Source organism: Zychaea mexicana (genome assembly GCF_025766255.1).
Source record: "Zychaea mexicana strain RSA 1403 chromosome Unknown BDB00scaffold_34, whole genome shotgun sequence".
Classification (NCBI taxonomy): domain Eukaryota; kingdom Fungi; phylum Mucoromycota; class Mucoromycetes; order Mucorales; family Lichtheimiaceae; genus Zychaea; species Zychaea mexicana.
Window position 1 is genome coordinate 253651 of NW_026516697.1, and position 129067 is coordinate 382717.

The 129067-nt window shown below is 42.3% G+C and overlaps 44 protein-coding genes across 44 annotated transcripts; 18 read left to right on the forward strand and 26 right to left on the reverse strand.

Annotated features, from left to right (window-relative positions):
- Window positions 1-1706: 1706 nt before the first annotated feature.
- BDB00DRAFT_906505 (uncharacterized protein) lies at window positions 1707-4091 on the reverse strand (the record flags this gene model as incomplete). The annotated part of the gene is made up of 7 exons (XM_053128602.1): window positions 1707-1729; window positions 2084-2391; window positions 2459-2462; window positions 2651-2766; window positions 3069-3199; window positions 3933-4022; window positions 4089-4091. The coding sequence occupies 7 exons, from the start codon at window positions 4089-4091 to the stop codon at window positions 1707-1709; spliced, it is 675 nt and encodes a 224-aa protein (XP_052979950.1).
- Window positions 4092-11095: 7004 nt separating this feature from the next.
- Window positions 11096-14390, forward strand: BDB00DRAFT_787790 (uncharacterized protein; the record flags this gene model as incomplete). The annotated part of the gene is made up of 9 exons (XM_053120732.1): window positions 11096-11111; window positions 11185-11489; window positions 11544-11606; window positions 11913-12165; window positions 12508-12533; window positions 13385-13519; window positions 13574-13802; window positions 13930-13992; window positions 14278-14390. The coding sequence occupies 9 exons, from the start codon at window positions 11096-11098 to the stop codon at window positions 14388-14390; spliced, it is 1203 nt and encodes a 400-aa protein (XP_052979951.1).
- A 977-nt stretch (window positions 14391-15367) lies between these two features.
- BDB00DRAFT_763238 (cytochrome P-450 cyp509A1) lies at window positions 15368-17079 on the forward strand (the record flags this gene model as incomplete). The annotated part of the gene is made up of 7 exons (XM_053119385.1): window positions 15368-15463; window positions 15542-15701; window positions 15786-16108; window positions 16185-16271; window positions 16358-16477; window positions 16568-16871; window positions 16961-17079. The coding sequence occupies 7 exons, from the start codon at window positions 15368-15370 to the stop codon at window positions 17077-17079; spliced, it is 1209 nt and encodes a 402-aa protein (XP_052979952.1).
- Window positions 17080-18096: 1017 nt separating this feature from the next.
- On the forward strand, window positions 18097-19329 carry BDB00DRAFT_362302 (uncharacterized protein). Its single transcript, XM_053117082.1, has 3 exons — window positions 18097-18411; window positions 18709-19126; window positions 19153-19329. The coding sequence occupies exons 1-3, from the start codon at window positions 18225-18227 to the stop codon at window positions 19172-19174; spliced, it is 627 nt and encodes a 208-aa protein (XP_052979953.1). The 5' UTR covers window positions 18097-18224; the 3' UTR covers window positions 19175-19329.
- A 1197-nt stretch (window positions 19330-20526) lies between these two features.
- Window positions 20527-22010, reverse strand: BDB00DRAFT_362355 (uncharacterized protein). Its single transcript, XM_053117083.1, has 5 exons — window positions 21726-22010; window positions 21553-21644; window positions 21395-21468; window positions 21030-21308; window positions 20527-20941 (listed from the first exon to the last, which is right to left on the reverse strand). The coding sequence occupies exons 1-5, from the start codon at window positions 21922-21924 to the stop codon at window positions 20659-20661; spliced, it is 927 nt and encodes a 308-aa protein (XP_052979954.1). The 5' UTR covers window positions 21925-22010; the 3' UTR covers window positions 20527-20658.
- Window positions 22011-26550: 4540 nt separating this feature from the next.
- On the reverse strand, window positions 26551-27055 carry BDB00DRAFT_763239 (uncharacterized protein; the record flags this gene model as incomplete). The annotated part of the gene is made up of 2 exons (XM_053119386.1): window positions 26551-26724; window positions 26819-27055. Coding segments are annotated over 2 exons (411 nt in total), but the record flags the coding sequence as incomplete, so codon positions are not given.
- Window positions 27056-28264: 1209 nt separating this feature from the next.
- On the forward strand, window positions 28265-30907 carry BDB00DRAFT_822134 (aldehyde dehydrogenase domain-containing protein). The gene is made up of 8 exons (XM_053123449.1): window positions 28265-28424; window positions 28531-28890; window positions 28971-29053; window positions 29133-29193; window positions 29314-29760; window positions 29835-30003; window positions 30112-30278; window positions 30366-30907. The coding sequence occupies exons 1-8, from the start codon at window positions 28373-28375 to the stop codon at window positions 30518-30520; spliced, it is 1494 nt and encodes a 497-aa protein (XP_052979956.1). The 5' UTR covers window positions 28265-28372; the 3' UTR covers window positions 30521-30907.
- Window positions 30908-35915, reverse strand: BDB00DRAFT_928824 (uncharacterized protein). The gene is made up of 6 exons (XM_053128939.1): window positions 35430-35915; window positions 35004-35308; window positions 34741-34904; window positions 33691-34672; window positions 31306-33619; window positions 30908-31234 (listed from the first exon to the last, which is right to left on the reverse strand). Exons 1-6 carry the CDS (start codon window positions 35714-35716, stop codon window positions 30934-30936), a joined length of 4353 nt encoding a protein of 1450 aa, XP_052979957.1. The 5' UTR covers window positions 35717-35915; the 3' UTR covers window positions 30908-30933.
- Window positions 35912-36650, reverse strand: BDB00DRAFT_822139 (uncharacterized protein). The gene is made up of 4 exons (XM_053123450.1): window positions 36511-36650; window positions 36326-36435; window positions 36151-36260; window positions 35912-36077 (listed from the first exon to the last, which is right to left on the reverse strand). The coding sequence occupies exons 1-4, from the start codon at window positions 36543-36545 to the stop codon at window positions 35946-35948; spliced, it is 387 nt and encodes a 128-aa protein (XP_052979958.1). The 5' UTR covers window positions 36546-36650; the 3' UTR covers window positions 35912-35945.
- Window positions 36651-36905: 255 nt separating this feature from the next.
- On the reverse strand, window positions 36906-38733 carry BDB00DRAFT_872166 (MBOAT, membrane-bound O-acyltransferase family-domain-containing protein; the record flags this gene model as incomplete). The annotated part of the gene is made up of 4 exons (XM_053126922.1): window positions 36906-37671; window positions 37759-38094; window positions 38179-38247; window positions 38414-38733. 4 exons carry the CDS (start codon window positions 38731-38733, stop codon window positions 36906-36908), a joined length of 1491 nt encoding a protein of 496 aa, XP_052979959.1.
- A 620-nt stretch (window positions 38734-39353) lies between these two features.
- On the reverse strand, window positions 39354-44145 carry BDB00DRAFT_928826 (uncharacterized protein). The gene is made up of 8 exons (XM_053128940.1): window positions 42583-44145; window positions 42417-42515; window positions 42213-42326; window positions 41979-42092; window positions 40729-41884; window positions 40513-40656; window positions 39891-40430; window positions 39354-39803 (listed from the first exon to the last, which is right to left on the reverse strand). The coding sequence occupies exons 1-8, from the start codon at window positions 43798-43800 to the stop codon at window positions 39580-39582; spliced, it is 3609 nt and encodes a 1202-aa protein (XP_052979960.1). The 5' UTR covers window positions 43801-44145; the 3' UTR covers window positions 39354-39579.
- A 572-nt stretch (window positions 44146-44717) lies between these two features.
- BDB00DRAFT_363052 (uncharacterized protein) lies at window positions 44718-47694 on the reverse strand. The gene is made up of 4 exons (XM_053117086.1): window positions 46960-47694; window positions 46098-46824; window positions 45999-46015; window positions 44718-45902 (listed from the first exon to the last, which is right to left on the reverse strand). Exons 1-4 carry the CDS (start codon window positions 47521-47523, stop codon window positions 44952-44954), a joined length of 2259 nt encoding a protein of 752 aa, XP_052979961.1. The 5' UTR covers window positions 47524-47694; the 3' UTR covers window positions 44718-44951.
- Window positions 47695-47865: 171 nt separating this feature from the next.
- Window positions 47866-50729, reverse strand: BDB00DRAFT_883036 (rab-GTPase-TBC domain-containing protein; the record flags this gene model as incomplete). Its single annotated transcript, XM_053128198.1, has 9 exons — window positions 47866-47910; window positions 48028-48639; window positions 48735-49166; window positions 49346-49485; window positions 49559-49563; window positions 49644-49940; window positions 50015-50152; window positions 50236-50449; window positions 50546-50729. 9 exons carry the CDS (start codon window positions 50727-50729, stop codon window positions 47866-47868), a joined length of 2067 nt encoding a protein of 688 aa, XP_052979962.1.
- A 515-nt stretch (window positions 50730-51244) lies between these two features.
- BDB00DRAFT_363056 (uncharacterized protein) lies at window positions 51245-52632 on the reverse strand. Its single transcript, XM_053117087.1, has 4 exons — window positions 52201-52632; window positions 51913-52044; window positions 51547-51831; window positions 51245-51448 (listed from the first exon to the last, which is right to left on the reverse strand). Exons 1-3 carry the CDS (start codon window positions 52421-52423, stop codon window positions 51602-51604), a joined length of 585 nt encoding a protein of 194 aa, XP_052979963.1. The 5' UTR covers window positions 52424-52632; the 3' UTR covers window positions 51245-51448; window positions 51547-51601.
- Window positions 52633-53334: 702 nt separating this feature from the next.
- On the reverse strand, window positions 53335-54361 carry BDB00DRAFT_883037 (ClpP/crotonase-like domain-containing protein; the record flags this gene model as incomplete). Its single annotated transcript, XM_053128199.1, has 4 exons — window positions 53335-53400; window positions 53498-53746; window positions 53842-53882; window positions 53974-54361. The coding sequence occupies 4 exons, from the start codon at window positions 54359-54361 to the stop codon at window positions 53335-53337; spliced, it is 744 nt and encodes a 247-aa protein (XP_052979964.1).
- A 1179-nt stretch (window positions 54362-55540) lies between these two features.
- On the reverse strand, window positions 55541-56679 carry BDB00DRAFT_787800 (ubiquitin-conjugating enzyme/RWD-like protein; the record flags this gene model as incomplete). Its single annotated transcript, XM_053120733.1, has 5 exons — window positions 55541-55629; window positions 55745-55892; window positions 56047-56179; window positions 56273-56323; window positions 56432-56679. 5 exons carry the CDS (start codon window positions 56677-56679, stop codon window positions 55541-55543), a joined length of 669 nt encoding a protein of 222 aa, XP_052979965.1.
- Window positions 56680-57179: 500 nt separating this feature from the next.
- BDB00DRAFT_362764 (uncharacterized protein) lies at window positions 57180-58628 on the reverse strand. The gene is made up of 4 exons (XM_053117085.1): window positions 58532-58628; window positions 58116-58439; window positions 57997-58032; window positions 57180-57913 (listed from the first exon to the last, which is right to left on the reverse strand). Exons 2-4 carry the CDS (start codon window positions 58312-58314, stop codon window positions 57345-57347), a joined length of 804 nt encoding a protein of 267 aa, XP_052979966.1. The 5' UTR covers window positions 58315-58439; window positions 58532-58628; the 3' UTR covers window positions 57180-57344.
- A 733-nt stretch (window positions 58629-59361) lies between these two features.
- On the reverse strand, window positions 59362-61240 carry BDB00DRAFT_362622 (transcription factor Opi1-domain-containing protein). Its single transcript, XM_053117084.1, has 4 exons — window positions 60899-61240; window positions 60664-60811; window positions 60355-60578; window positions 59362-60281 (listed from the first exon to the last, which is right to left on the reverse strand). The coding sequence occupies exons 1-4, from the start codon at window positions 61049-61051 to the stop codon at window positions 59664-59666; spliced, it is 1143 nt and encodes a 380-aa protein (XP_052979967.1). The 5' UTR covers window positions 61052-61240; the 3' UTR covers window positions 59362-59663.
- Window positions 61241-65578: 4338 nt separating this feature from the next.
- BDB00DRAFT_822192 (uncharacterized protein) lies at window positions 65579-67659 on the reverse strand. Its single transcript, XM_053123451.1, has 2 exons — window positions 67029-67659; window positions 65579-66903 (listed from the first exon to the last, which is right to left on the reverse strand). Exons 1-2 carry the CDS (start codon window positions 67453-67455, stop codon window positions 65696-65698), a joined length of 1635 nt encoding a protein of 544 aa, XP_052979968.1. The 5' UTR covers window positions 67456-67659; the 3' UTR covers window positions 65579-65695.
- Window positions 67660-69085: 1426 nt separating this feature from the next.
- BDB00DRAFT_787804 (Mss4-like protein) lies at window positions 69086-69648 on the reverse strand (the record flags this gene model as incomplete). Its single annotated transcript, XM_053120734.1, has 2 exons — window positions 69086-69331; window positions 69481-69648. 2 exons carry the CDS (start codon window positions 69646-69648, stop codon window positions 69086-69088), a joined length of 414 nt encoding a protein of 137 aa, XP_052979969.1.
- Window positions 69649-70477: 829 nt separating this feature from the next.
- On the forward strand, window positions 70478-72365 carry BDB00DRAFT_363491 (uncharacterized protein). Its single transcript, XM_053117088.1, has 4 exons — window positions 70478-71383; window positions 71627-71692; window positions 71909-72235; window positions 72314-72365. The coding sequence occupies exons 1-3, from the start codon at window positions 70601-70603 to the stop codon at window positions 72230-72232; spliced, it is 1173 nt and encodes a 390-aa protein (XP_052979970.1). The 5' UTR covers window positions 70478-70600; the 3' UTR covers window positions 72233-72235; window positions 72314-72365.
- Window positions 72366-73374: 1009 nt separating this feature from the next.
- On the forward strand, window positions 73375-74917 carry BDB00DRAFT_822213 (Phospholipase/carboxylesterase/thioesterase). Its single transcript, XM_053123452.1, has 6 exons — window positions 73375-73396; window positions 73534-73821; window positions 73966-74093; window positions 74179-74253; window positions 74335-74435; window positions 74501-74917. Exons 2-6 carry the CDS (start codon window positions 73661-73663, stop codon window positions 74732-74734), a joined length of 699 nt encoding a protein of 232 aa, XP_052979971.1. The 5' UTR covers window positions 73375-73396; window positions 73534-73660; the 3' UTR covers window positions 74735-74917.
- Window positions 74918-78566: 3649 nt separating this feature from the next.
- On the reverse strand, window positions 78567-80849 carry BDB00DRAFT_956738 (major facilitator superfamily domain-containing protein; the record flags this gene model as incomplete). The annotated part of the gene is made up of 9 exons (XM_053129657.1): window positions 80634-80849; window positions 80476-80517; window positions 80320-80413; window positions 80070-80218; window positions 79862-79997; window positions 79376-79774; window positions 78884-79273; window positions 78766-78823; window positions 78567-78705 (listed from the first exon to the last, which is right to left on the reverse strand). Exons 1-9 carry the CDS (start codon window positions 80694-80696, stop codon window positions 78567-78569), a joined length of 1470 nt encoding a protein of 489 aa, XP_052979972.1. The 5' UTR covers window positions 80697-80849.
- Window positions 80850-84067: 3218 nt separating this feature from the next.
- Window positions 84068-94067, forward strand: BDB00DRAFT_822221 (uncharacterized protein). Its single transcript, XM_053123453.1, has 27 exons — window positions 84068-84201; window positions 84335-85248; window positions 85333-85417; window positions 85487-86212; window positions 86281-86353; window positions 86423-87397; window positions 87461-87648; window positions 87718-87869; window positions 87952-87999; window positions 88077-88220; window positions 88300-88484; window positions 88571-89040; window positions 89104-89490; window positions 89561-90197; window positions 90276-90640; window positions 90704-90735; window positions 90819-91527; window positions 91610-91846; window positions 91913-92091; window positions 92157-92216; window positions 92277-92652; window positions 92739-92933; window positions 93007-93140; window positions 93208-93374; window positions 93446-93478; window positions 93544-93634; window positions 93735-94067. The coding sequence occupies exons 2-27, from the start codon at window positions 84443-84445 to the stop codon at window positions 94024-94026; spliced, it is 7746 nt and encodes a 2581-aa protein (XP_052979973.1). The 5' UTR covers window positions 84068-84201; window positions 84335-84442; the 3' UTR covers window positions 94027-94067.
- A 391-nt stretch (window positions 94068-94458) lies between these two features.
- BDB00DRAFT_872180 (uncharacterized protein) lies at window positions 94459-97456 on the forward strand (the record flags this gene model as incomplete). The annotated part of the gene is made up of 4 exons (XM_053126923.1): window positions 94459-95748; window positions 95855-96562; window positions 96631-97172; window positions 97249-97456. The coding sequence occupies 4 exons, from the start codon at window positions 94459-94461 to the stop codon at window positions 97454-97456; spliced, it is 2748 nt and encodes a 915-aa protein (XP_052979974.1).
- Window positions 97457-97732: 276 nt separating this feature from the next.
- On the reverse strand, window positions 97733-99040 carry BDB00DRAFT_787811 (uncharacterized protein; the record flags this gene model as incomplete). Its single annotated transcript, XM_053120735.1, has 2 exons — window positions 97733-98638; window positions 98696-99040. 2 exons carry the CDS (start codon window positions 99038-99040, stop codon window positions 97733-97735), a joined length of 1251 nt encoding a protein of 416 aa, XP_052979975.1.
- Window positions 99041-99886: 846 nt separating this feature from the next.
- On the forward strand, window positions 99887-100458 carry BDB00DRAFT_822238 (uncharacterized protein). The gene has a single exon (XM_053123454.1). The coding sequence runs from the start codon at window positions 99959-99961 to the stop codon at window positions 100355-100357; it is 399 nt and encodes a 132-aa protein (XP_052979976.1). The 5' UTR covers window positions 99887-99958; the 3' UTR covers window positions 100358-100458.
- Window positions 100459-100548: 90 nt separating this feature from the next.
- On the reverse strand, window positions 100549-101066 carry BDB00DRAFT_872182 (uncharacterized protein; the record flags this gene model as incomplete). The annotated part of the gene is made up of 2 exons (XM_053126924.1): window positions 100549-100658; window positions 100733-101066. 2 exons carry the CDS (start codon window positions 101064-101066, stop codon window positions 100549-100551), a joined length of 444 nt encoding a protein of 147 aa, XP_052979977.1.
- Window positions 101067-103187: 2121 nt separating this feature from the next.
- BDB00DRAFT_734803 (mitochondrial import protein Pam17) lies at window positions 103188-103780 on the forward strand (the record flags this gene model as incomplete). The annotated part of the gene is made up of 2 exons (XM_053118368.1): window positions 103188-103391; window positions 103499-103780. Coding segments are annotated over 2 exons (486 nt in total), but the record flags the coding sequence as incomplete, so codon positions are not given.
- Window positions 103781-104152: 372 nt separating this feature from the next.
- Window positions 104153-105699, reverse strand: BDB00DRAFT_883041 (uncharacterized protein; the record flags this gene model as incomplete). The annotated part of the gene is made up of 6 exons (XM_053128200.1): window positions 104153-104192; window positions 104285-104621; window positions 104723-104916; window positions 105027-105138; window positions 105257-105462; window positions 105560-105699. The coding sequence occupies 6 exons, from the start codon at window positions 105697-105699 to the stop codon at window positions 104153-104155; spliced, it is 1029 nt and encodes a 342-aa protein (XP_052979979.1).
- Window positions 105700-105742: 43 nt separating this feature from the next.
- On the forward strand, window positions 105743-106463 carry BDB00DRAFT_363903 (uncharacterized protein). The gene is made up of 3 exons (XM_053117089.1): window positions 105743-106019; window positions 106179-106328; window positions 106439-106463. Exons 1-2 carry the CDS (start codon window positions 105871-105873, stop codon window positions 106312-106314), a joined length of 285 nt encoding a protein of 94 aa, XP_052979980.1. The 5' UTR covers window positions 105743-105870; the 3' UTR covers window positions 106315-106328; window positions 106439-106463.
- Window positions 106464-108972: 2509 nt separating this feature from the next.
- Window positions 108973-109710, reverse strand: BDB00DRAFT_938870 (uncharacterized protein; the record flags this gene model as incomplete). The annotated part of the gene is made up of 5 exons (XM_053129301.1): window positions 109557-109710; window positions 109519-109529; window positions 109381-109447; window positions 109179-109290; window positions 108973-109105 (listed from the first exon to the last, which is right to left on the reverse strand). Exons 1-5 carry the CDS (start codon window positions 109645-109647, stop codon window positions 108973-108975), a joined length of 414 nt encoding a protein of 137 aa, XP_052979981.1. The 5' UTR covers window positions 109648-109710.
- A 1224-nt stretch (window positions 109711-110934) lies between these two features.
- BDB00DRAFT_741001 (uncharacterized protein) lies at window positions 110935-111126 on the reverse strand (the record flags this gene model as incomplete). The annotated part of the gene is made up of 1 exon (XM_053118460.1): window positions 110935-111126. A coding segment is annotated over one exon (192 nt), but the record flags the coding sequence as incomplete, so codon positions are not given.
- Window positions 111127-112405: 1279 nt separating this feature from the next.
- On the forward strand, window positions 112406-113172 carry BDB00DRAFT_975394 (uncharacterized protein). The gene is made up of 2 exons (XM_053129910.1): window positions 112406-112915; window positions 113008-113172. The coding sequence occupies exon 1, from the start codon at window positions 112541-112543 to the stop codon at window positions 112772-112774; it is 234 nt and encodes a 77-aa protein (XP_052979983.1). The 5' UTR covers window positions 112406-112540; the 3' UTR covers window positions 112775-112915; window positions 113008-113172.
- On the forward strand, window positions 113094-113638 carry BDB00DRAFT_763315 (Phospholipase/carboxylesterase/thioesterase; the record flags this gene model as incomplete). Its single annotated transcript, XM_053119392.1, has 3 exons — window positions 113094-113172; window positions 113255-113326; window positions 113400-113638. Coding segments are annotated over 3 exons (390 nt in total), but the record flags the coding sequence as incomplete, so codon positions are not given.
- A 550-nt stretch (window positions 113639-114188) lies between these two features.
- BDB00DRAFT_364053 (uncharacterized protein) lies at window positions 114189-115191 on the forward strand. The gene has a single exon (XM_053117090.1). The coding sequence runs from the start codon at window positions 114277-114279 to the stop codon at window positions 114973-114975; it is 699 nt and encodes a 232-aa protein (XP_052979985.1). The 5' UTR covers window positions 114189-114276; the 3' UTR covers window positions 114976-115191.
- A 33-nt stretch (window positions 115192-115224) lies between these two features.
- BDB00DRAFT_872188 (cytochrome oxidase complex assembly protein 1-domain-containing protein) lies at window positions 115225-115862 on the reverse strand (the record flags this gene model as incomplete). The annotated part of the gene is made up of 2 exons (XM_053126925.1): window positions 115225-115385; window positions 115478-115862. 2 exons carry the CDS (start codon window positions 115860-115862, stop codon window positions 115225-115227), a joined length of 546 nt encoding a protein of 181 aa, XP_052979986.1.
- A 448-nt stretch (window positions 115863-116310) lies between these two features.
- On the forward strand, window positions 116311-117380 carry BDB00DRAFT_763297 (chalcone-flavanone isomerase; the record flags this gene model as incomplete). Its single annotated transcript, XM_053119391.1, has 6 exons — window positions 116311-116359; window positions 116446-116531; window positions 116701-116785; window positions 116870-117087; window positions 117159-117248; window positions 117327-117380. Coding segments are annotated over 6 exons (582 nt in total), but the record flags the coding sequence as incomplete, so codon positions are not given.
- A 149-nt stretch (window positions 117381-117529) lies between these two features.
- On the reverse strand, window positions 117530-118310 carry BDB00DRAFT_763240 (nucleophile aminohydrolase; the record flags this gene model as incomplete). The annotated part of the gene is made up of 2 exons (XM_053119387.1): window positions 117530-117829; window positions 118026-118310. The coding sequence occupies 2 exons, from the start codon at window positions 118308-118310 to the stop codon at window positions 117530-117532; spliced, it is 585 nt and encodes a 194-aa protein (XP_052979988.1).
- A 132-nt stretch (window positions 118311-118442) lies between these two features.
- BDB00DRAFT_822267 (RF-1 domain-containing protein) lies at window positions 118443-119356 on the reverse strand. The gene is made up of 2 exons (XM_053123455.1): window positions 119100-119356; window positions 118443-118998 (listed from the first exon to the last, which is right to left on the reverse strand). Exons 1-2 carry the CDS (start codon window positions 119331-119333, stop codon window positions 118753-118755), a joined length of 480 nt encoding a protein of 159 aa, XP_052979989.1. The 5' UTR covers window positions 119334-119356; the 3' UTR covers window positions 118443-118752.
- Window positions 119357-119477: 121 nt separating this feature from the next.
- Window positions 119478-120342, forward strand: BDB00DRAFT_822268 (thioredoxin-like protein). The gene is made up of 3 exons (XM_053123456.1): window positions 119478-119594; window positions 119747-119853; window positions 119961-120342. Exons 1-3 carry the CDS (start codon window positions 119509-119511, stop codon window positions 120047-120049), a joined length of 282 nt encoding a protein of 93 aa, XP_052979990.1. The 5' UTR covers window positions 119478-119508; the 3' UTR covers window positions 120050-120342.
- On the forward strand, window positions 120181-123638 carry BDB00DRAFT_822271 (tRNA synthetases class I (M)-domain-containing protein). Its single transcript, XM_053123457.1, has 11 exons — window positions 120181-120205; window positions 120325-120627; window positions 120705-120879; window positions 120999-121157; window positions 121242-121390; window positions 121467-121583; window positions 121678-121971; window positions 122039-122090; window positions 122158-122338; window positions 122409-122747; window positions 122824-123638. The coding sequence occupies exons 2-11, from the start codon at window positions 120449-120451 to the stop codon at window positions 123525-123527; spliced, it is 2349 nt and encodes a 782-aa protein (XP_052979991.1). The 5' UTR covers window positions 120181-120205; window positions 120325-120448; the 3' UTR covers window positions 123528-123638.
- Window positions 123639-123699: 61 nt separating this feature from the next.
- BDB00DRAFT_822273 (uncharacterized protein) lies at window positions 123700-124535 on the forward strand. Its single transcript, XM_053123458.1, has 2 exons — window positions 123700-124266; window positions 124343-124535. The coding sequence occupies exons 1-2, from the start codon at window positions 124029-124031 to the stop codon at window positions 124474-124476; spliced, it is 372 nt and encodes a 123-aa protein (XP_052979992.1). The 5' UTR covers window positions 123700-124028; the 3' UTR covers window positions 124477-124535.
- Window positions 124536-126955: 2420 nt separating this feature from the next.
- Window positions 126956-127421, reverse strand: BDB00DRAFT_872194 (uncharacterized protein; the record flags this gene model as incomplete). Its single annotated transcript, XM_053126926.1, has 2 exons — window positions 126956-127143; window positions 127214-127421. 2 exons carry the CDS (start codon window positions 127419-127421, stop codon window positions 126956-126958), a joined length of 396 nt encoding a protein of 131 aa, XP_052979993.1.
- Window positions 127422-129067: the final 1646 nt, after the last annotated feature.

Here is a 129067-nt window from a genome sequence, read left to right on the forward strand (position 1 = left end):
AGAGCCAGTTTTGCAGGAAAGAAGAGTACTTACTGCTAAAGACAAAGTTACCAACGTCAACACATTTCTCGATATTTTGGATGAAGAGCAAGATCTACATGATACCGTTGTGAATGCTTTACCTGAAATTCTGAAACTACGTGACAAATATTTAAAATCCATGTATTCTAAGCAAGCCTCTTTGACAAATTTTTTTGTACCACAATCCCAATAAATGTAATCTAATTGGACAAATTTCACCCTCGATAACTAGTCAACCCTCCTGAAGGTGTTGAAGTTGACCTTATGTAGAAGTTGAAGTTTTTCACTGCTAAATTTGAAAGGGTACCAGCGAATCGGTTGACGCTATCGGGGATTGACGTTATTGGGGTGGATGTTAACGGGGGTCGACTGTATACAGATGAAAACCACCCCTTTCTCTCTCTCTATATATCACATACACTCTCGCTATATATATATGTGTATGTGTGTGTGTTTATACAATAATCAACTTTCTGATACTTCAACTTACCTTTTAATTATGTATATTTTTGTGGGGGGGGAGCAGCTCCGAGCTGCTTTGTCGTACGGCGTCGTTTGGTAGACTGCATGGACTGGGCAGGAGCAGGGGCAGGAAGAAAAGTAGAAGCAGAAGCAGGAAGAAAAGCAGAAGCAGGAAGAGCAGAAGCCGGTTCTTGTTGTCTACCTGATAGTTAATATATATTTGATTGTGGTTGCTCTAGTGTAGTAGTTATCATACCTAGAAACCGCTCTCGACTTGCTGGATCTGCCATAGTTATGCCAGCATTCCTGGAGGATATGGCGAGCTGCCCACTGGCCCTGGCAGACAGCAAAATCAATGCCCTGCTTTTTTGCCAGGTTCATGAAAAGGCTAATAGCCCAGTTGCCTATCTTTGCTTTGTAGCTTAGCAAAGTAGTGGGTCACGCTGTTGTCAGCACGATTCTGCAATCTTTTCACCAGATCGACCACAACACGTTCGCTAAATGTACTTGATGTCGGTCTGGGCTTTGATCAACTCACCTCCTTCAAAATGGTGGTAGCCTTGAAGGAGAAGGCGCTCAAAATCATCCTTGCTCGCTTTCTTTACCATCTTCCCCTTAGCATTTAGAGTCATTGGGTGGGGAATGAGGGAAACCGTCTCAGCAAGTTCTGCTTCATCGACAACTGGTACCTCGACTAGGGACTACGCCGTTAGTAGGTGGTCGAGCTTCTCCAGAATGACTGCTTGATTTGTCTCTACATTAATAAGACGATGCTCCATACAAGTGAAGACTTAGGAGATTAAGGTTAGCGTTGGGAGGTGTTTGGTTAGTGTTTGGGAAGAAAAGAAAGAAAAAAAACTTTTGCGGTAATATAAAAGTATTTGTCACCCTAGTTAACCAGGTGGTTATAACAAGAGAGTACTGTTTAATCACAAGAATCCACAAGAACCACCAAAAAAAATTGGCGACCCAGAGCAGGCAGTGACAGACGTCACAAATTTACAAGAAATCCACAAGAATCCACAAGAATCCACAAGAATCCACAAGAATGAGGCCGGCGGGGTCCAAACTCACAAGAAATCCACAAGAATCCACAAAAACCACAAAAAAATTTGGCGACCCAGAGCAGGCAGTGACAGACGTCACAAATTTACAAGAAATTCATAAGAAATCCACAAGAACCACAAGAATGAGGCCAGCGGGGGTCCAAATTCACAAGAAATTCACAAGAACCACAAGAATTTTCCTACAGTGTCTGGTGAATCGAACATGCTAGGTAACTGATACAAATCTTCTTCCAGTGGTTCCATTACGTCACTAAGGCTATTTTCTTTGTCTTCTTGGCCTGGGCTTCATAAAACATTCATTGTTTCCAATACTATTGCTTTGTTGAATAACGTCATGTAAAGCACCTTTCTGAATTCTGGCAGCTTCTCAAAATCACTTGGCACCTCGACATTTTTCGTTCTCGTGATTCTGTGTACGTAGTAATGTGGAACATCTATTGTGATAGTCGTCATCTTCAAGCCTAAAAAATAATACTGTTAAGAACAAAGCCATCTTTTTATCTCCCAAAGGCAATACAATCAGAATTACTAACCATATTGCAATAATCCAACTACCCTCAGACCATCAGCGCTTCCTCTTTCGTTCTTCAGACTCATCATCATGTCTTTCAATGCTTTAGGGAGCTTTAAATCTCTCTCCTGAAGTAGCTTGGTATCTGTATCATCCGTCTGTTTACCAGCCTCGCCCGCTCCAAACTCCAGTTTCTTTCGTCGTAAAATTAGATCAAGTCTGCGACCCATTTTCTTCCTCTCCAGTTTCTCTTCTCCTTGTGGTATCCGTTCTTTGTTCTTGCGACAACTTGATGCAAGGCTCGAATTTTCAGCACTGTAAATTCCATTGCTATTATAGCAAATGTAGTTCAAACACAAAATTGTGTATGTGTATGTGTATGTGTATGATAACTTACCGAACTACATCCAACACAACATCATCAAATGCACGATCCATCATAGTCCAGATGTGTGCCAACAACTATGTTTCTGCGTTGTTCTCGTCATCGATCCTGCTGCGTTCCAACTCCTGGACCCTATATTCATTAGATCAGTTTAAGCATAAGTATACATAACTGCAGCCGGAAGATAATTCACGCAAAACTTACATTGTATAATAACTGTGACGTATCCAATCCAAGTCGTGAGATTGCATTCTATCAAAGTTCGCATCTCATTGTTGTATTTGGTTAATAACATGCCGAGCTTGAGAAGAACTATTAACCTGTATTGAAATTAAATCAGTTTATATTATTATAAGATTTTGAACGGCGTTGGTTTTATCTTTTGTACCTTCGTATATTGATTCAAATATTCGAGAGTTTTCTGACTGATGACTGGCTTTTGCTTGGCTTTGGAACTCTTGATCTCTTCGATTTCTTCACTCGTGAAAATGCTTTTTTGCTTGTACGTTTTGTCCCAAGGGTCCACTACAAATGAATGACAAAGAGTAAAAAAAAAAAATTACTTCAATCTTTAGGGATATAAATGTCTTTCTTTAGGTCTTTGTATCAAAAAAAAACTTACTGCTCGTATTCTAGGGTGGATTCATACATGTACAAAACATCTTTGACCTCTCTTCCACTGCATTCCAGAGTCCATTTTAAATCATCGTCCATGCTTTCGTGCTGTTGTCGGAACTTCACTAAATTCAGCTTCTATAAACCCATTGATATTCAGTGCTAATTCATCATCATTGTGGGTACTGCATTACCTTGTTGGTTATAAATTAATATTTGTTTTTAAAGAACTATTAATTTTTTATATCTAAATTGAATTTTATAATATAAATAAAAAATGGAGCAAATAGATTATACACCATTAATTACAGAGGAAGTAAATACTATTATTGCTAATTATTGGACATTTCTTGAATGGAATTGGCTTATTATGCATAATAAATTCAAACACAGAACACAAATTAAACATATTAAAATTATTGAAAAAATTAAAGATATATTATTAAAAAATTTAGGTTATACAGCTGTATTTTTTTTCTTAGTTGTGCTATACACAAGTAAAGAGTATCCAACTGTTTATTTTAAATTTAGAAAAAGGTTTATTTTTGTTATATCATTTAGTTTCTGGTATTTCTGGAGATGAAATTGAAAAATATTTACCTCAAAGTACATTTCATACATTATACAAAAAATTTTGGATGAATGAAGAGAATTATAAAAGAATTAATAAAATAGTAAATAATTCATTAATGTATATGTTTTCAAATATAAAATTATGTGTTTTGTCTGCAAGAAAATATAATCCAGATTTCTTTAAACATGTACAGTGGTCCCCCGCTTTTTGCAGCCCCACTTTTTGCAGATCCTCAATTTTTGCAGATTTTGTTGGAGCATACCCGCTCATCACTTAGTAAAATTACAGTTTCCTCACTTTTTGCATTTTGCAGGCCAAAAATGGGGACCTGCAATTTTCCGCTATTAACTCGAGAGCCTGGGACACAGAGTCTTGAACCAGTGACATCTACATGTAATGTTGATAGATAGCGTCCTTTTGCTCGTCAGTAAGCTTTGGGTATTTTGCTTTTACCATAGTGGTGTGGAGGTGTCGATAGTGCAGTATATAAACATCAAGAATGAGACGACAGCCTTTTATATAAGAGTTGATTTATAATAAGTAGCCTCAGTACAACACCGACACTTTTAATTGGTTTACTATCATTGACACTTGATTAACATAATAGACTCAGTCTGTGTAACATCTCATACTCATCCTCACTTTTTGCAGTTCCCCACTTTTTGCAGTTTTTTCCACCAAAAACCGCTGCTGCAAAAAGCGGGGGACCACTGTAACACTTATTTTAGATGGTCATGATTCACGAATTAATTATACAGATACAGATTTAGATAGATCATGTTTATATTCATTTAAATTTAAAAAAGAATGGTGTACGTACATAATTTGCAGCTGATATTAATGATATGATAATTTTTATATTAAAAAGTGAATTCTGTGTAGATAGTTCTGATGGTAGCATGTTTTTAAATATGAAACTTTATAATAAAATAAATTAAAATGATACTTTAGCTGTTGATGGTGTTTATAACACAGTTTACTGAACTTGCTGCAGAAAAAGGATATGATTTTAGTAATGATAACTTTGTATATCCAATTCGTAAAAATATAAATGAAAACTTAACTATTACTGAAGAACATTTTAATAATACATTTGGAAGCTTTAGAAGTAAAATCGAAAATCAATTTTCTGAAATTGGATATAAATTTTATCGTTTTAATAATAATAAATCAATTGTAAAGATGGATAATATTGAATATCATAATCTTCAGTTCTGTGTTGCCTGTTTATTAAAGAATATTACAAAGTTTGTAGAAGTATTTAATATACCTGTTTTACTACATCATAAAATATAGCATAGTCCTGATTTTGATTTTCCTATTGAAAAAAAAATTAATTGACATAGTTGTTAGTAATAATAAACAAAATAAGGATAAGCTTGATAGAATGGTACAACTACAGAGTAATTTATTAAACATGACATTATCAAATGATGAAATGGTTATAGATGATAGTAGTGAATCAGATGATTTAGAAAATAGTGAAAATAATGATGATATTCCAAATTTTAATGAACGTACTAGAAAAAGAAGAATAAATGTAAAAGGAAAACAGCGTTCAACTGTATTATATGAAATAGAAAGTATTATTAGACATAAAAAAGAAAAGAATGCATATTTGTTTCAGGTAAAATGGGTTGGATATAGTAATAATGATAATAGTTGGTTATCTATTGATATGTTTAACCAAAAAGAATTATTAAATGCATATATTGAAAGGCATAGTCTAGGCATATTATAATAAGAATATAATATATATTAGAATTATATAAAAAATTTATAGAAGAATATTATTAAAGCATAAGAAGAAAGGATTACCAATATTAATTTTTATAGGTTTTCTTTTTTTTTAATTTTTTTTTCTGTTTTTTTCTCAGGCTTTATATACAGCTCTTTTATCTCTGTATTTTTAACACTATCATTAACTACCAATAGCTTTTTTTTAAGAATATGTAGCTTACTATGTTGACAGCAAAGATAATCCTTTATTCCATCAGGTAAATTTGTCTTGATTTTCTTCCCACAAAACTGTCCATCACGTTCTCCTTTTTTGAATTTATAGCTACAAAAACCATGATTCATCCACAAATCTAAGAAATGATCATAAAAAAAAAGAGATTCTACAGTAGGCCCATTTTAATATCAACCCTTAAGTACAGCTGAAAGTGTTGACGCTAACGGGGGTTGACGTTAAAGGGGGTGGCACAAAGTTTAACCGTATAATAAAATATTAAACCAGCGTACCCCGACACAGTGTATGTATGCAACGGAGTCGTTCCTAAACAATATATTTTCAACCAATAATGAAATAAACTCTTTTGATTAAATATGTTTGACCTCAATAAGAAGTCAACCCTGGCCAAGGTGTTGACACTGACCTTATGTAGAAGTTGAAATTTATCTCTGCTAAAATGTGAGGTTCTCAGAAAAAGGTTGACAATATCAGGGGTTGACATTAAAGGGGTTGACATTAAAGGGGCTGACATTAAAGGGGGTCCACTATATTTTATTTTTTAAACTTTAACAAAATAATTGAATTCTGAATCAATAAATGTATCAATTTCTTTACATAAATTGATTCTAAGATTAATATGGCTGATAGGAAGATATTCCTTTAACGCAACCATTTTCTTTTTTAATGATTTATTTTTATATAAAAATAAAATTTAATTTTATAAAAAAAAGTAATTGAGTTTGAAATTTATTTATTAGCAAATACTAATCGTGATAATTCTGCAACATTTCTATTAGATCATTTCTAAACCTATATTCATTACCATTTACAATATAAAGTTTATTATTATTCTTAAAAAAACCTTCTATATCTTGTTTCTTAATTTCAATATATTCTTTTTTATAAAATATCTTTTTAACCATAAAATGGGATCTACTATTTTCAATAAATTTATATATGGTGCATACTGACTTTAACCATCAAAATAATTCAATTACCGACCCAAAAAAACAAATCATATCAGAGCTGGCAGATTTGCCTTTTTACAGAAACTAAAACGCAAGATATGTTTATTGATGGATTCTGAACAGATCTTGCGTTTTACTTTTTGAAAAAAAGCATTTCTCGAGCCTCTGATACAACTTGAAGTTTTGTCGGAAAATGAACTTTTAGCAGAGAGGTCCCAGATTTCGACAAGGGGTATTGATGGTCATGAGGTGAGATTCGAAAGGTGGAAGTGTACTTTTAGCAGTGTGTAACCTGAACGACTCATGGTTGTACAAAGCTCACACTTTTTGCTAGGGCGCATGTCGCGTTATTACGGTTTTTCACTAATTTAAATGTGGTAAACTAAAATCTGGTACAGAAAATGTCTTGATAGAAAGTTTCTCTTTACAGCACCAGGATCTAATTGCACACATGCACCTAGTTGGACTGAAATTTAATCCTTCATATAACCCAGTAAAGAAACCAAGTATGAAACAGCTGTCCAAGAACACATCTCACACCATCATAAAAAGTTTTTTTAAACATTCTTACAGCAGAGCACCAATAGGGTCCTTGCTGACAAAGAAGTTGATAAGCTTTTCACCTTCAGATCTGTTTCTCCGTTAAGACTGAGTTCTTAAACAATGTTTGAAAGTTTGGTATAAAAGAAAATAGTTTATATAGCTCAGATTGTACTGAATATAATCATCGAATCTCAAACATTGTTTAATTGAATTACCACTTCAAGCATGCCTCCTCCAAATAAAAAACAAAAACGCGCAAAAGAGCAAGCAACACATGGCCGTTTTCAACAATTAGTCCCAACAATTCAGCAACCACTTGTCGAGCTTCCGATCGCAGAAGTCATGGTTGAAACCGAACCCAACGACTTTGAGATTCTTGCCTCTTTGTAAGCCGAAACAGTAGCATTGGCCACCCCTCCTCCCAGCTTTCCTATTGAATGGAATAATGCAGCAGAGGGATCGAAGCGCAGAAGCGAAAGATACTGAGGTACTGGTAGAACTACCAAGTATTACCGAAATGATAAGGCTACAGAGAAGAAAAAGGGCAGCTATGAAATCACCAACTTCTTTTCCTCAGTATCAGTGGATCAGCGACGCGGAAATGACGACGACCACAATGACGAAGTAGCCATAGTGGATGATATCATCCCTTTGATGACCATCCAGGAAGGGTTCGAACGCCTTACGTCAATCGTCACTCCAATCGCAAATGCAAGAAAGAACGATAAGCGAGACCTTAACGATTATGAAATGCGAAAGCATATTGGTGTTCACATCTATTTTCGAGAGCTGTTGAACGGCCGGTAGATAATGCAAGCATCCAAAACGGCAGCTGTAATTGCATGGATTGAGCCATCAGAGTATTATCGTCCCCGTGCTATTGTATCATATGCCAAAGAATATCTTTGCTTCGGTAAAATCTCATCTCATCAGCAAGGAAAACACACCAAACGCCTTTCGTTTTTGAGCGACGAAGATGTTAAAGCAGCAGCATTACAATGGTTAAAAAGGACTAAGCCAGAGAAAAGAGGACTTCCCGAAATGCTCAAATATCTGAACGAAGTCGCTATTCCAGACCTTCTTGCTCTTCCAGGACACATCTCGCCTTCAGTACTTCGAAATTACTTGATTGAATGGGGCTACACCTACCGAGTCAACAAAAAAGATGTTTATTACGATGGCCATGAGCGCGATGATGTTGTTAAGTACCGACAAGAGTGGGCTGCTAAAATGGTTGAATACAGCCGCTTTATGGAAACGTACGACGACGACGACGTTTCAATTGAGCAACAACCTCTTCTACCAGACGACCAAAAGAAGATCATCATGGTGACGCAGGATGAATCAACTTTTTATTCGAATGACTGCAAGACCAACCTCTGGCTGTATGAGGGTGAAAATCCCATCCGTAAAAAGAGTCCAGGAGGATCCATTATGGTCAGCGAGTTCCAATGCCCTTGCCATGGAACCATGAGGATTAAAAACTGGAAATCTCGCAGACTATTCTACGCTGGTGCCAACCGTGACGGTTATTGGACGTCAAAGGATATGATGGAGCAACTGAAAGAAGACGCCATACCATTGTTTGAAGCAATTCATCCAGGCTGTCAAGCGCTATTTTTGTTTGATCAATCAAGCAATCATAATGCTTATGCAGCAAGTGCGAAACTTGTGAGCCGTTTTGGCTTGAAAGATAAAGTCCTCAAGGGTATTGAAGAACGCGTGATTTTGCCTAGCAAGTATGTCGGTCCAGATGGGAACTTGGTCATCCAGAACTTTTACACTCTTGAGATCAAGAAAAAGAAGACAAGAAGCGGTGTGAAAGAAGAACGCATTTGGACCTTGAAGGGCATTAGAACCATCTTGGAAGAGCGTGGCTTAGGACGTTGGAAGGAATTTGAGGCAAAAAAAAAGCATTGGAAAACCAATTGCGATCAGCCACCGAATGCTGATCGCACTTGTTGCCCTTACCATATGTTAGAGGGTCAACCCGACTTTGTTGCGCAGAAGAGCGCGTTACACGAGACTGTTCTCAAGGCTGGTCATTTGTTCGCCTCTTATCCCAAGTACCATTGCGAAACTAATTGGATCGAGAGATACTGGAGTGCTGCCAAGCGCATTGCAAGAAGTGAATGCGATTATACATTCTCGTCACTAAGAGATAACCTTGATAGCTTTCTAGATCAAGTCTCTCCACCTGATGCTAAGCCTCTAGAAATCCGCCGTTATTACAATCGCTGCTGGCGTTATATTCGCGCATACAATGATATGAAAGCTGGAAACGATGCTTTTAAGCTTGTTGAAAAGTTTACCTCGAAAAGATTTAAATCCCACCGAACACTTAGAAAAAATGATTAAATTGTATATCATACTAAATAAATGAGCCATGACGCCTAATAATTCTTCATTCTACATATAATATTCATCTCACTTAATGATGGCTCTTGCACAGTATCGGCTATACTATTTACCAGCGGAATTTCAAAAATTCTCGATTTTCGACAGTGACGATTTAAGTCAGTATGCACCATAATTATTATATTTTATTAGTTTATATGCAATGAACACAGGGTCATAAGTTATGTTTTTTTATATTAAATTTATATATTGTAACATATTTTTTCATAAGAATGAACATATTCTAATAATAAATACTTTGCAATAAACAATGTAATATCTTTTATTTCATCAATAGGAATATATTTCATCACATTTAAATTATTTATATATTCTGAATTCATTATTGATAGGTTTATTTTCTATTATAGATAAAATTCAATTTGCAACCATTTTAAATTTTTGTTACCAACAAAAAATTTGTTACCAATACTTTTATATGAAAATAGTTGGTAATGCATATGCGCCATTCACAGTTTATCATCTACAACCAACCTTTTCGTTTGCTTTCTTTCTACCACTGCTGTTTAAACAGAATCAAGAGTCCACTGTTAATATTAAAGCAAACTTTTTCAGAGATATGTATTAGCACTAATAACTTATCATTTACTTATGATTCACTATACATATTTATAAGTAACAGCAAAGTTAGTCAATATGCATCAGCATACACTGCAACAGATTTTCAGAGCAATAGCTACCTTTTACTTTCTTGTATGGTTCGAGGGCTAACTGCAGTAGTACTAGCATTTGGACTTCCTCCAACTCGGCCTCTTTCATCTGCACTAGTATTACTAGCAGCGGTGGTGCTCGTATTGCCGCCAGGGCAATCGTTTTCTTCAATAGTACCCAGAATGCTTGCTTCCTCCTCAGCAATGCGCCCAACTGAAATAACCGATGCTCGTGCTCTTGCGTTCGCTGATTCTCTTGCGAGCAGGAATTTTCTATCATTCCAGTACATTGTTTCTTGCTGACTATTCTTCCACCGTTCAAATTCTGTTTTGAGGTGAGAACTGTTTGGGACCTTCGCTTGAAAACGTTTCGTAGATAATGGCTGCATATCGCATATTTGCTGAACTCTTGTCACCATAGTTAAGAATTTCAATAAAAGTTGATGCTGACAATGTATCGCAGTTGTCAATGCACCAGTGTATGTCTGATGTGAAAACTTTTTGCTTTTTATGTGCGTGCATTCTTGTGTAAAAAAATAGAGATGGTAAGAAGCTATGCTGCGCGTTTCATTGAGTACGCAATACGCACTGTTGATTTTTGTGTCGATATAAAATTTCACACAAATTTCCCAGCTATTGGTTGCATTAGTAGGGCTTCAAAGGCCCACGTTAATCACTAACATCGACCAACGTTGATTTTGCCCACTGACCCCTTTTGGGCAGTGCCTGTTTCTTTCCCTCCTATAGAACTTTTTTTGGCTCTTCTAGATCTTCTGCATCCGTAATGTCAACATTTGAATTTCAACATCCTCCTCTTCCGAACACTACTTGAACTAGCGCGTCCAACGAGAAGAAGACCCTGCTTCCGTACAAATATACCAGCCGCAAATTCTCGCCTTGGAATGTCTTCACCTTTCTTTGCCTGCAATGGAACAGAGCTTGAGTAAAGAAGTATGGTTGTACTAACTTGCTTTTATACTGTTTAGATACCTGAGCAGCTCATATTGTTATTATAGAAATAGGACTGCCGGATGGGTTTGAACATGATGGTTCCAACAACAACAAGCTGAAACTACTATATAAAGAGGCAATGGAACATGAAGACGAGGACCCAGAACAGTATCTCAACCGCAGAGTAGAAGAGCAGAACAATAGACGCAATAATCCCCCAGGAACGACACCTGAAGATCGAAAGGCATTTGCAAAACACTTACAGGCTCAAATGCGTCAGCTGTTGATTGATATGCAGAAACTCGACACTGATGTAGCTGTCACTCCTCATTCACAGACTCCAGAAGACTGGGATAGCACACCAATTCTGGTATGTAAAGCATCCTTTTTTATGCACATTTATTGAATTATATACTGTTCTTAGATGTGTCACATCATTCTGTGTCTTCTCGATCTATCTTTAAGTCGTTTCTATCTGGATGTAAAGGTATATATATTAGAATGACTACAACGTGCGACTGAGGCTATATTTGACATACTTTGTATCATTTCTATAGAGCATTATAAGAAGTTAGGTATCTATTCTCGGTGTTTAGTAGTGTTTACTCATTTTGACGCTAAAACTTCGTGATAATTTCAGGATCGACGCAACAAGCGCAGAAAGCTGAATCTACGCGCAAATGGTTCAGAATGATGGAGGGTGCAGCTGATTTATGCTGACAGCCTACAGTGAGTTGAATGGACCAATAATTGAATTCTGCTGATTGGTGAAAAATTTCTCTTCTATGACAAGAAAGTGGAGGGAGGCACATCCAGTTTCCCGTGGGTCAGCTTCAAACGAGTTGCCGATGATGCTGGGTTGACTTCTTATTACTATAACGATGAGCACAAGCTTAAGCTTGTTGGGTTTGATTTTGGTGTGAATGAGCAAACTGGTCAATATTATGCGACAGCGGTTAGACCTATGCTGATGGGCGGTGCTAATTTAAACGAGCTAGATCGAGCGGTTAAAGCCAAAAGAGTAAAGCTGCTTTCGCCCGACGATGGTCAGTTTTCCCAAACACCATAGACGTCATTGTAGTCGATTCAATTAGGGTTTGGATGATGGACCGTTGGAAGGATGAAAATAATGAAGATTGATCTACGAAATATATGATTACAATAAATAATAAGTTATTTTTCTTGTGTCACGCCTTCGATAAGAATGGATTGTTTATAATAGATTGTGTATAGCCACATTTCCCTTTTGTTCTCTATTTCTCTCGCTCTTCGTTTCTATTCCCTTTTCTACTTAGTTTTAAGTCAACCCGTGCTCTTATCATGCCACCTAGAAAGAACGTTAGAAGCGTAAAAAACGATGACAGTGAATTACGACCTGATATTTATAGTGCTTAACATGACCGTAAACGAGACGGTAACAACAACGTCGTGTTAGACAAAAAAGGAAAACCAGTTTTTGTATCCGTACAAAAACGATTGTTGGATGTGGATAATCTTGAAGACAATCCTTCGGCTCCAGAAAAACGTGTCCGCACGGATAGTGCCTCGCATCCAGTAGCAAATCAGAATGGTATGAATAATATAGAAAACTGTTTTGGAGTTTGGCAAAGGACTAATTAGGATGTGATATCTAGCCAATACTAGTGAGGATTATGAGGATCCAACCATTGGGGCAGATAACGATCCCCAACCTAGAAGTCGTCATCAAGAAAGGGTAGAGCGAGCCAACGCTGCCTGGGAGAAAGCAATGCCCTTGCTTGCAGATGCTTGTATCGACTCCTTTGATAATGGAGCTCTAGATTACAAAGCATCGAGTCCCAGCCATGTCGATCCATGCAGAAGCGGCTGCGAGACCTCTCAACTGCGTTCTCTTTCAGTTGACAGCATTTACTACACTGGTACAAGGCTACATACATTCGCTCAAATCCTGCAGCTCTATTCAATACTACTACTGTACTTTTATAGGCATCATATGCTATGAGCACTTCACTTCTTGCAAAAAAAAAATGTTATCCGTCAGCGACTGTGTTTCTCATTTAATATCACCTATTTGCAGCAACTCCCCAACGACCTGAAATGGCTTTCGATCTCTCCTTGTTGGAATTCTATGCGACGCTTCGCGGATACGGACATACAGCAGTTTAAGCTTTCGGAAGCATTGTATCGCACGTTCATATTTACCCTGTTAGTATATACACGAGATACAGTACTAAGCACGAGCTATGAGCATATTATCTAAAATCTCAACAAAATGTTACATTGTAGAATGAGGAAACCTTGAGCAAAAACCTTGGATATGCATTTCTTAAATATTTAGAGCTTACTACGCTTGTTGAAGAGAAGCTAGCATCTGAAAATCCTTCGGTAAAAGAGGAAGAAGGCTGCCCTGCTTGTCCCCCGGTAATACAACACTTCAGTCAATTGCTATAATTTTAAAGCTAAAAATTTAACAAGATAGGCAATGTTTTTGGCATTGAGGACCGTATGTTCGTTGCTATCGATGGAAATATGCAGTTGAAACGCTATAAAGCAAATGAAAACGATAAAGAAAAGTATCTTAGCAAGCAATATTTTTCTGCTGATGAGAAGCAAGATCTATATGACAAAGAAACGCCTCAGCCAGCAACAAATACTGCGAGATCCTGTGACAGCAGTTTCGAGGCAACTGCGAAATCTTCTCATGGTGATCCAAGGTGCCACGAATGCGGTTTAAACATAGTGGCGCTATTGTTGCTTTTGTCGTCTACAGGCGCAATATAACTTCGAGTGTCGCTGATGCTTCATGTTGACAACTTAATAATTGTCAATAGGCATGTCAATGGGATCGAAAGTGTTTGGAAATTTAAACAAGGATTATGAAAGAGGATTTTGTTGTACGTAGATATACATGTATCTGCAATAGGGGAGTTCTGGGTTTGCAATGCATATACCCATGTATGCATCCCATATGCAACGTTTATGCAATTCTAAGCACATTTACCCTATCTTTGCTCCATCTTTCTGTCATACAAGTAGTATTTATTGCTCGTTCTACTTGCATTTTTATATGAAGAACAAATATCGCACAATGTCATAGCTCTTGCACGCAATTGCAGCGATGAAGCCTTTATAAAGTTTGTTAGCATGCCTTTATCGCTCTATATTTTTGCATTTCGTAGTTGCCAACGATGTCTATCACATCCCATGTTGCAGTACCGGGAAAGATATTGTCCGGTTAACGCCGTTCTCTTTCGAATTTGTCAACATCGATTATGGCGTTTTGACTTTGTAAAGGTGAAACCTCCATAGCTCCTCCATCCTTAAGGCGAATGATGAAGTTACCTAAACGAAGAAGAGCTTCAACTATATGGTCTGTATGACTTTTTTATAATAAAACTCACCTTAAAGAGTATGATAAGCACCGTACTACTGCGCCTTTTTATTTATAAATTGTCTTTCGTATTGCCATAATATGACGGCAGGCTGTATCCAAGCTACATATCACGTCATGTAGTCTCACGGCGACCATATTTCCATGACGATGCAGCGTAGTATGGGGCATTCTATCAATTTTTATTTACATTGATGAATTGGTCATTGTAGCACAAGGAACACCCGCTCCAGGTTTGACTCATCGGAACTCGGTGGGAAACATGATGCCCGCCGTACGAAAGTCTGTCATTATTTAAGATAAACGCATAGAAGGGCATAATGATGGCTCAACATACCTTTTTTTCCAAAAATCATATTCTTTTCTACCATGAGCTCTACATTTGACGCCTTGATGCCCCGATTGCTAACTTTTGTTCCTGACAGTGTTTCAATGAGCACTTTTGTGCAACAAAAGAAAACACCCATTGCCATTGCCACAGCAGCAATCTGCTGCTGCCTTGCATATGACAATATCACGAAACCGCCGAAAAGATTACGCCACATTAAGCATACAAGTTTCTTCGATTATCTGTATGGCTTCTTCAAGGATCGTGAGCTTTCGCTTGCGTCACAGTCAAAGCAAAGTCTCTACCTGGTATGACTTTCTGTCTTCTTTTTTTCATGCAGCCTGTTTAAAGATACGACGTTTATTTTAGAGCTTTGATTGGACTGCCTGGGTAGTGCATGTTACGCGACCTGAAAATGCAAGAAAGTTACTGATGAAGACAGGTGTGTGTGTGACTACGTGCTTGTCCATTATAGCGATGGATGTATATATTGTCAAACAGTGCTAAAGTTTTTCTTTGTTACATTCTAGATATATTCCAAAAGCAGGATATGCAAATTGTCGGTCAAAGCACACTACTCGGACGATTTGCATTTGGCCCTAACATTCTTATCTTAAATGGAGATAAATGGAAGGCTCAGCGCATGGTATATATAAAGAGAATAGAAAAGCGCCTTTCTTTTAACTCATTCTTTGTCGTGAACATTACTGCTTTACTATGATAGATAGCAAACCCGGCTTTCCATCGATCCCTGCCGGTCAGTCTGTTTGGACAGCTGACACAGGAGCTTTTTTGCACAATGGATACTATGCTGGATTCGCCTATAGATTTCCATGATCTAATGGAGCGCTGGGCTCTTGACGCGATAGGACGTGCCGGTTTCGGTATGACACGATGCATGAAATATTTCGGGAGAGTGATTGCCGAGAAAAATATAGATAAAGATACTTATTATTGTTTCTCTGTAGATTTCGATTTTCATGCCATCAGTAAACCTAACAACGAGTGGGTCGATCGCTATGGCAACATTATGAAAGCCATGATGGAAATACGCTATGTCATATTTCCAATTCTGGAACGTTTCTTTTTACCTTTATTACCTAAGCGAAGACAAATACATAAAGAGCTCGATGTTTTCCTTGATATGCTCCAAAGCATCATCGACAAGAAACGTCAAGATCTAAGCGGCGTGGATCTGTCCGGCATGAATCACAGTGAAAAGGATTTACTTACTCTCATGTTGGAAGCTTCAGCTGAGGGCAATGGAAGAATGACGGACGAAGAAATAAAGGTATGTCATTTTGCAGGGTGTCCAGGTACTATGAGTGTTTTGATCAAGCAATATAACTAATAATGCTGATACATAGAGCAACCTTTGCATCTTTTTCGCAGCTGGCCATGATACTACTGCAAACAGTTTGTCCTATATGGCATATTATTTAGCAAGACATCCAGTAAGTAGTGAGCTCCGTACTATATATTTACGACTGTTTGTTGCTGTATGTGTTATCGATATTTATACGGTCGGATACTATTATAGGACATCCAACAAAAAGCTCGAGAAGAAGCTATAAAGGTCCTCGGCAACGAATCAACTGATATTCTGCCTACAAAAGATCAACTACGCAATATGCCTTATATAAACCAGATTATTAAAGAGGTATATATGACGAATGTCGTTTTTACATAAGTAACAAAACATTGGCTACCAATTTCTCAAGTGAAAACGAAATGTTTTACCGTCTATTAGACGTTGCGTATCAATAGTCCTGTGGCCGGTCTTATTGGGCGTGTAGCAGCGCAAGATACCGATCTTGACGGTGTATTTATACCCAAGGGAACTCGCGTTATGTGCTCCCTGTACGAGCTTCATCATAATCCTTCCGTTTGGAAGAATCCAGAAGAATTTAACCCAGATCGCTTTGCACCTAACGGAGAAGCGGAGAAGTTGGCAGGTATAGGATTTGCTTGGCTACCCTTCTCTAACGGTTCTCGTCAATGCATCGGAATGAATTTCAGTATGACAGAACAACGAGTACTATTGTCTATGCTTTGTGAGTATTGAAACATAAAGAGTGAAACTATACCGATGGACTGTTTTTATTTTCAATCTCGGATTGTTAACGATTATTATTATAAATAGTGAGGAAGTATGAATTGTTGCTTCCAGAAGACTCCATCCACAAGGACAGAATTGTAACCAGAGGATTTTTCATTGTTTCTCCAGTTGACATGAAAATCAATTGCAAAAAGCTATACTGATACTAATGTATCATAGCTGCCACTACAATCTGCAAGTGGTACTTGTTGATATATAGCACAGAATTGCTACATTATGTATGTCCGTTTGAATAGATTTTACAACAAGTTGTTAATCCAATAGTGTTAGCATTCAATGTGTGAACAGGCAAAGGCGAGAGCCGGGATTTCTGGTCTATTGGGAGCTGGTTTATTTGTAGGCTAGTCCATTTTCAGAACTGAGTGACCCAGCAGATTAACCAACACTGCATGATGAACCCTTCTGATTCTGATAGAAACGGATAATCTCTTCTTTAAAGAAGCGGCTCTGGGCTAGGCGAGCAATGTACTCCTGTAGGAAGCCTTGCTCTCTGCTAAGCTTTTCAAGAGTGCCCATGCCAAGCAATCGTGGTAGATTTTCATAGTGGCAGTAGAGTAGCTAGCTATGTCTGATGAAGGGTACAGACAATATGATTGGCTAAAGCGCTCTGCTTTCTTGTTTAGGACTCTCAAAACCCATCCTTTTTTCTTTCTTTTTTTTTTCTTTCCCTCTCTCTTTGTTCATACTCTTGTTCTTATTTTCTCTTCTTTCGAGCCTTGCCAGTTTATTTTGAACCCCCACGTCCCTTGTTGACCTTCCGACAAACTGTAAACAGCCATTACATGTACTGACGTGCTGCCGATTCGGCCTCTGTCATTATTGCCGCTTCACCCTTTCCACCTTTCCAACGATATTGAAGACAATCGCCGCTGCTGTTTGAGCAGTACAGCTTCCATCTTGGCCCTTGAATCTTTTCTTCTCTGTACAAATTTCATTGCAATCTGCTCCAAAGTGTTCTTTCTCTTTTGTTTTGTCATTTCCACCATTATATAATCTACAGGGTCAAAAAGATATAAAGTATATCTAAACATATACTATACACATAAACAAAGACGGTCTCTCTCTATCTCTCTGTCTCTCTCTCTCTTTTCTCTTTCTCTCCCTTTCCCCTCACTTCTTTAACCAAACAAGGCAGGCTACGCACCTGGGCCGACCCACGTCTTTTCCTTCTTTTACTCGTTCTCCACAGTTTGTTTGCTTCCTCACTACCATAAACACAGCAGCATAAGACCAGAAACCAACAGCAACCAATAAGCAACAGAAGCCGCAACATCAAGTGCAACGCCGTATGTCCCCTGTTGCTTCTTCGACAGACGAACACAGTGTGGCGCGACTTTCGTCATCCAATGCGTCGAAAAAATCTCCGTCTGGTCGTCTAACCAGTCCTGCTGCATATGTGTTCGCGCCGAGCTGGATGGCTAACAGTAAGGAATCGCATAAACCGTCGAATTTAGCATTTTCGTCATTCTCAACAAGTACGTTAGAAGGACAAGAGGGGGTTGGGGAAAGAAAAGCAAAAAAGGAAGAAGGAGATATGTGCGGAAGGATGGAGTACGCGGTTAGAGAAAAAAAAAGACAGAGGATGACACATTCTGATTCTCTTTCTTTTTTATAAACTCACAGGCAGTCCCAATGCCATATCCCCGCAGCGTGCAGTGCCAGGTTTGTCTCAAATAGCTTTTCTTTACTTCCTCAAGCCCCCTTTACTTTCCACCATTTGAAAAGACCCGTTTCTTACATTAGCCCTTGTAATTCATGCGCATAACGTATAGTGAAAACCCACAATCCAGCCCCACGATCTTCCAACTCATCGCCCTATCCAGGACGCCCATTGCATAAACTTCAACCCAAACCACATCACGACATCAACACTACAACCACCACCACCACCATCAATCCTGCGACAACTGCGACTACAGCTACACCTCCGTCATCATATCGATCCGAACAGCCTGACAGCTCCGGGTCGTTACAAGAGAGCGAGTTTCCGATCCTTGGGGAAGACGCCGCTTCAGACAAACGCCACGCTGGACGATCTGCTTGGAGCAATCCAAACGCAATCAAGGCCAAGGTACTTTGCCCGCCTGCTGCGGCCTCAGATGAAAGTAATGCAGAGATTCCTTTGTCTCCAAATGACATTGAGTTGGAGCGTTTAAAAGCACTTGTACCGAAACGACGCTCAGGAGCAGCATCTTCTTCGTCGAAGCGGCTCTCACATCATCATCACCATCACCATAATCATCATCATAATCACCATCAGCATCATCCAGCGTCTCCCTTAATAAGTCCCACTCCGTCCCGATCATTATCCTCGACACAGCGTATGAGGCCCAACAGCAAACAATCTGCTGCTATGAGAAACAGCAATAATGGCAGTAGTAATAGCAGCGGCAACGGCAACACTAACAGCGTCATTGCGAAAAGCGCCAGCAACGGTAACATACGCACCTCTCCGTTGACCAAGCTCCCTCTTCATATGGCATCGAGGGAGACTGCAGTAGTCAAGCTACCAGCAGCAGCATCTTCGTCCTCCAGACCAAAACGTGCATCATCGTCGGGAAGTAGCATTAGCAGCACTCACAGTCAGCACAGTGCTTGTGACCAAAGACTTGAAGCGCCGCCGAGGATTTGTGAGCTTACTGATGACACGACGACAACAACGAGCAGTCCATCGTTGCTCGCGTCTCCACGAACCTTGATGGACGAGGATATCATGGAGGAAGCGTCGGTTGTTGCAGTGGATCATCACGATGTCATTGGGATTCACGGCGTCAATGAGCATGAGAGAGAGCACTTTGTATCGTGGGTCCGTGCCTGGGCAAGTCGTCCAGCCGTGAAGGCTGCTGCCACCATGGAAGTTCCAGTGATCAACCCGCGGTTTTTCGGTAGCTGTGGTGAATACTCGTACTTTGGACCCTTGGGACATCATCGTATTTCGAGATAATAGTCAAAACCAAACCCTTACCCCTTCTTCATCTTGTCATGTCATAGCTAATCCTATCTTTTTCCTTCTTTTCTTTTTTCTTCCCGTAATATCTACCATTTATCATAGTTAGTCTTCTTCCACCCCCCCCCCATTTTCAACCCTTCATATCTCGTTTTCTTTCTTTCTTTATCCATCAGTTCCTCTTTTGTACTGATTTGTTTATCTTTGCTCTGTCTCCTCTTCTCCTTGCTCCGCTTCTTGTCATCTTGTTTGCAAGGAAGGTGCACAGGAATCATTATATATCAAAAAAACCCCACTGCACCACATGTTTTATTTGCAGTCCATTGTTTATTATTATTAGCGTTATTTATATAAAAAAAACACACTACTTTTTTTTTATTCGCTGCAAACTAGGACCCATCAGTAACATGATTAAGGGCATAATTTTTTATAGTATTATTAATTGGTTTATATTTTATAACTACTTTTTAAGAAGATCCCGGTGCTTGAGTTTCATTTTACTGATCTGTGAATCCACTTGGTCAAGCCGAGCTTCAAGCTCTTCTCTCCGACGACGCGTGAGCGCGTTGACACCGCTGATAGGAATCTTGCTATATTCCGCTTGAAGCTTTACACATAAAAAGAAGAAAAAAGAAGGGTTCGGATTAAAATCAATTATTCGGATAGCCAGAAATGGTAGTAGTAAAGTGGTAATAAGAGTACGAAAAATAAGGTAGCGTAGTAAATAAGAACAATAAATATGAGGATGAGAGGGGGTCGCTAGGTGAAGGATTTTTCAGGAGAATAAAACAAGAAGAATTAGGAATACAACAAGAATATAAAATCCACGTACGAGTTCCTTTTCCCGAAGGAGTTCTCTCAAATGCATGTCTAAATCAGCGACGGACTTGATTTCTGGTAATTCTTTCTTTGTTGCCGCTGTTGTTGTTGTTGGTTTGTCGTTCATCTGGGATGACTCCTTGATTTCTTCTGGCTTGGATAATGCTGAGGTGACTACTGCTGTCACCGCAGTGTGTTGCTGTTCTTGACGTTGTTCTTGAACAAACGACTCGATGGCACTAATTATATCGTGCAAATTAAAAGGTTGGTTTTACTGTAGATAGCAAAGAATCACCGATACCATGTGTTATCATTCATTTCACATACCTTGATTTGGTGGTTGTGCTATATTTTGAGGTAATATCGCTATAGACAGATATGTCCTCGCTGAAGATGCCCATGCGCAAGAATTGCTCCATCGTTGCCTTGAGGACACGGACTTGATCCTGTGAATGCCGCAGCTGTGCTTGCAGTTTTTCATTTGACAAAGTCTCTGAAGATTTGGACTTTTCATGCTTGGCTTTTTCTTCGCCTAAGGCTGTTTCATGGCTGTTTCGTAGCTCATTTATGGCTTTCTCCAATTCAGCTTTCTCAGTAACAAGTTGTCTGAAAACATGTATTTTTTTTATCGAATGAGTATTATTTTCATGAAGTTTCCTATAAGGTTTATACCGCAAACTATGTATATTTACCTGACCGTTTCAGTGGCTTCATTCAGCTTATCTGTCACACACGATAAGTCATCTTGGAACCGCTCTTTGGATGTCTATCATCATGCAAGCGAAACGTATATAAGTATCTCTCTTTTGAAGTTTAATATGAAAGTAAGGGCAGCTTGTCCATGTAGTACCTTTTCTGACTCGTATTTAGTTTGTAAGGCTTGCTTTTCATTCGTAAGGTCATCCACCGATTGGCTCAGGAACGTAATGTCTTTATTGCACGCTATACAACACGCAAAAATTCATTTGTAAGAATTATTAAGGCGCAATCGTCGCATACTTATCAACTTTTCTACCATGTTACCTTCTTTTTGACGCTGTAATGCCTTTACGACAGCGCGCTCTTTGTCAAGTTTACTACGCCAATATGCTTCTGAGCGCTTTGGATTATGATCCGAGTCCGAAGATAAGTCTGTGCTGTCGCCATCTTCATCCTTGTTATTAGCAGCCACATCTTCATCACTGCTTCGGGACCAGCTCAGCTCCTCTGTGGATGATGACATATCTTCATCAGCCTTGGGACTACCAGAAGCTAGGGGAGCAGCAGGAGGCAGACCACGAGCAGAACGTGGCGATGCACGGGGAGGAGTGCGAGGTGATACTGGCTGTGACAAGTTTTGCACGGTATTCGATCTAGCTAAACGAGGACTTGTAGGTGTGGGTGGCGGAGACTGCTGCTGCTGCTGCTGCTGCATGACATTATTCTTGTGCTGCGACCATTCCTCCACTCTGGGTTCATCCTGAGATCGACGTGATCGTAAATTTGCAAACGAGGATGCAGGACGAAGCGAACGAGGACGAGCAGCCATGGTAGCAGCACGATCGTCAGTGGCAGCAATGATCGGCTTGTTGCTATTATCAGTAGGCAGACTGCTACGTTTTTTCGTAAGGATAGGATGCGTGGCAGGATCCACGACAGGTTCTTCGGATGCATTGGGCTTGCTGCACATGGGCGGAGAAGCTGATCGTAACCTGTCGCCTCCTGACGCTGCCCGGCTCTTCATGTCCCGCACACTTGCATGTCGAGTCAATCCATGACCGCCGGCACCTTCTGCTGCTCGGCTGCGAAGGAAAGCTGCTCGAGTATCGTTGACCGCAGTAGCTCCAACGGTATGTGACATGGTGCGTTGACGTACTCCTCCAGCTGTTGTTGCTGCTGCTGCTGTTCGTGTAGTGTTGCTCATGCTGTTGGTTTTTAGTGAAGGACTGCTAGACAGAGCTTGCAAATTCTGTACACTCATTGCAGTTGGCATCGTCGGCGCTTTGGCCGGTGCTATCTTGCCATTATTCCCTTGTCGACGGTTGGAAAGGAGCACACTGAGTGCGTGAATGAATATGGCATCATGGCGATAAATGCATGAGTGAGAAAACAATTTTGGTGTTGTATAGACAAGGTAAATAAACAGTGTCTCCTTTTACCTCAACCTTTTGCTTCTAGGCTTCGGGGAATCTTCATCGCATAGGCTAGCCGTGTCTATAGAAAATGCCGACTCTGTAGTTTTAAAAAAAACAGTTAGATATTAATTTATCACTAAATATTATTGAGAAAAATAGCTGCCACTAGGTGGATTGGTATTACCTGCCGGACTCGGTGGTCGTTGTGGTCGTTGCTCGTTGGTACTTGTTTTACCGAGAGCGAGTTTTTTCAGATGCCAAAACTTTTGGCCAGCGGAAGAAGTCCTATCCTTGGACTTGACGGTGGATGACATAGAAGAATAGAGAAAGTAGGTAGAAACAAAGATGAGCCGTTCGAAAGGAGTGGACCTGGGTTGCTTTGATGGATTGACTTTATATAAATGTTTTCTGAAAAGCCTAAAATAGGGGTAGCCTCTCTCTCTCTCTCTCTCTCTCTTATGCTGTACTTTCTGGTGCTTTCACCAGTAGAAACCTTTTTTTAGGGTGGGAAAAGGGGAGGAACTGGGTGGGAGACACATACACGCAGAGAGAGCTTGAAAAAAAAACTAAATAGCAGCAACAGCTATGTGTACAACAACAACACCAGTGCCTGGACGTGCTCTTGCGCACGATCGCATGGTAAATTTCTTTTTCCTTCTTCCTTTTACCGCCTCCAAGAGAGAACTTTTTAAAGCTCCCTATATTGTATATAGTACACTAGGTGATATATATCATACCCAAAAAGTTGCTCCCGATTTTGGGGAGAGATTATCGAAAAGCTTGTTTATACTTTGGGGATGAAGATGGAGTTGGAGCAAAATGCTGTGTTTTTTTCCTTTTGTTTATGTTGGTGAGTATATATGTTACACTTGGCATTGAGGCAGTTTCTAAGTCTAAAAATATGTTTTCGTGACAAAATCATGGGTGCACAGATACTGTCATGTTTGTGCATGAATCATTATCGTTAAAACTGGATGATCTGCGGGACAATCACTTTTTGTTTGTGCCTCGTCTCAGAACATAAGTGAGAAGATTTAGCGTGTGATGCTGCACACTTAGAGAACGGGGCAACTCATTCACTCGTATAACGGGATGCAGGGCTATCTTCTTGATAAGGAAATGCTGTTCCCCTTGATTTCCTCTTCCTTATTCTAGATGGTGGTGAGAATCAAAAAACTGACGTTTTAAAAGCTTTTGCTACAGTAGTATGATTGAAGCAGGAGCAGTAGAAACATCAAACTCATAATGGCTAAACGTAAAAGATATCATTCGGCCAAAGAGAAAAAGGAGATACTTTTAAGTGTATGTCAGATTATAGAGTTGAAGAAACTTTTTTCCATATCTCAACCTTCTTTTTTAACGGGGAGGTTGATGGTGATGGTGATGGGGTCACTTGAGTTTGACATGTTGTCTGGAAGTCTCGATGGTCCGATCGCAAACACAACCTGTCATCTAAATTGATTGACGGCCCGTAGGAACATCAGCAGCATCATCTCTCACATGCTGACATGGATAGTCTCGTTGCCACCCCTCGTTGCTGGCGTGGGTGGCAAAAGTGAAAAAAAAAAAGTAAATTAGCCAAGTCTATAAGCTTTACAACCTTCAACGTAAATACCAGCAACATACCTGTTACTTTTAGTGTTTTAAGAAAAAAGTGGATCAGTGCACTTTCATGCCGACGTATGATATAGCCGACAGCTCTTTTTCCATTTTCCCCTAACTTCGTCCCACGATGCTTAGAGGTATCATCATCCCCCATTGCCCCCGAACGGTACATACAGACCCAAAAGCTTTTTTGTAGCACCTCCCATTTTAACGCTTATCAAGTAAGCATACGCCGAGCAACCAACGGCTTACATGTACAACACATAGGGGTGATAGTGATGATGATAGATGTCATTTTGTGAAATAAAGAAAGATACCATGTCAGAGCAATCTGATATGAAGAATAGCTTGAGCTGTCAGTATATTAGATGGACATACGTCGTCAGAGTAAGATGTGTAAGCATTGATGCACGTCGAGATTGACATCTCGCAAAATGTGCTTCGCCAATCGACGCAGGGATGCTAAAATGGCGAAGCATCTGCCATGTATCGATACAACATATCATACTACTGTGAATCTTCGTAGTGTGCCATATAACTCGAAAATAACTTAAACCAAAGACTTCTGTATGAACGATACACTAATTTCTTTGTTTATCATTCGCTTATAGTTTAATAATCACTATTGGTGGCTAATATGCTAGCTTTAGCCGCCTATTACACTTTGATGCAAAAACATAAGTACCGTACATGCTTTACTCTTTTTTTTCCTTTGCTCAAGCAGCAGAAGCAGCAAACATATGCCCCTACCTCTTGTCATTATCTATTTACTCCCTCGTGCTTTGAGCCAACAACACATGGGCGCAAGTGCTACCCCATGTACGCAGCATTTCCACTGCTACAGTATCCCTAATTGAAAGTTACTCCATCTGTACATGTCATCAGCTCAAGCTTTTGGTTAAATGTTACGTCGTGCTCCACTCAATAACCCACAATAGGGCTCCTTTTACTGTTGTAATTCTTCGTATAATACGACCGTTACGAATGTTATAACACTACTTTTGATGACGCACAATTGCTTATTATATGATAGAGGCTTCCAACAAGAAGCAGGGAGCCAGTTTTTTTGTGGAAAAGGAGTAGTGCGATGTTGTGTATGGAGGGCAAAATGGCACTACTAACAGTCTTCACTCGGCAGCCACAGCCAGGTATAAGAACAATTCTTTTTTCCAATGATCCTAGGAAAAAAGAGTACTTGGACTTGGCGTAAATTTTAAAACGAGTTCCAACGATACAGCTACTAGATGCACTGGCGCTGTTGATCAACCACCCCCTTCGCGTGCTAACCAGTAAAAACTTGGCATAAGGCCAGATAAGGGAATTCGATGGTCTTTTCGTTTTTCCGAACGACAAAAAATCAGATATGATACTGTAGATAGTGGCAATGATGTTGCAAAACTATCTTCTGCAGGAAGTATAAGCAAGCTCCACTTAAATGTATATTATACATCATTACAGCTACTATTACAGTATACATTTGCCTTTGCATTCTATATAATAATAGGTGTACTAGGCAACAATGGAACAAATATATAATATAGACCGCATTACATTAAAGCTTGTCATAAATTCTGTACATACGCCATGATATATGGGTCGTGCTGTTTATAAGTACCTTTGAATGTAACTCCTAATAAACAGGTGCATAGACCGAAAACAAAAATAAATCCGGAGTTATCCTACTGATTTAGTAAGTGGTGTTTCCTTTATATAGCAACAACATCAGCAGTAGCAGTTTGTTTACGGTTTATGTTCAGCTTAGGTACTCACTGTGTATTGACTTTTAGTATGTGTCTATAATGTTGCTCATGAAATGTAATTTCGAGCATTTATAACAGAAGCAATTGCACGCATCAATCATATCAATAACAGCAACAAAGCTATATTTCACCAGATAAGATATGTTATTTTATAGTTACTAACGGCAGGACCATGTATAGTTTAAATACGCACAAAGTAGGAGAACCGCGCACTGTAGTCTTCAACGCGACCTACATAGACGACAATGATCTCCGTTTTAGTTCGCAATGTATACTTGTACATCTGTGAAAGTACGCAGAGCATTTTATCAAGGATGGTGATGCTGTGTGTGCAATAGCGGATAATGATTATTTATTGGTTAAACTATCTTAATCCTTTTTTCGTTGCAAGAAAAAGTAAAAAATGCCATTTTCCTCCGATCCCTTGATATCTGAAGCACCCATCACCAAGTCATCGTTGACATAGCGCATATGGTCAATGGTAGGATTATCATCGTATACCATGGCTGTGGATAAAACGCCACGAAATACTATTTGACGTAGCTAATATTGTAATGACAGTTTTTGATTAAAGTTAATAACGTGTTAATGGCTTAGAAAAGATATTATTTTATACTGTATGTATTAAGCTTCTTACCTGTGCACGTCCTAGCTTCTCGTACCAAACATGCTCTCCCGCATCATTTAATACAACTACTGGCTCCACATCTCTTTCCGAAAAGAAATTGATGCCGACCCAGCGAATTTCCTTCAAGCCTGGAATTTCAGCATGGCCATCATTCAAAAAACCACCATCCCATTTGCCAAACAAAAAGCTGGGTTTATCAATAGGCTTGAGCTGGTTATAGATCTCTTCTTCGACCGAGGGCTTAACCGGATCATTCTTTTTGGCAACCAATTGAGCAAATGTTTCTTCCCTGATGAAAGCAATTACGAGGAAAGCAAAGATTAAAATTGGAAAGATGCTTTTGTTATAGTTTCTACTACCTACGCTGAAAGAGACATTGTTGAATACTAGGTAAGTAAAAAATAAAATAAGCGAAAGAGGCTAATAGAGAATCGATGGTACTACTAGGAAGAAGTCGTGGGACTCCTTTTGTTCACTGGATAAGCATTCTTATTTTCAACATGCTATCTGATAAATTATGCTTCTTATGCTTCCATCTGTGTTCGAGATTATTAATGTTTCGGATCTTGTGGTTTCTTGTAATACAAGGGACCAACCAGGTCTTTTTATAGACAGAAGCGACAGTTGTTACTGTTCTTCGCGTTCACGGACAGTAGCACAGGCCGTCTGGGTCCATTTTAAATAGATTATTGGTGCATAATTTTTTGGCATTTCACACGATAGAGGATTTGAGTTGCATAAATCGCCGAACGTTATCAACAATTACTTACAGCAACATGGTCAGCAAAACGGAAGCATTTTAGTGGTGTAAGATACACTATCGAAGACTGTGTATTGTTAGCATATAATATGTGACGATGGTATGGATAGAACTGAGGGCACACCAGTGCTGCTTTTAAAGATCGCGTCATTGAATCTATTATCAATAGTTTCTCACTGAGATCGAGCTAAGCCAAATGTAATATATGTTAGTAGTATAGCTCTCGAGAAGTTCGCTTCTCATACAGCTTTGTCAAGCCTGTTTCCGAGTTCAAGATCTCGAGCCTCCCAATCGTCTCGTCATGCGAAAGAGAAAAGTGTGTAACAGAAAAACCAGTATAGTCACAACATTTATTAGTCCCTCTTGTCCACTCCATTGTAGCCCTGTTTAGTACAGGTCTCACCCGTTACACTTCATCAAAAGCTGGCTTCTTGATAGCATTCCGGAAACAAGCCGATTGTATTTCTTTATATGAGCTTGCGGTCCTGTCAATATATGTACAGAAAGTGGCTCTTGTAGTGGTGGCAGATCGTACAATGATAAGGCACTATCGCTTGTGTAACTATGCAGATTGCTAACAGAGTTTGCTCTCACACAACACGCACACACCGACATCACCAGAGCGGTATTAAGCGCCGCTGCAAAAGGCGCTTCCCATGTTTGGCTGTTTATGCCAAATCATTGTGATATGCACCGTGTGAAACTGACTTTAGCTGACCAAGCCTTTTTTTACACGGTATAAAGCGTATGCTCTTATTTTTATTCTCTCTCTTTTACCTTTATTATTTCTGAGAGAAATAAACATGGCTGCAGATCTTCAAAGCGTCACTCTCTCCAACGGCAAGAAACTTGAGGGTAAGCTAAATAGACACCCAAGTAGTTTGTGTTCCTTCGCTGACCTCTTTGTGGTTGCTGATGATGATGATTAAAACATGTATATTGCTACTACTATGATGCATAGTCCACACTCACCTCTTCATCAACAATGAGTTTGTGCCCGGCCATGGTCCTTTGATTGAAAACATTAATCCTGCCACAGAAGAAGTTATCTGCGCTGTCCATTCTGCTGACGAAAGCGATGTCAACGCTGCTGTCGAAGCCGCCAATACCTGCTTTAACAACGTGTGGCGCAAGGTCGCACCAGCGGAACGCGGTCTCTTAATAAACAAGCTTGCAAATCTTATGGAGCGTGACAAGGAAGAATTGGCTGCTCTTGATGCTTTAGACAACGGCAAGGCATACACTGTTGCTCGCGATATCGATATCACTGACTCGATTGCATGCTTCCGCTATTTCGCGGGCTGGTCCGACAAAATTCATGGTAAGATATATACGAGTGACGTTGAACATTGTAAATATAAACGAAGAAAGGAGAGATGGCTAATAAAGGTTTCAAAATAGGTAAAACGATCGATACCGTCGCAGACCGTTGGTGCTATACGCGTCACGAAGCTTTGGGTGTTGTCGGAGCTGTCATTCCATGGGTAAGTTAAATCATCTGCTAAGATGATCACGTGTGTTATACCTTCAATGTAAGCTCATACTTTCTCCCTCATGAAATAGAACTACCCCATTATGATGGCAGCATGGAAGTTTGCTCCTGCCCTTGCAACTGGCAACTGTGGTATGTCTACAAATACCTTGTTTAACTAATAGGACTGCGATTATGTAATGGTGGTGAATGGTATCACATGGCTGGTAGTGTAGTAGGATGAAAGGCTGATGTAATCACTGCTATTACTAGTTGTCATGAAGACTTCTGAGCTTACGCCTCTCAGCATGCTCAAGTTTGCTGCCTTAGCCAAGGAAGCTGGCTTCCCTGCTGGTGTTGTGAACATCATCACTGGTTATGGTGCCACTACTGGCAACTTCTTGGCCAACCACAAGCTTGTTTCCAAGATGGCTTTCACTGGTTCTACTGTCACCGGTCGCAAGATCATGGAATCCTCGTCTCATAGCAACTTGAAGAAGCTTCAGCTCGAGCTTGGTGGCAAGTCTGCACAAATTGTCTGCGCCGATGCCGATTTGAAGAACGCTGCAGTCATGGCCTGCGGTGGTATCTTTAACAACCACGGTCAAAGCTGCAATGCCGGTTCGCGTATCTTTGTCCAATCATCTGTATTCGACAAGTTTATGGACCTCTTTGTCAAGGCCACTGATGATATTGTTCTTGGCGACCCATTTGCTGAAGGTAAAATGAGAGAAGTGTTGAAATAAGAAGGGACTTTTTCTTTGTCTAATAGTGTAAACGGTTCTTTTTATTAGACACTTTCCAGGGACCACAGATCAGCAAAGGTCAGTTCGACAAGATTATGAACTACATCAAGATTGGCCAAGAAGAAGGTGCTACGTTGTATAAGGGTGGCAAGCGATGGGGTGATAAGGGCTACTACATCGAGCCAACCATCTTCATCAATTGCAAGAACAACATGAGGTTTGACATAGCTTTTAGTTTTTGGAATTGAAAATTGGAAAAAGAAGCAGAGCAAGAGGCGTCCAATGACATAATGCAATGTTAATTTTAACGCGATGGGTATAATAGAATAATGCAAGAAGAAATCTTTGGCCCTGTGGTGGGAATTGCTACCTTTGAAACCATTGATGAAGCTATTGCTTTGGCCAACGACTCCACCTATGGTTTGGCCGGTGGTGTCTACACCTCTAACGTTGATACTGCTATCCGCGTATCCAACGAGATTAAGGCTGGAAGTAAGTTTAATATTAACCGGTTTTGCTACATTATATTTTGCAATATCTAGCACCATACAACACACACTAACCAAATATCTATTATAGCTGTCTGGGTAAACACTTTCGATGTCTTCGACCAATCCACACCCTTCGGTGGCTATAAGCAATCAGGTTTTGGCAAGGAGTTGGGTAAATATGCTTTGCAGGAGTATACCCAGGTCAAGGTCGTCAAGTTCCAGCTACTCAACACTGGTGCATAACTCTCTTTTATCGCGTCCCTTTAAATGTTTTAAACCATTGCTCCCCTCCTCTTCGCTAATCCTTCAAACATAACAAAATAATCCATCCATCCCATCTTGCTATACAATACCAACTTCCTCCACTAGCAGAGATTATTTTGTAACGAAGCATTGCTGAAAATCGAGTCGTTTGAACCTGGTCGCATCCACAGAATAGCAAAAGCTGTTTTTGATATGTATTGTGAATGATAGCTCTAATGTCCAATAACGTGTAAGATAACCCATTTTCACAACCCACTTTGGTACTTTCCATACCTCCAATCACAGTCCTAGCTCAAACACGCTTCACAACCTTTCGAATTTTCAACTTAGGGTAATACTTTGACCATTAAAAAGACATAACAGTGGTGTAAATATGTATATTTTAATAGATATCAACGATGTACAAGTGAATGTTGGGAACGACTAAAAGCACTGCTTAAAGTGGAAGCTCTGGCGAGCATACGATCCTGTTGATAAGATGAAAGAGAGGTGAAGCTGGAAGTGGACATGATTGACATGCGACGCTTATCTGTTCGAATGGCAGTATGAACATTGGTATGTGGAACACGTTGTTTTGGTTTCTCAATAGGCGGTCGGGCTGACACCACTGAAGATCGCAAGCTGTTTTGCGTGGCTACCGAAATCCGCTTGCTTGCATTTGAAGCCCGTCGTGCTTGATCTTCACTAACAGCACTAATAGGAAACAGAAAACATATTGAGTTGTAAAGTTGCCTTCCTAATTTTTTTATATTACCGCTTCTTACCTTGGTAATTTTGTTGATACAACACCGCATTCGCGATACTGCACGCGTTCCATAAGTTCCGTCAACCGGTCACTGATCGTAAGTAGCGACGCGTCGTCTTGACCAACAAGTCGATCCACTTGCGGTTCGATCAGTGCAGTAGCCAGTCGTCGAAGACTCTTTCCAATGTTATTCTGGTCCCGCTGCAATTCCTCAATAGCATCCTGCAAATTTTCATGCACTGTCTGCAACTGCTCGAGTTCATGGACGATCCACTGATGGCGATCCTGCTCCTCTTCGGCCCGATCTTTCTTGTCTTCCTCGAGCGGTGGTGGTATCTCGTTAGATTCGATTATGTCGATGCCTTCCGACACCTCTTCGACCACCTCCCATACTTTGACAATTTCCTCTTTGCGATGCTTGACAATCGTTTCCAGTTCGGTCTTGAGAGTAAACACCTGATGTGCCACTTCAGCTGCGTCATCGTACAAGACATTCATCTGCGTGCGCGTGTCTTCTAATTCGGCGTTGGCTTGGTTCAGGGTTGCTTGAACCTCAAGCAGCAGTTGGCGTGATCGACCGATATGGTTCCTGGCCAAGACCTTGAGGCAGTAAAGACTAGCATCGAGGCGGGTGATAAGACATTGAAGAGACAGTTTGCTGGCAAAGCGCTCGTCGAGCCACTTGGGTATGTAATCGTTATTGCTTGCCGAGCTGCTCGTATCGTCAGACTCTTCTTCTGATTCGTACACTTCACTGACAAAGTTGGTGTCTTCTTTCCAGTCCTTCTCAATCCGCACAATTGGTCCTATGTCAGTTTCGAGACGTTCCAGCAGACCTTGCAAAAGCAAGGGTGGACGCACTAATCGTAATGATTCTTGGACTTTCTCTAATCGCTTTTCGATGTCGTTTAATTCGAAGCGTAGCTGCGTGCGATCTGATTCGAGACTCTTTTGTTTGTCGAACAGAGTCTGGGTATATGTGAGTACTTTAGCCAATTCAGCTCGGATTGCCTCATCCGTCCGCTGTTTCTCGGGTGCCGTCAGTTCGCCTTCCAGCTTCAAACATGTGTCGTACATTTTGCGCTTGTTGGTCAATACTTGGGCCACCTGCTGATTGATAACGTCGAGGTCTTTTTGGACCTCATGGAGGTTTGACTGTAAAATTTCATATGAAAGCTCGAGTTCGTTCAGTGTCGTAGCTTTTTTGAATGATTGACGTTTTCGGTGTTGCTTTCCTCCAGGATATAGTCGTGCGGCGGTCAGTTGTTCCTGCCAATGCGTCGTTGCTACGCTCTTGGTTACCACTGGCGGCGATGGCATCAGGCTGATTTGGTTTTCAAGATCATCCTGAGAGGCCCTCCGATTCAAAACATTGCGCACCACCTCCCACTTCTTTTCAATGGTTTCGCGAGCTTCGTTGAGCTTGTCATCCTCCCGTTCGTCAATCTCTTGCAGAACCGCATCCACCATTTGTCCAATATCTCGACATAGGCGACTGATATCTTCACGTGAATATAAGATCGGATCCACGGACAGGGTGTCCAAAATGGTTAGCGACTGTGTAATGTTGGAGATGCTGCTCATAAACTCGTCGTATGATTCGCAGGTCTCGCTGCGCGTCGTCTGGCGTGCTGCTGCTGCTTTCCGGATCTGTTCGACCTGCATGATCAGCTCATCCTGGTCCAGCTCGAGCTGACAAAATCGGCCATCGATGCGCTCAAATACGTCAAAGAGTTTCTCAACCTTGTCGTATTGTAGCTCACACATGTCCCAATCGGCTTGATGAATTTGCTCAACTTGCTCCAGCTCTTCGCGGTAATGGAGCATCACACGTTCGGCCCGTTGATCCGTATCATCAAACATCTCGTGTGCTTCTTGAAGCTCGTATCGGAGGCGTGCAGTCGTAACTTGTACACGCTTTGTCGAGTCCGCGTGCTCTTCTTGGCTCATTTGAGCATTGTTGAGGATACTGTCAGTGATGCGAGCGAGTGCTGATTCAATGCTGTCAGTGAACGTCGTTTGGTAATCGAAAAAGGCTTTCAGTATCTTTTCGAAATCCCCGTCAACATCTTCTTCGTCCGTGTCAGATGAAGGCTGTTCAGGTGAGGATCCACGGCGTTTGCTACGCCATTTATTCGATTTCTCGCGACCTGCTACTGACGCGGTTGGTGGCACACCTGCTGTTGTGACAGACGATTGAAGAGTTGACCGTGACACTGAGCGTGAGAGTGAGGAGCGGTAGTCGCTGGCTGTTTCCAGTGGTTTGATGTTGCTGCTAAGATAGGATGTAGATGATTTCGTCTTTAAAGATTGCTTTCGCTCATGCTCCAATCCTAAGTAAACATCTCATTTTCAGCATTTATTGGCGTATATAGATTTGCATGGTCCATTTTTCCTTTCTTACCTAGCATTCTACTCCGTACTTCATCTGTTCGACACATGTCAATAGGCGTCAACCCCTTCATGTTCTTCAGCGTCAAGTCCGCGCCCTCCAGAATCAACACTTCAAGCACTTCCGGAACTCCTCCGAATTCTGCCGCAAAATGAAGTGGCGTATTTCCGTTCGGATCGGCAATATTGACAAGTGCGCCAAGGCGCACAAGTAATGAAGCGCACATGGCCAAATGTTGTGGTACAGTCGGTGCTGCCATGATATGCTTCACAACGGGATCGTTGGGCGGCTCGCTCGCTGAAGATGAATTTGAACCCGAGCTTTGGATCGAGAAGCGGTTTCCGTCGTCGGTTGTTGCAGTGGGCGATGTAGGTGAAGTTGTTGCCATGTTTGGCTGTGATGAAAGAGACGAGAGCGAGTTCATGCGTGTCGGACGATGGATACTGTTGGTACGTTGTCGGTTGCGCAACAGGTTGTTGCCGTTGTTATTCTCGCCCTTGTTGCTCTTTTGAATGCCCCATGAGCGGCCATCTTTGTCTACGCCAATTCGGGCAAGATGGTGGAGTGCTGTGCGACCCAGCAGCGTTTGCGAATTGACATCAGCCCCAGCCTGGTAGAGCAGAATGATTGTATCTATAGATGGCAGAGGTTTCGCTCGCATGGCGTAATGGAGTGGTGTAAGGCCTGTTTTCGTGTCATGGTGGTTGACAAGCAGAGGGCCTGACAGCATGCGCTGCTCGTCTCGTAGTGGTGGTGACCATAGCAATAAGGTCTGCAAGGTATGGTGGTCATGCGTTTTAACTGCGTGCAAGAACGCGGATCGAATAATCTGTACAATGGGTGCTGCTGCTTGATCCAGCAAGTCAATGTCTTTGAGTGAGTCGAATTGCACGTGGGAAAGCGACGATGGGTATGACGGCAATGATGATATGAAGGTCGACAGTTTTGTGTAGTTGATGGGGTATTTGCATAATGGCATTTTGCCGTGAAGATGCTATAAAGAAGAAGACGTTGGGGTTTATCATTTGAGTTGCTCCCAGAACTACAATTCATCCGACTTACAGTGAGTTCGGGACGTTTGCACCGCAGTGCTTCTTCATACAACTGGACGATATCCGGACTTCTTCCGGCATATTGTATAGCTGACCATCCATGTGCATCGGTTATATCAGGAGACGCGTTATAGCTCAGGAGAGTTTTTACAATTGGCAGATTACCATCCCGAGCTAATCAATTATCCCCCCCAACCACCCAGACAAGAAGTGATTCGAGTATGTGAGTCCTGGTCCTAGAGAAAATAAGGGGCGTATGTAAGAGTACTTTACCTGCATACATCAAGGCAGTTGCGCTTTTGCTATCCGTGCCGTCGACATTGACACGACCGTCTTCCAACAGCAGCTGGATGATTTCGGCTTTGCCGAGATAGCTGGCCAAACAGAGCGGAGTGATGCCCTTGATTTCGTACTGCGGCGAATTAAGCGTCGTGACATCGATGTTTGGATGGCGAAGCAGGATATTCCTCATAATCTCGAGATGATGTTCGTGTGTTTTCGATATCAACGGCAAATTGGCTGTGTTGATGTCGGCTACATCCAGATCCAATCCGTAAATTGCACATATTAGAGCCGTCCTAAATGTGTTTAAAAAAAGGGCACAACAATCACATTGTTACACACACGCACACACTAGCTTCTTTTTCGGGGGGTGGACAAGAGGGAGGGATATTCAAGAACAAAGCGAAGAAGATTTACCTTCCTCGTCCATCCTTCAGGTTGATGTCGGCGCCCGCGCTCAGTAATAATCGTACCATATCCGCATGGCCACCCAGCACTGCAATATTCAATGGACGGCTGTGATATTCCTGGCCGCGCTGTAACCGCTCTCGCAGATCAGGGCGCGAGGCAGCGTCGGGTGGTAATACGGGCGAGAAAGTTTCACGGGCGTTCCATAAGACAGGGCTGTTCACGTCAATACTGGATTGGAGGAAATAACGGGCCTTCTCGATATCATTTTTCGCTACAGCGAGCAGGAAATCCATGCGCAACAAGGCTTAGTAGAAACGATGGGCAGAGAAGAAAGAGAGAGAGAGAGAAAAGAGAAAAAGAGACAAGAGACAAGAAGAAGGGAAAGAAGAAAAAGGTCGGTGTAACGGATAGAAAGAAGGAGACAGTTTATTTGCAACCACGATGTCGTTTTTTTTTGTATCGATGCCAAAAAAAAAAAAAAAAAAAAAGCCCCGCTGTTATATTGGTTGTCTGGGACGCCGATCATGTCTTCACAAGACAGCGGGAGACGGCGTCATTGTCAATGTACGCCTCCGCACTCCACAGTGCCGACAATCCGGTAAGATGGTGCTGCGTATAGAACCCAGGCTCGTTGACGATGGATTGGATTGATTCCTGCATACACCGCTACCATTTAGTTTTGTTGTGTTGAGTGCGACAGGCTTGTGGTACCCTCAAGGTCGCTTACCTTGACCATGTACTCTTGGTCATACATATCCACACAGTTGCGTAACGTGTTAGCCATGGTCCCCTCGGCTTTATCATACTCGTCGTACATTTTTTCCAGCACTGCCCTCACTATAAGGATTAAGTTAAACATGCTACTCGCAGCAGCTCCCATACACGACTCATTTTCATCTTACGTTTTTCAGTTACAGTCGTCAGGGCCTGACGCGTCTTGTTGACATCCTTACGATCTACGGTTGCAAGGATCGTACTGCCTTCTTTCGTTAATTTTGACCACGAATCTGCACTGTGTGTTATTCTGTGCTTAGTAATTTACTCTTTGTGAAAGGGGGAAAAAAGGCTCCACTCCAAGAAACTTTACTGTTCACGAAATGCGTCCAGCCGAATTGTTGACATGGAGTAGTGGCCTCCGCTGGGAGCAAGAAGAGAAAGAACGGAAAAATTTGATCCAAGAAACCAGAAACATGCAGTTCCATATTTGATCAACTTTTAAGATTTGTCCTTGGAGACGGGTAGTGCCTGGGTTGCTATTAGTAACGCTTGTAGCTGTTTTTTTGGTTACACTTGATAACTAACAAGCTGCTGCTATGCAACCATTTATCCGTGATCTATGGCATGCATGTGTTTTTTAAAAGCAAAGCAAACATGTATTCTTCCACTTGAACGAGAAGAGTTATATGTGCTTTTTTATGGTTTGTTTATGGCATTAGATATATATAATAGAGAACACCATGACAGAAAAATATGATATGACACCTATGCTACTTGGCATTGCTGCACTACCACCATTTGGTTCCTTAATATGTAAACACGCGATTCCTTGTTTTTGATATTCACCAATGCTGCTTCTTGTTTCGTGCGTCGCTTTTGGACTTTGAACAACATCGGCTCCATCGCAAGCAAAGCGGCCCAGGTGAATAGATACCCCCATATGTGAATGTAATAAATGCTACCCCATGCAATGCCGACGCGTGATAGATGCAGCAACTCGAACGAGGCTATCAATATCGCGCCGAGCATCATGGTGACAACATTTCCCGCTATATTGTATATCGTCTTATAGACAGTCAAAGGAGACTTTTTCAGTGGGTCTTTTGCCGACATGACTAGTGGTCGCACTGCTCGTCGGATACGCCGTCCCAAGATTTGAATCAACCCAGTGCTGCACAAAAGACCATAATAGCCTGGATGAAACCCGTGCCATAGCCCAGACACAACATATGTGGCGATCAAAGCTAAGGATGTCGGCTTGCTCGTATCCGGGGGACACAGTCTGTTGTAGACATAATGTCTCAGCCAGCTGGTCGTGCTTCGATTCCATCGAGTAGACGCATGTTGCATAGATTGAGAAGTTTCGACCGCAACCCAATCGACGTTTGTCATCCGGTCCCATCGATGGTTTCCTTCCTTGTCCACACCGTTATATCCAAACTGTGAGAGAATGCAGCTGCCTTCAGCCAGAAGCCAGACACAGTAAAATTTTAATCGCCATACAAAACCGGTTATGTAATAGGATAACAACCTACAAGTAATAAAAGTGATGTCATAGTGTGGTCAGTCATGCCCCTTTTTGATTTGTGGAAAGCTTATGATAGAACAAGCAACATACTTTTTGCAGAATGGCAAAGCCAAATAATCGTCATCCAGAAAGCGAAAGCAGTTGTATGCTGATCCTATGAAAGCCGTGATTCCACCAAATAGTATGCCAAGCATGATCTGGCGGAGTGCAGGCTTGCATGGCGACGGCTGCTTGTCGCTTGATACTAAAAAGTAGTTGGTGTATCTATAGTACTCCATGTACTCGCATGTAGGACCGACAAAGAACCCTCCAAAGAAGCAGAGCCATCCAAAATACTCGAACAAGGTAGGATAACGATCAATTTTCATCCGTTTGTTATACTCAGCTTCTCGAATTGTTGCCGAGTTTCTGTTGTCGCTTTCGGTGCTATTATTTTTTTTATTACATTAATGTTGTTTCCGCCGTCCGTCGGCGACATTAAAGCCAAAGGATGTAAACTTGAAAGTTAACATCATCAATGGGCCCGAGTAATCCAACTTGCTGTCGCCCTCATTTCCTTTGAGCTGTCGGTCAATATGGCTTGATACGTATATGGTTATGATATACGCATGCCAGAGTGAGTCTTACATATGCGCGTTTTTGGTTTTCATTCATGCGCCCAGCCAAGCTCCTTCACCCCACCCCACCCCCTCATCTATTGACCCGAAACAAAAGAAACGCCACCCTAGTTGATCAATGCACATACCAAATTGCCATGCTTAGCATTGCTACTGCAAAATTTACGTATGGACCATTCTTGCCGCGAAAATACTTCATAAATGTCCATGTAAAGATAGCCGTCAGGCCAATATGTACGGCTCTAATATAAAGCTTGAGAACGGATACTATTGTAAACAATGCGTATCCAATGGAAAACAGGTGTCTAGTTGTTGGGCTTTTGGCTGGTAGCTTGCGATAGATTAGTGCCAGTGGGTATGTTGCAACGATGCAGGTGATCAACTTGATGTGGTCTGTGCTGACCGTATCGCCTAATTGGTCGGCCAGAGAGTCGAAAAAGCGATCCATACTGGTTATAAAACTAATACTGATGTATCAAAGGTAGCAAGTTTACTGCCACCGAAAGGTAAATGACGAAAAGGATTAAGAAGAAGACTAAAAGAAGATGACGCTTTGCTTTTCTGTTAATAAGTATATCGTGTGACACTCCTACTCTGTAATGCATGAAAAATGTTATAGCAAAAGCTGCGTAGCTACTGCAGCATTTATTTACGGCGCAATTAATGTTTAAAACACAGTAAGTTTTATCGAGCATTACTGTTTATACACATGCCAAGCATTTTGGCTAGTCAAACTTAGAAGAACTTGGGGTTTTCTACATGTAGGCATATCCCAGTACATAAGTCTGCAAGTGGATGCGATTTACTACATTGCCCTCAAGTAAATATGTAACTTCAGAAAGAGCAGGCTTACTTTGAATGCACTATGTGTGATCAACATCACGGTACGTTTGAGCGTTCCTCCGATCGCCATGTGCATATATATATATATATACATACTGAGAAGTTTACATACATAGCATGTATTCGTCGATCACGTTATATAAATACGAGATACATACTGTACGTATTTTTAAAAGGCTTCTTCTGAAATAGACGCGAAAGTTAAGCATCATCAAATACACGGATAAGAAGTGTACTATTTCATCGCACCAGAAAGAACTCTATTAAATGCTTCAACATACAAATAGACAATAGAAGAGGTAAGAAAAAGAACAAGGGGGTATAAGTTATGAGCGGTATACTAAATGCTGATTGGATAGTAAGAAAACAAAACAAAGGAAAGAGGAGGGTTAGAGAACGAGGGAGAGGAAGGGTGAGGAAGATATGAGAAAAGATGGTGTGGGAGCTGCAATTATTTCATAGCTAAAAGGCAATCTGAGGTACTGATAAGACTTGCAGCGTCTGCTACTACTTCAGGTGGTGATGATGATGCTGATGACGGCGATGGATAGCATATTGCTGATCTCTTAGTATAATCATCGTTTTCGTCATAGTCGTCTCCATCGTCGCTATTGGTGTCATCGTCCAGTTCCAAATCTTCTACATCATCATCATCGTCAGCAATGATGGCATTACCTGTTGATTTTGAAAAAGAAAATATGATTAAAAATGATGTAACAGTTTAAGCGTATAACAATGGTGCTATAAAAGATAAAAGCTTACCACTCTCGAGTCCGACTATGGAAGATGGGGTTCCATCCATATAATGTACACTATTTCGATTAGATCGGCCTTGCTCATCATGAAGCATTTGCTGTAAACGACCGCTACTAGGACGGGGCCGTGGAATAGGCTGCGTAGGATGCAACGGTCCTGAGAGATACTCGCTATGTCGATCAACATCATCATCGTCGTCGTCTTCTTCTCCTTGAGGATGGTGTAACAGATGATTCTGCTGCTCCTCATCTTCGTTAACATCAGCCGGTGATGGAATCAGTAATTTGTTGCTTTCATAGGTATCGTTGTTTGTCCAGAAAATATACTCAAACTCGCTCAAGAACAGGCTGAAGATGCCTGCAGGTATCTGGAGTGTTGGCGAGAATATGATACCAACATTGCGTGCGTTCATTTTGTTGGTATCGGCATATTGGATAATTCGAATAAGATGCGCGCAAAGGATTCGAAGAAGTGTATAGTTGGCGAGTGGTAGCATGGATACGAGTCGACCAAGTTCCTTGATTCGCTCGTCACGATCCACTAAATCTATATATCAAATCAATTAGAAAAAAAGACCTCCTTCTTTATCACGTTCTTTTTTGTTGAAATGAAAAATCGTGGACATGACACTTGCCAATAACAGGAAGGAATTCTTTAAGCAGGTCAAGAGTGAGTACATTGCCAGGAAGCTCCCGGAGCCATAGTTTTAGAAGACCGGCAACTGCATGGATGTCGTGGTACTCGTCTGATTCTAGCAGGTTGATGTCGACGTCTTTTTTTGTTTGGCAAAAATAAGTTGATTAGACACTCTCTCCTTTTTCTGTTATCCTTCTCACTTGTTTACCTTGGTCAAACTGCTGCTTTAATGATTTGATCTTGACGGCACTTCCGCTCAATCGATAGATCCCTTCTTCTTGGGTTGCATTTTTCGCTTCAAGGTACTCGATGCAGCGGTAGACAATGGCTGGCAATTCACACTTGTCCGAAATTCTAGAGATACGGATGGCCTCTTCCAGCGGAACACCAAAAACGTGCGGTTTCTTTGCCTTGTTGCCGTTGCCATGTTGCGACGATGGTGATGTAGGCTGTTGATCCGCTGATGAATCACTCGAATTGCGAGTCAAAAAACCGCGGATACTATTTGTGGATGGCATGCTCGTAGTCATATCGCCTGCAAATATCTTCTTTGCCCAGAACGTTCGTCGATTGCCCTTTTTCTTTTTGCCATCGCCTCCAATATCTCCCATGCTAACTGTTGAAGCTGCTGCAGATTCATGACCATCATTACTCAAGGACCCTCGTCGTGCGGAAGAGATTGTTGCTGTAGCTTTTTTGTGGACAGCGGGGAAATAAGCATGGTCCATACTCGATCGCTGTCGGAGCGGTGGTCGTTCAAAGACAGGCACAGTCTCTGAATCACTGAACGGAACTGCAGACGAGTCGGCTGAGTTGGACCGTTGGGGATGATAATAGGGTGGTGAAGGAATCATGCTCGCGAATTTTTTGTTTTGGTCAAGGTCACTGTTGAGTTGGCTAAGTGGCATGGCCGAAATAGGCTTGATATCGTCTTTGGATACTTTTCGTGAAGCTGTTGGCGACGTAGCGCGGGATTGATTGTGGTGACGTGTTGTCGATAACTGCTTGCTTATACCGACAATATTGCTATTACTGTTGCTGTTGCTGCTATTGTTGGCATTATTACTGTTGTTGCTGCCACCACTGACTTTACAGCTGGCAGGATCCAGTAGTGTAGTAGGTGATCCACCTCCACCCCAGTTGAGATACTGTGTCAGTGCGTCCACCCACTGGTCTCGCTCTTCATCTGATTCGGCACATAGCAAATGTCGGTTCACGCCACTAGTCGGCGACGAAAGCTTCTTGGGCTCAACTATGAGAAAAGCATGTCGCATCTCAGCTGATGTCTGAGTATTTGACTGTGCATGTTGGCGAGCTATTTGCGTGTCTGGAATATGGATTGTTCCTAATAGGGCGCCATCTCGCTAATCGAGATATGTAATTTAGTGACTAGATATGAGTACAGGGTGAAGGTGGGCAGTAGCAGGAGCATTCAACACATATATAAATATCACTTACGCTTTCATAAAACCGTAGTGAAGGACCGTCTAGAACAAAGTATCGAGTCTTCCATCCACCACCAAAACTTTTTCCTCGTTTGGTCAGATACCCCTCCTTGCGCCCTGGAGTCACCTTTTTATAATCAGCATGTTAGAAAAGGATGATCGCCATCATCAGCTGACATTGTCTATTTGAGAGTGATGGCTGTGTCTAAAAAGGGAGAAGAAGAAAAAAAGACACAAAAGGACATACTTGACAAGCATCATCTTTACGATCGACTCTATTTGAGCTTAAAAAGTCGAAAAGGGCAGACGCATTGTGCCATGGTACGCCAATCATATGTTGCAAATACTTTTCAATGGCCATCTAGAATCAAGGGAAAGCCCCCCCCTTGTTAATAAGAGCGTATTATAAAGAAAGAAATAATGATCGGCGCCTTGCATTCCAATCACTTACTTTTCTTTGGTCCGCTTTGTTTGGAGTATGCGTCGCGAACAGTGCCTTGTCGGGCAGTTTGCTAATTTTGCCTGTTCTTGGACGGCTTTGTGATTTCAGCTGTCAATAGCAAAAAGTTAGCAGCCATTGCATCGTAACATCGTAGTTTGTTTGTTTGTCTGTTTACCTTGCTATCCAGGGCCAGGAAATCGGAATATAGCTTTTCGATACGCCAGAGTTCTCTCGCCATATCATCCATGTCCTTGCGCACAGAAATGGTGAACAATATTACGCCTTTTCCTTTAGTATTGGTGGTGATGTTAGACCCAAGGACCTTGACGTTGATACCAGCTAATGAGTTTTCCGCAGAAGAGTCGCCGTTGTTGCTGATTTGTGCAGCTGCCTTTTTTTGCGCCGTCGAGATGGCAGGCTGAGATGATGCACGGCGCACGTGTCGATGCTGATGCGGTTGCTGTGTTTTCTTTTGATGTGCAGGTGGTGATGGTGGTGGTGGAGGAGGAGGAGGAGGAGAAGGAGCTGCTGGTGGCCAAAGCCACGGGTCATCACTGCTGCCATTACTGTTGTTGCTGCTGCTGTTAGTGTTATTGTTACGTCGGTGTACTGACACCTTCCAAACACCGTCTCGTTTCTGGGACTCTTGGTATCTGGCAAACAGCTGCGCGTCCTTATCCATGATGGCATTTACAGGCGACGTGATGACGATAGTCTGGTCACTGCCGGGCGAGATGGGTCGGCTATTAGCATGAATAGAGGCGGTGGCCACCGGCAGTGACGAAGATCGGACCGAGACGTCTTTTCTGCTGCTGCTACTGTTGCTACTACTGCTATTACTACGACTCTTGCTGTTGTTGTCACACAAACTATCGACACGATGCGGCGTGTTATCCTCTTTTAGGTGCTGCCGGTAAGGAGATCGGGGCGGAGGTGTTGGTCCTTGCGGCTGTTGCTGAAGAGGATGATGCGGATGATGATGCTGGTCATGTTGTTTCTGAGGACAGCCGTTGTTGCTATTGCTACTGTTGCTGCTACTGCTGCTATGACTACTACTGAGCATAACGACACCGTCGTCATCCATCAAACTGTCACACCTGTCATGTTGTACAGACGGCCGCATGGCAGTAAAAGCAGTAGGAGCAGTATTAGTCGAATCCTTATAATTATTGTAGCGAGTCAGCAAGTTGTCCCGGTCGGCTGTCACTTCGGCTAACGCCTTTTGAAGATCCTGAATGACGAGTCGTTGCTTCTTAATGATCTTCCATAGTTTGTGCTCATTTCCATGAAGCGATTCGGAGGTGGAGTGGGTGGTTGTAGTGGCAGTTGTCGCTGTCGTCCCGGGCGGATCACTGCTATTATTATTGGCTGCTGACGCAACTGTTGTCGCCATGATTTATCATACGTTGTATTATTTAAAAGGAAGAACAAAAACAGAAAAAGAGTGATTAAAGAGAGAGTATCAGAGAAAGGAGGGGGGGGGAACGTAAAGAAGAAACCCAACCGAGAGTTGGAGAAAGAAAGAACAAATATTTATGTTAAGGGGTGGGAGTGGACAAGAGAGGACACAGGTCCACTCCAAAATGTCTTCTTTTTTTATCGGTCATCCCACTATGGCTATTACATACCTGCTGTTTGCGCTTATCTTTCTGATGTGCATGCAAGCAAAAGCAGCAGCAGCAGCAGCAGCAGCAGCAAGGCCAAGCAAGCAACATAATGACACGCAAACCCATCGTCTTCTTATAAATGACATAGGAGAACCTTTGTATAAAAATGGCAAGAGTCTCGTTTTTGGGTAATACATAACACGCCTCAGGTCTATGATTTTTAGGTCGGTAAAGTGTCCATAGCAGTCCCACCAGGGAAGTGTATTTTCTACTATCGGCACTAACTGCGAACAGCCCTCGCTGATCTGAGAACAGCAACAGACACACATCATTTGACTCTTTTTCCTTCCGCTTCTATTGCGTTTTTAGACGATATTGTTTCAATCTGCACCAATGTCTCCCCATCCCGGAAGCAAGTATATTTTTCTTTCACTGCTAAAGCACAGACACGGAGAAGCCCGGGGATATAGAAAAGTATCGTTTCTGCACATTTGATATCCTCACCTTTCCCCTCCCCCAAGAGAGACACTGTAGGGTATGTCCAAGAGTAAGATAGCAGTCTTTAGGAAAGCGAGGGATAAGCTTCATCTTTCTCTAAATTCTATTATATAACAGGCTCATATATGTATTATTAGGTGTGTGCGTATGTGTATATGTATTAGGACAGGATTTAACATAATTGCAACGCTCTATTGCAATATCAAACCTGCTGTTGTGTTGTTTCATGTACATAGGACACGAAAACATCCCCATCCCTGGGGTAATGATAATAATAATAATATGCAAGTGGAAATTGGTGATTATATCATTTGCAATGTTGTGGTGTGCCATGTCTTTGTAGTATGCGATAAGTGTGTGAAAACGAGAGAGCGAGGGGTGAGGGCTGGGTGGACGGGAGGAGTTTCTTCGTGTATATGTCGGTTCTGGATATAGGGGTTCAAAGAGCAAGGAGAGCATCTCGAAACTTGTGCGTGTTATACAGGATCGGCTTAATTGTTGAAGCATAGAAAATCGCTATGTATGTAACGTCAGATTCGTATGACACATTTTCACGTACACACACACACACACACCACGCCCTATATCCATGCACATACCACATCTGCAGCCATTCGTTTTCTCGTTCGTTTCTGACAAAAAGATTGCGCATTTCCAAGAAAATCCAAACCTTGAGCCAGTGCGGTGCGCTTCCATGTATTTGCACATCCTTGACGCCTTCTCTGGCTGCCTTGCCACGATCCTTGATACTGTAATCTCGCAAAACAGGGAGAGCGCTCTTGAACAAATCCAGATCTGGGTTCAACTGGCGACCAATACCTTCCAAAAGCATGATGCTGACCACGACGTTTACAAAGTCGCCCTCCAGCTTCACGTGGTGCGCGCGAACCATGTTCATTGCGTTATGCAGCAAACTTCCGATTCGGACCGCTCCCAGGTTGAACGTATTCTGCTTCAGACCTAGAATAAGGTTCTGCATCCTTAGCGCAAAGACGTCCGGATCAATCACAAGCTCGGGTGTGCGACACCGCGCTACCATCAGCTCTCCAGCTCTGTAGCCGTCAAATTGGGCAATTGCCTGAAACAAGTCTAGAAAGTTGCGTCTATTTACGCCGTTCAGCTCATTCACCAGTCCTGTATCGATGAATACGAGTCGTGGCGAATATCCTTCGTCCTCGAGTGCTAATAACTCCTTGTGCATTTCTGCTGGATCGTCGCGTACGGCAAGAATCCGCTCAACAGCAACCTCACCGTCGTCTTTCAAATACCGACCCATTGCCCTGGACCAGGCCCGTTGAACGGGATGATGGGCTTTCGGTTTGTAAAACTTGATCATAATGTTTCCAGGGTGAAGATCGGCGTGCACAAAATTATAAAATATGAGCATATGCTAATAAGAAGAAACCATAGCGAATATGAAGTCAGCTCATTAATGAAAAAAAATAAGGGAGCCAATAATATAAAAGAGAAAAAAAGCCCTTGTTACCAGAAATGCATTCAGCCCTGTAGCAAAGCAGAAAAAGTTAGCATTCTGATTTCTCCCATTTTCTCATCAAAAGATACAGCAGTTAATAGCTATACTTGCCAATATTCGCAATTTGATGATCATATACAGGTGTCATATCATCATTCCCGCTTTGCTTCACGTAGGCTGCCTGCTCCAGAAACGCATTCAGAGGAATACCATTCTCGTATTCCTCAATCAACATATCCTTGGTCGTGAATGCCATTACAGGCTTTGGAAACTCGATATCCATTGAATTCGCAAATAGCTTGTTGAAGCGCTCTAAATGACTTGCTTCGACGCGCAAATCCAACTGATCTCGCATCATTTCTCCAAAAACATGGACCTCATCCGGTAAGGAGATCCAATGCATAGTGGGTATCAGTGTTAAGGCCTTTGCGAAGAACTCCATGATCTTAAGATCACGATGTACAATCTGGCGTGCCTTGGGATGCAGTACTTTAATCGCTACAGAGGTATGGATATTGATCGGTTTGCCATCCAGGTCCAGTGTTTGCACACAGTCGGGTGTGATGATGTTGTCTTCAACCAGAAACTGCTCCTTCATGTTTCGCACCAGGATAATCGGTCGTACCTTGGCCTTGTACACCTGAGCAATTGCACCCACACCGAGAGGAGTTTCGTCCAACTCGCTAAAGATTTCATGAAGATCACGTCCAAACGCCTCTTTAATCACTTGACGCGTATGTGAGAATGGATGTGGGTCGACATGGGAGTGAAGTTTGGAGAGACGTGTGCATAATGCAAGTGGAAAGAGGTCCGTGCGAGAAGCAATCCATTGTGCTAGCTTTTCATGGTATATACCATATTATTGTTTTAGATATTCTTCTTCTCATCTCACTTTTTCCGGCACAGACTCCATAACCACCCTATACTGTTCATATCGCCCGATATACATATCCAATCCTGCTTCACTGCATACCTTGATAAACGTAGGTCCAGCCCGCTCCATTTGTCCTGCAAGAAAATCATACCACCAGAGCGTTCCTTTCCGTTCATCCTGCTCTTCTTCTACGCGGTGTCCAATGAAGACAGCCGGTGTGGCCAGCACCACCGGTGCAAATATAATCACTATATGCACTAGCCGTCGAAGAGTCAACAGTGGCTCCACCACCCAATCATCTAATATGCGTAAAAGGTCACGCAGGAATCTCTTGAATTTCGATTGTGGCAATTCTGCAGCTGCCGATTCCAGCTCAGAAGGTGTGGGACGCCTCGGTGGTGGTCGTGGTGAAAACTGGTGACCGTTTGCTGCATGCTCTTTGGCCGATGCTGTTGTTGCCGTCAAGGGAATGGAGCACAACGCCGGAGTCTGCAAGAGTCGGGCAGGGAATGCGATAGTGGTCTGTCGTTTTGCATAACTTGTTGCTGTTCGTAAGGTGACGCGAATATGGGGCGGGCTTTCATAAGTCTTAGCAGAGGCTGACCGAATTGGACTCCATGCTGAACAAACAGGGAGTCTTCTTGTCAATGCTGCCCTATACATGAAAGAGTTTTTTCTAAGAAGAAAGGATTTATTGTTATCGTGAAAGATCTAAAGGATTGCGGACAATCTATACCACTTGCCAGTATTTTAGACGCGGACCTCCAATAAGACAGCTCATACCTTCTTACTTGCCGAATGACTCAAACGTTCCGTCATTCACGGGTCGCTCTATCCCAATTTGGAGAATGACAAGCCATTCGTACCCCACTATAAGACTATGTGGAGCTTTATAAATCTTATAAAAAACATATCCACACAAAGAAAAAGAAAACAAACAAAACAAACTGTGAGTATGTTAATGTTTTTTATGCAAAAATGACTAAAATATTACAATCAGATTTCTTATGCGTCCTGGTGCCCAAGCTCCGACAATAAGGTATCCACTTCCTGCGACATATCATGCTTGGATTCGTCTTCTTTGTTACTTGACGGTGAGCTCATGAGCGAAGGAGAGTGTTCTTGCGGTGTTTGTGATGATGATGATGGATGTGCCGGTGACGATACGTTGGATGTGGATGTGGATGGTGAAGGAACTGGGGATGCGGATGGTGATGATGGTCTATATGTGGTGCTAGGTGCGGTCATTGTACTATGTGCCAGCTTCTTGCCTTCGTTGAACAAGTTTTCAAACAATTCACGGCCCAAGCTCTTTTGTTGTTCGCTCGCCAATTTCACAAGTCGGAAGCTGGTAGAGAAGCCACTATCGAAAAACATTTCTAGACACTCGTTTGTGAGAACAGCCATTCTAAATGAGGGCAAGCAGATCTCAATGGATGGTTTTTTTTCCTCGGCTTCATGTAGTAGAAAAGCGTCTAGTTCCTCCATGCGTTTCTGTATGGATTGGATACCGTCGTGTCGTCCAAGACCAATGAGTTCGGCAAGTTTCTCTGCGTTCTTTTCCTCGTTGGGTTGTGTTCCGCGCAGGATATCAGATTGTTCAATGCTGCGTATTATAAGGTTACAGATCGCGTCCCATGCAATGAATGGATCTTGTTGCATTTGACATAGCACCCAATAGAGTTCCTTGGCCATGCATAAAACATCTGCATTCACCAACTTCCCATCCTTGTCTTGGTCGTATAATTTAAAATAAAACTCAATTTGAGACATCAAGTCCTAACAAAACAATTACAAGTCAGTCTTCTCTTTTCTTTCCCAGCATGAATACATGCACATTTTAAAAAGTTGCTTTACGAATAAAGGATACATACCCCATGCATAATTTCGCTCAATCCAGTCACAGCGTCCTGAAACATGATGCCTTGGTGATCCTCAGGTTTGATGTTAATATACAGTCGTTGGGTAAACTGGAGTCCAAGTGTCCGCATATAACTCTCATTGGCCGATTCATCATGGAACTTGATCTTGGACCATGTTGTAAGACTGTTGAGCAATTCTCGAAACGTTTCAATATCCATCGCCCCGTTCTCGGTATTCCGTCCTGTCTGCTTTGCATAGTATAGGACACCAAAGAATTTGTCATAGATGGTGGAAATTTCTTCTTTATCAAAACCTGCCGTATCCTTAATATGTCGGATAGCCGATCGTTTGGTATACGATTCAATACCGGCGATCACTTTGAGTTGATTTTGTCGACGAAGCTCCGTTACGAGATCATCGGTCACAATGGCAAACTCACGGTACTATTGTGTTTTGAAACTAGCTGGATTAGCTCAGTGCTTTCTTGTTTTCACGTCGGAAATTGGGCGAAAGGAAAAGGAAGACTTACAGCTGTCAGCATAACTTCATTGAATTTCTGTGATATTTCAAGTGTTAGTTGTCACGCTTTTTACTTGGTCAAAGAGGAAGAAAAAATCCATACCGTGAGTTTTCGCGCTCTTTCATTTCGGGAGTTTGGGTTGATGGGTATATCCAACGATGTGAAAAAGTGCTTAAGGATGCCGAGGAAAGCGCCATCATCTTTAGCTTTTAATAATTCATCTCCGTTGAGCTTCAAAATCGCTATTATGCAGTCAGCAATAACAGTTAGCAAGATCATGTTCACATATTCCTATTAATTATAGATTGTACATACCTAAGCTAGAGACATAGAGAATCCAAAGAAAATGCATATTAGAAAAATGGATATCAGTATAAAAGAACCTTTTCGTACTATTTACCCTATTTGAAACAGTATCCGTGGGCCTTCCATGAACAAACAGTCCAGCACCCGGAATGCGAATAACAACGGCATTGAGTTGACATATAAACTTAAAAACCACGGTAAGCATGCGACCGACAATTGTATATCTGTTTTCTTTAAATGGCTCCATAAAATCGGCATAGTTTTTTCGACGAGCTGCTCGAAGATAATTTGATCCAAAAGTGCACCATACATGGATGTGCTGTAGTAGCCAGGACACATCCGATCTACCAGCACATTGAGGGTCCAGAAAGCCTGCTCTTCGCTCATATAACTGTATCATTGAGATATCAGTACTTTAGCATTATCCTATTTCATAAGTATAGACGAAAGCAATGGATCACTTACATCAACAGAGCTGAAGTCACTATATTCATCGCTTGGCAATATCCAAGTTCAGGGTTCTGCCACGCATATGCAGTTAGCACGCGTCGTAACCGATCGATGCCTTCCGGTGTTTGGTATGCTGCATACTCAGGAAGTGAGCTTTGTAGATATGTACATCAAAAACGTAAGTACAGAATCAATCACTTGATAGTAGACATAAAACAGGATTTAACGCAGCGTACCGATTCAAATCCTTTTCAATTTCTTCTGTAGATAAGGATGACTGTCCTTCATATGTTTTGAGTACTTCTTCATAGACTCCTTGATTCGTCGTACGAAGATAGACCGAACCCGAACACACTTCCCATAGTTCACCTCGAAGTGCGTTTGGCAGGCCAACACGTACTAGTTTACCAAACGTTGGAAGTCGTACCATAGTCAAGTTTCGACCATTCTCTACATATAATAAAGAATATTGATTAATGGTCCACTTCCTCCTCCTCCTCCTCCTTCTTCTTCTTTTTCTTCTCCGCTACATATACAATCAATTACCTTGGAAATACTTTTTCCAGAGTTTCATCTTGCTTTTATCTTTAGCCTTTCTCGCATCACCAGGGTATCCAAACTGTACACCAAGTCCACCAATAGGTTCAGTGGTAACATCGATCAATTTTTGTTCTTCATTCAGTAAGTTTTCTGATTCGCATGTTGCTAGAAACGCTCCCAGTTTTTTCATGTTGCCGCGATGATGTCCCAGCTGTTTACCAAGAACACCGCAGAACTGCTCACACGTTGGTTTGTGTGCCTGAAAATAAAATCCAAAGTTCTTTCCATGTTACCAAAGAAAAAAAGACTCCTCTGTGTATGACGGAACAGAAAGTCACTCCACTAACATGTAAAAGAAAGCATCCAACTTACGTGTAATTGAAAGACGTGCTCCATACCATGCCACGTCGTTACCGAAAGTGATGTTGCATAGGATCCAGAGGTGAGCCGCTCAACTCGCTTGATCGTATACAATGGCAAAACGACTGAACAAACAGGAAGATGTTGCTGTGGTGGGGGTTGCTTGTTGATGGATTCAAACGATAAGAAGGATTCGGATAGGTAGACATGACCGGGATAGTAGCTATTTCCCAAAATCGAGGTTGGTATGTTGCCACTTGTGTAACCGACCTGTATTTCTTTCAAAAGCAGTTTTTCGTCAAGTGGCAATTTGAAGTGTAGACACAGGTCAGTGTTGCGTTTTTGAGCTGCCAGGTCATGTTTGAGCGGGTTGACGAACAATCCAGTACTGGACGTGGAGCTTGGTGAACGATCACTGCGATCACGTTCAGACGCTGGTGAGAGAGATGGGTCGCTAGCACTGGTAGATTGACCTGGGGCGTCACCACCAGCATTTCGCAAGAGGCGAAGTGTTGCTTGGCCTGTCAGCTGAACAAGCAGGTCATATACCTATCACGCACGCATACACCATATACCAATTAGCTAACAAGCCAATACAAGAAAGCCTCTTATTTTGTTATCCTGTCAAGCCATGCAATTATCCATACCTCGTCCCTTCGAAACATATTGCTAAACAGGTGTTTCTGAACAGTTGTGTATGATTTAGTAACCCAGGTCTTTCTTTACCCAATCTTTTCCTTTGTTGCCTGATTCTCGATACCTCTTCTTTGTCCTTGGTAGTAATCCGTAAGCTATCGGCAAACATGTTTCGCTTGGAATTTTCCTTGGATATATCCTTGATATTCTTGAGTTCAATAAGCTGCTTCTTTTCGACACCGAGTAGAAACGAGTAGAATCCGAGATAATTCTCACTGATATAGAGCCATCCTTGTCTACCATTCATGGCACATGAATAATCTTTCATCATGGAAATACAGAGAGCGTCAACTTAAAGTTTCTTTCTGACTTTTTACCAAAATAAAAAACAATTCCAACAAGCTTACGATTAACAAGACGTTCGGAAGGTGGCACGTCAAACAGCTGACGGAACGTTCGCGATGCGCTCCGAACTTTTTCGTCTGACGATAATTCATCCGTGCCCGTGTCTATTTTCAAAAATTTAAAGGAAGAAAAAACTGTTAGTTCAAGTCCAAGGTAATATAGCGTGTTATACCACACTGTAAATGTATGCGGGAGTTTACATTGCTGCATAAACCCATACTCTCAATGATGATGAAAAAACACAAACACCAACGTCTTACCAATTGTGGTAACTATCATGCTAATTTTCTGAGCAACCCACTGTTCCTTCTCGAAAGGGTCGTCTATCGTGTCAAGTTCCGGCATCATGTTACGCTCTATCCATATCCATGCTGCCTCGATAACAGCTTCTGTCTCTCCCACAGCAATCTGAAGGCAGTTGGTATTGATATCTCGTTGAAACAATATCCGGAAAGGAGGTTGCTTGGTATCGAAACTTGACATTGTTGCCAACAGTTACAATAAGTTATTTGTTAAAACCTCTGGTTTAGGTATCCTACAAACCTTAACCAGCTTGAACTTACACATTGACAAGGGTACTCAATAAACTCTTGAATATCGGGTTACCCGGCGCATGGGACTTTTGCAACAGAAAATTGTCGACATGTCGTATGGTTACCCAGAAGGGTGTTAAAGTAATGTCTGTTGGTGACGGTAAGGTGAACACCTAACATAAAAAGCAAGAGAGAGAAAACCCGCCATTGTATTTAGTTTGCACACGAGCTAAATATCTTTCCCGCAAAACTCAAAGAAGAAGTGGGTTGTCTCCACTTACATTACGGGGAATCGAAGCAGCTTGTTGTAAATCGGGTGTTGACATTAAAGTTTCCTGCAACAAAAAAAAAGTACCGTGCTTTCTAACTTGCTGGTTGTTTAAAACCGGTTTCCGCCTTTCCCGAAAAGCCGATACTGATTTTTAAGGCGCAGCAAAATCGCACAACGTGTTTCGTTAACAGTAAAGCTGAGATGTAATGTTGTTTTGTAGTATCGATGCTACGCTGATCTACAGCCAAGTGCTACGGATTTTGGCTGTTTCGATTGCTCTTCATTGCATTACATGCAGTAAGCTATTTTCGCCTTTGGTATTACAGCATACACACGTACATACAAGGGCGTGCGTCGTTGTACAGCAACAAGTACTAAGCGCATAATAGCAGTAGAACGATATATGTAGTACGATTTGTCTTAATTTATCACATAGTCTGTAGTAGTGCTATTTTACATGAGGTCATAATACCACATCTCTCACAGTACTATATTGCTCATACGACAACATGGGAGATAGAATGTATGTCTCATGATGATGGGAAAAGATGTAGTCGTCAACAACTACGAAATAGTAGACGGATTCTAGTTCACATACGGGGTCCTTGAAGACGGTTGTAAGGCACGCTCAGTGAACGAATGGTCTCAGTACTCAGCTATGTAGTAAAAGGTTGGAAACATATATACCGAATAAGATGAATCATTGCTTATTAAAATCCTATTTATAAAATCTGTCAAAAAACAAAAGCTTACTTCTTCCTTGAGCTGTCTGTATATAAAACCAGCCTTGGCCTTCGGTGCCCATTTCAATGCGAGCTTCTTTGCAGTATCCAACAGCTCGTTCTCGGGGCAAATGATGTCAACAAGATCATGTTCTAGAGCTTCTTGCGCATTGAAACGGTGGCCTTGCAAGACCAGAGCACGCAGCGTCTTTGGCGTTGTCTTGTAGCGAAGCAAAGCGTTGAAGCCTGGAGGAAGAGGTGCTGGGAGATCAATTTCATTCTATTATTATACCCGTTAATACAGTACAATCCATGAATAATGGCAAGAACGATACTTTAGTTTCATGTAGGACAAAAAGGGTCCTAATAAATTACCATGCACATATATCCACGCTCGGTGCGCATAACACGGTAATCTTTAAAAACAGTACATGAATTAATAACTGAGTCAGTCAAAGAAAGAGAGTGACGTCTGCAAAAGGATAAAAGGACCGCTTATATGCATACCATGGGCCAAAGCAAGCAAGCAACCACCAGCGAACGCGTGGCCGTTGATAGCTGCCACAGTGGGGATAGTAAAAGTTAGGAGCTTTTTCACCATCAGAATGTAGTTGTCCATAAAGGGGAGGTACGAATGCGCGTGTCGGAGATCGAGTCCGTTGGAAAAGAACTTGCTATCGCCAACAGTGACAAGAGCCATCTCGGTAGGCTCGGTCTGAGCGAGAAAGTCATCCTCGATTACTTGAAGGGCATATAGGATCGCTTTGCAGACTTTGGTGGTGAAGCGATTTTGGTTGTTGTGCAGGTGCAAAATATACAATGGGCCTTCTCGACGGAGAGTCATATAATGCTTATCGGTGGATGGTAAAGCGAGTGGTAAGCTAACGCTGGCCATGTTGTCTTTTTTTGAATCTCTTGATACTGTGGAGAGTGTAAGGTAGTAGTGAAGTGCGTGAAATACAACATTTAGGGTTTATATATAAGGCGCGCCTAAGATTTCCCGCTGACAAACCGTGAATGCGCATCATTTTTCCTCTGGCTCTTGCATGCATAAGCTACCATCGTCTACCACATTATCAGACTGTGAAGTATTCCTTCATGTCCCCATACGCCACAAATACTGGGAAGATGGATGATAACAACCATTCCTTTTCTATATTTGGTAAACGTAGTTCAGGTCATAATACAGTAATCGTTTTTCATGTTTTAGCAAAATTTGAATATATGCTACGGTATCATAGTATCATAGTGAGCGCCTACGTTTCATCTTAGTGTGAGCAGCATAAAGTTTTATTTGACGTTCATTTGCTTGGTCCATACTTGTTGTTGAAGATGACAGGGTCTACTACTGAGAATCATATGCGTTAGTGATTAACAAGTTCTAGGAGCGACTGACGAGTCCAAGAGATCAAGCAATACTCGGTTTCGAAATATACGCTCCAGTGCTACGAGGTATACAATGTTGCATATATATATCGATCCCATTCATATACGCGGGAGAAATCCTGGCAAGCTCATCCTAGTTCCTTTGCATTTATAAGAATGCTGTTGCCAGGTGCTTTCCTTTGAGTTCCCTGGTAACACCATAGTCTCCTTCCCACACAGACACACAGACACAAACGCACTAGTGATTGATGAACATGTAGTTGATTTTATTTCGACATGAATGATAAAAGGAAGCCTACCAGTTCATTCTCCTCCTTTTTGGTTTGTTTTTTGCAATTCTAAAAGAGTGTATAAACTGGAAAGGGCTTTTGATGCAAATCCCACAATTGATGTTTTGAATGATAGAAAGAAATGATAGAAAGAGAAAAAAAGGAGAACTCGATAAAAAGCAAAGTAGTAACGGATCTGACAATACCCCTTTGGATAAGCAGCATTGAACTGAGGGAGCCATCTCCATTTCTCTTTTTGTTATGAAGAAAGTATTAGGCGAGGGAAACGAGCGATAGCGTGAGATTTAGCAAGCATAGCTATTAGTAGTTCCAGAAAAAAAGATAATTACAGTCATTAACACAAATATTTACCACAATGCATATATCATCCTTTCCTTCTTCCCGAAAAGAAAAAAGGCTTACCGCTTTGTCCATTCCCGAGCTACACGATCATGTTCTTCACGATCATTCAGATATTCCTGTGCAATGCTGCCAACAAGTGGATCATCTACATACGATTTATCCCATATATACATTTGTAGCATACCACTTGTTAGAAATATTCGATCTTTTATATGTCCTCTCCATCGACACCAATGATTATCCCACAAAAAAAAACTTACGAGGATTAGCATCGGTCAGTAGAGAGCAGATGGACAGAAGCACTTTCGAGATTGTCAATGCAGGAGACCAATTGTCTTTGAGGATATCCAGGCAAATGGCACCTTGGCTGTTGATGTTGCAATGGTAAATACGGGTTCTGAAGACGACCTATTGTGGCACACATGAAAAAAGAAACGGACATCCTCATTGTAAGTAAAGGGAACTATTTGCTTCCTTTTAGAATTTACCCCAGACAATTGTCCCCCATCCATCCCATACAACTGCCTTTTTTTTCCCTCCATTGGATTCCAATGACAATTACCTTTGGTGGTTTGAACGGATACTCTTGGGGAAAATGCACATCCAAGAAAAAGATACCACCTGCATAAGGTGATCCAGAAGGACCTGCGATCGTCGAAACCCACTCGTACAAATTATCACCTTTTGGTCCAGCACTGCAAAGAAACAAAAAACATACCATATCAATACATTATTCTAGAACAAAACTCATATTCCAAATTTTAAACAGAATATAGTATAAACATTACCTGCAATTAGCGGGAGGGTCCAACGAGATCTCTGCTAATTCCTTGGAGATGCTGATTTTTTAGTTTAGTTTGGGGGTGTAAGGTTATAGAGAAAAAATCATTTAGTCTCTTTTTAATATTTAAAAGAAAAAAAGTAAAGGGATTATTATTGTTTTATACCGTTTTGCGCTGCTGCTCAAGGATTTGCTAGCGTCTTTCTTTTTAGAACTCATCGATGAAGGTGAGGACGATTGTCTTGTTGAAGGTGAGGGACGACGATCGCTGCTGGTCGATGACGTGGCATTTGTGGTACCGTTGCTAGTAGTCACTTCCGCAGCTGACGGTCCGGCGTTATCATTGGAGGTGGTAGTGGTAGTGGTGGTGGTGTTGGTTCTGCTGCTAGAACGAGTTGCGCGTGTAGAACTCATAATTCTTTTTGGAGAGTATCGTGTTTGGATAGAAAGAAAAAGTAATGAAATACAAGGAAAAAGCGGTATAGTGAACGTTTTGTACTTTGCTATTATTGTTTGTAACAAATTTATGTTCTGATTTGACGAGGAGGGGAGAGAAAAAAAAGAGTTGAGGTTCAAAGCAAAAAGAAAGGAAAAAGAAGTCTATCAGGGCCTGCCTTATATATAAAAAAAATAAAATATGAAAAATCTATAGCGAGGAAAAAAAAAAAGCTGTGCTGAGAAAAATTGGTTTCGCGCAAAAGTGAGCGGGGTTTTCAACCGTGACGCGGTTACTCTTTTTCGACGCGACTTGCTCAATTTTCGTGTCATGGATAATCACTTGTTGAGACACCAAACTTGTGGACACAAGAGAGGCAAAATGCTACATCTTTTCCCAGCGATGCTATGATGAATGATGCTTAGATTACCTAAGAGCGTCGACAACAAACTGTACTTGATGAACAAAGTCTAGTGACGTTGAATTGTATATGTTCCATTGAAACGACAGGATTAACCCTCTCTTCGTTTTTGGATCCGCTGTCGACTTTATCAAATCCTAGAATCAATTTTCCTGGTTCATCGCAACGAGCTTTTCACTTTTCATGGATTTTTTATCAAAAGTTCTTTAGAACGACAACTATTTAGCGCCATCCTGCGGTATTCACTGGAGGTCTTTGACCCTGTTGAGGTGGCGGTTGTGGTTGTGGTTGCTGTTGTTGTTGTTGTGGAGGAGGAGGAGGATAGTAATATTGAGTGGATGGGGGTGCGGAAGGTGCGGATACTCGATAATTGTTATAGTCATTTGCTGCTGCTGGTCGTTCAGGTGGATAACTGGTCGCGGTCTGTGGCGTGCCTGGCTGGGGTATGGATGCAGGACGAGGTGGAGCAGGATAGGAGGGTGGCGCTGTTACTGGTGAGGCTTGCGCAGGTGGATAGCCCGATTGCATTGTGGTGGGTTGCTGCTGCATGGGAGGTCGTGGCATCGCAGGAGCAGCCGAGGGTGTAGTGGACGGTGGTGGATAGGGGGTTGTTGGTGCCTGTGATGATGCCGATGTTGGCATGGCTCCCGGTGGATTTACTGGTGGAGGTGGAGGTGGATACGCAGGTGCTTGCTGATATTGTGGTGGTTGTGGTTGTTGTGGTTTGGTTTCCTTTTGATCCTGCATTTCGGTCTTCTTCTGATCTTTCCTCTCATCATCGAGGAATTGAGCTAAACACAATGTGAAAAGTTGTTTTTTATACCACTTAGCGCCGTCTCCTACGGTATTAACTTTTATCGAGTGAAACACATACCCAATTCAGCCGTAGACAAGTTTCTATATGTTTTCTCTACTCCATTGTGTGAGCAAGATATATATAACCGTTAGATGCATTTATACAACAGTAGGTCAATTGGTAGATATTTTACTTACCAGTAGCCTCGCTCGAAGACACCACTTTTCCATTAATAGTTCCACTCTTTGTCTTGCTCGCCTGAGTCAAGGAGCCAATAACGTGATCGATCATATCTCGTAATTGGTTCATTTGATCCTTCAATTCCTCATACGCAGGTGCAGCAGCTGGATCTGCTGTTGTTGTCCCAATAAACGCATGCTTTTCCTGTTTTTTCATTGTTACTCAACCAATAAGCATAACACTTAGACACACACAAGCAACTCATTCCTCTTTTACCTTGTCAAATACAGTCACTTTTAAAAGAGAGCTTTGCGATATAGCATGATTGACATCAGTATCGTCTAATAGATTGCACTCGTTCGTTAGAGAAAAGAAAATAAACCTCACGCACCAACGTTCTTGACATCAAAACAGCAATAGATTAAATATATACCTGTCATGCTCACCAAGTCACCCTCTACAAAGTTGTTGTTCCAAGAAGTTAGTAAAGACAGCTTATCGCTTGGTAGTAGTGATAGTTAGCAGCTTATTCTTTACCATCGTCTGTGTACTTTAAAACGATATTCTCAGGATTTGAAAGCTCTTTCTTGAACAAGCGATGCATCATAAGGCAAAGTCTGGTATAAAAAATGTTAGTCTTTATCCTCGGTTGCCACACCATTCGGTCAACTTACTCGTCATAGCTTGGTGCCTGATTGATAGGAATGCGACGAATATCATTGCCAAAGCGACCTAAAATAAGCACATAATACACAGCACCAAAAAGCGATTAGACATTCGCTTGTGGTTTTTTCCTTTTTTTTAAAAAAATTTACATTTGACGATAATGTCGCCAGAAACAATTTTTCGAAGATTGCTATAGTCTTGTTGAGGGTAACTCATTCTTATAGCAAAAGAAGACAACTGGTGGAAGAAAAAGGGTGGGTATGTTTTACTGTGGGGGGAGGGATAGAAGGAAAAGGAAGCTAACTGCGCATGAAAAATGAAGGCGCTGAGACTCTTTTAGATCCTATGTCACGTGGAAGATTATGGGCACCGGTTTCGGTTGAGTGAGGAGAAAAGAGAGGATAGGGGTGTTGTTGGTGGAATGTGCCACTGGTTGCTATGCCCACCGCTCATGCTTCGTCTTGGTGCATCGTCCTGTTGTCCTTGGAAACGCAATACTGATTGATGCAGCGCAAAGCACCGTTCGCACACTTTAAATTTGCCACACCGCTGTTGCTTTGGAATGGGCGAATGGCAGACGGGGCAGTTCTTGCTGGTTCGACATGCGTTGGCTCTTATTAGTGCGCATGCGCACTGGAGACGCTCTGCCAAATTACTTTTAATCAATTACTATGGTTACTCTGCAGCCTGATGCTCAACAAAAGTGTTTGGAAACATATCATTTCATTCTGCGAATGGCAAGTTATTTTTTTTAACACTGTACATGAGTCATGAGAGAAAGAAAGAAAAAGAAAAGGTATCAAACTATATGGATGGAATGAATTATATGCGATGAACGTTGTGGTGGAAAAGGGGGTTACGCGGGGGATACAAGAGATGTAAAGAAGGAGAAGAGAACTTTAACTCGTATCCATATCATCTGCTGTGGCCATTTGTTTGGAACGCTCCTTTGTCTCTGCCATTTCCATTGCCTGATCCTGCTGTTGTTGTGGCTGTGGCTGTGAATGTTTTTGCTGCTGATGACGGCGCGAGGACTGCGAGCCTGCAACGCCCACCACACGTAAACGCTGAAGCCACAGTTCAGCACGGTCGATGGTATCGGAAAAGACAGAGGAAACCGAGTTGAGCATTTCAATGGACTCGTCACCAAAGGAAAGCAGCTTAATCGACGTCTCATGCACATGTGCGGGCGCAGCATGTGGACCAAGCGCTGGGGATGCTGCAGGGGAAGCTGTGGTAGAAGTGTTTAAATTCGTCCAGCGTTTGGGCAGTTCCAAGATGTAGACACGCACTGCGTTTTTGGCCTGTTCGGGAAGGCCCGAACCAGCATACTTGCTGACTACGTCGACGACCTTGCGCAAGGTGTCGACAATTTCTCTTTTGACGGCGGAGAGCGTCGATGTGGATGGGGTTGCGACGGCTCGGGATTTGCCTTTCTGTGCAGCTGATCCAGCTGCTAATGACACTAAAAAGTTGCGTACAATGTCCATCTGTTGCTCAATGTGTCGAGTGGCATACTATTTATATCCAAAACCTTTGTTAGGCAAAAGATGATCGAATGGTGGTAATTAGTAAGACGACTCGTTTTACCTGCAGCCACGATAGACAGTAACGCAGACACTTCATGCTTTCTTCACTGATCACAGCAGCCGTTGTTCCAGCAGCTGAGCCTGCGTGCATCACGATCTGCTGCCAGCGGCTTCGTGGGATGGGTTGCGCTGCATGGCGCACAGTGGGTGATTTGGGTGTTACGGTATATGGCCGGTGTGGTGAGGTGGAGCGTGAGGTGGAGCGAGATCGAGATTTCTTACCAGCTATTGACAAAGGGAATGTGGGGGGTCAGCTGTTTTTCATTCATTTTGTCTCGTTGCACTTTGAAATGTACATAGGAACACATACGCAATGTGTCGTCACGTGCATCATCAGCACGACGTCTTCTAATGCCTTCACGAAGAGGCTCGTAGCTCTCGTTCAAAGAAGCGCGCGCAAGGGCACTGGCCGCTGCCAGCGCAGCCTCGTCTTCTTGATCTGAATATCTACCATCCACCTATGTTTAATAATACAAAATTAGCATCTTTATTTACCCCTGAAAATGGGAAAATGCCATGGTAACCTGAACGCAAGAAATAATTACCTCGGACGACTCCGACGAACGACGACCCAACTTATCATAGATGGGTGCCGCAAACGACTCGACCATTTCTACGCCATATTTGACTACACCGTTAGATTGTTTTGTATTTTCATAGGCACGCAAAGCTGAATTGACGATGGGAAGATCGGACATACGATGCACAAAATGTCGCTGAGCGTGAGGGTTGTGAGGAGAAGGATGGTGATGATGATGTGTTCGAGGGTGGTGGTGGTGGTGGTGATGATGATGGTGGGGGTGGTGCTTGCCAAGATGGTATTCGTCCTCTTGGCTAGTGATCGACGACGAGTCGCTCGAGAATGAAAACCGTGAGTTGGACAGCGAGGACGACGTGGGTGTTGGCAACGGAGAGCTGGGCGAGGTGGAAGGCGCCGATGGGTATGTCGACAATGGTGGGAGTGTGATGGGAACTGTCTTGGCTACATAAACAAAAGGACCACGTGCATTAGCTTTTGAAACGCCGTTGTTGTTTCATGAATAAAATAATGGTAATGTAGATACGGTACCGTTCGCCATGTCGCCCAATGCCTCTGCCGCTAATCTCACGGCTGGATCGGTGTGGTCAATGTTGCTGCTGCTGCTGCTAATGTTGTCACTGTGGCTGTTGCTGCTATTACTGCTACTACCGCTGTTGCTGCTGCTCTTGTTGTTGTTGTTGTTGTTGTTGGTATTGCTTTTGGTATCGGTGCCGCTAGAATCGTTTGCCCGCAAAGAGTGTGGTTCGCTTTCAGCTTCATTCGTTGAGTTGCATATTTGCGTGATTGACATTGGCGAAGGGTGCGACTGTTGCGCCATGATTCAAAAAGTAAGAGATACGCACGGCCAAAGAGTAGGCGTTGTTGGACAAGAGAGGGAAAAAAGAAAAAAGGAAAACGAAAAAAAAGAAGGGGGGAAAAGGGAAAGATTTGGGAACAAATTCACGTGTAAAACCTGCGGTACAGTACAACGCTGGGGTGTGTCTTGAAAAGAAAGGCCCGATTTGCTGTGGCATGGCCCAGTTAACCCCCGTCTAGAACTGGTTTTGCACGTGAGGATCATCAAAAAATTCGCCGTGTACTACTATTGCCCTCCTTTGCTTTGCTTCTGTGTGCCATCCAGCATTAGAGTATTGGCGGTTCTCATGGCAACCACCTACTGAGGCGCATTTGTATCCCCCATGCTGTGAATTACATCTTAAAGTAGATCGCATCAGTCAGGAACAAGCAGCGAAGAAGAAGAACGAAGAAAAGATCAGGTATCGAGTGTACACTAGCCGCATTGTTACCGTAAATAGAACACACCCCACTGTCTCTCTCTTCATTGTTTTTGTTGACATAGTACCATGCTAAACACACTCCCTTTTGCAGCTCCCACACTCATACTCTTTCAAAACAGTCAACTCTTTGGGGAATACATCTTTGCTGCCTATTAAACACATTTTAACTTGTAAACGGACACATTTCAAGTATTGAAGAAGGAACAATGTAAATGTGGGGAAAACTCTCCCCCACACTTCTGACGTTCTGAAAGGAGGTCGTCAAACACCAAAAATTGGGCTGAATTTTGAGGGCTTTCCGGTGTTTACTATAAGAAGATCACAAGTCTGGTCCATTTTTGATGTTCATATGGGACGAGTTTCAACCTTTTGTTGTTCGAGCCATATAACATGCTCACTTGCACGCATCTTTTGTAGCACGATGCTGTAATCATAGCTCCCTCTTTCCTTCTACATAGCACACTATGTTCTCGCCAACATGCGTATATGTGTAACAAAGTGCCAAGTGGTGGACATTGCCCGAGTGCTAAAGAATTTTGATCGTCCGACGAACTATTTTTGATTTACTCTAAATCTCCGCCAAAAGTCGAACATGATGTCATGCATCGTCGTCGTCTTTGTTCATAAGATGTATCATACCTTGAATGCAATGACAACTATGTGATGCTTGTACTAACAGATCCTAGAATGATCCAATGATTGCATGCCATTATTATTATAAGCAGCCAAATCAGTGAAATGTGCAGGACTCACTCACCTTTTTCTTTCTACTTTTGGGCTAATATACTTCTTATCGCGTATCCTAGGACTATACGCACAATATGTAGATGAGATGGTATGCTATAATATCTGTGTATCTTCTGGCCTTTCTAAAAAACCCAGTGTGGTCGTACTGAAGTTACCAAAATAGACATTTCTATTCTCGTGTTGTTGGTCGAAAGCGTCTCTGATGATGCGCAGGCTGCCTTGATTTACTAGCAAAAAGTATATATAAGATTATAGAAAAATTCGACTTTACAAATGCTGATTTGCGCGTTTTGATCGGTTTAAGTCGGCACTCGCCGTAATCCTTTGTTTGGCCTGAAAATGATATTGGCCGCAGCCGCCGGGTACCACCTTTCTAATGTGCGACCATTAATACAATCGATAACATATATAAAGTAGCAGATAGATAATGTGTTTACGCAAAACGGTTTATCATTACGATCGCTTGGATAACATACACGTTTACACGAAGGTTTTTTTGAACCTTTTTGCATGAACAGATCTAAATTTCTTTTCTACTGCCGATCTTCGAGTTTATTTAAAACTGCAGTGCTTGTTTCAATACACCGCGTTGTCGTTGTTGCTGCTGTCGCTACAGTACATTTGACTTTGGAGTCAAGTTTCAAGATACTCACCGGGAAGTGTTCTGATTCGGCGCATAATCGACATATAACAGCTTCAAAGTCAAATAAGAGCTCTTGATGAAAAGTCTTTGAGAACGAGTATTACGTGTTTAACTTTGAGCTAGAGTTGCCACACACAACTTGTACAATCGCTTTTGCCACAGCCGATTTATTGCTATGATCGCCATTTCTACTTTGTACAAAAGGTCCTTTTCTCTTTCTCATATAGGCAGGTAATGACGTCTTTTCAACCATGCAATATATCACCCTGCTTTAACAGTAGAGATCGTCTTTGAAGAGCTCTCGCCGTCTCTAATTGCAGTTACTCAAGCCTTGCGGGTTGAAGGAGTAAACAATAAATTTGAAGTTATGTCGCGAGCTTCACTACAGTATCACTCCTAAGATGAAAAGGTTCGGTGTCATAATCTCCCAAAGCTTTTCAGTAAACAACAGCGTTGTCGCTGTCGCTGGCGTTGCCGTTCGCAGTGATACATGGCTAGATCTTTGATCCTTCTTTTGATTGACAATGTCGAGTAGGCGCTGTTGATTGTGCTTTCAACGATATGGATTATTCACGTTTCGTAGAAACTTTTGACGTCGAAAAAGTGTATGTGATATAGAAAGCTGGGCGATGTCTTTGACTATAAATGCATCATTGAGCGGCACCACTAACGCTGAAATATACCTATTGATGCCCGTCGTCTCCATGAGATCAGGACGCCAAACTTTACATAACCATCTCTTTACAGTAGTCATAAACAGTTGGCAGTATCCAGAATAATATGCTCTTTCACTTTCTCTTAAACATAGGACTTCTACCGTAAAGATCTCACGTACATTCCTGTACCAGTTTGTTTTTCCCTCCTTGATTTCCGGACAACAGTTGTACCTACTGTATCATTGCGGGAAAATGAGGGTTTGAATTCAAAACTGGGATAATCTCTAATGTCATCCTTTGATTAAGCTTGAAAAATTACATTTGTAGAGGTGAGTATAAAGATATCATTAAAGGCTCACAAACCGATGAAAATACAGTGAATTAAAGCTTAACAACGCAAAAAAAAAACGCCGCCCTGGTCAACAGTATTATCGTGGATGTATATTTCGTATTTAACACAGCGAAAAAGCGAGGTCCCATCATCATCGCAAAGCATAATATATAATAAACTTCCATATATGATAATATTGTACATAGTAGCATTGAAGACGAGCAAAGAGAGAAGAGAAAGAGAGAGAACACTAGTTGTTGCGTCTTCTTTGGCTAACACGGTCACTTCTATTGGAAAAATAAAGGAAATACAGTAGAGGATTGACCAACAGTAGTAGAATGGTAACTTTAGTTTACCAACAGGTATCTACTTTGAGCCGTGGTCCTCCTTCTATTCCTCACTGCTGCTGTCCGTGATGTCCAGCTATAAAAACAGGTGTTACATGTTATTTTAAGTCTAATACTGTACTGGATAACGCTTCAGTCTCATAATAAATCATAAAAGATGCTGTTGTTATGGAAATTTACGTTGGTTTTCTTGTAGTACTGGTGCTTGTAGCCCCATTTGTACGTAAGAGCCATCTTGTGGAGGATTCTAGCAAGTAAAGGTGACGAATCTATCTGGTTTTCCAAAACAACGAACAACGCACATTGCGTCTTGGTGCAGCTGATGTATATTACCAAGGGGAGCCAATGAAAGACGATGGTAAAATACAGTAACGCACCGTCCAACATTAATCATATCATTGTCTTTGAGATGCATAGCGTCTGCCATATTGCGGTAAAGGTCGGAACGCAAACGGTCTCGGTTATGTCGAATGAAGCTCAAACGATTGGATTCCATCATTGCATACATATCAGTGATGAATTGCTAAAAGAGGTTGCCGAAACGGTGAAGATCATGTCTGTTTCGAATCACTGTTATTGCCGCGCACCATGAGCTGGAAAGGGAATATCATTTACAACAAACATCGAATACATATCGTATATCTATAAAGCATATACAATTTATTATTTTCTATATAGATGAGCTACAGATGAGGAGAAAGGGGTTTAACGGCGATGTATAATGTAATTTATGGCGAGTAGGTCGTAAACAAGTTGATTATGGTACTGTATACATTTTGACGCTGATGATGACTCAAAACTCAAAAACAATTAGTTTTGACAATCTTGACTTTCACATGAGAGTTCCATTTTTCGCGGCGGATGATCCCTTGTATATCATTCTCGTAAACCGATTTACAATTTTCAAACGTGATGGACTCCAGCTTTGGCAGGCTTTGTAAAGTTGCTATAGACTCCCGGTCCAAAGTCATAGTCGTCAACCTGACTTCTCGCAAATTCGGACACTTGCACAGGAAATAGCGCAAATTTGTGCTGCAACCATGGTCATACGGTTCGTACAACTGCTGAGGGTGGAACTGTCCATGGTGGTTCTGGTTTACGCTATGGATACACTCTACGACGAGACGTTCCAAAGCCGCGAAGCAGTCAATGTTGCAAAAGTTGGTCTGATGTTCGCTATTACAGAAAGGATACCCCCAATCAATGCTGGTAAAGTTATTGTAGAACAGTCGTAGCATAGCTCCAGTGAACCAGTGCGCGTTTTGGTCATCGGCATATCCACTTATCGTCAATTCACGTGCAGTTGTTTTCGCTGCTGCTACTGAATGTGTTGCTGTGCTGTCACCAGTATTTTTGGTAGTGCAACCATAGGTATCATTGATGTCCACTTGTACAACAAAAGTGCTTGTTATTACACTGCTTCCGTGAATATCGTAACTGAGAAAAGGTGGTCGTGAGCTGTCCCTGCTAACGTATATGATCGACTCCAGGTGAGGACAGTACTGGAAAAGTTGGCTGAAGACGGTTCGGATACTGTCTTGCTCAAGAAAGTAGTCGCTTAGCATCAAGTGTCGAAGGTTCGGGATACGCTGAAAAATAGTTACTGTCTGGCCATTGACAAAAGCACTGTCGCAGGTGAGCTGGAACGTGCCAAGATTGAAATGCTGTATTGGTGTCGATACGTAGGATTGTAGTTGCATTTCTTGGCGCCAGTGTTGCAGTAAGTCAACTTCGTTTGACGACGACGACGTAGTAGTAGCAGTAGTAGAAGCTTCACTATTGCCGGCTATTAGTTGATGATAGCTTACACTTCCTTGAACATAAAATTTGCTGGATGCAAAGTGCAAATAGTTCAGGTTACGAAAATAAGCTAGAAGCATGGTTATGGCGCTCTCCATATGTTGCTGATCAATCGCTGTCCACAAATCCAAAGAGGTCAGAGAGATGGACGCAAGGTTAATTAACTTGTTGAGCCATTGTTCTGAGAAGCAGTATAGCCGTATTGTCGCTGGGTATAATGAGAAACAGCCGGTGATGAATATTGCAGCATGATGAAGACGACGATAAAGCTATCAAAGTTAGCAACCCATATCTATAACGGTTGTATAGTATCAAATAAATACGGCAGCATACCTTGCTTGATAGCGTAACACTGCCAATATTCTAGCATGTCCATAAACTGAATCAGCTCCTGATTTGCCCTCAGAGGCAGGTCACTTGTGATACGGTCGGCAGTCAGTTCTATCGCATGAACTCCCAGACCATTCACGTGCTGCAAATACGGTATCATTACTTGGCTTAGATTATGTCTACAGCGTTCGTTGGATAGAGTATGTACTAGTCGAGGCCACTTTAGGATGATTTGTCTAATTCTTTTGCTGACGCCTGTACAGCGAATGCAGTCTCGGAAGGTGAGGTGGGAAAATATCTTATGGAGAATCTCTATAGGCATGGCGTTGAGATTGGGTACTAATAAAATCATGCTACGGCATCTCAAGTAATGGTAGGTGAGGGTGATGCCGCCGGCAGTTCGCTGTGATAATCTTCTATGATTTATCATAGTAGTAGCTGATGATGACGCTTGTTGTACGTCAGTGTTTTTCAAGTTGATCTTTTCAATTTCGATTGAGAAGGGGTTTTATGGTAGTCTAGTAGAAGCAAAGGGGATGATCCAAGAGAAGAGAAGGGAATCCCACTGTGTATATATACCAGTAACTGCTTATATGTTGTCAGAGGTGAACATTTTCAAATTCGAATATTAGCCCCTCATTCATTAGAAAAAGAAGAGCATGCTATCTACGCGACGTTCGCGTACTAAGCTTATAAGATTAACTTTTGCTAAATCGTCATTGTATCAAAGGACTACTTGCGAGTACAAAAGTGCTATAAAAAGACCTACTGACGACTATATACTGAGTACTCTGTTGGACATTCCACAGTTTCCTACGGTGAAGATGATAACGATATGATATTGATAAAAAATAACTATGAGCTCTGAGCATACAATAATGAACGCAAGCAACAACATTATGCATGCACACATGAACATGATAATATGTAAGGCTCGACTACTACAACAAAGACGCAAAAACGATTCTGTGTAACTGATAAGCCGGTTTAAAACTTGTGTCTTTAAGTAAATGCATATTCTGTATATGTAGCATTGCTTAATTGAATGATCACGAGTATGCGCAAACCAGCGCCATGTGCGAGTAATCAACAGCAAATAAGAGTCGACGCTGCTTACGCTTAAAGAAAAGTTCTTTATTTCCGTTTAGCGCTAAGAATCATCTGTCGTCAGTAGTACTGTAACATATAAATACGATGACAATGTCGGTGACTTTTGCAGATACAGTACCTTCAATGGTAGTACATTTGTGTTTCGAAATGACTTTGTTGCTGTTATGGATCTCGCTGTAAGTAGTAGTAAATATTATATTATGGAGCGTACTACGCCGCTGCTGGTGCAGCCTGTATAACAAACATCTTTTTTTTTTGTTTGTAGGCTGTTATCGTCTTACATATTAGAAGGTTTATTGTTTGGCCGAGAGTTATGAAAGTGTCGTGTGGGGCTAGTGGTAGATAGACAAAACCATAAAACTACGATATGGCACCCTGCCATTATAATACTCTTTGATTTGAGATCGCATCATGCTACAGAAGAATATCTATACAATGCCAGTTGCAGGATTTGATTTAATTCCACTACTGTTTAGTGGCCTGCTTTAATCTATTTTTAGATGATGTTTTGAACCCTTTTTTTACGCATGGTGCCTCGTTTTTTATGAAGAGTACCGATGTTTTGCTGCACAGTGCCGCAACTTTGCTCACGCGTGTGACTTGTACTCCCAGGAAGTTCGACAAGAATGATATAATTTAGTAGTAACAGTAGTGTCTCGATCATCATGTTTCGCAAGTAATCGAGATTCTCATACGCTTATCGTTTTATTTGTTTTTCTCTCCAACATGATAGAAGGAACCTTTAATACATACAACTCTTATTTTCTACAAGGTCCGCGTATTACGGTAACGCGAAAAGGTATAACAAGAATAAAGCTACACAATTCTGGTATCAGTCGTGTGTGTTCCAAAAAAGAAAAAAAAACTCGTATGACACTACCATCCCCGATTATTATTTTTTTGGTTTACCTGTTACAACACATACATTTTTTCAATCCAGCAAATGAAGATCAAAATCGATAGCGAGCCCGACGAATGCTTATCAGAAACTCGCTAGGGGACTCCTTTGTATCATGGTAGCCAATGGGACCAACATCGCAATCGGCACACGACAAATACTTTACAGCGTCAACGGTTTTAGAAAACCCAACGTTCTCAAAGTCCATCATGTTACCCAGGCGCCAGAACTGCGTTTCTGCTGAACCTTGCAGTTGCTCGGAAAGGTTGCTTCCGAGCACGGATTCCGGTAATTCTAGCTATATTGCAGAGTCAAGAAAAAAAGAAAAAGACAGAAATGCCAATGACAATGTTGTTGTTAGTTTTTGGTTTTGCTATAGTTCGTTTCAAAACGGATAACATGGATAGAGAGCCTTCTTGTATACGGGTTATATATGTATATATGTACCTTGGCTCCGTCGCGTTCAACAAGCACGGCAGCACCTTTCTTGATGACAAGACATTTGCACTTGTCAAGAGGGCACAGAATGTCGGCAGCATTTCTGCTTGTATCGGGCTCAACGATTTTCTCGAGAGGATCCTCAAGTGAATGAAACGCGATCGGATCAGACGCCATAACGAAAGCTAATGTGCAGTAAAAATAGAAACAAGGACGCTGCGGGACTTGACTTTGCGTGTCCACATCACTCCGGGTATTAATTTTTAGGGCCCTTCTGCCAGACGCGTCAAGCGGGTTACTTTTCCCTTTTGTTTTTCGCGATAAACAAGTTGGAAAGAGAAGAGAAGGGGAACTCTCCCAGATGTGTACCCTGCCTGTTTCCAGGGTTACTAGCAGATTACTATGGCGTTGACAACGGCGGTCAATGTGCCCGAATTGAGCAATATTAAAATGTCGGGATGATACCGTGGGACAAGCCTTCCTTGTCCCTGTTCTGCAAAGTCGCATATATTAAACATTCAGGGGGCCAGTGCTGAAGGGACTGGCGGCAGCAACAGCACTTGGCAGCAGATGATAGCAAGAGCATCAGTGATCAATCATATCGTCGTCGTCGTCGTCGTCGTTCCCACCCACACACATCCTCGTCTGACCGCATTCTATCAGAAATAATGCTGAAAATGCAAGAACGAGTCAGATGGTGTCAATATCCCGAGGAATGACCATAAATTCCCAGGCCCCAACATGACCAACAAAAGATAAGGTGTCCAAGAAGTGTACAATGAAGAAGACTTGTTCGCTGTGTCTTTGTTGTTGTTGGGGGGTCCAGGTCCCTCGCCCTCCTTCTTTTTCTGCTGAGTGTGTGTGTCTCAGACCCAATGACATCAACTCAAGAATCGATCAGAGAAAGAGCGAGAGGGGAACTTGGGCCTCCGACTTCTTGTTTACTCATAACAAGTATAGGCGGGTCTGGGATACCCCATTCCGGCTATTTTTATTGCATTTTTTTTTGGATTTTCTTTCGTCTTCCGTCTCTTTCTGATTCATTTCTTTCTTTTCTCGCATTCTCATATATTACTCGAGAAGCCCTCCCGATAACAAAAAACAACAACAACACATTCCACCTACTACCATGTCGTCAGAAGATACTCCCGTCAACGTGACCGAGCAACAGCAGCAGGACCCTCTTGTTGACGTTTCCGAAACTGCGACTGCGGATGCTCCTGCTGCTGCTGCTGCTGCTGTCGCGTCGGTGGCTGAGGACGTTCACGTGTCAGCAGCAGTCGATCCTACCATTCAGGCTGCTATCGACACCGTCGTTAGTTCCGGCGCCATTGACACATCGGCACTTTTGGAAAAGCTGAAGCAAGAGCGCGAGGCTAATGTCGAAACCGAACAACCCCAGCAGCCCGAGCAACAAGAAGAAGAACCCAAGCCTGCTGCTGAGGAACAGAAGAAGGTTGAGGTAGAACCGCCGCAGTTCGAAAAGACCGAAGCCGTTGACGCTGCCATCACGACCGCCGTCGGTTCCGCTGTCATTGATATTCATGCTATTGTCGATACCGTCGTCAAGGCCAAGGCTGAAGCTGACGCCGAAGCTGACGCCGAAGCCAAGAGAATCGCCGAAGAAGAAGAAGAAGCCGCACGCAAGGCCGCCGAGGAGGAGGAGGAGGAGCAGCAGCGATTGGCTGAAGAGAAGCGTTTAGAGGAGGAGCGTCTCGCTGAGGAACAACGAATTGCCGAAGAAAAGCGCTTGGAAGAAGAGCGTTTGGCTGAAGAGAAGCGTCGTGAAGAGGAGAAATTGGCAGAAGAACAACGACTTGCTGAAGAAGAAGCCGCTCGCAAGGCTGCCGAGGAGGAAGCTGCACGTAAGGCCGCTGAGGAAGAAGCCGTTCGCAAGACTGCTGAGGAAGAGGCCGCTCGCCAGGCTGCTGAGGAGGAAGCTGCACGTAAGGCCGCCGAGGAAGAGGCTGCTCGTAAGGCTGCTGAAGAAGAAGCCGCTCGCCAGGCCGCTGAGGAGGAAGCTGCACGTAAGGCCGCTGAGGAAGAGGCCGCTCGCAAGGCCGCTGAGGAAGAGGCCGCTCGCAAGGCTGCTGAGGAGGAAGCTGCACGTAAGGCCGCTGAGGAAGAGGCTGCTCGCAAGGCTGCTGAGGAAGAGGCCGCTCGCAAGACTGCTGAGGAGGAAGCTGCACGTAAGGCTGCTGAGGAGGAAGCTGCACGTAAGGCCGCTGAGGAAGAGGCCGCTCGCAAGGCTGCTGAGGAGGAAGCTGCACGTAAGGCTGCTGAGGAAGAGGCCGCTCGCAAGGCTGCTGAGGAGGAAGCTGCACGTAAGGCCGCTGAGGAAGAAGCTGCTCGTAAGGCCGCTGAGGAAGAAGCTGCACGTAAGGCCGCTGAGGAAGAGGCCGCTCGCAAGGCTGCTGAGGAGGAAGCTGCACGTAAGGCCGCTGAGGAAGATACCGCACGAAAGGCTGCCGAGGAAGAAGCAGCACGAAAGGCTGCTGAAGAAGAAGCAGCACGAAAAGCATCAGAAGCACAAGCCGCACAACAAAAAGCAGCTGATGAAGCAGCAGCACAGCAATCTGTTCAACGACCTGAACCAGCCATGCCTGTCCCACTTGCTGCTAGTGAAGTAAACCCACAAGCACCAGCACAGGAGGCACCAGCTCAAGAAAAAGCAGTTGCACCTGAGACACAACAGCAAGCAGAACAGCCACAACAGCAACCCGCCGAAGAAGCCCCCAAGAGCAAGTGCACTATCATGTAAAAAGTAAAACTGATACCTTATACATATTGGATTTGTAATATCATCAAAAATCAAATATATAAATAATACTACATTGCAAAGCGAACACACTTATCATTTGCTGGACTTAATGGGCGGTACTTGGACTGATACCAATAAGCTATGCTCTAATGTATCGTTAGAAAAGTAGTGTGCTTCTATGACGATGTTTAGCAATAGCTTGTGGAAGGAATCAAAATAACTAGAACAAATGTTGTCAATTTTGATGCAGGCCGCATATATATTTCCGGCAAAGCGTTATTAAAAGGGGGGTTTTCTACATGTACGGAGAAATCATGCATGCTCACATTTACTATGTCTGTTGTATGTCAAATATCGTAAGCATTGCCAACTTGAGCATCTGACCATTACATTCTATCTACGCAGCTACTGTAACAAGGGCGCAAACAGGAGTCAGACGGTGTCAGTTATTTGCGACAAGTATCTTGATAAAGCTTCGCGACTTAACGAGAAACTTGTCTGATTGGATGTGTTGTAATCAATGGCAGCAATTGTTTATCAAAGGAAAGAGTTTATTCTTTACTTATATTTACGTATGGTAAGAGCAGCCCCTCCGTATGTAGTCTATACCTATATATAACTATTGCTAAGAGAAGAAACGCACATGACACATATAAGTACATATAGTTCCTGCCATCAGTACCGCCAGCATCAAGTGCTAGTAAATATTCAGACCAGATTTGTTAAACACAATTTACACATGGTTCAGATTTCAAACATTACAGTAGCTTACAGTCGTCTGGCCTTCATCATCGATGTGTAAAAACACAGCTGCAAAGAACAATATACTGTTTACGATGCCGATATTGTGCTAACAGTACAAGTTGTGTGATTGATGAGCATCTTAACAAATGTAGAGTTATACGAAGCAAGCGCAATAAGCAGGAATAGATCTATTCACTTTATGAAAACGATATGCAGCGTTGCTACGCCTGGAGTAGGCCTCAAATCATTTACAGAAACCTATAAATAAAAGAACATTGAAATTTGTAATATAAAGTTTCCATCCCGCAATATAATTATTAAATCATACGTACTCGTTCTATATCAGTGCAAACATTTTATCTTGATACTAGCGGTACGAGTACTTTATATTGGACGTAACCATCGTTAAGTTTAAGCGATCTACTATTACTGTCAGCGAATGAAATGAGAAAAAAACCAACAATGTTGATACGCATGACGATGCGTCCTAAAGGGGGGCATGTGTACTACCGCATATCTTTGTTACCCCATTCGATTTTGAAAGCCTTACTACATACCTTTTTTCTTGTTCAGTCTGTGTCACATGCTCTCTGCCAGGACCAACAATAGTGAGAAAGTGATTCCGTGGGTGTCCCATTACAAATCCTTTTCTTCTTTCTCAGCAATCCCCTCCAATCGCTCAGCATGGCTTCTTTTTTGAAAACGATTATAATCGAGCCCTCAGAGAAACATACTGGCACTGTCTGCTGGTTGCATGGGTTGGGTGATTCCGGTGCGGGTTGGTTATTTCTCGTTGAGGAATTAGCGCCTCTCTTTCCTCATATCAAGTGGATTCTCCCCACTGCGTAAGTAGGAAGATGTCGATTGAAGCTCGACATCTAACACGATTTAACGCACATATCCCTCTCTCCCTCTCTCTCTGTGTGCGTGTGTTAATTTGCGCTTCTCTTAAAACAATTTATTTTTCTGTCTGTTGTAATAAAAAACAGACCAGTACGAAAAGTTGAAGCCAATGCTGGAGCACTTATGCCTGCCTGGTTTGATGTACCTGGATTTGACAAGTCAGCCAACTTGAAAAAGACAGATTCAAAGGGCATGGTCGAATCTTCAAATTTAGGTATTTTATTTTTTTGCTGTTCCTGCATGAATGTAGTAATAATATTAAAACACATGACCTTTGAAAATTATGTGCGAACACGTAGTGAACGAGCTTATTCAAGCGGAAATTGACAGCGGCACCCCTTCGGATCGGATTATTCTAGGCGGCTTCTCCCAGGGTAAAACAGAAAAAGAACCTACACTAGGAACAGCCATGCGTTGTTTATAGAATAAACTAATGTTTGTTTTCATACTACCAGGTTGTGCGATTGCTTTGCTCACAGGATATTCGACGCATCACAAACTCGCTGGTGTCATTGGCTGTAGTGGATGGCTGGGCGTGATTGAAGGAATAGAAAATGTAATGCGGCAGGTTACTGTTCATTTCATCCAGGAGACCTCTAACACAATCTCTCTGTTTATTAGATTGGCACCGAGACAAACAAGAAAACTCCATTTTTGTTATGCCACGGCGACGAGGATGTGGTAGTAAAGCCGCGCTACGGTCAAGCAACCGCAAAGTACCTCAACAAAATCGGGTTCCAGGCAACGTTTAAGTTGTATCCAGGACTCGGCCATGCTGCCGCATTACCAGAAATTGAGGATATCGCCAGCTTCATCAAGGAGCAGTTGCCCCTTCGACATGAAAGCAAGATCTAGTAGAGAAGAAATGCATACAGGCTAAAATGTATTATCAGCGATAATCAACATATAAAGAAGGCATATCAAACACTACACACACAGGAACGAACTTTTTGTAATATGCAAAAATGGAGTCTTTTTTATATGATGGCTGATTGCTGAAAACAAACCGGATCAAAAGGCCAATACACTGCTTTTGCCTTCATGGTGTTGTCAAAAGTTTTATATGCGTTTGTCGTGACAATTAAAACTGTTGCTAGATATTAGTCGTTCGCATAATTTTTTTGGTGGAGAAGGTAGATTTTCTTTTTGTCTTTTTAGCTCTCTTTCCGTTTGCGTAAGCTAGTTCTGCGCGGTGATGCCGTTTACCAACACGCTATGTATCAGCTTGCAGCAGTTCTTTTCAATACCGTAGTTGTCGTTTTGAGGGAAAAAAAGGTTCCGATTCTTTGTTTTTCTCGTGGCAGAACAATTCCATGTGTCTTTCCTCATGTGCTGCTCACATTGTCTGCCTTATTTCGTCTATAGCTTTCCTAATTTAAATGTCTTTCTATCTGACGGTTTATATTGTGGTTACGCATATATGTATTCTCGCTGATCGCTAAGATCTGGACGGTTCATGTATGTTTTCATGGCTTACATAATGGACTGACCAAATTAGCTGTGCGTCAATTGTCGAAGGTAGGCCCATACACATAACCTGATGTATATTCCAACCAAACGTGCCAAAAAAAAGCATCATTTCGCTGTTAAGCTTAGTTTGGCAAATGAAGGCTTCTTGACAAATGCTAAGATACTGTAAAAGTTTTGGAAGACGACGAGACACCTGCCATGTCACGAGTTATGTAATATGTTTGTTGCGCTCCGCTTCCATCATGCGGTGTACCACTAAAACAAAGAAATCGGAAGCGAAGTGATGGAATACATACTGTAGAAAAGTTTAATTGAAGCACCAAGGTTCAAAAAAGCAATGCTAGTGCCAAATATAGATTACCGGCAGCCAACTACAATGAGGTTGTCATATTCATTAATACATAAACGATTCAATAAGCTGAGTCTTCATGGTTGGCAAATAGTCATGATGTAAGCACATGGTGTCTAACCATGCGTCACGTCAACAACAATAATAATGGATTTTTCCTAATAGATGGCGCTTGATTTCTTGGCGCGATTTGCCATTTCAGCTTGACGCTGACCGCAGTTTATCCATGGCGTCTCATTAGTTTCACTTTGGCACGACCCGCACATCACTTTGCACCCCCCCCCACTAGTAAAACACTGGAGCGAGAAGTAAATCAAATCAGTAACTTGATTGATCGTGGTAAAAAAAAGCTGCAGCTTCTGTTCTTCTAAGAGGTATTCTGAGAAAAACGATAATGAATGATTTATCCACTGACTGTTATATATTTCTCAATGAGTCAATGGAATTTCTGCACTGTACAGTTTGTACCGCAGATCCGATCATTATCGGTGAGTAGAATGTACCAGCTATTTTTGATGCTCAGGATGCAAAGAAATAGGCTATAGATATTGAACTAAGTTGGTTAGATGAAACGGTGGGACTCATATGCATGATTGTAGTCAGATATAATATAGGCTTCAACTATTAAGCGGCTTTATCAGTATCAATATTATCATCCTCGAAAACCTTCCTAAAACGTTGCTTCTTCACCGGTGTGAAAAAGATGTCTGGGCTCAAGTCTCTTTTCGGTCTTGCGGGTGACTGATGTCCTAATATTTTTGGTGGATACATACCATGGCCAATAGAAAAATATAATAGAACAAAAAGATAGAAGAATAGAATATAGCTTGAAAGACAGTTTTATTGTTCAATGATGGAAGGATATTTATATGTTTTCTAACAACTGCATAGATGATAATAATGATGATATGTGTGATGTGAGTGACATGTAATTATAACAAAAAGCATGGATCGATAGCGCAACCCAAGCGCCATGTAACGAAATGGAGTATGTTACAATTATACAAGAAAGGCAATCGATAGTTGACTCATAGTTATAACTTGTTGTATGCCAAGTAATACCAAGAAAAGGACAGTGATAGTGGGCATCATTTTAGGCTACGACACCGGTGGGTTTGAAGTCCAATGATTGTTTAAAAAATTACAAGATTGTCAAGGGTCGCAGGTATGAACATGTGCGGAATCGACTGCTTTACTGCAATTATATATTCGAGCCTAAACTACAAACAAAAAGAATATAGAAAGGATGAGGACGCTACTTCGCTACTTCAACCAAAGAATAATATGCTTATCTATTGGTACCCAGGTGTTTCACAATTTTTTCGGGGGTAGCTTCTTCTACTGGAGGTTCAGGATGGAAACAAAGCGACACATTTCGGCTAGCAATATAATAATAATTATACTTTACGTCAGCTTCTTGATACCTAAGCAGTACGACGATGGTCCATGTTGCCTCATGATTTTTGGTAAGGACAAGGGTGTTACTTCAGATGCGATGAGAAAAACACTACACAGTCTTTCACCAGTACAATTTCGGTGGCAACTTATACTACTGACCTTTTTTTGTGCATGGAAGTAGCCGCACACTTGCGTTAAATAATGCCACTAGTAGAGCTTCGCGGGAGCCAAGCAAGTTGAACTGCATGGCATCTCCATCAATCCGGGGGAGCACAAAGCATGTACCCAGAGCTAGCAGAAGTGGACCTTTCGTACACGCGACAATCGGTTGAAGAAGGGTGCGGCATGCCAGGTTCTCTACCACAAGAAAGCCTTCGCGAAACCAAGCAGGTTGAAATGCATGGCATCTCCATCAATCCGGTGGAGCACAAGGCATGTACCCAGAGCTAGCAGAAGTGGACCTTTCGTACACGCAACAAACCGTTGAAGAAAGGTGCGGCACGCCAGGTTGCTTTCTTGCTGTGACAATGATTCGTACTATTGCTAGTTGAAAAAAGCGACGCTTTTCATCACCGCATGCACACGCCCTCTAAACCGTGCACTGTCCTAGTGCACTAGAACTAAGGACGGAGCTTTTCAGATATCTGGGTGACAAGGTCAAAAGAAATTAAGCGCCATCTATTAGGAAAAATCCAATATATTGATCACAAGGTCTTTTCTATCAAAGTGGCGCTTCTTGTCAATCATTCACAAATTAGTGCCACTCAAAAGAAGGTGGGCGGCACAGCAATTTACATTTCTTTTAACGTACTGCGCATGACACCGATGGTGGCGCTTAATGATTACACATTTTTCCTAATGATTATTCTTCCTGGTGGCTATTGGTTTCCAAAAGCCCACATCTATACTCTCTATACTTTTTGATTTGGCATGTGATATAAGAAGCCTACCGCAGCAGGTCTGTAAAAAAGTATATAAAGAGGCGTTCAATCACGGTCCTAGCTCTTTGCTTCTATTCAAAAAACTAAAAATTCATCCAAAATGCCCCATCATCTTGCTCTTGATCCATTTGGCTTCAAAACTTTCCGAGATCAGACCCAGGTAATTATGAATAAGTTAATCTTTATCATTTCCTCGGTATGAGTTTCTAACACTTGCTGTATTGTAGCCGCCAGCTACTCCACCGGCTACCCCAGTTCCTCCCCCACCGCCAGCTCGGGCAACAAGCGTGTTTTATGGTCTTCCTCAGTTGGTGTTCTACTATCCGTCCTATTATGTACAGCCCCAAGCACCACAGCAGTCGCAAGCTGCGCAGAAGTAGTTTAGGCTCTGTACTTTCCTCGACATCGTGACAGCCTTTCCTATCTATTGTCCATTTTGCATATGTTTGCTTCTTTATTACTGGATATATTGCCATGACGGACGTGGTATAAATTATTTTCATACATGAATAAAAAAGCAATACGATATCTACTCTTTTCTTCTGGAAAGATACTTTGCTGGGTTGAGTTGCATGCTGACGACAAATGTAACTGCTGCGACACAACCTAAAAGGATCCAGCTGAGATGGGCGCGGATAACAAATGGGAGCCAGACCGCCGCGATTGTCCTATATAACCATGTTCAGCGCTTCGAAATTCCAGATCAATCATATATCCATATTACTTACGAGGAATAGATGTAACCAGATGATGCAGGTCCCAGCGCGCGCATAGCACTCGAGCAACCTTAAAAAAATAACTTAGACTTCGAAAAATTTCCCTTCAAGTTCCCCTGAAAATACATACATTGTGAGAAAGCGTTGATAGCTCCCAAAGCATCCATGCGAGGCGCCGCATTGTTGACAAGGATGATGGATCCTGTCATTGCCACCGTTTGACATAATGTTTTGAGTCCAATGCTCAGCAACAAGCCGGCAAAGAGCAACCATTTGCCGTCATCATCACCACTGTGCAAGTATCGCACGCAACCCTGCAACCCAAATACAAAAATACTGAGCAGCAACGATGCGCGGAACAAACGGACAGTGCCCAACCATCCGGTCAGACGGTGATACATGAAAAATTGCACGAACAGCGTGACCATGCCAGCAAAGGATAACGCTGTGCCGATTTCGTTTGAATTCAGTCCAAGACCACCAGTATCACGATCCGTTGCGGACCAGGTCGGGAAGAGCTCTAAATAGGATGGGAAAAATGGTGGAAAGAGAAGCGTGATGAGCATAAATTTATACATATTTAACCACATTTTAGTTCCGCATTATGAGTGCGAAGAATTACCATCGTAAAAGACGTTCTGGTAGGCTGCTAACCCGTATGTTACACAAACTGCTATAACTGCGGGTGTCAACGCGTCACGGAAAGATGCCGATGATGGCTTCGGATCCAAATTAGACTGGTCATTGTTTGCGCCAAATGTTTGATAACCACTTTCTGCTTCCTCAGTTAAAAGTCTTTCTTCTTCGCCTCCCTCTTCGTCTTCCTGCTGCGATATCAGGGATTCCTTCTTTCGAATCAGCGTTTCCTCCAAAAGCAAAAAGCCGGCAATCCAACCAACAGTCGCGATACATGATGCAACAAAGCATGGTAGAAAGTATGGGAACTCGGTTAGAAAGTCTGTGATAGGACCTCCACGTCCAAAAACGGCCGGGTATTTTCGCACTGGTTCCGATAAATAGCCTAAGTAATATATGCCTAGTTGTGAATATGCTGCATACTATGATTTCACACTAAGCTCATCGAGCTTGATGACTGGTCTTTTTCTACCTCCAAGACTAGCACCCACAATACCGCCAAGGCCAAAGACGACCTGGAGCATCGAAAAGGCACGTGCTCTCTGTGTTTCCGAATATCCCATGCTCAATTCTGATACCATGCTCTTCAACACCGCAATATTGTTGTCCTGTTTGATTTCGATCAGTTAAACTATCCATTCATCTTATAACGTATCCCTACAGGTCCCAATAGCACGTACCAACAATCCAGACAAAATTTTGGTGCACAGGGCCCATGCGTACGTCTTTGATAATCCAAATGATATACTACTAATGATACCAACAGCTAAACCGAGCAGGACGACTGGGCGTCTTCCAATTCTATCCGAGATCATTCCGATCGGCATCGCTAATAGTTACATTTGCATTGCTTCAGTGCAACATTTTCTTTTTATCTTTTCTCTAGGAAAACTACATCGTATACGATCTCCGTTTTCCGTTCATCCATACCTGATGCAAGTTGCGAGATAGCGAATGCTGACGTGATTAAGCTTACATAATATCCAATATCCGTGTCCTTCCCAACATGGAAATCACGAACCATCTAGCGTATCCATCATTGTTAGACATGTGTGTAACAGTCAAATAAGGTGGGGACACACTTACAAAGTAGATAAATGGAACATGAATGCTAAAGCTGATAGGTTCCTATAAGCAATATTGTTAGAGACGAGAACTCTATGCATATATGCGTCTATACCACAACGGGGCTTCCTGCGATCTTTGTAGATCTCGAAATCGTAAAGTACGAATTGTACACTTACTGCAAATCGCACTGCACAGATGAGGAAAAGCTGTCGGACTGGCAACGGCTTTTCAGAGTCCATAGTTATTGTTTATTTCCAAATAGTTAGAAACCAGCAAAACAACGGCAACTCAAACAAATTAAACTTGCAAGAGCAAGAGGAAGAGATGCGCAAAAAAAATAAAGTCCTGCTGACATCGATGATGGGAGATAGGAACAAAGGCAGCTGATTCCGATAGGCTCGGAGAAGGAGATAAGTAAAATTCAATCAACAAATATACCAGCATGTTTTGCACCAGGCGTATTAGCGACGGGTAAACTTTGCCTCTTTTTCTGTCGCTGTTATAAGGGAGGAGTGATGTGTAATACTGTAAATACACCTCTTGGATTATACTACTTTGACTGTCGCGCAGCAAGTATTTAAGTCTTCTTAACTGACACTTCGATACCTATCAGCGGAAAAAAAAACTCTGTGTAATCTTGATGTTACACGAATTACTCACCTGTCTCTGATGTGCTCACATTAGGATGTTATAACGTAAAAAATTTGGTAGAAAGTATAAGACACTGTTTTAAAACTCGATTTTCTGTAAATGTTAATGTTTATGGACGTATGCACACAAGACGACATTGTTGCTTTTGACCCAGGACTAGCAACAGTCTGTTGGGGACCCATTGAAGAATCGAGCCCCGTGGGAAGTCTCTGCACTATAGTATAAGAGCGATTCATTTCCAGCAGCTTCTTTATCTCAATTTGGGTGCAAGATCAGGAGTGCTTGTTTTCCAAGTATTAGGCATATAATATGGCTGCTCCGCTTTGACCACAGGCTACTGTATAACCCGATAAACACTCGTAATAAAAGAATATATTAAATTCGGTATACAGAAGGTTTGGCAGTTCTTCGTAACGCGGAACTGATGCGATTTGTGCATAAAAAGCAAGAGGAAGCCCATCAGTAGAACTAATTATATTGTTCTTGTCATATATGCAATGATACGCTGTTTTAAAGTATTCGTCCTTTGTAACCTCATGTAAGAGATGTGGACAGTTGTTACTGATTACGTATTGACCCCATCGTCAGGTTTTTGTGTCCTCTCACTTCACTCACTTTCAATCGTGAAAAATGGACTCCACTTTCAATACCAGTCGTGCTTGACGACTTGGATTAATTCAAATCGTCCAGTACCACTTTGGCCAATTAAAGTGTTCGGATGTTTAATACTTTGTTGCGATCGATAGTCAAACGCTCAATAATCGTTGGAAGTGTGACAAACGATATGACATCGTTCATATCAATGATGTTATAACCAGTGTCTATCCGACTTAAGTATCGCGCATCACTTAGTTTGTAGAGAGGGTGCATACGTCGTGCATACTCAATCGATTTGTGTTTATTTATGATATGATTTTGTCGCAGTCGTTCCAAATTGCTTTCGCAGAATTGATAACATATATACTTCGCTATTATTTCATCTCATAACCATGACAATCAATACCTGACAGCAATAGAAGAGACAGAATAGTATATAAATATCATTGCTCTACAGTATCTCGCTCTGCTTTGTCCTTTGTTTAAATCTATATCACTATTAGCACCATGTTAACCAAAACAGGAGAAGAGCTACCTGAGGATTAAACCATAGCATTAGAAACAACGACGATGGCACGCCCGGAGGCATCACGGAGAACGATGATTCCAACGACCTCCTTCATGTATCTCGACTTGGGTCCTTATCATGGGAGCTTCTGCAATTAGTTATTTCACACTTAGCATTTTCCCAATGTATCGTCTTTTCCAGAGTTAGTCGTAGGATGTATTCGCTGGTCCTGGAATACCCTCAGCTAGTGCGCGCACTATCTAATGAAGGCTATCGTTATGAGCTGAGCAAGATGCTACCAACACATCAGCCGTACATTGATGCATCCAGCGTAAAGTATCTCGGTCTGACCACGAATCGTCAACTCTCGTTGCAGAATCGAGCAGATGCGACTACTTAGAAACACGGGATGTGGTCTATTGAAGAAGGTTAGAGCTAGCATTAAATGCATCAACAGTTTTTGTACTGACATTAGTCCCATACAAGAATAGCCGACATCGAACTGTTTTGTATATCAGACGATCATTCATGGCTCAAAAATCTGATCAAAAAGGCTTCACGCATTCTCACCCATCTCAAGCTAGTCACTGCACTAGATCCACTTATAATTACCATTGGTCATGCTGTCAACTATAACCTGGTCAACTTTCTGAATTTGAAGCATCTTTCTTTCTCAACAATGATAGCACTTGCCTGTCGCGACAGTAACGCACATCAAGTACAGTATCGTTAGTGGCCGCGACATCCGCGCGATTAAGACAATCATATACGAACAGGGTCCAACTGAAAGTTTTTCGACATAAGAAATTAAATCATTTTTATCTCAAATCTGATGCTGTCGTAACTACTTCGAAACTACGGATACTCAACTGCATCCCAAACATTCGAAATATCACATTCGACGGTTATCTTCACATACGCTACTTCAACAATTATACAAAAGATTGTTCGCCGACTATCCAGGACTATAATCGATCAACTAATTCAAAGGTTACCATTCAACTTTGATTAATGAGCTATCATAAATGCTATTGTGACAAATATTTTTGTCAAGAGTATATTCAGCAACAGTTGAGAATATTAAGGGCAACCGCAACATAGAACTCTCATGTCATTATTAGGAGGTTTCAAATTACTGGCCTTGATGAGCATGTGAAAGAGTATTCTCAGACAATTTTGGTTCTTTGTCATAAAACTTTGACCAGCGTTGATCTTGACACAGTGTGGTGCATTAAACCCAACTTGATGACAACTTTCGAGTACCCAGCGCTGCGGGAATTGACGGCCAGATGCGTATTTTCGCCTAATCGACCCGTTACAAAACAGCACCACAAAACATGTAACACACACTTTCACAACTGGTTCCGGCATCTTGACAAGAATTGAGCTGACAGCCATGCGTATTAATACAAGGATGCCACAGAACTCGCTTTCGCTTCCACACTTGAAGCAAGTCAGATTTATCGAGTGCAGGGGCTATACCAAGTCAGAGCTGGTAAACTTTTAAGCACAATTTTATGAAACGCTTATTGTTCAAACATAGTGCAATGAAGCTAGAGAATGTATATCATCAATGGTATCTTTGTAAATTTGACAGACGATCTATCTCCAAAAACGTACTAGTTGTAACTGATAAAAAACTTCTTCTCTGATAAGCGAAGAACTTTACTTTTATTAATGCTAACAAATTTTACTAGGAGCAGATATAAGTACCAACAAGCTGGAAAGTTCTGTGACTCGTTCATAATGTACTACATACGAAAAAAGATCGCCATCAGCTTTAAGGTGCAGCATTTCTTTTAAATTTAGTACAGGTGTCTTCGAAGGCCACAACGATATCCTGATATCTTCTTTTTCATTTTCCAAGTCTCTCTTTTACTATACTCAATATTCGAACACAGAAGGAGAATCATTTCCCCGAAAAACGCGCATCCAAACAGATGTGCATGACTCGCTACCCCAAATTCGAAAAAATAACAAACAAAAAGGTAGAAAAAGGTTAAAACAACTGTCTTGATGTAACCAAGTTACCAACAAGCTGTCGGCAGGAGGAGTTTATCTCACTTTTATCGATGCACGTTTATAACCTTTTTACTTCGAACTTCAAACCCCTTGTCGAAGTTATATGTAGGCAAAACGGCGACGGAACAACAGCTCCGGTCACACCGAACAAGCTGAGCTTGGGAGCCAACTCGAGTTCCACATATGCCTCTGTTTTAAGAATCTTACATGTCCAAGAACAGCGATCTCCTCCTCTGCATTGGGGATGAGATTTGTTTATATGATGAAGAAGGCAATGAACTGATCGCCGAAGATCCTTTGGAAACCCGCGCCTGTGCAAGACGAGTGTCTGGTCTCGATCCCACTCTCAAAGCAGAGTCCATTGGCACGCGCATCTTTCGAGTCGAACCACAGCAATCGTATTCTGAGCAACGAGCACTCGAACAGTTTATTGGAGATGAGGAGGAGCGAGATGCTCTATACTATGAGGGCTCACCAGATGAGCTGATTGAGCTCAGTGTTTTGGAGGCCAAAGTGACCAAGGAGCGGGCGCAGAACGAAACCGAAAAGCGGAGACTGCATGGTACACCGGTCCTTTATGGCGAAGTGATCCAGCTATACAATGCACACTTTAAAAAATACCTGACGGTGACGGGCCAGACTTGCAAATCGGACGTTTCGCATCTGCAGGTTAACTTGTCTAAGGATGTGGTCGGCTACTTTCGTATTGTGCCCCGCTACCGTATTCGTGTCGACGGCGAACCTGTGCGCCTGGGTGACACTGTGGCAATAAAGTGTCTGCGGCCAGAAGGATTCTTAAATGTCGGCACCAAGGCGCTGCACTCGGGTGTGTTTAGCGCTGATTACTATGAAGTGTTTACGCATAGCCAAATATCGTCATGGACCCTGAGGTGTCATCGCTCGTCCCAAAGCTTAACAGATACAAGTAATACAAAGTGCATCAATGCTGGTCAATATATCCGCTTCTACCATAAGGAAATGGAGGGTTACTTGGAGTCATCTGTACTACGACGGTAAATGATAATTTGGTTGCATTATAGGAAGAAGAAAGACTTGAACAAACTGGGTAGCAGACTAGTAACACTTAAGCGAATTAGGGACAAAAATGGTGTGCGATTGACAAAGCATATTATCAATCCACTTGATCCCAAGGAAACGGATTCACCATTGGCGTTTTGGGAGGTAAATTTTTCCATATTAAGTTACACGCACAGACCGTTTACTTAAATTTAACCAACAATGTATGCATAGATTGAGAACGCCGATCCTTCGGATGGTTCTAAGGTGCAGTGGAAGCGATCAATTCGCATTCGGCATGCAGCATCGCGCGCATACCTCTACATTGACTCCAACAACGTCAGCATTGATATGAACACGCACAAGGTCACGTTTTCATTTGGTCTGGTAAAAAATCCAAAGCGCGTGGATGCCAACAACGATGCTACCTTGTTCAAGTTCTTGCCCGTCTCAACAGATTCGCAACGCTCGGGCGTACCCTTTGGCTCATTTGTCCGTATACAACATGTGCTTACCAAATGTTGGATGCATGCTGCAGCAGACGAAGAGCTTCGATCATCAACATCACCAGTGCCAATGGCATTTACATTAGCCCCAGATCCACTAGAACGAGGTACCGGAGGCAGTGATTTGCCTGCTGACCCAACAGAAGCTTCACATAACCCAGCAGCATCAGTGCCCGACCGATACTACACCACCGATCCGAATCTTTCAGACCAATTACAACAGAGCCGACTTGCCACTCCCACATATCAAGTTACTGCTTCGCAAGACTTTTATTACCACGACTGCTTTTCCATTACTCTCGTCAGCAACCGACTGACGGATACTTTCAATGTGGTCAACGAGTTCTTGCCCCAGTTGCAGTGGTTCTTGTGTAAGGATAGGTCGTTTGTCTTGGAGAGTGGAAGCCGTTTTCCAATATCTACAGAGGAATATAAAGTGATGAGCAACATTTTGGTACGTGCGACTGTTTAAATGGTGTGAAAGGTGCTACCATCAGCCATTCCACTAAAGAATATTTGCAGAATGCTCTTGTCAGATTTTGTACGAACAGCAAAGAAACGGATCCGTCGCTTCGTGTTGGACTGCCGGACGAATGTAAGGGTTTTACATGATTTATCGTGCTCATCATCATGCTTGCTGACTTTTTTTTTTGTATTGCTACAGATCACCAAGCATTGCTACGTGATATCGGTTTAATCGAAACAGTAATCAATATGATTCAAATACCGTTCGATCTTGCCAAACGGTATGAAGTGCGATCCTCATTGGGTTATGATACGACAGTCAAACAAGAAGGTGCAAAAGAAGATGCAGTATCTATTGTCAGTTTGCACGATGGCAGTGAAGAACGTTTGAAGGAGATTCTTGCACTTTGCTACAATGTGTTGCGCATATTTTTGATCGGCAGTTACGAAGAAGATCAACAACTCGCTCGGAACCAACACCACATCATCCAAGTTGCAGGGGATGCGGGAATCGAACTGTTTATGCGCCATTTGACGTGTGGCGTTGGTGCAACTGACATGGTGGTCCGTCTACTTCAAAACAACAGCAGCGTGATTGAAGCGATTTCAGGAGCACGCCCACACACGGTCGGTATTCTGGTCAATCTCGCCACGGAAAAGACGCGGGCATTCATCCGACGTCTTGTGCGTTGTGATGATGGCTATATCAGCGAAACAAAACAAGACTACGAGGCAGCTAGTGGACTTGATTTGCTCAGCACACTTTGCCATACGGATAAACAGGGATCGCTGACATATCACCGCGATTATATCTCGGCACGTTTGTTTTCGGTAGAGAATTGCTTGCTTCAGATGCGGATGGCACAAGAAGAAATAATACCAGGAGAGAATGTTGACAGCGGTTACGTAGTAACGGCATCCACGGTGGAGATCAATTTTCTCCATGACAACGGCGCCTGGCGTAACCTAGAAACTCTGTTGAGAGAGAATCAGGCGTCGGTTACTGTCTTTATCGAAAGTGCACTTCATTTGGTGTATTCTGTCTCCTGGGGTACAAATGCAAAATCACTTGAGGCAATACGACGATGCATCGGCAAAGACGTCTGTCTGACATGTCTGGGTGACGTACGGTTGCCAGACCAGATTCGCAGCAAGTTCTGTGATCTTTTAACAGGTACTCTAATATTACTACCGAAAAACCAACAAACTAAAACAAGTGCTCATCATATTTCTGCAGTTCTTTATATCGATGTTCCACCCTTCACTCAGGTGGTCTTGTCGGATTTTACCATGCAGTACGAGAATTTAGATGAATCCAACGACTATCCTAGTGGTGGTACGGGTAGTTTCGAGAGCAAATCGCCTGAATTTTTCGACCACCTGAAGCGATGGACGCTTGTTTTTCTTGATGATAAGCGACATCAGGTAAAGTTTGTTGTAGCCAGAGAATTAAAGCTATTAGCTTATTGTAAGCTGATCCTTTTTCTTTTGTAGTTCACTGCTGCAAAACATGAAGTGGAATTTCTGTCTTCTGTGCTAAAGATGATGCATGCGCAGCTCCGACTAGGCTTTTTTACCGACGATGATGATGTTAAACGTATATTTAGAGCACTCATTCTTGTTCTTGACGGAAGAAGCGATGCACGGTTAGTACAAGACTCCCCCGATTTTAAAATGTTCATACATCACTTACTCGTGGTTGTTACTCATTGGTTGTTACTCAATAAGAAACGAGGAACACCTAAAGTCGATTAAATCTGATTCTGCAAGACGATGGTAAGAGAACAAAAGGTTGAATAGTAAACTTGGGTATCATTCTTCGGTTTGCTTATCACGAGAAATTGACTATCTAGGAAAGAGCGGTTTATCCTCACTGAGGAGACGCAGCCAGTAATGAATACCAAAATATTAATTTTGGAAATATTCGACCTAATCTTTGATTTACGCTTGCATGTGCGGATGAAAAAGCTGGCTTCAAAGTGGAAAGCAATGGAAACGTAAGTGACTTATAGAGAGGATTGGAGGATGATCAGAATATTTTGTCGATAAGAACATTTTGTTTTGTTTCTCAAACAGAAAGGTGGATAATGAACTCCAACACTCACCTCATGCGGCGTTAAATACGATCTTCACTGAAACAATGCTACGACAGCGCGAAAATATCCTTATGCCTATTATCAAGGATATCTTGAAATACCAATATGCTCCTTTGAAGCGAATTGCTGCAATTGTGATGCATCGCATATACAGTGACAGTGAGGGTTAGTAAAGAAATTTGTTGCAAAGAAAATGAAAAAAAAATTCATATGATGTGAACTTACACGATGTCCATTTGATCGTGCAACAGATCTCTTTAGCAAAGCCCAGCAGGTCTTGCTGCTTAGTCAACCACAGCATGTCTTTGTTTATCATGGAGTTAAAAAGCGATTGGCACTACTTGGATCGTTTCTCTCTGTAGATCGGCTAGGCCCAACACATTTACCGCAGGTGGAAGCTATTGTTCGAGAATTAATTGATTTGTTCCGGGGCAAGACAATTGATTTCAATGACGAAGCAATCCAACTGGAGAACAACCAGCAAGATCAACGCAACATTTATTGTAAGGTCTTTACCAATCTGAGCGCTCATTCCATGATCATACAGCTTTTGGGTGCACTCAAGGGATTACCAGCAAAGACATCGTCTTCCAGAGGAAGTCTTGCCTCAGAAGACCAACGAAGCTTGGATTATCCTGACGAAGAATCGGCTTGCATAACTGCAATGAAGACGTGTTTGGAATTTTTCGACGAACTTGTCAAAGATGATAAAGATCTACAGGTAAAATTAATGGTACACTTGGTGGCAAAAAAACAAAAACGAAATGCTTACGTATCTTTTTAGAGTCAACTAGTATTGGAAAACATCGATTTATTGATTGATGTTAGTGCATTCAGTCCAATACTAGCGGCAACACTTTATCCAATATGCCAAAACAACCTGCATATCAGTATCCGCATCCGTGAAGAACATCTCCAGCGAATCTTGGAGCTCTCGCGTGGATTCCAGAAAGAGTATTTTTATCTACTCGTTGGGTTTATGAAAGCTCAAGGGAAATTGCTAAAGAAGCATCAGGACTGTGTAATGCGCTTTATCATGGAGAACCGCCAGTTGTACGTGCCGTTCGAATCCCACATAGATTTAAAGGCTACTGACCGAATGGACTATTGTATATCATTGATGGATCTTTTGGCGGTGTGTGGTCAAGGTGGAAATACTTTTGGACAATCGGTAAGGTTGAATATATAAGAAAAGATAATACATCGATGAACAGTAACTTAACTGTAGCCCACCTTGTTAGTTTGCCCGTACAATCCTTGGATTAAGAGATATCACAGCTGTGATTGAAGATCCAGATGCGCCTCTTGGGCTCAAAGCTGGCGTTTTTCGGTTCTTTGTGTCGATATACTTGGATAATACCGAGGTACTATCTAACAATGTCCCTGTGAGCGACGAAGCAAGCATACGCACATTGATGAAGACGGTGTACCGCGAAATGATTGAGGCGAGACACAAGAATACGGATCCAGAGACCATGGATTATGTTTACAATGGCCTGCTTGTCTTTCTGCGGTCTATTTTCGAATATCATCTCAGCGTCGAAACATCTGTGGATGAAACGCTTTATCTACTCTGTCCGCAGCTGGTGGATCTTACAGTCGATCTGATGGCGACGGCTCCAGAAGGAACTGCTCTCAACCATACGTTAGCATGTCTCGATAGCATGATCAATGTGGCTGGCTTCAGAGGATCGGTGGATCCTGCCGAACTACGCGTCAAGCTACGAGAAGCCATGGTGGAAAGAAGCAAACCAAGCACTGCAGTTGCCAAAATTCGACCATTGGATTCTATTAATACAAAGTTTCAAGGATTTATTCGGGCTGTTATGGCTCACAAAGATGTACGGCATCTGATGGAATCGGAGTTTAAGCGGCTTGGTATGTTGATCTTAAGCAGTGAAGGCTATTGTGGGATATCATCTAGAACACGTGCTAACTGTTAGAAAATTCGATTAGGATTTCATTTCAACCTTTCAGTGAGAGGGTCGGACCAGGATGTCAAATCGCTCATTGATTATCTTTCCATGACAACCAGTGTCAAAAGACAGGATAGCCGCGAGTCTTATCAAGTATCTACCATCAAGCTGCTTGAAGAAATACCCTTAAAGTATATTCGCGAACGCTCGACGATCGCCCACCTCGATGACCCCGGAAGATATGAACTTCTGGAGAAGAAAAAGACGCACGCTCAAAACACGTTGAACCGATTGGGCTGTACACTGGTGGCTCAGAACTTGCTTTCATCGCCACGAAGGGCTATATTCGAGGCTGCTCTGAAGCTACTAATTGCCCTTCTTGAAGGTGGTAACAAGAATGTTCAGGTAAAATGCTCGTATGTACACATCGTTGAAAAGTGTACTATGAACTAACCGTCTAAAATCTAGGATAAATTGGAAGAATATTTTTATAGCATACGGTAAGGAATAGTGATCTTTCTTTTTTCGGCTCGTCAACTACATACAACTTGAAGCTCATGGATCTTGCACAACCCTCATATAGTGAAGAGCGATTCTTTTACTCTTTTCATCATCGATTACAAAGTGGTATCGCGTCACTCAAAGAGGCACAATTACACTTGTCACGTGCCGCATACAAGATGAACCGACAGCAATCCATCATGAATGTCGACTTATCACCAGCTCCTTCTATGGCAAAAAAGGAAAACCATCGCCAGAAAAAGAAAAATCGTTCTTCGCTTGACGTGACGCGATCACATATTCGCAAACGGATGCTGTTGAATGGTAGCAATAGTAATACTGGCGCTAGCACCGGTAGTAGATCCAAAAAAGGTGACGCAAACTCGGCTATGGTTTACCAAAAGATATCCAATTTGATGGCCAGCGAAACAGCTGAATTTGGTACTGCGTCCGAGGATTTTAAGGCCATGACAGATACCATGCGAGCCGTACAGCTGATGGTCGAAGGTCACAACATCAATCTGCAGACCTACCTTGCAAGGCAGCCAGACAATATCAAGAGCTTCAACATTGTACAAGATGTGGTGGAGTACTTACATGCTATTGTCCCGATCTGCAATATTCAAAATGTACGGCTTATTATACAAGTGCTGGACACTATCACGGAATTGGCCCAAGGATGCATCGAAAATCAAGTGACCATCTATGCAGGCAAAATACTTAATCCTGCCAACACGATCCTTCGTGAACGCTATACCAATTGCCCCACCTCGCTAATTAATGAACTTAAGGTAACTTAATACAGCATTCATCCCCATAATAGAACTCACTCTCCTATTGGAATCTAATCATTTTCTTTTTTTACCTATTTAGAGCAAAGTAGCAATTTGCTTGCTTAGTTTGCTGGAAGGAGGAATTGATAACAGCGAGACAATATTCCGTGAAATGGCTGCCTCTTTGGACCTCAACGTTGTGGTGCAAAACATGAATGCCATTTATGACAAGAATGCGGACCAGCTAGAATCTCCTGATGCATATGAAAAACTAGATTGTGGCTTCCAATATTGTATCCTCTTGATGACATTATGGCCAGCGCTTGATGAAAGTCAGGTAGGAAATCAGATACAACATCCAGCACGAGCAACTACAGTTATCTAATGCGATGGTTCATTACAGCGCATCTTACTCGATGGAAACCGGGCGTTCGAATTCTTTCAAAGTCATACAGGCAAAATTGAGGTAGTGATGGATTATAATCAGGAAAAACAGCTTTCAAGGGTCCTGTTTCCTATCCCTGAAGTTTGCAAATACCTCCGCGAAGATACAAAACAGCGTTTTCTTTGGAGTGTCAAGCGGTAAGAAACAGACATCATCTATCTTGTTGGTTGGATAAAAGTCATTAATTCATAGCCGTATCCAGAGATTCGCCATCAGCCAAGATCGAGAACTTTGTCCAACTGTCTGACAATATCATTTATGAGTAAGTTTAACATGAATGCGAGAAACTCTTCTGATTATTAATTGTCTCTTGATGAGTTAGGATCGATAATCATGCAAAGGTTGCCCGCAATCAGTATTTATCGCTACTTTCACGATACAGCGCTGTATGGTGGCGTGCATCTTATGCTATGACTATTCTGCTCAACCTATTGGTTCTCAGCTGCTCTTCGTATATGCTGGTTGGCGATAACGATTCGAATGGTTACTGTTATCGATTCAAAAACGTGGCGCGCGTCTTCTTTGGCCTTTTCCATCTCCTGTTTTGGCTTTTGTCAACCACTGAATTTTATTGTATCCAATTACCGATTTTGGTGAATCGCCATTCAGTACAAAGCGAAACAGCAGCAGTACGGCGTCAAGATGCCACTGGGCGACCAACGGATAATCGGTCTCTGACTCGGTTTCTATCTCACAAGGTACGCGATTTCGGAGGGACGGGAGGACCTAATCGGGACACCCAAACTGTTAATTAAGCTTTTTCTTACAAACTGAACAATTATAGGATATTCGATTTATCTTGGCAAGTTTAGGGGAGCAGACGTTCTTGTACCACATCACGATGCTCGTTTTCTCGCTCCTCGGGCTGTATAGTCCGGGCTTTTATTCAATCCATCTGCTTGACTTTGCGTTCCGTGATCGTATTCTACAAGGTGTTATTGCCAGTATCACGTTGAATGTTAGCTCAATTACACGAACAGTAAGTGTGCTTTTCAGAATGAAAGAAAGGATTGCGGAGAGAGAAAGAGCTGCTCACTCAACAATGCAATCAGGCCATACTTGGTGTGATCGTGGTTTATATCCATAGTGTCGTTGCTTATGTCTTTTTCCGTGAGGAATTCGATGTTACCAAAGGCCTTCACTGCTCGACTTTGACACAGTGCTTTGTTACTGCATTGTCGCACGGGTAAGATGATTGTTGTTTGTTCCGTGTAAATTAAACATAATACTGAATCATGTTGTATATCCCTCAGTGTTCGATCTGGCGGAGGCATCGGTGATATTTTAGAACCGGATGCGCTTGAAGATCCCCGAGGCTGGCGAACTGCGTTCGAAATGTCCTTCTTTTTGTTAGTGGTTGTGTTTCTGCTGAATGCCATTTTCGGTATTATCTTTGACACCTTCGGACATCTGCGTGATGGTAAGTGACCCGCGTCCCGTCGGCAAAACGCGTATACTAGAAAGATTAATGACTTGGTTTCCGTGTTCTAGAGCGATCATCCATTCAGCACGATATGAAGAACAGTGAGTAATCGTAGTGAGTTGCGGAAGAGGGGCCAAAAGAAATTAACTCCAATTGTGTGGACCAGCATGCTTTATTTGTAGCATTCCATCTGTCGAGTTCCAACGCTTAGCGAAGAAAGGATTTGAGGATCACGTTCGCCACGATCACAACATTTGGTATGCTGTTAGTGTTGCTGTGGAGATTGTTAAAATGACGAAAAACAGCCAGGAATTTCTAGAACTAACAATTTGTCTACGTACGCATGTGACAAAAAAGGCAATACCTTTTTTTCCTGGTTCATTTGAAAACCAAGGATAGAACTGAATACACTGGCCCAGAGTCATATGTCTCGGAATGCCTCAAGGAAGCCAATTACAGTTTCTTTCCTGTCAATCGCGCACTTTGTCTCAAACAGGGTGAGAGCGATGATGGTGAGCGACTCGAAAAACTCGAAGAAGTGGCACAGATGCTGCTGCAAAAGGTTAATGGCATGGAGGAGCATATAGAAAAGCTGGCAGACATGCAGAGTCGATCAAGATCTAATAGTCTGATGTTATCACCGATGTAAATATCAATAAAAAAAAATAATGATAATAAGCGTACTATGCAACCTTCATTTCATTGTTACTGCTCTGATCAAAGAAATATGCAGCTCTATCTTTGATTCCTGAGTTTTCGTGCAAAAGCTTCAACATGTATCTCTATAGCAGTGGTAAGTGGGTATCACAGCTGCAAGTACAATAATGCTTGACTCCTTGTACTTTCTACCTTTTTACCTCTAACGAATTCGTACTGTGAAGGCATAATAAGAAAGTAAAACAATGCGTAGCGCGCCACGCTATTCTGTTTGCGGTGTTTAAAGCAGGGTGTGGTGCGCTGACGGTTACCAGATTCGGGTGGGCTCAGTAGCAACTTAAAAATAGAACTTCAATTCTCTTGCTTCTTTGCTCTTCTTTCAGCTTTTTTTTTGTTTGCCTCTTGTAAAGTACTGCTTTAAAGCATGTCACGCACTACAGCGTCTGATACTTCATCGGCGTCGCGTTCGCATGTATTCCCATTTCGCTCACGCACAGCGCCAGAACCAGCCACTCCTGAATCCTCCTCCTCGCCAACTACCACCAACAACGGCAGCAGTAACTACCGTCATCCTCGAACGCCCAAACCTAGGAAGCTGAACTCCCTATTTCGATTCAATAAGGACGAATCCGGAGACTACAATCAAAGCCGGCAACCAAGCACTCCGACCGTTCAAGGTAATCGTCGAGCACAGTCGAATTCATCGGTGAACGAAGACGAAGACGAAGATGATTACTCGGATAGTGGGACAGTGCAGCCCGGTCCAGGCCGCTATACTCTTCGGGTGATCAACCCTGATCCTGTGTCATCTTCAGACGAAGAAGACGAGGAAGAACAAGAAAAAAGTGATACGACCACGCAAGTGCCACCAACTTCCACACAAAACCATCATGTAACCCAGCAACAGCCAACACAACCTGTCGAGAATGGGGGTGTAGCAACGTCAGCGACGCTATTGCCACCAGCTCAAGACGACGATCTCTCCTCTACAAAGCTGGAAATCAGCCAACCTCTGCCGCCAATACCACCAGCATCACAACACGATCGCCATGTCAAAGCTAAATCATCCATGCAGTTCGTTACTTCGTTCCTGTCTACTGCACCATCACCAACCGCATCGTCATTGTCGTTGAACAGTAGCAATCGCGGTAGTACTGCAGGTGCAGGAGGCTCTATCAGCGATTCAAAAAGCCAAACAGAGCTTGTTCGGAGGCAGTCAAAAACACTGCATGAACAGGGTAAGGTCGAACTGCTTCCACCTTTGGACTTGCACCCTATGGACTGGACGATTCCATCGGTTGAGACTCAACGCAAGTCATATCCACGGGTAGTTTTGGGTCCTGCGACGTTGGCTGAGGAGGTGAACGAAGAACAACAAGAGGACGATAACAACAACAACAATAACAGCAGCAGCAGCAAGGGTGTGCTTGAGGAAAGTGGATTGCTCGTGGCTTCGCCTGCAACACTCACACCTCAAGCAACGCCCATCGAGTCTGGAAGCCGCCGACACAGTGGCACGAGCACCAACAAATTTATGCCGCCGCCACCTCAGCCACTCTTTGCAGTAGCCAACAATGACAGAACTTTCGGCTTAGCTCATTTGCCTGAAAGCACTCGCAAACAGCCGTCGCCGAGTATTAACGACAGCGGTATTCTACCGTCCTCAATGTTTGGTAAAAGATCCATAGCTACGACTGCCAACGAAAGTGTCCTGGTAATGTAAATTTCAATTTTTAAAAAAATGAAAAGCGTCCCTTTTCCTCCTTCCCCCTTTTTTAGATGATGAAGTTCGATGTATTAATCATTTTGCCCCCTTAAAGACCTCCACAATGACACGTGCTCCCCAATCAAAATATAGCAAAGCATCGTATAGCTTGACCAACAGCCGCGAAAACCTCAAGCTCTATCGAGAAATGGCTGAAAAAACGAATAATAAGGAAGTCCAGCTCAGCTACGCCAACTATCTACTAGAAATCGCGCAGCTCTACGATACCAAGCATAACAATCAGCAGCAGCAGCAACAACAACAACAACAACAACAGCAGCAGCAAAAGGGACATCATCGTGGCGCAGCTTCCCTCAGTCTAAATACGGGTCGACGTCAGAGTCGCGATTCCTCTATTTCGATCGACGGTCGACTAAACGATATGATGAAGCGTGGACGTGCTAGCCTGAATGGTCCAATCCGGAACATCCGACCCATTCTTTCTTTGGATAGTGACAATTCGATGGACAATAAGGAAAAGAAGCGAGTACTAGAAGAAGAAGGTGTGCGATGGATCAAGCGGCTAGCCAAAGAAGATGTGGGCGAGGCAGCATTTATATTGGCAACGTGGATGGATGAGGAAAAATACGGATGTCGACCAAACCCGATGAAATCGTTCAAACTCTATGAAGTTGCTGCGCGTTCTGGAAAAGCTGAGGCCATGTTTGCCGTTGCACGATATCACGAGCGGGATGGGAATCACACCGAAGCCCTAGCTAATTACAAGGCTGCTGCAGAAAAGGGCCTAGTGGCCGCTGTTCATGTATGTATTGATATCAATAGAAATTTATTTGCATGTGAAGATACTGATGCAAGTAATGATAACTACAGCGACTGGCCCAAGTCCACCTCCATGGCGAACTCTCTCAACGTCAAAACATGATTACTGGGTTAGCGGTCCTTGCGCAAGCGGCAGAAAACGCCAACGAATCCTATGCGGAGCCGATATGCGTGTTTGCACAAGTACTCGCCAATATATATACTCGTGCCGATATACCTGCAGAGCTAGTCCAGCCATACGGCGGTGCTAATGCAGCAAAGGAATGGTTTGAACGCGGTGCAGAGCTAGGTCATGCCAAATGTCACAGTCATCTAGGAAACCTGTATGAACATGGTCTGTTTGGCGTTCCAATTGATATGCGTAAGAGCTTCCGCTACTATGAATTCGCAGCGCAACACGACGAGCCTGAAGGTATGCTGGGCTTAAGTCGACTCTATAACGCGGATCGCCATGGCCCTGATGATACGGACGATCGAGCGGAACACGACGTATCCCAGTGGTTAGCAGAACTCGGCCGTAACGAAGATGCGTCATACCATTGGTGCTCAAAGGCAGCTGAGCACGGACTTGATGAGGCCCTGTTTTTGCTAGGGTGAGTTTATTTGACACGCAAAAGTGCAAAGCCAAAACCATACGCACACTAATGAACTATTCGTTTTGTGTATTAGATATTATAACGAAATGGGATTTGGTACACCGAGAGACTACAATCGTGCACAAACATACTATCGACGTGCAGCTGCAAAAGGCCATCATGGTGCGTCCGAACGACTGCAGTCAAATAGTTTCACATCAAGGCAACATGAAAGTGCCAGCGGGACTTCGCACCGTGGGCTACAAGAGGGTCGCAAAGATCAAGCATGCACGATCATGTAAAGGCAGCCCTACCACCCTCTTCTGTTTTGTATTTCTTCATCTTCTCCTCCCCCTCTTTCTCTTCTTTTAATTTATACCCTTTTGTACTTGGCCTTTCATAAACGACAGTAAATATTCCCCCTCTTCCATCATTAGATATTCTCTTAGTAAGTAAATAATATCGTTTGAGTATATTTAAACTGGAAAGCAAGAACAAGGAACAAAAGACAAAAGACAAAGCAAAAAGAAAGAATGTACAAGAACACGGAGGGGGAGGGATTAAGAAAGGTAGTAAGACTATGCAGATGACAAGAGCTCTGATCGAGCAATAGTTGGCTCTATGAAAACTTTGGCTCGAACATCACTTTCCCGAGAAAGCGTCATGGGACCCATGGATGCTGTGCTCATCATAGGTGTGGGAGCAATAGGTTGAGATACTGTGACTGACGTAGACGAAGAGGCTGTTGTCACGCTACTACTCCCGGCACTACTTAACGATGCGACTGATCGTTCATCGTCGTCATTCGCCTGCTGTTCCTCCTCAGTAGTATCGTCAGAAGAACTGACATCCGAACGATCACTCTTGCGTCGCTCGTACCACTGGTGCTTTCGTTCTTGGGCCTTGATTTTGCTAATTTCTTTGTTCAGAGTTGTCCGGGTCGCCTCGAGTGCCGTAAACTCTTCTGGGTACTGGCGTTGTCGTTCTGTGATAGCCATCAGTTGGGTTTGGAGTTCCTCGATTCGTCGTTGTCGCTCACACGACATGCGTTGTGCGTTTAACTTGCGCTTGGCATGGAGCTGGCTTCGCCGTGCATTTCGCCGTTCCACTTGCTGCTCGGGAGAGACTTGTGCACGACCTTTGGTGAGCTTCGATCGACTCTTGCCTCGTTTATATTGGTATCCGCTGTCAAGCAATTTCTTTTTGGCCATTTCGAAGAGATTGCCTTTGTTTACTAGTAGTGATGGATTGTCGAGTGCGAGCTGAATAGCGGCTTCGTTGATGGCAGCTTCGTAGCTAGTGAGCGGTCGGGTGTTGTTCTTTCCGTAGATGGTAGCATGAGATATGATCACTTCACGGGAAGTTTGCTGTGATGGCTGTTGTTGGTTATCATGGTCGTAGTAGTAGTGGTGGTCATGCTGTTGATGTTGTTGTTGACGGTTGTAATGGTGGTGATTGTCAGGGTACTCATAATGTTGAGAAGACTGCACAGTCGGATCAGTATCTGCAAATAGAAGCGCTAATATAAAGTCAAAACTTACAGTATGATCAGGTGTGTTGAGGATAAGATCTAGGCCTGGCCGCGTCGGGAGGGGTGAACGCAGAGTCGGTGCCGCAGCAGTGAAAGACCGGCAAGTGGTGGTTGCCGTTGCCTCGTTGGGATATATACTGAAGCTTGCCTGCACTCTCAATTCCCGGAGACCCCGTTTAAATTTGATGGCATGAAACGGAAGCATATCGACAGCTTGCAAAAACTCGCTCAGCTCCTCATCGTTGAAATGAAGCAATTGTAAGAGATCTTGATCTGTTGCGCCAGTCTTGACGAATGCTTCATGGTACCGCTCGAGGTTATGGTTGGAAAGGAACGTGTGTAGTGAGGGAAGCATTGAGTGGTCTGTTGCACTGTGCGCTTTATGTATAGGGTGAATGTATGGAGTGTTGATGCCTTGGTACGAGAGAGGGCGGGGGGTGGGAGGGAGAAGTGGTTGCTTTATATATGCGAGACGATCAAACTTGGAGAAATACTGCACTTTGATTCCAGCAAAAAAGACGCTTGTTGCACAAGAAATTTTTCCAAGATGATGCGATCCAAGGTGACGACAATGTTGCACAAGAAATTTTTCTATAATGCAGCAAACCAGGGTGACGCTTTTTATGTGCTTGAAAAATTTTGACCCTCATGTGATGTTGGGGGGAGGGAGGGTGGGTGGAGAGCGCGCAACAAACATGTCCAGGAAACATACGTGAAGCAACAAGCGCACCATGCCTAGAAATGATATGATGGATGTTGCAGAAGGTCAGGTAAAAATGTAACATGTGCTACTGTGTTGGGTTGGTAGGGTCGAGGTGACTTGGTAGGAGAGAATACTTGGGTAAAAGCAGCAATGGTCGTGATTGAGCTCGAGAGAGAAACACGACTAAAGGTAGTGTACCCAACACGCACCCCAGGCCAATCGGGGTTGATGTATAGCTTTGGTGGCCGTAGACATAAATAAATAATGGAGAAAAACAGAAAAGTCAGGTCTGACTTAATATGCATTCGTCTTGCAATACCATCGGACAAGAGAGTCTATGACCATTGCGCATCTTGCAGCCGCCGCGTCGAGGTAGTCCACCCCTGTACAGTCTAGGCCATCCACACGTAATAGTGCGCAGCTACTGGGATGGGATTCCTGGCCTTTCGGAAGTAGTGCTTTTATATAGCCTATTGGCGTTCCTTTGCTACAAGCTACTGTATGTATAAAGACCCCTTGTTGCAGACACTGCCGCCGCTTTGATGCTGGTTGTTCTCCCGCTGTAGAACCATGTCACTTATCGTCGCGGTGTGCTGGCAAGTTCAATTCAGCACTGCTAGTACTAATACTAACGTCAATGATTTCCTGGGGCTTCGCTGGAGGGAGTTGTTCTATGATACACTCACGCCCTCTCACTTCGTATTTGCTTGTGTGACATCTTTGCTCGTGACAGAAGTGCCGAACTCTAGTAGGTCGGCTGCTCTAAGCGAGCCTGCTTTGGCTTATTTTGGGCTTTTGACGGGAAAGGATGGGCGTTGTAGAGCGCGACATAAAAAAATACATATACGGTATGTACAAACAAAACATTTCAGCGCTTGCTTTAATCCTGTTATGCTTGGTTGCAAGTTGAAAGCGGTTTCAAGCTACGCTCTGTTCCTTTGCTGTTTGTCGGTATTCTTTTTCAGTTAGGTATGCCTTCTTTGCAGTTCAATTATAATCGATGTTCCCTGCGCTACGTCAGCTATTAATTCTTCTTGGATCGTCCCAATGGTTGCTGGCATTCCTGACCGGCCTCCCTTCTTTGTAGCTTTTGTTTACGCTCCTCGTACGTAGAGAACGATGACCCACAATCATCCTACATAGTATAGGGCTTGTTCACGCTATGTGTTTGGACTGTTGTCGTCATCGAGAAACTGAACTTGACCTTGGGCGCGTCCATGGGCATGATACGTCAAAGTTCGTACTTCTGCTGTTGTGCCTGTGTATGGATCTTGTGAGGTGCAAGGTCAAATATATCATGGCAACATGATTTTTGTAGCCAATGACTCGCAGATTAATTCATACTGCTAGGAAAACTAGTAGGGAAGTATGGGGTATTGTCGTCTGACATGGACGGTAAAAGTGCGTTTGCAATCCTTTGCACTGTTGCGATCTCTTTCGCTGGAACTCGAGAATTCGTGCATCTGTTACAACTTGGTTTGTCTCGTACGTTATTTGGTGAGCGCAACAACGCTTCCAATAAACTGTGCAATGACTTTATACGCGAATAAGATGCTCTTTGTATGTTCGAAGTGCTATCCTGGGTTCCGTGTCCAGCCCCTTCATAATCTTGTGCTTCTTGTTGCGTCCGTTCCTCTTCTCCAGTTACACCTTCATTCGCAGCTTCATTATCAGCCATATTAATGAACGGGTTTCCAAATTGGATGTTCCTTTCTAAACAACGACAGGTATTGTGCATATATAGATGATAAGCAGTGTATATCAGATCAATGCTATAACATGGATATGAAGCGGATTTTCCAAGAACTATCGTCGTCACAAGAAGCGACACTGTCATCATCATAGCATTGATGCAATCATCAGCTTAATATCACAACCACACGTTTAATGAGAAGATTCGAAGCCTGGAAAGAGCTATATTCTACTGATACTTCAGCGATCGATGCAGCAGCAACCGTTGTTGATCGTAAGTCCGTTTCGCTATCTGTAATTTCTTCTTATGCTCGATCCAGCTGGCACCACCTTGAGGAGTGACAGCATTGTTTGACTTCTGGGCTGCTGTGTACCAATTTTTTTTAGCCAATTTCTGTTTCTTTTGAGGATTAAATCCACCTTTTAATAGGCTTAGATCAATAAAAGTCAAAGAAAGAACGGCCATGTGAACACACATAAAAGAGATGGCGCTTTAGTGTGCTACAACACGCAAACCAGCCCAGCAGACTGGTGTTATTACATAAATCTACGACTCATTTGCTATGTATTTACAAAGCCTGATCCGCTAAAATGCACCCCCCAAAGACCGAAACCCTGCCTCTTTTGACGAGCCTCTGACGACAGTCTCCATGACTGTCCGCCTCCAGCTAGGCCAAAAATTTTATATTTTTAATCTTACCATTTATTGCTATTCGTTTCAAGTCACAACGACGATTGCATTCACGATAGCAAACAAAGGATCATTTTGCATGGATTAGTGGGCTGCTCCTCATTGGTTGCTTTAGCAGTAGTACCAACAACAGCATATAGCATTGTTGCCGCAGCTGATGGAAAATTTTAGACCAGGGGAGGAGTTTTTGGAGCATATCAGTCCGAATACTTGGAAACTCGACCAAGCACCTTAGTGGTAGTTGTAGCAGAACTCATGATGATAAAAACGTATAGCGAATTCGACAGATCGTAGTAATCAGATAATAGCTCACTATCACCGATCGTCTACATATCAGCCATCTCGTATATTTAATTATCAACGGAACAAAAATTATATGGACGCACATGTAAATTGGCAACAGAAGTCTATTTGTCAGTCGTCATTTGATAAGGGTCGGTTTTAAGAAATCTGTTGTTTAGTCGTGCTGGCCCCGTCGAAAATGCCTTTGACAGACATACTTTGTACAAACATACCCAACAACGGCAAACTTCAGTTGAGCTTTCGGTACGTGTTGCAATCGTCGTTCCGCGATGCATACGTTCACCTGTCGAGACGCGACTATCCTCTACCAAGTTTATATTTGTACGTATTGCGTGTGCTTTTTTCCATACGCTCCTAAGTTTTCTTTCACAGTATCATCATTTTAGTAGGACAAGGATAGACGATCTCATACACTTATTTCCACGTTAACGAACACTAGCATGAAGAAGTTCGACGTGGCCAGTTATTAGAACAATAGTTTTAAAGAATAAAACACGATCAAACAATAGACAGTATCTGTCAGAAGGTGCTATTCTTCATTATTTAGGCCCGGATAGTATGTATGAGGCTAGGGGAATTTGACAATTATTTAGCCTACAAAATTGATCCGCGAAAAAGACTAGAGACGTTTGTTAGGAAAAAAAAGAAGAAACGGGCTATTGCTGGCGAAGTGTGGTATAATCAATCCTTGCTCCTAGGTCTATATACTTTCTTTACACTTTATTCACTTATTTAATTCCTTACAATATAAATGTGTTTATACCATTCGTCAGATAATAAGCATCAATCTAGTTTTTCGGTTTGCTATCATACCATATCTTCTTGCCCTTGGATTACGCTAATTCTGATAGTTCTCGAGAAGTCATTGGCTCGATTTAGAACACCGTGTTTGCTGTTGGAGATTCGCCGTAAACAGTCAAGCGCTTGACACTTTTATCGCCACCCAACTCATTTCTCCACATGTCATTTTCCGCCGTTCGATCACCACTGCAGACCGCTTTGTTGCGTTCGGTCGCAATAAAAAACAACAATGCAGCTGTTATTGCTTCTAGATATACCACCAAAACTACCACCGAAGCAGCTGGCGAGGAACAACGTCAGCAACAGCAACCTGCAGCCAATGACATTCCAACATGGAACGATTACTTTGAATTAAGAAAGAAGCGTCGCGTGTACGAGCTGGTCTCATGCGTGCCTAGCACTATTGCACCTGCCATGGGCTCGATCTCGTATTTTGCACAACTCGAAATTGATCCCTTCACAACCTTTTTTGGCATGGATCCAGTTATGGCTTCGGCTTTGGCCACTGTTGGTGCTGTAAGTTTTTTTCTTTTCTTTGTGGGACGAAACAGAGAGAATGCAGAAACAAAAAAAAAATCGTGCAAAGCAAGAAGGAAGCGTTGAAAGATTCACTTTATACATAGGGCTTTGGTGGTTTCATGTTTGGCCCAGTTCTCGGTAACTTGTTGTTCAAAGCCATGAACAACAAAATTGTCCCTTCGATGGATCGCCGCGACAAGGTCTTTTACGAGCATATTAAAGCAAACCGTGCCGATGCTCGATTGAATTCGATCCGTAACCCTGTGCCTGATTACTATGGCGAAAAGATTCAGTCTGTAGCGGATTATCGTGCCTGGTTGCGGAAGCAGCGCGAACATTATAGAAAGGGTGTTTTTGGTGGCAACTCAGATGACTTGGATAACTAGATTCTTTCTTTCCCCCTCATATATACACGTATACACCCAACCGCTCATTTTGTACAAACCCTGTAGACTTCTTTCTGTCCACTTTGCAATCCACACCACCCCGCTCAGTATAATTAGATCTTTTATCATGAAAAAGTATTACACTATTGCTAGAAAGATTCAAACGACTATATCGTATTTTTTGTCGTCTTATTTGGGCCTCTTCTACATATTAAACATGGAATGCAGGATGAAATGCTGAGATAAGGGAGGAACAAGAACGTGCACTTTTTATTCAAACTTTTTGTAGCTATTTTCAGTTAACATTTTTGATTGTTGCCGTATAATATTATACTGAATAGGACACTAATGCGGTGTGCATATGTGATGACTTTAGATTTCAATAACAACTTTGCCCAATTGCTGACCATGACTACATACAATGAAGAAAATGAAAAAAGGTTATTACGCCGGATATAGTGGGTGATTTATGAACAAAAAGAAACAGACAGCGTGATCACTTACGCCAAGAGCGAGACTGACTTGTCAAGATTCTCTTGCGTCAATCCCTTGAAAGAATGAGAGACCACAGGGCGCACTTTGTTCTTATCGATGAATTCAAGCATTTTGGCGAATTCTGCACGCGATCCCATAGTCGAACCTTTCAGTTCGCAGTTTCGTCCCCACAAATCCCTGGTAAACGAGACGCCCTGTGGACTGGCAGTATCACCGTACTGGGCAATGATACCGCCTTGTGCCATAGCTTCTGGAAGCTTTTCAAACAATTTGCCGCCTGATCCATCGACGACAGCATTGATTAACTTTCCGTTAAGCTGCTTCTTCAAATCTTCAATCGCATTGGCTATATATATGGTATGAAAAAAATCAGTACATTGAATTGATAATCTCTGCTGCTGTTGCTCAATTATAATGGTGAAGATAATGAGGCTGTAGTATACATACGATCTTTGTAGTTGACACCGCCTTCAGCACCCAATTCTTTGGCAAACTTGATCTTGTCAGGGTTGGATGATGTAACATAGACATGGGCTCCAACAGCAACTGCGAATCGTAATGCAAAAAGTGCTACACCGCCACCAATACCGGTAACCAGAACGTAATCACCTTTTTGAGCTTGACATTTCGAGAACAAGGCTCTGTTTATAAAAATCATGCAGAGAAAGCAGATGCGCATGTCTATTATCAGTGTCTTATGACTATCAAAAAAGAAGAAACATTCATCCACAAAACTTGTAAGTGCATATACCTGTAAGCAGTCAAACCAGCAAGTGGAATAGCAGCAGCTTCAGAATCAGTCAAGTGCTCCGGGCATGGAAACACTTCTTTACTGTCAATGTTGATGGTCTCTGCGAAGGTTCCTACATAATACAGAAACGTAGAATCGTTTGACTGTTAATCTTCCTAACCTCCACCCACCATATGACATTATTCATGCAAGAAAGAAAAGTTTGTAAATATTCAAATAGTGTCACTAACCTGGTGATGGAAGCATACCGAGGATACGGAAATCACCTTCAGGACCACGAGGACAGGAGTCCCAGTTGACACTTGGACTAATAAGGACTCGCTGACCTTCGTTGACAGATGCAGCGCCCTTCTTCTCGAGAACTCCGACGGCATCGGCACCAAGCACGGAATTGAGGACGATACCAGGATAAAGACCCTTGAGAATCCAGATATCACTGATATGTATCATAGGGACGACGCGTTGTTAAAAATCATCAAGTGGTAAAGCATAAAAAACCAACGTCGCTAAATCACGGAAGCAGAAAATTATACCGATGATTGAACGCGACTGCTCTGACTTTGACAACAGATTCGTTTGCTTGTGGTTGTGGTGGGTTAAACTCTTTCACTTCCAAACCATGCTTGAATGGTTCAGATTTGGGTGTATCAGTAAGAATTGCAGCTAAAACCATGTTTTGGAATTAATTAAAAAAAATAAAATGCAATTGGGTGGGACAAAAAATCAGAATCTCATCGCCTTTATATACCTTTGGCCCGATTATTAATCAAGACTTTCGCCTCTTTGTATGTCGGACAATAACCCCTGTTTTACGCGGTGTCGGAAAACAGATTACCTGCTATGAATGCTTATGGACAGCTTTTTGCATATGTGGCCATTTAGTCTTCAACAAACTTGCTACTCGACAGCTGCCATTTGTCTTTTGCTTGCAACTGCATGTACATATCCTGACATGTCTCTCTCTGGGCGGTGGTTAGTTTGGTGCTGGTGTCGGTTGGTTCTTCGGCAACACTTGTAGGACTACCGTCGCTGCTATTCGGTTGTGCTGACTGCGGGAGAATTTTACTCCAGTCTGGTTTGCTTTTAACCTAGCAATTGAAAAATGCAGCATTATTATGATCTGTCATTCTCTAATTTTCGTGTCATTGACAGTATGCGTACCACTCCAGATTTTGACACTAGTGAGCCGAACTTTGCAGACAAGAGTTCTTGGACGTTTTCCCAACGATTAGAATGCGCAGCAATGGCTTTTGAGTTGAGCTCAATGAATTCAGCTAACTTTGGTTAGGTGATGCTCTCAAGGTAGTATGTCATAATGACTCTAAAATGGGACGTAATGAGTACCTAGGACAACAACGCTGACAGTATTTGAGCATTTACGTACGTGTATCAATAATATCCATGGTATGGAGTCGAGAGAGGCTGGTAAAGCATGAACTGTACACTGGCGGAGTCATTTATAGGCTCGATTTTTTTTACAGAGCCTCTGCATAACGCAGGAGAGGCACAAGATCTTGCTGCTTTTGTGAACTTCGTAACGATATCGTCACCATAGGTGAGCACATAAATATGTGCATCATTACCATTACCTGGCTTTTGCAATGCTTGGTGTAGAAGTCGTACAGTAAATTGAAACAGTTGTGCGGAGGATGTCATAGGCATTGCTGATTCTTTTTCTTTGATTTACCCACTTTCTGCTATAGGTTCTTTGGTTGCAAGGGCTATATGCTGATCCCATTTTTTCAAGAGTGTATCTTGCTTATCAGGATACTCAGCGTTGTGGAGGGCCACTTCAGCATCGTTTGATAGTTGTTTGATACGCTTGTGATTGCGCTGGATTGTAAGAACTGAAATTCATATTAGTGGGATCCTTTATAAAGTCATTATTAGTAGGGATAATGATCTAATTTACCAGTGTTATTGACCTTTTCTTCGCAAAAAAATGAGTGCGATACTGTAGAGAGCTTAAGCCGCCTGTTGAGAGGAGCCACTGAGCGTGTCATGGATACAAAACCGTTGAGGTATGATAACAATCGCATTGGCCATTATCCGTCCGTCAATCATGCCAAAGCCTTTTACCGAACGAGGATGATAGTGAGTTGTGCAAGCTGCGTTGTGTCCGGTAGTATGGAAGATGCTGACTGCGACAGGGACATCTTCGATGTCTTTCAGACATGGTGTTTTCTACACGAACATATAAGAATTCATAAAACACTGTATAAATTGTGTAAATGATTAGTACCTTTAAGGCAGTGCAGAGCTTACAGCCAACATCGTACATTATGCGTATGTTGCTTCCATATACTTCAGTGTCTGTAACTTTCTTCAATACGCGAAGAACATACGTATAATTTTAAGTAGATTAATGAGTAAATACATATGGCAGGTCAAATACAAATCAACAGTATACTAACCGTTCGCCTTTGCTACGAATATCGACTATAGCTATAGGGTAGCCATGGCTTCCGCAGGTGCATGAAAAAGCACCGGTCTTATCAAGGCCCTTTGCTGATCCGCCTTTTGATTCAAGTGCGCCAAACGATGCACAGCCATCCTTGGCTTTATAATATGCAGATATAAGTATCTTAGATACCGTTGAAGGGATGGCGCGAGAACCTATAAGTAAATGCTGGAACTTAAGTTGTTGTGAGCGCTGTAGATAGCGAGAGGCCAGCTTACGCCACATTAGCTCTTTGTGTGGGCAATCCCAGATAAAATGTTGTGTTGTATCTTGGTTGGCCACAGAAAATGCAGAAGGCGTGGATTGCTGGGTTGGATCGCTGTTTACAGGGAGCTTTGCAATGAAATAGGCGCCAAAGGATGGCGTGTGCGTGGTGTGGAAACGTTGCTTGCCAAAATGTTCGCCAGGCTTTTCATGTGGCGCGAGAATATTGGTCGCTTAACTGGGAAAGTGGTGGCTGGTGCTGTTGTCAGAAAGTTTTGGGGTCTAGGTACTTCACGACGAGGCCGTTCTGAAGAGATCAAACCTAAAGACGGTCCGCTTTAAAGGGTTGTTGGAGATTAAAAAATTGCGCTAATTCGGGGATCAGTGGGTGTTGCGGCAACGAGAAGCCGGCAGAAAGAAGGGCCGATTGAGCATAGACCACGGTCAAGGAGGTTAAGACAAGGCGCAGGCGGGTGCGATGCGGTTGATGGGCTACAAGTTGTCTTGGTTGGAGCGTACCCGTCGTAGAGTCTACATGAAAGCCCGCTTGATTAAGAAACCAGATCAGTTGAACTTGCGTGTTGGGTGGACTTTGAGTGGTTTGGGAGATCAGGATAGACGAAGGTGATGGGAAGTTCAGCGACAATAGATGTAGTAAATGATTCGAAATTACGTGGTAATCCCAGTTTACCACCGATGTCCAAAATAGGTCTGAGTGTTGTAAGGCGTTTGAAGGCAAGAGTGCGACAATCCACAAAGGCGAGTAGTACCAGGTGATGCTGTGTCTCCGAGAAGGTGGATTTGCAGAATCGCAAAACAGGTACACTATAGGAAAGAAAAAACCTTAATATACCTTAAAAAACCTAAAAAAACCTAAAACCTGAAAAAACCTGAAACGGGCAAATTAAGGTATATTCAGGTTTTTTTTAAACCTGAAAAAACCTGAGAAAACTCGAATATACCTTAATATGCGTGGTTTCTCTGATTCGTCTTATTGGTCGGTCGAAGCGTGAAATGCGTTCAACTGTGTTTATGATTGGGTACATACATCGTATCTTATTGGTCGTTGTACGTATAGCTGTATCCGTTTGGGAGCATCATTGGATACTTCATCAGCTATTCACATTTCCTCATTGATCCTCTTTCATATTATGTATGCTAAAAAACTGATTTCGATTGGATGACAATATGTTTATTATTAAATTTTGCTTTCTATAATAATTCTTTGACAAATCATTTTTGCATTGTGTAGTACACAAGCAAATAAGTGTTCAATTCTATTTAGTTGCCAACACGACCGCAACAGCTAACACCACGAGCATTACGAGCACCGACGCGAGCAGCACTGGTGCTGTCAGTGAAGTCATTAGCAGATCCATCGCATGAACGGGCGCGTTTGCGTGATGTAGTCTCTCTTTTAATTAGGTTGGTATATCATGGATGCTCATTCTATGCCATGCAATATGGATTTTTGATCTACTGTATACCTTGGCTTAAAGAGAGCAACACACTGGGTAGTTGCGACGCGTCTTCGTCTTCCGACTATTACACTAGGAGCCTTGAACAGTCGTCTGTGTTTGATGTCGACGGCAACGCAACCTCATGGTGTTGACGAACGCTGGTTGAGTACAACCAGTGTGTGTGCTATGAAGTACGTCAAATACATCTGCATTGGTAGAGTATATATACCTTTATTCTGAAAAAACACATGTTTCCTCTTGTGGAGCGCTTGATAATGTCTGATAGCGTTTAAAAACAGTAATATTTTGAAGGTAAGCATTATATACATATATACCGGAAACGCTAATACTCCTAGTATGTACTTACTGATTTTTGGTAGAAGCCGCCCTAGGCAACGCGTTTCTTGTAAGTTATTGCGCGATCCCCCGAAGTTGCAGGATTTTGTTTGTAGCCCAACTGTTCACGCACGCAGCCAAGGGTGCAGATCTTTAGCATGCGCTCTATAAATCTTGTTGCGCCTTCAAGGTCGTCTCTAGTATCGCTGACCAGCTCGTTCTAAGCAAATCAATATCAGCTTTGCTGAGAATACCATCGACCATTATCCCAGATCGTCCCCATATGTTGTCCCTGATATTGACTTCGTCGCTGCGCGTGATATCCAATTGGTGCTCCCTGACAACGTCATGGCACAGACTGGTCAGCTCCTCCATTACAAACTTCGTCTGTGAGTCGACTTTGCGTTTGTAAGACCGTGTCAAGAGCATGCCGTCGAACAGCCCAGAAGAAAACGCCCTTGATACGGAGCTGGAAGATTCTACAGATGGACATGAAAGGACAGCACTGTACATCCCCAACTATAAGAGTTACTGATGTGGAAAGATCATCCAACGCCTTACTGTGACATCAACTTCCCTTGCCAAGGAGCCGACCGACCGTGCAAGTGCAAGCATTGAATCGTTATTGTTTTTGATAGCGTTAAGAATTGCTAGGATTTGAGGATTCATGTTAAGTTGTTTCTGTGTGATGTTTTATTATTGACGAAAGAGGAGAAGGAATAAGAAAAGGAACGATTTTTTTTTTCAAACGGCAAGATGAAGCATACAAGGAGAGGCAAGGTCAAACAAATGAGGAGAAAAGGATCAACTTTGTTTTGATACTGCCTAAAATGGAAATCACCATAGATACCGCAGTTCACCAAGAAGTTCGTTGTCTCGTTTGTGACCTGCAAACGTAGTGACGCTTCGATGTACTTTCAATACTGCACACCAGCTGTTTGATATGCTTTACATTAACAACTCCATCGTGCGATACAGCCACGTGCCACTGTCATTAGACTTTTCAGCGTCATATACTTTCACCAAGGCAAATAATCTGGCAGCGTCTACATCATAATGCTGAAAGTACACCATAACTTCACCAATACGTATAAGCCTGGACTGCTGAACGCGATTGTTACCCTGCCAGCTGTTGGTGTTAATGGTCAACCGCAGGCGGCATAAGATTTTTCTTCCGTGATAGAGAAGGTGTTGACATATTGATGAGATGAAAAAAAAATGTGGTCAGGTGTGTCGGAAGTTTCATTTGGTACAACAACGGTGGTCCTGGTTGAACTAATTTCAGGTTTATTCAGGTTTTTTAAGGTATATTAAGGTTTTTTTTCCTACAGTGGTAGCGCTACAGTTTCCGAGCAGGATGAAGTGGTTGAGCAGTGGTTGGGCTCAGCGCAGTTGATCCAGGACAGCGAGAACACCTCGTGACGCGGGCGGTTGCAGGTATCAAAGCTGACAGCAGGAAAATGACGATGGAAAGCAAACTGGACACATATGATGATAATACTTGTAATATGCAAATCGTATGCCATGTCCGGCTGAGGAGTAAGAAATTGGCGACTAAACCACGAGCAAGCATGGAGAGGCCACGAGAAGAGAGTCGCTGCGCGTGAATGCTGATTTTGGTGTGAAGTTGTTGCAGAAAACTGTCGAGCTGTCTTTGGAGCTGGTCAATGGAAAGCCGAGTTAGACGGCAAGTTCGGTGGCGGTGGCAATGGCGTCATGCCAGTGACCGATGCCAGTGACCGACGCCGTGTTGGTGTAAGGTGTGACGCCAAACTGATTGATTTGTACCGTTGAGTGAAGCTTCAACAGTTTTTACCCGGTTGAGTTCTGCATTAGATGCGCGACCGTGGGGTCAAGATGGTCAAAAGATTGATGTAACTCGCCGAGATGTGACAAAAAGACAAGGATATCATCAGCGGTTGCTCATTGTTATTGAAGCCGAGATACGTGGCCGTCAACGTTCGATCGTATTTTTTCTTTCTTTCTTGCAGCCGCTCATGTTTAATTGGATGAGGCCAAAAAGAGTCAGCTGATGTGGATTGGTATAACGTCCACGATGATGCTTTTGGTGTCAAACTTTCAGTTGTATACTCTTGCACATTCGATCACTCCTGTAAATTAGAAAGGTCAACCAGTGCGAAAATCAAGCGTGTCTTCTTTTCCAACAGCTAAAAGTGGGTGAACGTAAACCACTGGTGACAAAACCGTCCGTATGCAGTAATAAAATCCCTTCTATGTACTTTACATACAAGCTGCTATTGAACAGAGATCTTAAGAAATCATCACCGATGTTTGCTTTTACCAAATCGCTTATATGTGCTGTTGTTGGCGGCTGCGTGGTCTATGGTGATATGAAACAACAGCCATTCAGCTTCTATTGCATTCTCGCTTGACTAAAGAAGTCGAAGAGATGGTGAAAACTTAGCGTCAGTAAGAAAAAAGTGTTGTGTATGACTGTTTCGAATGATGATGTAAGTGTGAGTGAAGTTGAATAGTACAGCTAGTTGACAAACTTATGATCGCATAATCAAATGGTGTATAAATAAAAAAGAAAAGTTTAGTAGCGTATGATTTTCTGGGATTATCGCTTTTATTGTCATGAGGACAAAGATACGAAAGACGAGCCTACGTTATAAGCGTCGATATAACGATTCATTACGGGAGCGTAGTGAACTTTTGCTCCACTATAAAAACACTGGAAATCTACAACGAGAGACTGCAAATCTTTATTCTGAAAATCTACAAAATTGTCAAAAATGGAGATTAGCAGTCGAAATAGATTGGCCGATTTCAGCAGTATACTAGCAGTCGAAATATTTCCCATAGTGGACAATTTCTTTTCTGCCTTCTTGGTGAGGGATACTATATATAAAGAAAGCAACAATAATGCATCAGCTACAATCAGTTAGTAGCATCGTCTCGCCATAAACTATTCCAAGGTATAAAGCTGTGCATCCTTTTAAGGTATGTACAAACTTATTATCTAGTACGAGCGCAAACACCAGTAGATTCCCTTACTTATTACTAAGGGAAACGATCGTTGGTTTTATGCGATGCATTTGAAAATGCTATTTGCAGCGGATGAGACGAAGAAAAGAGCGGGATTGCGTACTACTACAGTATATGTTTTCTCTTTGGTTTTGAAAGCCTTTTCCTTTCTGTGTCACATGCACTCTGCTAGACAGAGCGATACCGAGAGAGTGAATCCTTGGGTGCACCATTACAAACCTTTTATTTTCCTTTTCAGTGATTCTCTTCGACACAACAAGCCATCTTCAATGAGATAAATTGCAATGGAGCCCACAGAGAAACATACAGGAACTGTATGTTGGTTGCACGGCTTGGGTGACTCTGGTGCGGATTGGTTATATCTCGTCGAGGGAATAGCACCTCCCTTTCCCTCATATCACATAGATTTTTCCCACTGCGTAAGTTGAAGATTCGTCCATCATATATCATACAAATCAGCGAACTTGAAAAAGACGGATTCAAAAGGACATGATTAATTCTTTAAAATTAGGCAAGTTTCTACTATGTACATTAATCGCTACTCCTGCATGAACGTAGCAGTATTAGAACACATGACATGAAAAATTATGTACACATGCAGTCAACGAGCTTATTCAAGCCGGAATTGACAGCGGCACCCCTTCAGATCGTATTATTTTGTGCGCCTTCTCCCAGGGTAAAAAATGAACTTGCATTAAAAATCATATACGTTGTTTGTAAAGCTGACCAAATGTTAATTTCATATTGTTAAGGCTGAGTGATTACTTTGCTCACAGGATACTCGACGCATCATAAACTTGCGGGTGTCATTGGCTGCAGTGGATGGTTGGGTGTGATTGAAGGAATAGAAAATGTAATGCAGCTTGGATAGTGGATCACACTGTTGGCCTCTCTTGCCCATAGCTCACATATGCTCTTTCTTTATAATTGGCACCGAGACAAACAAGAAAATAATATTTTTTTTATGCCACGGGGACAAGGATATGATAGTAAAGCCGCGGTACAGTCAGGCAACCGCAAAGTATTTCAACAAGATCGGGTTCCAGGCAACGTTCAAGTTGTATCCAGGGCTCGGCCATGCTGCCTGGTTACAGGAAATTGGGGATATTGCCAGCTCCATCAAGCAGCAGCTGCCCCTTTGACATGAGAGTAAGCTTCAGTAAATAAGGACTGCATACAGGCTACTTGAATTAAAAGCGGGTGATTACCATATAAAGAAGGCGTATCGAATATTACACAAGAATGTACCTTTTATTTTATGCGAAAATAGAGTATTTACGATTGGATACCGAACTGGATCGAAAGGGCACTTCACCGCTTTGAAAAAGATAGGCGAGATGATCACACAGAGAATACGATTAGTGAGCTATGCACTCACGTGAGCGTGTATCAAAATTGCCTTCATGCTGTTGTCAATAGCGTTATGCATGCGTGTGTGAACAGTTCACTGCCACATTTTAATCTTACAGTAACGAACACACTCTGCCGAAGCTGGACCGGAAGCAGTAATAAACTTCAATCTCTCACGCCTTTGTCCAAACTTTGCCTGAAAAAAAGGGACGATCGACATTGTCGTGCATTGCATGTTATCGTTTGTCATTGACAGTACTACAGTTCCTTTGACTTTTTTTTCTTATAGTGCCCTGAACGTCCCTTTTGTTTTCTTTCTTTTTCCGTCCTCTATTTTCCTTCTTGTTCCGTTTCCCTCTTTTGTACCCCTTCAAACCCCTCCTACTTTTCCTCGGTATTCTAATAAAATTGACTACGTACATAAAACACCATGAACGATTATCATGGCGCACGTAGTGCCGCTGGATCTGTTGCTAGTGTCACTACAACGGCAGCGGTAGCAGAAGATGATGTTCAAACTTACGTTGCAAGTCCGGGGGAGTCAACAAACAAGCTTCAATGGCTTGCCCTTCTGTTGCCAGCAGCAGCAGCGCTTTGTATCTATCTTTGTCTCCGTACAAGACGTGCCCGTAGAACTACAAAGCAGCAAACAAGTAATAGCGATATCACTACAGCTACAGATGATGAATGGTACATCCCCTCGCATGCTCGGCAGCACCACACCGAGTCGAATCATTACAGACATCCAGACAGTAATCATCATCATTATCATCCACAGCAAGAGCCAAACCATCATCGCGTTCTTCCACTGATACGATTCTCGGATCCAGTCGCTATCCAGCACCCGATTCCAGCACACCCCGGCCCACGGAGACGATACTACATTCATCAACAGGAGCGCGTTATTTATGGGCGCCGTAATCGTCATCATCATCACTCATATCAAAGACGACGAAGAAGAAGACGCCCACGAGCACCTCCTCCTGCCTACCCGGGAATGGCTTCCCCGCCCCCTCCACCGTATGAAGATGTTATGCTGCAACGGACAAATCAACCACAATCAAGTGAAGACGACGACGAACCACTCGCTCATATTCACCCAGCATTCCATCATAACTATCAGCACTAATTCCATCTTCCTTTTGCTCCTCGTCATCGCCATTCCACTACCGCCACTATTAATATTGCTACAGCCGCTACTGATAATAATAGTAATAATAATATATAATACCAATAATAGTTATTATTCAATCCTGGATGCGCCTGCGGTGTAGATCTTGTTTATTACTAGTTCCAATCATCTTTTGGTTCGCGTGCTTTCGTTCTATATGTCCATGCTTCTTTTTAATATATATAAACAAATATACATATTACAGTTTTATAATGCTACTGATGTTGATGGAGCGCCAGTCTCCGTAAGTTCGAGTTCGTTGCCCAAATCAACCGATTTACCGTCGCTCTCGCGTATCACCACAAACTCGACAGTACGCCATTCGTTACCCCGGCGAAAAGATGAAAACCGTACTCGACCCCGTTCACCTAGTATTATCAACATTTGATAGAAACAAAGCGACAAAGTATAAGTAACATTTTAATAGGCCACCCTTTTCTTAAAATTTAGTTTTGCGTACCATTCTGTCCAGCAACGTCAAAAGCAATGCTCACTTGACCTTTAAAGTGGTTGACAGTGCCAGTGATCCAGGGCCACTTGTCTGCATAATCAATCTTGTCACCCAACATGTCAATGATGCGAGGATCGTAACGAACCATAAACAAGGTGCCGGCCACCACACTGCTCGACAGTCGTTGGTAATTCAGTGCACCACCTAGACCTACGATCCAGACAAGACCACCAACCACGGCACCGCCAATATACCATGGTACACGCGATTTTGTTTGTGGACGAGGCAATTCGCGTTGGACGACGTTTGTTTTATGTGCCAATCGTTTGGTTTGCGCTGACCATGCTCGGGTAATTATGGGTCGTGCAGTTGTAAAGACACGTGTACTGAACATTTATGCGTGTGTTTTATGTGTGTGAAGAAAGAAAAAGAAAAAAAAAAGTGGTGTGAGCCAAGTGTTAATTGAATTCACGCGCAAGTCACCTTAAACGCCCCGGCTTTGACCTTCTCTCTTTGCGGGGTGAAGCCTCTTTTCCTCTGTTGTTTCACTATCCCCGCAAAAAAAATACTATCGTTGACAATTATGCATCGCGCTGGTAGAATTTTATTGTCAAGAGCACCTACCGTGAGAGCGTCATTCCATACAGCTGCTGCCGCTACAAATGTCCAAGCCAAAGTAAATTCGGTTTCTTTGTTACGTTGTACTTTACTTATTGCAACAGACACACAACTCATACCGTGTGAAATATGATTTTCGTGATATATAGCGTCGCTTGCATAAGCCAACTCTTTGGACCACGGCAGGTATCATTGCTGCTGGCACTTACTTTGCATGGACAACACAGTCGCCTGTCTATGCCGAGGCGCAAGGATACGCTGGCACCGTAGAAGGTTTGTCATATATTCCGTATGTTAAACAAATTGAATATGTAGATCGAGAATTCCACTTGATTTATTTGCTTTTTTTTTGTATAAAGAGCCCAATACAAAGTTCTCGTTCCCGGTCTATTTGAGCACGGGCGACTCAGAATGGAAACGGCTTATTGGATTAGGTGCTCGACAAGTTAGCTTCTTGAACCTCAATGTCTATGTACTCGGCTTGTATATGCGCAGCCAGGACATCGGTGCATTAAAAGCAGTAAAGGGATGGGAGGTAAAAAATAAAAACGTAGAAACCAAACAAATGGCACTTTTATTCGACTAACAATTGGTCTATCTTCTATCTGCTTTAGAAATTCGATAAATCAGACTTTCTTGTACGCGAAGACATGGCCATGGCTTTGCTGGAACAACCCATGGATGTGAGCGTTCGCATCGGTAATGCTGTGCTCTGTGTTATATAAGCTGTCCCAAAATGTGGCATGTTGGAGATCGTATATTAACAACAAAATGGGCTACTAGTTCCTGTCCGAGCAACAAACACGCAGCATTTGCGTGATGGTTTCACACGATCATTATTGCAGCGCATGCGGGATCAGGACCTCACTGAAGATCAAGAACGTGAAATCATGCAGGGTATCCAAGAATTCAAAAGCACTTTCCCAAGTGGCAAAGTGAAAAAGGGCACCGAGTTCGTCTTTACAAAGACCAATGATGGTGGTCTAAAGATGGAACATGAGGTAAGGAAGCGAAAACACAAGCAAAAAGGTTCAAGCACGCTAATTAATCTTAACGGATGGTTTAAATTAAGGGTAAGGTTATGGGTACCGTCAAGAACAAATGGTTAGCCGTCAATTTTATGATGGGCTATTTAAATCCTACTACACCAGCTAGTGAACTTGTAAGTCCACCTCCTATTCTACTCTACATATTCAACCGCATCGATCTTTAATGATCCTTCCAAAACATCTCTATATAGGCAAGACAAGACATTGCGAATGGTTTTGAGAAGCTTTTATGCGACAAAGACTAGGATGGAATAGACAAAAACACACAGCAGAAGCTCCTCGGTATATATTACCACCAAAATACAATAATACTATTAATGATAATACGTGCGTGTCTCTGTGTAATCATCTGCTTTTTTTTTTCTTGTTTTCGTTTCCTTCCCTTCACATTTTTTCACAGTTCAACCTCCTTGGTACCTTCCTTCGTTACCACTTGAACCTTGAATTTTGGAAGATTTACAATGAAACGTGTCTTGAGTTCCTGGATGCATTTGCGCATTAAGTCCTTGCCCTCTTCCAAATCCATATCAGCGTAATGGTAACGATCCATTAATGATGTGCAAAAGTAAGCGCCATAGCCTTGTGCGCCATAAGGTAAAGAGGCCATCGCACCGAGATAGTCCACCCAAAACAGTTCAGGCTTGTCTGCCTTTGCGTCGTAACCACCGATCAACATGTTGACAGAATATGGGTGCTATATAATCAAATAATACTGTCAGTCCCCAGTCTTTTGCTGTTCTTTCATTTATACACACAGACGCATACACACACTTGCACGCACACACATGTATGTGAATACAGCTCATATTGCGTAATTATACATATTCAAAATATAGTAATAATCGTGTGTATGTCTGTTTCTTGTTCATTCATCTCTATGTATGTATTACCCTGCTGCGAAGCGAATCGGCCAGTTCTCGGCGTGTAAATGTAGCAGTTGCTTTGGGGCTAAGGTCAATGTCGTTTCGAATTTTGTAAAGCTTAATGTTGCGCTGGATGTATTCGGCAAAGTTGACAGTATCGCCTGGTTCACCAGAGAATAGCATAACGGTATGATCGTTGAGTTGACGCGATTTGTTTTCGGTGCCCTTCATGACCACGATGCTGCGTGCTGAGGTGGTGTCGGCTGCAAGCAGCGTGAAATCCTTGCCAGTTATACCAAACAGACACTCCATGATTTGTGTGAGACTTTATAAAAAAGAGAATAGGTACAAGTTACGTTATATGTAAGACGGACGCGAAAGACGCATTTCGCAATCGCAGAGTGACGTACGCCTCTCAGCTCAGCGGTCGGACTTTTACATGATCCATATTTGGCAGTGCGTGCTTTTATCGAGTTTGTGGGTTAGGAATACTCAGGGTGTGGTTGCTTTTTTCTGCTAGTTAGTAAATAAAGGACAGAAAAGAATATGCGCTATATAGAGAAGCATTAAGGTTATCAGGGTGTTTCTGTTTATTATGTTTACATATAATAGTGTGCATCATCTGTGCATCATCCACGCAAATTACTCGGATCATAACAGTATGGGTCATCTATAATATATAATATGTACAAGAAGAAGGCCGGTGGAACATCCAACCGTTTCAAAAGGGTATTATATGTACAAGAGCGTCATCTTATGCTGCACTGCCGGTTTCGCTTGGATCGATCACGCCATCGCCGACTTGTTGTCCGTCAGCAATTTCATCTTTACTTCCATATTTCTTTTTAGCTCGCCGTGCCTTTCGTGCCTTTGCCTTGTTAATCTTTGCAGCCTTTTGTGCATATTTGCTCAGATCACCGTTGATTACTTCATCAATCTTGTCCTTTAACAATTTACGGGCAATATGGCGGTTTATCTCGAGTGATCGAGTCTGTTGGCACTATGTGTGTGTGTCTTTGTGTTAACCAAGAGAGAAGAGGAGACATTGAATATATATAATAGAAAGCAAAAAACCAAACTCCCATTCTTTTGGACAGTTACCTGCACACGAATGCCTGTTGGAATATGCCTTAGGTCCACGCAACTGACACGCTTGTTGACACATTGTCCTCCAGGACCTGATCCTTTTACAAACTTTTCAATCAGGTCGCTGTCATTCAGAGTAATTTTCTGTCGTTCTCGTTTGACTGCTTCCTCGGTAACATAGCGTTGCCATAGTAATGGTACACGATTGGATGGAACGAGACGTCGAAATTGCTGTAGTAAAAAAGACATTTCTTATTGGGGGAAAGGGGGAGAGAGGAAGTCAAGCTATTTTGCATTGACGTCGGCTTTGAAATATCCCGTCCCTTTATGTGACTGCTGTGTTTTTATTTTTGGAGGCGGATAGGTTAGCCCCATGGATGGCACGCTCCAGTGTTACCTTGTAAATATTTAACCAAAAGAAATAATGTCAGCATTAAGATCATTCGGCAAGGGCCTTAAGGAACTTCGTGTGCATTTCTGCCAGACTTCGCCAGCTAGCAGTGGTCTCAGGTACATTTCAAACCCAAATAAAGTAAACTCTCTGGCTAAATTTATAGAACGAGAATATTCTGCAACGATTGAGACGAATAACCGAGTACATCGCATGACTAAACTCATTCATCACACCCAACCCATCTTCCGTTTTTTTTTTCTAAAAACAGAGAGTACATTGCTCAAAACTACACTGCCATCAAGAAGGCGAACCCCGAACTCCCCATTCTCATTCGTGAGGCCAGCGGTGTTGAGGCCCGTGTTTTCGCTCGTTTCGGTATGGAGGATATAGATATATACACCCAAATTACAGCGCGTCGTCGTCGCCGTTATCCCACAAGGAAACGAATTACTTATCAATAACCCTATTTACTTTTCAAATAGATAAGGGCGTTGAGCGCAAGGCTATCTTCCAAAATGCTTCTTCTCAAGACATCGAAAAGATGTTGGAGCAATTGACCAAGTCTGCTTAAACCATTCAATAGAAAATTAAAAACGAATCGTTCTTTATCCTTCTCCTCGTTCTCCCTTCGCCTTTTCAACTACTACTACACACTCACACACACACACTTGAAAATAAATCAATAGCACACCTGGCTGCTCACGGCTCTATTTTGGAAAAAAAAAAGGTCTGGTCATGCAGATAAAAGGGTAGTTTTGAATTTGTAGCGCCATCCACGGTATCTTTTGCTAATGTGGAGACCACCCCGTCTGACTCATCTGCTCGTTTCTCATTGGTGGCTTAAAGCGCGGGTGGAATCTGTCAAATTCAGCGTGCCCCTCACTCTCCCACCCTTAACTTTAAGCGAGAGCGAAGACCGTTATTTTTCTTTCTTGCATTCTCTCTTCAATCTTTTATATAGACACATATAATGCCTGCAAAGTTCTCATTACCCAAAATCACTCCACAAACAAAGCCTTTCGTGAGTGCGTTGAAGCTGGCTCTTGCCGTTAACGTGGCTGGTTCCAAGATCGCTCAAGTTGCCGGTGACGCAGTTACGCTTGAGCTTCCTAACGGCGTTGTCCTGACCGATGCTAACGTCGCTGTCAAGTAAGTAGTTGTTCAAGTCGAATTTGAGTCGTTTAACTAACGTACCACTAACAATTGTTCTTTGTTTATAAAAACAGATATATCCTTAATGCCGTGTCTTTCGACGGATCTGAAGTGTCCCTGATCCAAAGCGCAGTTATTGAAAAGGAAGAAACTGCTGTTTCTCGACTTGTACTCCAAAAGAAGACGCAGGAAGCATTGGAAATTGCCGAATCGCTTGTTGCTCAATATGGATCCAAGGTTTTTGGTGGTGTAAGTAGATATAGATACTCCAGGCAGATGGATTATCCTACGTCAATATATAGAGGGTTTTCTGGAATGATCGCGTTGAAGAGTCTTTAACATGCATGTTGTATTTACTGTTAATATAGGCCGATAAACTTAATGCAGTCGATGTCGTTTATTTCGGTGCACTTTATGAAACTTTGTCCGATGCCGATTTTCAAAAGTACCCATCCTTGGGAGCATGGTTCACTGCCGTTTCCAAGGCTACTGCCGTCACCAAGGCTCTTGAAGTCGTAGATAAGCAGGTAAATTATTGCATAGGATGAAAATGGGGAATAAAACGGTCATCAATGAGGTTTTTGCTCTAACAACAAATTTTACATCCATAGATCTCTAAGGCTGCAAAGAAGAAGCAGGCCGGTGCTGGTGACAAGAAGGGTGCTGGAGCAAAGCAGGCTGCCCTTGCCGAACTCAACCCTGCCACCCAGAAGCTCGGCAAAATCGACTTTTTCGCCAAGCCTGATCCTACCAAGAAAATGTAAATACATGTAGCTGGCATTGGATAGAACGTGTTTTGTGATCATCTAATCATAACTGACTTGGTTTTCTTATAGTCTTCCCAAGGATGGTGAACGCAATATCCTTATTACATCCGCTTTGCCCTATGTCAATAACATTCCCCACTTGGGTAACATTATTGGCTCTACATTGAGCGCTGACTGCTATGCTAGGTAAATATAAGATACACTCGATTATAGTGTTGATTGAGAAGAAACGGGATTAAGGAACAGGAGGATTCTAATATTCAATTTATCGTATCTGTAGATACTGCCGTGCACGAGGATACAACACTTTGCTTATCTGTGGTACCGACGAATACGGTACTGCTACTGAGACGAAGGCTTTGGAAGAAGGTGTATCGTGCCAGGCTCTTTGCGACAAGTACAACGCCATTCACACCAGTGTATACAAGTGGTTCGATCTGGCATTTGATCACTTTGGCCGTACTACTACACCCAAGCAGACTCAAATTACCCAAGATATTTTCCACAAGGTCCATGGCAATGGATTCACTAACCAAGATACCATGACTCAATTATTCTGTGAGCGCTGCCAAAGGTAAATAATTAATATTAATGTTTGTTAGTATTGACGTCTCAATACTAATTGTATTTTTTTTTTGCAGATTTTTGGCTGATCGTTATGTCGAAGGCGTTTGTCCTTCCTGCAAATATGAGGTAAGATGGTTTAAAAGGAAAGACGGGAAGAGGCAAGTTGGTATTAAGCAGATATCCATGTGTGTAGGACGCTCGTGGTGATCAATGTGATGCTTGCGGTCGTCTTCTCAACGCCACTGAACTCGAAAGCCCTCGCTGTAAGCTTGATGGCACCGCTCCTATTACCAAGGATTCCAAGCACTTGTTCTTGGATCTCGCCACGCTTCAGCCTGATATTGAAAAGTTCAACGAACGCGTTAATACTGAAGGTAAAAGGGGAAAAAAGCTACAGTAAGTATTTTCCTAAACTGACAACGCGTCATGTATTTTTTTAAATAGGCAAGTGGTCTGCCAACGGTATCCACATTACGCAGTCATGGTTGAAGGAAGGTTTGAGACCTCGTTGCATTACCCGTGATTTGAAGTGGGGTACTCCCGTTCCTCTTGAAGGATTTGAGAATAAGGTGTTCTACGTGTGGTTCGATGCCTGTATCGGCTACCCCAGTATCACCGCAAACTACACCGATGATTGGGAAAAGTGGTGGAAGAACCCCAAGGACGTCAAGCTCTACCAGTTCATGGGCAAGGACAACGTTCCCTTCCACTCTGTCATTTTCCCTGGTACTCAAATTGCTACCAAGGAAGACTGGACCATGGTTCACCATATCAGCACCACCGGTAAGAGAAAGTTCCTGTATTATCGCCTATCAGAACGACCCAAATAGACTCATGCAATCATTCTTTTTCTTTGTAGAATACCTCAACTACGAGGGTGGCAAATTCTCCAAGTCGCGTAACATTGGTGTCTTTGGTACCAATGCTGAAGAAACTGGTATTCCTCCCTCTGTGTGGCGATACTACTTGCTGTCGTCGCGTCCCGAGACCAGCGATGCCATGTTCACCTGGAACGAATTTATTACCAAGAACAACAGCGAGTTGCTGAACAACTTGGGCAACTTTGTCAACCGTGTCATCAAGTTTGTCATTGCCAAATACGATGGCGTGATTCCTGAAGCCGACCTTTCTGGCGAAGCCGAAGTGTCCTTGAGCAAGGACGTGAATGCCTTGTTGACACAATACGTGGATGCGCTTGAAAACGTCAAGATCCGCCAAGGTCTGGCGGTTGCTATGCAGATCTCGGCACGCGGTAACCTGTATCTCCAGGATGCCAACGTGAGCAACACGCTGTTCACCGAGAACCGTGCCAAGTGCGATGCTGTTGTCAACATTGCCATCAACCTCATCTATCTTCTGTCTGCCTTGTTCTATCCTTACATGCCCGCCACCTCGGAGAGCATCTCCCGACAGCTGAACGCTCCGTTGAGAAACATCCCCGACCAGTTCACCTGTGATATCTTGGCCGGCCACAAGTTGAACGGTGCCGCATACCTCTTCTCCAGAATTGACGAAAAGATGGAGTCAGAATGGAAGGCCAAGTATGGTAGCTCCGGAAACTAATTAGATAATCACTGTTCTTAGAGAATACATGCCACTAACCCCCCCCCAACCCCCAACCCCCAACCCCACCCCTCCCGACCTTGTACAATCTTCTTTTTTTCTTGTGTGCCGATTAAAAAAAAAGTATAAAAACCGAATGTTGGTTTTAGTCGTTGTTGTAGTCGTACCTGCGCTCTCTTCCTCTCTCTTTCTCTCTTGCCACCGGCTTGGTTCATGAGTGCACAAACCACAAAGTGAACTGTCATCGTAATTGCCCCACTTATCGGGCTCGGTTGCTGTGACACAAATTGTTAAGGCGCGATGATACGGGCATCCCACCAAACCCAATAACACGGCCATCAGCCGCCAATAGCTAACGGCTCTTCATCCCCCATCCCCACCCCCAAATTGTTATGTCGATGATGAAGATGATACTGTGTTTTCTTCTCACTGGACCGCACAACACGCGCCTCCTTCCTCATAGCGGCTAAACTTTCCTCATGACTTAATACAATTGTTTCAATGGTAATTTCTTGCCTTTTTGTTTCTCTCTCATTCCATTGTTCTTCTGAAACGTTACGTTCTCGGATGGATGACAACCATGTGAGAGCGCTGGGACCCATCTGGCAACACAATGCACAACAGTGGTGTCCAGTGGCACCGAGCCACTCTCACTGTGATAAGGGGGGAGTGGGTGGTTTCGGTGATACGACGAGAAGGCGTGTTTGTTTACGCGTGTCACGCACTGGGTTGCTCGCCTGTATATTTTATATTACAATAACCGAGGCATAAATCATCTACAGCATTCTTCTTCCCATCTAACAGCTCTACTGTAGTGGCGTTTCTTTCTCCGTACTGTAATACCTTCAATCTGATTGATGCTGCCACTGTTGCTGTTGCTGCTGTGCATGTGACATCTGAAACCCGATCTTCCCGAGGGAAACGTTCGCCCACAAACCCGATGTACTGACCATCCCAACCCATGGGATCAGAATAGTTGGAATAAATCCAAATACTGCTGGATTCAGAAACACACTATTAGGTTAGTGCTTTGACAAGTGTCATATCATTACATCGTAGAATGAACAAGAGTTGGAATCGGACTAAGGAGTCATCTATTCCATGAGCAACGACGCATCTCAGTTAATGGATATAGCCTCTGGTGTATATGTTCAGAAAGAGCGCAAGTCTCCATTGCTTAGCTTAAAAGTACAAACATGATCAACCAGTACAGCATCTCAAATCGAAATATATCCTTCACGACTTGCCACAATCCCTAACTCTCTGGCGCCATTTAGAGGCAATCGTGACAAACCCATGCAAAAAGGAAAGCCTTCAGTCCACTGCGAACCATTGAACCATAGAAGAACAGATATGCGCATGAGTTCATCAAGAACCGCAAACAAAATCGAGACTGCCAGAAAGCTTAGTAGTAGTAGTAGTAGTTCTTTCTCTTTGCCATGGCGCATCGTCGTTCACCTGAAACTCGTGTCACGCCAAGATGGGGAAGCGCCAACCATTAGGTAACATCTAATACTGCTGCTTCCAGATATTATATTGAGAGATTACAAAAGACATAGATGAGGCTCAGATGACAGGGTGTGCACGGTCCTTACTTGAATATTTGTTTTTGCCAATACAAACGATCTACCCATTCCAAAAACGAAAACCCTGAAAAAAAAAAGTCAGTCGATTCATGCTTAATGGTTCTACAGGAACAACAACGAACCACACACCGTCTAACCTTATTTTCGAACATTACACAGTCCGCTCATTCCTTTCGCCCTTTCGCTCCCCCCATTACGTATTGAATAGGTCGGGATCCTATTGCCATGTGGTTGTGCTCAACTCAGCCTGTTTGTTACAGTAAAAAGCTATACGTTTCGCAAAAGATACAATCGATGCGGTCGGAGGCCACACGAAAACTAACTGCACGACGCATAGAACAGAGGTGGAGAGGAGCTTACTCTCTGATGTTGCGCATCTCAATATCATTGTAAATCTCACTCTATCCACTTGGTTTATGCATCTCCTCAGTGTCATACTCGTCCTCCTTGGATATCTGGCTCGCTCTCCCCTCTTTCCTCCAGGATTTTTTTTAGACAATTCATTTGAATGGTGTCACTTTTACAGTGTTGGAAATTAAATTTAGCGATACAAAATATAAACGGGCCATGATTTTGAAAACGGGCCCTTTTTCCAAATTGAGCTACTTGAACGAAATTGAGCCATCCCAAACCAATTTAAGCTATTCACTCAAATGTGGCATGGCTACGAATTCAAGCGTGAACAAAGAAGGACCGATGTGAGCTGAAAGTAATAATTTTTTTGATAATCAAATTCTTCGTGAATCCTAGATATCTGAACGAGGAGCATGTATATACGATCAAGGGCCCTTTTTTTTTCCAATGGTGGGTCAAGTTTCCTGATAATGATAACGATAGTGATAGTGATAATGGTAATACTATACTTTTAGATATTGGTGCCAAACCTCAACGAAAAAGTTTCTTCGATGAAGTTAGGCATATTGTGAAAGAATATGACAATGATGACTTGGCGATACATAATTCCGTGTCTCAGTATCCAACGGAAAGGTCAACCCCAACCATTGAAGAATACTTTAGTCGAGAAACATGAATGGACAGTTATTAGATCAAAAAAAAACAATGCCAATGGATTGCAATTCAAAAGATGCCTCCTTTGTTACCAACATTTATAACCAAAAAAAAAAGAATAGGGACCCTTCGGATTATTTTAGTATTACAAGTAGTGAATCATCTTGTCCAACGAAGTTCGTACTCACTATTCTTTATCTAATATGTGGTACATAAAAATCAACTTTGTTATCATCATTCCTCACGTTTACAGTATTTGTATATAATTCATCTGACTGATTCTCAAATTAAAGAAACAAAAGCTGTATATCCGGTTCCTACAAGTTAACAATTTATCATTCTTGTGAGCCAGTTGATTGCTATTTCTTCCAACGCACATAGATTATAAAAATTCTTTTACTTTTTTTTCCCTTCCTTCACATTTATATATTTACTATATCATATATATGCAACCAATTTCTCTCCATAAAAAATTTCTATTTTGTACAGTTATTTCTTTTATCATTCTCCCATCATATTTTTTTTGATAATTGGATATACATGTATCAACAATAGATACATGAAATAATATACAGATAAAGGGGGAAGGAATAAACGTTGTTTTTCGTAAACTGCTACTTTTTACATTATATTATTAAAAAATTGATAAGACTATGATATAAAGGTATATTCAAAGGTGAGACTATGAGCTGGACGCGCTACTAGTGTTTTGGCGTTTGTTTGACGATGATGATGTTGATGATTCTGATGATGATAATGCGAATGATGATAATCCAGATAGACGAGGTGGGATGACCAGTTTTTCTTGTTCATCTGCAGCTGCCGACAACGGAATCATACATTACTGAACTTTTTATAGGTATCTTCGACAATTTCTTTTCCAATGGCTGCCAGCTCTAATAATGGGCCAATATGCACTATGAAATTCTTGCTACTGTCAGGATATGCTACTTGTTTCGTACGACGAATTCTTGTCACATATCCATCAGGGATATCCATATCCATTAAGCTAACTTTGTCACCTGAAGTAGTACAGAGGGACATGTAGTTAATATCATACCAAAAAAATAGCATTTATTAATCGTAACTTACCCATGATGAGATATCCTAAAATATGAAGTTGATTGACAAGAGCTGGGTTTTCTTCGACCAATTTCAACAGCATGTCTCTCATTACCATAGGCATCTTAATTGAACCATCGATAAACTCTTTAGTTTGATCGTTTGTTCTACCAATTTCCAAGCAACCTAGTTCAACACCGTTTCCTCCAATATAGGTTGTATCAGTTCTTCTTCCCATTTTTAAATTTTCCACGGGGTCTACTGCCGACAATTTTCGTTTTTGGTTTGTTGCTGATGCACTTGCAGTACTGTGTTTCTCCTTCTAGGGACATCCAACTCCAATTAGATATTAGATAATACTATTGGCTGTAAGAAATCTATTGGCTGTAAAAATCCAAATTGTACAAAAAATTGAATTTTGTGTATATATAAAAATAATTGGTAAAAAAGGAATGCTAGGTATGAATTCAAAGTATTTATCCACATTATGTTATATACCAGTTGAAGAAAATATTGTAAGTATTACTGAATTTATAGCAAAATATTTATTATTAGAATATGTTCATCAAAAAAAGTATTTAGTACATAAAAGTAATAAAATTTATGATGGTGAGCATTATATTGTAAAGAAGCATATTAAAATTTACAAGTCAAAAATTAGAAATATCATATATGATCCTATATATATTGCATATAAGCTAATTAAATTTAATCATTATAAGAATTTATTTAAAATAGTGGATCCAATTTTATTTATGAATATAATTAAAAAGATATTTAATGAAAAAGAATATATTGAATATTACCTAGAGTATGCAATTTTATAATATACCAAGATTATGCTTATTGATATATTCCTTCAATAAACCCTTTTGATTAAATTTATCAATTGATAACCAACTGTTATCATCAGCACTATATCCAACCCATTTTACTTCAAATAAATATGTACCATTTTCAGTTTTATACCTAATAATCTCTTCTATTTCATATGATGCCATTGCTTGTTGTTTCCCTTTATTTCGCTTTCTTTTTTTACTACGCTCATTAAATCTTGGAACATCATCATTATCACTATTACTCTAATTTGAATTATTATCAGATTCATTATCAACAATCATTTCTTCATTTGATATAGCCATATTAAGCAGGTCATTTTGTAATCTGATCATTTTATCTAGTTTATCTTTATTTTGTTTATCATTGCTAACCACTATATCAATTAGTTTATGCTCTACTGGAAAATCGAAATCATTACTGTGCCATAGTTTATGGTGTGGTAAAATAGGAATATTGAACATTACTACAAATTTTGTAGTATTTTTTAATAAACAAGCTACACAAAATTGCAGATTATAGTATTTTATGTTATCCATTTTAACAACTGACTTGTTATTATTGAATCGGCAGAATTTATTCCCAATTTCTGAAAATTGATTCTCAACTTTTGTCCTAAAACTTCCAAATGTCTTATTAAAATGATCTTCAGTAATTGTTAAGGGCTCATTTACATTTTTACGTATAGGGTATACAAAATTATCATGGCTAAAGTTATATCCTTTTTCATTAGCAAGCTCTGTAAATTGCGTGATAAATAAAGTATATCCACCATCAACTGCCATTATGTCATTCTCATGCATATATTTAAATAATTTCATATTTAAAAACATGCTACCATCTGAGCTATCAGAACAAAAGTCACTTTTAGAAGTATAAATAATCATATCATTCATATCACTAATAAATTGGGTACGTATTCCATTCTTCTTAAATTTATAAGAATACATTCTTTGAAAGTGGTCAATTTCAGTATCTACATAGTTAATTCTTGAATCATGGCCATCCAATACAAGTGTTACATGTTTAAATAAGTCGGGATTATGC

What these genes read in the sequence shown, in the direction of transcription:
- BDB00DRAFT_362302 (XM_053117082.1), top strand. Translation starts at nt 18,225, where the DNA reads ATGTCCCCTGTTGCTTCTTCGACAGACGAACACAGTGTGGCGCGACTT. An exon ending in ATTTTCGTCATTCTCAACAA is followed by an intron (nt 18,412 to 18,708) that starts GTACGTTAGAAG and finishes CATAACGTATAG; the next exon opens with TGAAAACCCACAATCCAGCC. An exon ending in AAACGACGCTCAGGAGCAGC is followed by an intron (nt 19,127 to 19,152) that starts ATCTTCTTCGTC and finishes AGCGGCTCTCAC; the next exon opens with ATCATCATCACCATCACCAT.
- BDB00DRAFT_362355 (XM_053117083.1), bottom strand. Translation starts at nt 21,924, where the DNA reads ATGTCATCATCCACAGAGGAGCTGAGCTGGTCCCGAAGCAGTGATGAA. An exon ending in ATTACAGCGTCAAAAAGAAG is followed by an intron (nt 21,645 to 21,725) that starts GTAACATGGTAG and finishes CGTGTTGTATAG; the next exon opens with CGTGCAATAAAGACATTACG. An exon ending in GAAGCCACTGAAACGGTCAG is followed by an intron (nt 21,309 to 21,394) that starts GTAAATATACAT and finishes ACATGTTTTCAG; the next exon opens with ACAACTTGTTACTGAGAAAG.
- BDB00DRAFT_822134 (XM_053123449.1), top strand. Translation starts at nt 28,373, where the DNA reads ATGGCTGCAGATCTTCAAAGCGTCACTCTCTCCAACGGCAAGAAACTT. An exon ending in CCTTGCAACTGGCAACTGTG is followed by an intron (nt 29,194 to 29,313) that starts GTATGTCTACAA and finishes TGCTATTACTAG; the next exon opens with TTGTCATGAAGACTTCTGAG. An exon ending in CAACGAGATTAAGGCTGGAA is followed by an intron (nt 30,279 to 30,365) that starts GTAAGTTTAATA and finishes TATCTATTATAG; the next exon opens with CTGTCTGGGTAAACACTTTC.
- BDB00DRAFT_928824 (XM_053128939.1), bottom strand. Translation starts at nt 35,716, where the DNA reads ATGGATTTCCTGCTCGCTGTAGCGAAAAATGATATCGAGAAGGCCCGT. An exon ending in CTGAAGGATGGACGAGGAAG is followed by an intron (nt 35,309 to 35,429) that starts GTAAATCTTCTT and finishes AAACACATTTAG; the next exon opens with GACGGCTCTAATATGTGCAA. An exon ending in GCAAACGTCCCGAACTCACT is followed by an intron (nt 34,673 to 34,740) that starts GTAAGTCGGATG and finishes TCTTCTTTATAG; the next exon opens with CATCTTCACGGCAAAATGCC.
- BDB00DRAFT_822139 (XM_053123450.1), bottom strand. Translation starts at nt 36,545, where the DNA reads ATGTCAACAATTCGGCTGGACGCATTTCGTGAACA. An exon ending in CTGGACGCATTTCGTGAACA is followed by an intron (nt 36,436 to 36,510) that starts GTAAAGTTTCTT and finishes AATAACACACAG; the next exon opens with TGCAGATTCGTGGTCAAAAT. An exon ending in GACGACTGTAACTGAAAAAC is followed by an intron (nt 36,261 to 36,325) that starts GTAAGATGAAAA and finishes TAATCCTTATAG; the next exon opens with TGAGGGCAGTGCTGGAAAAA.
- BDB00DRAFT_928826 (XM_053128940.1), bottom strand. Translation starts at nt 43,800, where the DNA reads ATGGCGACAACAGTTGCGTCAGCAGCCAATAATAATAGCAGTGATCCG. An exon ending in TCCTGGCCCTGGATAGCAAG is followed by an intron (nt 42,516 to 42,582) that starts GTAAACAGACAA and finishes TGCTATTGACAG; the next exon opens with CTGAAATCACAAAGCCGTCC. An exon ending in CATAGTCGGACTCGAGAGTG is followed by an intron (nt 39,804 to 39,890) that starts GTAAGCTTTTAT and finishes CAAAATCAACAG; the next exon opens with GTAATGCCATCATTGCTGAC.
- BDB00DRAFT_363052 (XM_053117086.1), bottom strand. Translation starts at nt 47,523, where the DNA reads ATGTATAGGGCAGCATTGACAAGAAGACTCCCTGTTTGTTCAGCATGG. An exon ending in CTGGACCTACGTTTATCAAG is followed by an intron (nt 46,825 to 46,959) that starts GTATGCAGTGAA and finishes TACCATGAAAAG; the next exon opens with CTAGCACAATGGATTGCTTC.
- BDB00DRAFT_363056 (XM_053117087.1), bottom strand. Translation starts at nt 52,423, where the DNA reads ATGTCAAGTTTCGATACCAAGCAACCTCCTTTCCGGATATTGTTTCAA. An exon ending in CATGATAGTTACCACAATTG is followed by an intron (nt 52,045 to 52,200) that starts GTAAGACGTTGG and finishes TTTTGAAAATAG; the next exon opens with ACACGGGCACGGATGAATTA. An exon ending in TGGAATTGTTTTTTATTTTG is followed by an intron (nt 51,832 to 51,912) that starts GTAAAAAGTCAG and finishes CATGAATGGTAG; the next exon opens with ACAAGGATGGCTCTATATCA.
- BDB00DRAFT_362764 (XM_053117085.1), bottom strand. Translation starts at nt 58,314, where the DNA reads ATGAAAAAACAGGAAAAGCATGCGTTTATTGGGACAACAACAGCAGAT. An exon ending in GTCTTCGAGCGAGGCTACTG is followed by an intron (nt 58,033 to 58,115) that starts GTAAGTAAAATA and finishes ACAATGGAGTAG; the next exon opens with AGAAAACATATAGAAACTTG. An exon ending in CTTGTCTACGGCTGAATTGG is followed by an intron (nt 57,914 to 57,996) that starts GTATGTGTTTCA and finishes CATTGTGTTTAG; the next exon opens with CTCAATTCCTCGATGATGAG.
- BDB00DRAFT_362622 (XM_053117084.1), bottom strand. Translation starts at nt 61,051, where the DNA reads ATGTCCGATCTTCCCATCGTCAATTCAGCTTTGCGTGCCTATGAAAAT. An exon ending in GTTCGTCGGAGTCGTCCGAG is followed by an intron (nt 60,812 to 60,898) that starts GTAATTATTTCT and finishes TATTAAACATAG; the next exon opens with GTGGATGGTAGATATTCAGA. An exon ending in TGCACGTGACGACACATTGC is followed by an intron (nt 60,579 to 60,663) that starts GTATGTGTTCCT and finishes CTTTGTCAATAG; the next exon opens with CTGGTAAGAAATCTCGATCT.
- BDB00DRAFT_822192 (XM_053123451.1), bottom strand. Translation starts at nt 67,455, where the DNA reads ATGATAAATCATAGAAGATTATCACAGCGAACTGCCGGCGGCATCACC. An exon ending in GTGTTACGCTATCAAGCAAG is followed by an intron (nt 66,904 to 67,028) that starts GTATGCTGCCGT and finishes CATTATACCCAG; the next exon opens with CGACAATACGGCTATACTGC.
- BDB00DRAFT_363491 (XM_053117088.1), top strand. Translation starts at nt 70,601, where the DNA reads ATGTCGTCAGAAGATACTCCCGTCAACGTGACCGAGCAACAGCAGCAG. An exon ending in GCAAGACTGCTGAGGAAGAG is followed by an intron (nt 71,384 to 71,626) that starts GCCGCTCGCCAG and finishes GCTGAGGAAGAG; the next exon opens with GCCGCTCGCAAGACTGCTGA. An exon ending in AGGAGGAAGCTGCACGTAAG is followed by an intron (nt 71,693 to 71,908) that starts GCCGCTGAGGAA and finishes GCTGCACGTAAG; the next exon opens with GCCGCTGAGGAAGATACCGC.
- BDB00DRAFT_822213 (XM_053123452.1), top strand. Translation starts at nt 73,661, where the DNA reads ATGGCTTCTTTTTTGAAAACGATTATAATCGAGCCCTCAGAGAAACAT. An exon ending in AAGTGGATTCTCCCCACTGC is followed by an intron (nt 73,822 to 73,965) that starts GTAAGTAGGAAG and finishes AATAAAAAACAG; the next exon opens with ACCAGTACGAAAAGTTGAAG. An exon ending in GGTCGAATCTTCAAATTTAG is followed by an intron (nt 74,094 to 74,178) that starts GTATTTTATTTT and finishes GCGAACACGTAG; the next exon opens with TGAACGAGCTTATTCAAGCG.
- BDB00DRAFT_822221 (XM_053123453.1), top strand. Translation starts at nt 84,443, where the DNA reads ATGTCCAAGAACAGCGATCTCCTCCTCTGCATTGGGGATGAGATTTGT. An exon ending in CACCATTGGCGTTTTGGGAG is followed by an intron (nt 85,418 to 85,486) that starts GTAAATTTTTCC and finishes ATGTATGCATAG; the next exon opens with ATTGAGAACGCCGATCCTTC. An exon ending in TCTGATTCTGCAAGACGATG is followed by an intron (nt 88,000 to 88,076) that starts GTAAGAGAACAA and finishes TTGACTATCTAG; the next exon opens with GAAAGAGCGGTTTATCCTCA.
- BDB00DRAFT_822238 (XM_053123454.1), top strand. Translation starts at nt 99,959, where the DNA reads ATGTCACTTATCGTCGCGGTGTGCTGGCAAGTTCAATTCAGCACTGCT.
- BDB00DRAFT_363903 (XM_053117089.1), top strand. Translation starts at nt 105,871, where the DNA reads ATGCTTATGGACAGCTTTTTGCATATGTGGCCATTTAGTCTTCAACAA. An exon ending in TTAGTTTGGTGCTGGTGTCG is followed by an intron (nt 106,020 to 106,178) that starts GTTGGTTCTTCG and finishes TGTCATTGACAG; the next exon opens with TATGCGTACCACTCCAGATT.
- BDB00DRAFT_975394 (XM_053129910.1), top strand. Translation starts at nt 112,541, where the DNA reads ATGCATTTGAAAATGCTATTTGCAGCGGATGAGACGAAGAAAAGAGCG.
- BDB00DRAFT_364053 (XM_053117090.1), top strand. Translation starts at nt 114,277, where the DNA reads ATGAACGATTATCATGGCGCACGTAGTGCCGCTGGATCTGTTGCTAGT.
- BDB00DRAFT_822267 (XM_053123455.1), bottom strand. Translation starts at nt 119,333, where the DNA reads ATGTCTTTTTTACTACAGCAATTTCGACGTCTCGTTCCATCCAATCGT. An exon ending in CAACAGGCATTCGTGTGCAG is followed by an intron (nt 118,999 to 119,099) that starts GTAACTGTCCAA and finishes ACACACACATAG; the next exon opens with TGCCAACAGACTCGATCACT.
- BDB00DRAFT_822268 (XM_053123456.1), top strand. Translation starts at nt 119,509, where the DNA reads ATGTCAGCATTAAGATCATTCGGCAAGGGCCTTAAGGAACTTCGTGTG. An exon ending in CCAGCTAGCAGTGGTCTCAG is followed by an intron (nt 119,595 to 119,746) that starts GTACATTTCAAA and finishes TTCTAAAAACAG; the next exon opens with AGAGTACATTGCTCAAAACT. An exon ending in CCGTGTTTTCGCTCGTTTCG is followed by an intron (nt 119,854 to 119,960) that starts GTATGGAGGATA and finishes CTTTTCAAATAG; the next exon opens with ATAAGGGCGTTGAGCGCAAG.
- BDB00DRAFT_822271 (XM_053123457.1), top strand. Translation starts at nt 120,449, where the DNA reads ATGCCTGCAAAGTTCTCATTACCCAAAATCACTCCACAAACAAAGCCT. An exon ending in GATGCTAACGTCGCTGTCAA is followed by an intron (nt 120,628 to 120,704) that starts GTAAGTAGTTGT and finishes TTATAAAAACAG; the next exon opens with ATATATCCTTAATGCCGTGT. An exon ending in AGCGCTGACTGCTATGCTAG is followed by an intron (nt 121,584 to 121,677) that starts GTAAATATAAGA and finishes TCGTATCTGTAG; the next exon opens with ATACTGCCGTGCACGAGGAT.
- BDB00DRAFT_822273 (XM_053123458.1), top strand. Translation starts at nt 124,029, where the DNA reads ATGGTAATTTCTTGCCTTTTTGTTTCTCTCTCATTCCATTGTTCTTCT. An exon ending in ACGCACTGGGTTGCTCGCCT is followed by an intron (nt 124,267 to 124,342) that starts GTATATTTTATA and finishes GCTCTACTGTAG; the next exon opens with TGGCGTTTCTTTCTCCGTAC.